The sequence below is a fragment of the Hyperoodon ampullatus genome, assembly GCF_949752795.1.
Source record: "Hyperoodon ampullatus genome assembly, chromosome: 20".
Classification (NCBI taxonomy): Eukaryota; Metazoa; Chordata; class Mammalia; order Artiodactyla; family Ziphiidae; genus Hyperoodon; species Hyperoodon ampullatus.
In genome coordinates, this window is record NC_136933.1 from 18,404,327 (window position 1) to 18,548,505 (window position 144,179).

Here is a 144,179-nt window from a genome sequence, read left to right on the forward strand (position 1 = left end):
CGTTCTACTATGTGGCCGCCACTATGCTTGACTCAAGCACAGTTCCATCCTTGAGGAGCTCAAACTAAAACAGTGTTGCAACACGGGATTATGGAAGGGACTATGTCCCGGGTACTGTGGGAAACCCCAGAGAAAGGAAGGGGCAGTTCCTTGAAGGGGCAAAGGATAGACTGGAATGATTGAAGATGTTTTCAATTTTTAATTTTTAAGAGTCTATCAAAAAAATGAGGACATTTTAAGCAGAAGGAAAAATAAACAAGTGTACAAAGATATAAAAATGCAAGGGATGTTTATGGAATTGTGAGTAGCCATGGCAAGCTCATGCCAGAGAGGAAGTGGTAGTGTTTGCAGTAGGGGGAGCATTAGTTGTAAGGCAAGATTTTGTTTTTTTAAATTTTTTATTGAAATAGTTAATTTATAATGTGTTAGTTTCAGGTGTACAGCAAAATGATTCAGCTATATATATATTTTTTCAGATTCTTTTCTGCTATAGGTTATTATAAGATACTGAGTATAGTTCCCTGTGCTATACAGTAGGTCCCTGTTGGTTATCTATCTTATATATAGTAGTGTGTATATTTTAATCCCAAACTCCTAATTTATCCCCCCCTCCCCTTCCTCTTTGGTAATCGTGTTCCTTTTCTATGTCTGTGAGTCTATTTATGTTTGTAAATAAGTTCATTTGTATTATTTGTTTAGACTCCACCTATAATCAATATCATATGATATTTGTCTTTGTCTGACTTGCTTCACTTAGTTTGATAATCTCTGGTCCATCCACGTTACTGAAAATGGCATTATTTCATTCTTTTTTAAATTCCATTTTTTATATATACCACATCTTGTTTAAATTTGTGGTAGGCACTGTGAATTTGATCTTGTAGGCAATTCACTCCTTTAAGGGTTTTCAAGATAGTAAATAGAGTGACTTATTCTACTTTAAAAAATCATTTTTTCATATAGTGGATTACAGACTCTGCAAATAAATTTATAAACAAACAAAAAATCTCTTATCTGTGATCCCTTCCCAAGTAATTTTATAAGCAAATAGCCTGGAACTGTGAACCCAGGAGCATCTCCTGCCGGGGGAGTGCTGATGGTTTCACTGTGCCCTCCCAAGTCAGGCTGCAGTAACCAGCGCTGCTCAAGGAGGAGATGCACGGTCTGTGCAGATTCACTCACAGCTGTTCTGGAACCTCTAGCTAGGAGTTTCTCAAAGCTCAAGTCCACTCCCTTCAGCATATAATTTGAGAGCATCCTATTGATCAAAATCTAAAATGGCAGGAGGAGACGGGATCCACCATAGTATCAGAATAAAGGTATTCATTCAATGCATTCTTCCATTCACCCAAAATGCCGTTGCTTCTTGAGAAAGATTTTGGTTATTTTGTTGTGATTGTGATCCATTTTCAAGTGCACAAGGGGGCAGCTCGAAACATTTGCTATTGAGTGCTGATCAATGCCATAAGAAAATTGTGGAACATCTCTTACAAAACTGCAGTCATCTTCTTTGACAGCTTTAGCAGAAAGAGTGGGAAATTGCAGAAAATTGTAAAAAAATAAAAATAAAATGCAGTTAAAATGGTTCACACTTACTGACAACTTCTATCTCAAACCCTGCTATTTATCATTTATTTAATTTAATCTATGATTTTAGCTACTAGTTTAAATTTCACTTTCGATTTTCTCCCTTAAGACTCCCTTGCCTCCTGCATCTGGCAGTGAGCATATGAGGTTTTCTGGGGGTTTGAGGAGCTAGAAAAAAATAGTGTACATTTCATACTTTCTGGGAGCTTACAGTTTACTTGTGGTAAGAATACTTATGACACAATATTTGGACAGGTAGATAAGAAAATAAGAGGTAATGAAAGGTCATATTTGATTGAGGCAAATAAGTGGACAAAACCATTACAATTCTAAGTCCAGAGAGGAGAAAGGAGTTTTATTACAAAAATCACAGCCTTGATTCTTTTGCATTATTATTTTTAAAAACTCTCAAATAATAGTTCAAACTTTCCTATAGGTTAAAAAGGTTTTTTTTTTGTATACAAATATTGAAGCTAATAGTTCTTATTGATTAGTATAAACCAAATCTCTGTAGTTAATTTAAAAAGGAGGTGAGCATATACTCATTCCTGATTACCAGGCACCTGGGCAGTTACATATTCAGGTATCCAGCTCTAAATGGGGATGAGTGCTTATTAAAGACTGCTGTTTTATGCACGTATTTTATGATTATTCTCCTTTGATTAAACTCCAAACATTCCAAATTTTTTATTGCTGACAATCTGACCTCCTTTTTAAATTAACTACAGAGATTTGGTTTATACTAATCAATAAGAACTATTAGCTTCAATATTTGTATACAAAAAAAACCCTTTTTAACCTATAGGAAAGTTTGAACTATTATTTGAGGGTTTTTAAAAATAATAATGCAATAGAATCAAGGCTGTGATTTTTGTAATAAAACTCCTTTCTCCTCTCTGGACTTAGAATTGTAATGGTTTTGTCCACTTAGTTGCCTCAATCAAATATGACCTTTCATTACCTCTTATTTTCTTGTCTACCTGTCCAAATATTGTGTCATAAGTATACTTACCACAAGTAAACTGTAAGCTCCCAGAAAGTATGAAATGTACACTATTTTTTTCTAGCTCCCCAAACCCCCAGAAAACCTCATATGTTACTTGGCATATTCTACGTTAAAGATGTTCCATCAGGATTAAATATTTTGAGGAGAAATTTGCCTCTACTCTTTTAGTACATTTAATACACAACTCAAGAAAGTAGATTTGCTTATTACCTTTCTTTCCTTGTAGTTCATATTCTCATTTGCTTTGAGACTTTTCAACTTTGTGTGAGGGAGGAGGAGCCCAATTACTCCCGCAAATAATGGAAAGTAGATTGAGGGAAAAATTAAATTTTCCAATATATAAATGGGGGTCAACTGCCTTAAAGAGTTACCTATAATGAATTTTAAATAATCGATATAATGCAGTGTAGAAAAATAGACAGAATTTGCAGCAACATGGATGGACCTAGAGATTGTCATACTGAGTGAAGTAAGTCAGAGAAAGACAAATATCATATACTATCACTTATATGTGGAATCTAAAAAAAAGGGTACAAATGAACTTATTTACAAAATAGAAATAGAGTCACAGATGTAGAAAACAAATATGGTTACCAGGGGTAAGGGGGGGAGGAATAAATTGGGAGATTAGGATTGACATATACACACTACTATATATAAAAAAAAAACTCATAAGAACCTGCTGTATAGCACAGGGAACTCTACTCAATACTCTGTAATGACCTATATGGGAAAAGAATCTAAAAAACAGTGGATACATGTATATGTATGACTGAGTCACATTGCTGTGCACCTGAAACTAACACAACATTGTAAATTAGCTATATGCCAATAAAAAATTCAAAAAAATAAATTAAAAATAAATAAAACATTAAAAAATAGGCAGAAACATAGGTAAGTGAGAGACGATGTGAAGGTTATTATTAAAAATGGAGCAGAAGAGCCTAGAAAGAGAAGAAAAGAGAGAACGGAAAATAATTCATTCTGGCGAGAAATGACTTCAAGGCTGACTTTTATAGGAAAGGAGTAAGTTTAGAAACAAACTGGAAGAAATTGAAAGTGACCTTTGATCATTTAGAGATTAGATGCCGACAAAATGTTGGAAGTAGTCATAGTAAGGAAAAAATCATCATCTTAACCCTAGAGCTAAAAAACTAGAACTAATAAATTATGAATAATGCTTTATAAATCAGTCAGGGATATTAGAGAACTAAGAGAACTATACAGGTGAAACAAAATATATATTGAAAAGGAGCTGCTGTTACTCCTGAGAGAAAAGTCAAAACAACAACAAAAGACAGGGACTTCGCTGGTGGCGCAGTGGTTAAGAACCTGCCTGCCAGTGGAGGGGGCACGCGTTCGAGCCCTGGTCCAAGAAGATCCCACATGCTGGGAAGCAAATAAGCCCATGCGCCATAACCACTGAGCCCGCGCTCTAGAGCTCACGAGCCACAACTACTGAGCCTGCATGCCACAACTACTGAAGACCCATGCACCTAGAGCCTGTGCTCTACAACAAGAGAAGCCACCGCAATGAGAAGCCTTCAATGAGAAGATGATTTGAGTTTGAATGAATTAGTCAGTAATTCTTTTCTGCATCTATATTAAATTTATATGGAAAATAGGTGGATAGGAAATTATGTATCTTTTTCTGATCTCTGGGAAGGTTTTATAGCTATTCTTTTCAGCTGTTTCCTCATAATTTTGAATGATTCTGTATTCTCAAGATGTACTTCCCATAACCATTTATGTCAATAACTCAGGATTTTCCTTGTCAAAGGTGAAATATCTGATTTTGTGAAGGCTGTTGTAACAAGGCTGTTGTAACAATTGGCTAAAGATATCAACAAATGCCAAAATGTCTTGAAGCCAATGGTTGCAAATAATATGTTGAATGTTATCCCAACAAGAGCAAGGGTGGAAGTGAACAAATTAATTGATGTAAGCTTAGTGCAAAAGATATAATTTTGAAATTATATGTATGCTTAGGGATATCTTAACATGTGGGAAGAGTATTTTGAAGGTGCTTTTCTTTTTTAATAATTGGATATATTTATATTTAGTTCTGTACTGGTATGAAATAAGAAGCCCTATGATTGTACAGTACCTAAAGTTCACAAAACATTCAAAAGTATCAAATAGAAACTATTTTTATCTTACAAAAATGTTTATAGTAGAAAGGTCCTCTGAAAGAAGCAAAAAAAAAAAGTACCTGTGAAAATATTTTAGCTAAAATATTTATACATTTTAATGCAAAAAATGGAATTGAATATACTTTGTGTCCAGCAGAATTTGCCCCTATAGAGAGACAATTTCTCAATTAAAAATATGATATGTAGAGAAGAATCAATTAAATCTATCAACAGCCAAGTTTGCAAGTGGAAATACAACAAACTAAAAAGTTTCTGCACACCAAAGGAAACCATCAACAAAATGAAAAGGCAACCTACTGAATGGGAGAAAATATTTGCAAATCATATATCTGATAAGGGGTTAATATCTAAAATATATAACAAACTCACACAACTCAAGACCAAAAAAAAATTCAATTAAAAATTGGGCAGAGGATCTGAATGGCCATTTTTCCAAAGAAGACATTCAGATGGCCAACGGACACATAAAAAGATGCTCAACATCACTAATCATCAAGGAAATGCAAATCAAAGCCACAATGAGATATCACCTCATGCCTGTCAGAATAGCTATTATCAAAAAGACAAGAGTTAACAAGTGTTGGAGAAAAGGGAACTGTCGTGCACTGCTGGTGGGAAAGTAAATTGGTACAGCCACTATGGAAAACAGTGTGGAAGTTCCAAAAACAATTAAAAATACTACCATACAATCCAGAAATTCCACTTCTGGGTACATATTCACAGAAAACAAAAACACTAAGTTGAAAAGATAGCTATCTGCAGCCCAATGTCCACTGCAGCATTATTTACAATAGCCAAGACATGTAAGCAACCCATGTGTCCATCAATGGATGAATGAAGGAGATGTGGTATAAATATATACAATGGAATATTATTCAGTCATAAAAAAAGGAGGAACTCTTGCCATGTATGGTTGGACATTTAGGGTATTATGCTAAGTAAAATATGTCAGACAGAGAAAGATAAATACTATATGATCTCACTCATATGTGGAATCTAAAGAAAAAAAAAGCAATTCACAGAATCAGAGAATGGATTGGTGGTTGCCAGGGGTGTGGGGTGTGGGTGGGCAAAATGGGTGAAGGGAGTCAAAAGGTACAAACTGCCAGTTATAGAATAAGTAAGTCATAGAAATGTAATGTATAGCATGGCGATTCTATTCTAGTTAATAATACTCTAGTGTATATTTGAAAGTTGCTAAGACAATAGATCTGAAAAGTTCCCATCAAAAGAAAAAAATTTTAACTATGTGTGGTGATGGAGGTAAATGACTTGTGGTGATGATTTAGATACACAGGCAAATATCAAATCATTTTGTTGTATATATGAAATCAATATAATGTTATAGGTTGATTAGATCTCAATAAAAATTTGTAATTAAATAAAAAAGTATCAACCATTTCAAAGTTTTTAACCATAAATTGCCTCCTGGAAGAAAATAGCTGACAACGTTATGAAAAAAAAAATTATTCCCATCTCCTGAGGATGATGTTCTCCTGAGAAAGCACTTGGCACATAGCAGCCCTAGGAAATTACCATGTTTGGCTACTCTCCTGTTCTTTTGTACCTTCAGCTAAACAAGAATGGTTTTTTCTTTCCCTATGGATCCTGCTTTGTCCCCTGGAACAGAGATGTTGTAGCCATTTGACTAGTATTCTCACTTCCATTCTACCAAGCAGAGTCACCAGAGTTTACAGTCCACACATAATCACTCCTGCAGCAGCCACTCAATATAGCTTTCTTTTTTCCTCCCTGAGGTCTGTATGCTCCTTGCAGGCAGTTTAAGGGGGCACCACACGCCTAAGAAGGAGTCTGCAGAGAAGGGCGCTTTTTCACCATGCTTCGCACCTCCACATTTTTGATAGCATGTAGCCTAGGCTTTGACTTATTTTTTTAAAATCTAAGTCTGAAACTCAAAAGAAAATCATCATCCTTTTTTGGGTGACATTTATCCTGTTTAGTTTTTTCATCTTCTATTAAATTGTCTGTCAACAAAAGATAATTTTGTCCTGACATATTCCTAAGAATGATCCTAAACCCAAGGCAGAGGACTTCTACAAAAAATATCATTCTTTCCCCTATCTTCTCACCAAATTGTAGCTGGAGAACAAGAAGGTAATGGAAAGGAAAGAGGCCACAAGGGCTTTTTGATTGCTCTTGGGTGACAAAAGATGTGCCCCATATGGATTACAGTTGGGTCCAAGCACTTTCCTGACTTGTAGGCAGATGAAAGATAGTATGAGGTCTCCTCAGGAAATATTGAGGTGGCAGTGGTCTGAGAGACTGATTTATCCTGGGTGGCCTGATTAAAGTTCTCCCCATTCATTTGAAGGCAGCTGTGACAAAAGAAATGAATGCTAGAAGCCTGGCCTATCAGTCCCAGCTATCAGATCATCCTCGCTTCCAAATCTCTTGGAAGAATATTCCTACCCATCGTCTCAGGATTCTGAGCCCTACGCTGTGACAAATGGCTCTACCATAGTATTAAATATAATTTTTTCTCATCACTATTTCAGCCCTTACCCTATCTGTAACTATTTAAACTCATTCCTTTCTTTGCTATCAACTTAGACTTCTTACAGAGGTGAACTTACGGCTATATACATGTATATGTGTTTAACTTTTTACTTTATCATTTCCATTTGCAGAGATATATACTGAAAAGTTTAACAGAGCTTCTAAAGTTCTGTAGAGCGTGAAGCTATTTTCTACTTTGGACACATGGAATAGGAAAGACGTCCTTGGAAGGGGACAGATGGAAAAACAGAATGCACCCAAACCCACTAATGACGACACGGAAGGACTGTGATTCTGCTCAGAGAGGAAGATGGGATGGGAACGGGGACTTCTAGAAAGAGTCGTCACACGTACAGATTGGACAGTAAGTAAATGGGTCCCTCTTTTCTACATATTATTCTCAATCTTATCAATAAAAGACTATACCTCACAGTTATTTTTAATGCATTTTTAATCAGATTGTTTCTATAGACACAGATCCCAGAGAAAACACCCCAGAGATGTCCCTGACTCATTAGGTCAACTGTCCTCTTGCTTCATATGATCTACAATCATATTACTTTATTCATACAAGTCTTCATTTTATTTTATTCATACAAACTTTGATGCTTATAAGGATTTTAATAAACCGTTCCTCTAAGTTTTAGGCTCCCATCCTAAATCTAATTGGTGGGGGGGAGAGATGCTATAGGGTACAGTAATTTATCATCTTTCACTCCTGATCCACCAACAACATCCTGGATCTTACCTCCTCCCCAGAGATAATATGTATCTGTTCATGGGCATAGTGTAAATGTCAATGAGTATATCAGCTAGATTGTGGTGTGGAGGAAAAAGTGTAATTCCCCCACCCCCCGCCAGGCTAGATATGCCTAATATGGAATTAAAGATCTAACTAGATGATATGACCAAAGGAGGTCATCTAAAAGTATCCTTTCCCTCAAAATCCCATCGTTTTGTCCCAAATTTTATTGGTGTCTTTTCTGCGTGGTTAATTTAAAGCTCATGTTAAATCATGTGCTGTATGGGTGTATTAGTTAAGGAAATGCTAAGTACTCTAACAGATAAACTCCCCAAATATTAGTGGCTCAACACTAACAACTTATAAACGATAACTGTTCATTCCTCGCTTGTATAAGAGTCCCTGATATGTTACTGGTTGGTAAGTTTCCCACAATCGAGTAGGACCCAGGTTAGCAGATGTTCTTATCTTTATAATATGGTTTTGAAGGTTATCTTTGGGGTGTGTCCCAGACTGCAAATGGAGGGAGGGAGGGAGAGAGAGAAGAGAGAGAAGAGGGGAGGAGATATTATGGGCAAGGCCTGTGAGCCGTAGATATAGTTTCTTCCTATATTCCTTTAGTCAGAACTCAGTAGCATGGCCATAACTTCCGCAACTGCATTCCCAGGAGGAAGGCAAATATGTTGGATACATGTTATTTTTCTCTGCCACAATGGAAAAGGTAAGAGAGATTCGTTCACACAAATGCTACCAGAGGTAGGGTTTGCAAGAAAGTAGGTCTGAAGATAGAAGTTTTGTAGGATACTTGGGAAAGTGATCTTCTACCAAGAAAAACATTTCCCCATCCTCCTATGACACATCTAGTGGGGAACAACATAAAGATAACGAACAGCTAAGACAGAGGAAGAAGATGGCAAAATCAAAGAGGAAGAATGGAGACAGGCACAGGAAGTTTTCCTGAGGACAACTGTTTCCACTTAGCTACGTGCTCTGTGCTCTCCCTTCTACAGAGAGGGTGTAAGAATCCCAAATGATGGTGAACGCCTGTGTGATAAAAGTCAATGCTTCCTAAAATTGAGAAAAAGATTTAAGACTCGCCACTGACAAGAGCTACCAGAAGCACTTAGAATGAGCCAGACACTGTTAAGTGCTTTGCTTGTATTAGTGCTTTTTAACTTTCACAACAACCTTATGAAATACTGTAGTTCTATTTAGATCACTTCTACAAAAATTAAAATTGAAATTCAGAACTAAAGTGGCTTGTATAACATCACACAGCAGAAAGTACTGAAGCTAGGACTAAGTCCCATGTTAGTTTTACTGCAAAACCTTGTACTTCTTCTGGTGATATTGGGAAGACTGAAGCTATCGTACTTTAATATAATCAATAATATGATACACACCTCATTGGGAAAAGAAGAGACTGTTATTTATCAGAAGAAAGCTATTTGCCTTAAGAAAGAAATGTTAAAAACGTTAATAGGTTGTATTCAGTAAAAATCAAAGTACTGATTACAAATATAGTTTGAGGAAATTTTTGAGGAAATAGAAATATTCAAGTACAATAACAAAACAAGGAAAGTTTTAGAAAAATCCAATGTATTAAAATACGTTCTACCCTTAGAAACTTGAAGTCCTTTCCCTTTGCCTTGTCACTTCTTTACAAATTTATTGTTCTTTCATTATGGTGCTATGAGTCCAGATTCTAACCACTCCTTGGAGGTACACATCACTGAGTATTCTTCACATTTGAGTATGATGTTCTGGTCTAACCTTCATTTGTGATCATTTGTTTCTGACTTCACTTGGTTTACAAATTTTCTGGACATTATTGCCACAGGATTAACATCTTTGTAAGCATTTCGTTAAATACTTGAACTTGGCTGCTTCAAGAAGTGAGCACATAGTTTCACAATGTGTTAGGCACAGATAATGCATTTTTAATTGTGAATATACTTATTGGAGGCAAAGGAAGTATTAACTGTGTTCTCATGGGTCAGTAATTGCAAATTGAGGAAGGCTTTCCCTAATCCTCTCTTCTCATGCTATTTTATTTCTCCTGTTTTTCTCTTGTCTCTTCCTGATTCCTGGATCTGTCTGTCTCCAGCTCTCCCCTGACAGCTGCGCCAACAACTGGAAACTCAGGTAACTTTACTCCAGTGCCCCCATCCTGTTGACCTTTTCTGGTTCTTTCTCATTTCAAAAGTGGCCTACACTCAAAGCGATTAAGTTCTCGAAAACTGCATGACTATAAACACTTGCTGTGCGTTTTCTGCTTCTCAGTAGAGGAACTAATGACAGTGTCTGTCGGTTTAAAGTGTGACAAGGGTATATGCAGAGAAAAGCACACATGGTAAATCCCTTCATGGTAGGTTTGCTTTTGAACTGTGCCCAGCCCATCTTACAACAGTTCAACTGGAGTAAATATCTCTTTCATAAAAGTTGTCCATACTCCCTGTCTCCACCTCCACAAATTCCAACCTCTTCTCAACCTCCATTGCTACCACCCCTCTTCCCCTGCCCCCAAGTCAACAAGAATTTGCTAGGTTCTTAAATCCAAAAGACACTTTCTGCTTTTCATTTTAAAATGTTCTGCAGCATGGTACTATCATCCCCTCTTTCTGAAAACAGTCACCATCAAATACTGTGCCCTACAATACTTTTTCCTTTAAAATTGTGAAATAATGAAAACTGCAAAAAAAGTTTAAATGACACTATGATGAACAGCTATGAGGCCACCACCTTAACTCAAGAAAATTAAAACATAACAAATACATTTCAAACTTCCCACGTGTTTCCTGACTGCAAGCCTCTCCCTCTCTCTCTCCCTCTCTCTCTCCCTCCCTCTCTCCATTCCCCAAACCCTCAATATGGTCAATATCGTCTATCTTCATTTTCTCAACTTGGATCACATTTGTATGTATCCTTAAATAATTTATACTGTTGATTTGCATTTATTTAAATTTTATATAAATGGAGCTAAACTATATCTATAGCAGTTTTTGTTTTATTGTTACTGTTTTTTAAGTTAATTGTTGTTTGTCAGATTTATTTATATTGCTTTGTATAGCTATAGACCACTTTTTATAGTACATTCGTTGTTTAAATCTACTACTGCTGACTGCCCAAAAGACCACCAGAAAAACTTGCTAATCAAGTAAAGTTTATTAGACTTACTGTAGTAAAGCAGAAACAACATTGAAAATTTTTAAAGTATTTCAGAAGGGACAAACCAGGGAGAATATTTATGCAGTTTGAAGTACTGGGCTAGGTGATTTTAAGGTGGGCCTTACAAGGAAGGAAACATTTTGAGACTGAACAGGATTTATGGCATTAGTCTTCGGAATAAGGGTTTTGAAGAGCATCTTGCTCAGTCTGATAGTCTTGAGATGACAGGAGAATTATTAGTTTGTAAAGTAGGCTATTTCAGATGGTGTATAGGCTTATTTCCAGGAGCAAGTATTTCTTGGAACAAGCTAACTTATTTTGCTTTTTCTCAATATTGCTTAACGTAGGACCATTGTTAACATGGCTCAGTTTTATTTAACTATGGGGCAGAAAAGGATTGTTTAACACAACATGATGGAATTGTGTTTAAATTCTCCCCACAATTTTTAAAAATCCATTTTCTCTATCAACTGTTTTCAATGCTACTATGAACGATGCTATAATACCCCTTTTTAATATTAAAAAATCTAAAGTGTAATAGATGGTTATAAGGAATGTGCATTTTAGAATTTACTAGACAATGAAACTTTGCTCTACAAATACACTGTTGTAAGTTAAATTCCCACCAGAACCTTATGAGAATCCTTTGTCCACACTCTTGCCAGTACTCACAACTGTTAGATTTTTAAAATTTTCCCCAAATTTAAATGATACCATGGTTCAGTTTGCTTTTTGTAGTCACTACTCAGTTTGCTTTCTGTCAGTTGCTGTTCCTATCTTTTATCCACTTTTCTATTGAGTCTGTATTTTTCTATATTGATTTTAGATGCTCTGGAGTTTCATGTAAACCATTTTTTAAAATGATTATATTTATTGCAAATATTTTATCTCCACTTTTGGCTTGTCTTTTCTTTCTCCATTTTATATATTTAGTTTCCTATAAAGGTTTTTTTAATGTAGTAAGATTCATCAATCTTTTCATTATAGTTTATAATTTTTGTCCCATTCAAGATATATTTCCCTGCTAGGAAGTCATCAAGATGTCTTCCTGTGTTTTTTTCTCCTCGTTTTACAGGTTGGCTTTAAACATTTAGATCTTTAATTAACCAGGAATTAATTTTTGTACTTGGTGTTAGAAACGAATTTCATTTTTTACTATACATGGATGACTCATTTTCACAGCATAATAGAGAACATTTTTTTCAACTTTCTTTCACATATCAAACTTCCAAATATGGGTTGGTCTACTCCAGGCTCTAAATTCTATTCCACTGTGCTATTTGTCTATTCCAGAACCAATACCATCCTTTCTTAGTGTAGTGTGATGATATTTGAGACTTGGAGAAGCAAATTTTCCTATCCAGTTCTTTTTTCTTCAAGGGTGTCTTTCCCCCCACTTTTCCTCTTCCACAGAATTGTAGAGTCACCTGTCAAGCTCTACTGAAAAAACAAACCAACAAAAACAAACCAGAAACAAAATTTAAAATCCTGTTGCCATTTTAATTGGAACTGTGTTGACTCCAGGTCATTTGGGGAAGAATGGGGATTTTAAAAATGATATCCAAACTTTCTATTCATGAAGATAGAATCTCTTGCTCCTTGTTTGTAGCTTTCTTAATGTTGGAGTGACTATGGAAATGCACTTCTCTGATCTCTTAGTGTAGAAAGCATAGTGGATGGATGAGGGTCCTTGTTGACATCTCTCTGGATCTATCATCAAGTTCAGGCAGGTGACGTTGCACTTGCTCAAGGTTGCTCCCGGCAGTGATGGAGCACACAGGGTACTAAATTCAGGCCTAGTCCTGCTTAATTCAAGTCTCCTCTGACAGGTAACTGTGACTCAGGGACTCCACATTGGCTTGGCAGAAACTTTCTTATAACTGCTTCGTGGTCTTCTCCTACTCAAGCTTCCTTCCTTCCCTCATTTCTTCCCCAAGTATCAAACCTACATCACAGTCTAAGCCTTACTCTTTCCCCTTTATCCTCCAGATGTTCCTTCTAATCAATCTATTTCATTGCTAATTATATCTAGGTGCCTGCCTCTTGCAAATCACCCAAACACAGTGATTTTCAAAGTTATTTCCAGACTTTTATGAGATTTTTTTAAATAAACATTTAAGATTTAAAAATCATACTTCTTGATTGCTATTGGGGGTAGAGAGATTGAACATAGGGGCTAGCATATATCTTTGAGGACTTGCCTAATTCATGCTATTCCCTAGCTAAAAGATGTAGAAAAGCAGCAGAAAGAGTACACCATGTTCACCAACCTGTAGATATGTGGAACCACACTGGCCATCTTCTACCTCATAGCTAAGACTGAGGTTGCAGGGATAATAAAGGGAAAAGAGCAGAATTCTTGACCCCTGCCTGCAAAAAGAGACTAAGGAACAAGGAATCGCAGAGCAGTGGAGCTCAGGGACAGCACATGAACCCGGTTCTGTAAACCTGAAACTGAAAAACAGAGTTCTAGACCCAGTCTTGGCTTCTCAACCTCTCAGCCTCTGTTTGGGGATGTTGTTATAGTGAGACAGGTCCTATGGCTTCCACCTCTGGGATTTGGGAGGTGGTACTTCAACAATACGCAGCTGCCTAGACAAGAAACCATTGCCGGGTAACACAGCCCAGGAGGCACCTCCAATCAATGAACCCCTAAGTAATGAAGACCACTTGCTAAGGGCTTGATAAATAGTGGAAGAGTTTATCCATAAATCCAGGAGAGAAGTCAAGAATGAGTCATCTCCTCTTCTGACAAAACAGCCTTTAGTTTGAAAACCAATCTAACCTTGAGGCAGGATGTTCTAAAACAACCTACAGGCAGAAGAATAGAAAATTCTTTTAGAATTCAGCTGCTCCTGTTAGGTGAGGCCGGGACACGGCAGCAATGCCACATCCTTGGCTGCTTTGGGCACTTTGCCTACAGTGCTTCTTGCTGCAGAGTTCAGCAGCTCATCATGTCCCAAAGCTGAATGCTAGGACCCCAAACTGCGTGCCCTCCTTGGGGTGATTAAGCTCATCCCACTTGGATGCTGCCTCAGCTTTGCAGGCTCCTAGGTGGAGAGCCATCTGTTTTCATTCCATTGTTAACATCAGTTTGAGTTTCAATAGGCCCTATCCTTTTGTTTCCCTTTTGGTCCGGAAGCCTCAATCCTATTATTTACCAGGAAATATGGCGCTCACTGGTCTGCTTTTCCAAGGACTGAGCCAGACCAGTGATAACATTAAGTGAAGCTTCCAGTGAGCTAGAAGATGACCATGGTTCTTTATAATTCTTATTACATGACTATAAGAGATAAGACAGCGAGTCTAAGGAAGGTTGAGTACTTTGCCTAAGGTTACACGTAAACTTGTAAAATGCAGAGTTAGGATTTGAACCCAGGATTCCTGGACTTCGGATTCTGTGCACTTTCCATGGTGCATTTTCACCTACCGTGCTATGCACTTCAGTTCCCCATCTCTGTGTTCAATCTCCAGACTGGGTCATCTTATTGCATCTCTTTAGATGCCTCAGTGCAAAGTGCGTAATTCAACCTTGACAACTCTCTCAGTCGGGTCCCCCCTAGGTCTCACTGTGTCCAGGGAAAACGGGGGTGTAATCCCTCACCATCTCCTACTACTCTACTTTATTGATAAATCCTCAGAAATTATAAATATTGAGGCATCATGTTTTTTTCTATTACAAAATTTTGTTATTTCTAATCCCTTCTATCTATTTCCATTGATAAAAGCTACTGATTCTCAGATGCCAGATTTATTATCTGAGTACTCAGCTAAAGAAAATGTTTTAAACTAATTTATTATATTTTCTAAGTTGTAAATTGCTTTCCATTAGCTTTATGAAAATATGCCATGAGAAGTCAGAAACTGTTGAATATGCACTGGCACCAACATTCAGGGAAGGTTATGCCTCAGCTAAGGAGATGTTTAAGTCATTTAAAGGCTTGTTTCAAAGTTCAGAAATAAAATTATTACTGCAGAGCCATCAACACAGTGCTTAGATAAAGGATATGATGGGAAAGCAATGAGTGACACTTTACATGAACAAATACCTTTTTATGGTCTATTAACAGTTCTGTGCTTGAACTAGTAGTTACTCCCATTAGCTTCTAAATGGAACATTGTTGAGAAGCACTGGACTGTGATCTTATGATGTCGTCAGTAGAATAAAGTGATTAAAGTGTCGAACTATTTTCAAATGATAGCTGAAGAGATACTACGGGATCAATGAGTTTGGTGTATAGGAAACACAGGGAGTTGGGTGGGGAGCTCCACCCCTTTCGAATGCTGACTAGGATATGTAGAGGGTTGATATTTTGGTTGGGTCCAAATAATAAGTCACAGAACAAGAAATCAGGATGGATGGGATTGTGATTTTCATGGACTCTCTTAACATACACAGGGGTACATTGGGGTTTATAGGACAAGAAAACCCAGCTGACTGAAAGGGAGAGTGTGCTGACATGGACTAAATGGGACCATGAGATCCCAGCAAGCAGAGCAGAGACCCTGTAGTCCTCCAGGCCAGTGGGGGACCCCTGTGATAATCAGGCACTGAGAAAGACATCCAGTCATTTGGCCAGCTTATGTAGTAGAAGTAATAAGAAAGCCTCTTGTTGGAGGTACAAGGACACTCAGCATTCTCAGGAAACAGGATGGATACCAGGATTATGACTACACATGTCATCGGAGATCACACCTGCTGGTGGAAACTGGGTTTCCAATGAGTTCAGTCTTATTGCAAGAACTGGCCAGACTGAGTCATTAAGTATTGAATAACAGAGCCTGTTTATTTGCTACAGCCTTCTACAGATTATGAATAATAAACTCAGTATATCCATGTGGTAATTCTTCCTGTCAACCTCTTATTTACCAATTATATTTCATTCATTTTTTGGCCCCATAGTAACTAGATAAATGCTTGCCTAGTTTGAGTTCTTAGAAAATCCATGGTTGTGTTTTCTCTTTGAAACTAACCTATAAGGTAAGGAAGAGAATTGTTTCAGTAGCTTGTAACAGGTCCTCTTAGAGAGAAGGAAAACTATTAGGTCAATGTTTGTAGGTAGATTTAGGGGGGGAAGTAAGACTCCTTAGTCAAGGACATATATAATGAGAAAAAGTAAGATGAAGATCTGTGATGCACAAGCAATTAATAGGCATTGGATGCTGGGTTAGAGCCTAAGAAGAATGAGAAAGAATTGAGGAAACAGGTAGGTATCTAAGAAGCAAAGGGGAAGTAAGATTGTTCGATGAGACATTCCTGATGGTAGGGGCTTCAACAACAGGGATGCTTAATATTTGGTCCTGTATTGTTAACATTATTGGGAATTTTATCTGATTCTTTGAATCCTCAGGCTTTTTGTATGTTTTATTTTGGACACAGAGGAATTCGAATGATGTCCATATAAGGCAATGCAGAAAAAGAAACGTACTCTTGAAACACTAGGCTGAACCCGAAATTTAACTTAGAAGAAGCAGGCATGGGAATCCCAGGTTGACCAGATGAAGCATCAGTTCTAATTGGTTCCCTCCAGTAAATCTGAGAGGGACCTAAGTCTCCCTTTGCTGGTTGGGAGGGAAATCAATTTGTTTAATGTTTGGATTTAATTTTACAGGAGTCTTCAGTTCCAGACAACAAAAGCAAAAAGAAATTCTCTACTCATCTTTCCAGTTTGTAATTCAGTATGCATTTGGCATTTAAAAATACATACATTCGAAAAAATACATATATTCAGATCTAAAAGAACTTCGATCACTATAAAAACACGTTTACAATCCTTCAAGAGAATGCATTTCTAAAATTAGCATCCTCCTGTGTACTTTCATATCCTAAAAGTCTATCTGAGACTCTAGGGGTGGGGAGCTACAACTGCAACACCCAGGAATTACAGTGGATCTATAGAACCCTGTCCCTTGCCCTCATTACTTTTAATTAAGCCCTCTTCAGCACTGTCTTTTGGCGTTGAGAAATCCTTCTTTCTAAATGACTTCTTAAATAATACCCATCTTTAAAAATTACCCTCAGTTTCTCCTCACATTATTTTACTGACTTTAACAACAAGTCTGTAAGTACTTTTATTTTCACCATATACACATATGAGAAAACTGACAGCCATGGATTGACGTTTGTGTAGTTTAAACTTGTATATGGGAACCAGCACCAAACTCACATCTGACCACCAGAGAACAGGAGGAACCGGTACGTGAGGTAGGAGCCCAGCCACCATGGTCTGTCCCCAAAACTTTCCACATAGCACTGTGCCTTATATAGGCCCAAGGTGGGCCTTGCTTAAACCATTTAAGAAAAATATGGAAATGAAAGCAGAATCGCTGTTACTAACGATGCTGGCACCTGGCAATGTCATAACATGAATTATACAATAAAGCAAGGCAATTATGCCAAAATGATTAATCAGAACTACTAAGGAACTTATATTATCATATATTAAAAATTCATCCTACACACACGTATAATTCTATACTTGGAATTATCCCAAGCCAGACTCACTCCTTGGGAGTAAAACAGAAGCACATTTTCTCTGCCTGTCTCACCTCCTCCTCCTAGACAGCAATAATAATAAAGCTAATTTAAATATTAATTAAAACATTTACACAACATACCCATACTTTCGTATGAGTCTAATATTATTGCGGCAGTGGCACTGTAAAGTAGCAGTAGCAGGTGTACATATCTTATTTTAAAGATGAATAAATGTGAAGCATAACAAGTGCATCACCCTGTTTAATTTCACACTGCTCGTTAGGGGGTTTGTGCAGCTCAATCCAGATTTTGGGAGCTGCTCTCAGGGACTGTGGAGTAGCAGAGAGCAGGATCACTTTCAGTTTGAACGAGCCCATTATTGAGCTAAACAGATGCTTGGTATTTTGCATCACCAGCCCATCAAGCCTGCAGATAACCAGCTTCTCTCTAGCCACAATCATCATTAGATATGACTCTGCTTTCCACAGCTTTACAATGGGTCCCAGATGCTTCTTAAATCCAATTAAAAACACCTGAGCTGGAGTTGTTTTCCTTCTAGGAATTTCCTTCAGCTGTTAGCGTTCTTCTCAGGTTGTTAAGGTTTTACCCCTTCGTGGCCCTGCTTGTAAGAACCTCTTGTGTACCAAACCACATTTTTCTTCTTTAGACCATAAACACTTCCCAAGAAGGGCCCAAGTTCCTTCCTTCTTTCTTTCTTGTTTTCCTAAGTCTCTGTAACTTTCCCCAACCTGACTTGGATGGTTGTGTGCTGTATCAGATGCTGGCTGACTCAATTTAGTAAGTGGTTTGGATGGAGACCTTGGCAGACCTCTTCTAGGACAGGCCAGTGTTTGTCTAGTGGCTTTTCAATAAAACCCCAGGCCTTTTCAAGGGTGAGAGAGGAAAGGAAAGGAACAGCAGAGATAAGAGAGAAATGATATCGAGAGAAAACTACTCAGTAAAGGGATTGACCTTATGGAAGGCAGAGGGAAGGAGATTCACCTGGGGAGTGTTTTGGCTTCTTCATCTGAGATTTCTGCTGTGGCTCAGGATCAGTCTGCAAATTTCTTTGTCTCTCTCCTGTCTTCTCTCTCTGGACTCTTGTGCAGGCCTGAAGCTGCTTCTATAGAGGACAAGGTGCGCACCCCCAGGCAGCCTTGGAAATGTCCCCCTTATTATGTTTTTCAGTTTACCAGGTAATTCCTTTACCAGGTTAAACTAAACTTATTCCCACAACATTTCTCCTCCCAAAAGATCTGAGTCAATTCAAAGTTCCAGATACACAGTAAACTTTCTATTCGAATTTACAGAACTCTGTCACATTTTGAACCCCAATGATACTATGTGTGTGTGGGTCTCAGGGTCATGTCCCAATGAAAAGAGCACAGTCTAGAAAATAAACTTCAAAATCATTCCATTTCCTTACTAGTATTCACACCATCAAACGCGCGAGGGCTAGTAATTATTAGGGGTACTTGAATCACTTCTGTCAGTACTTCATGTTCACACCTACTCCTCACAAGCACGCCCTGAGTTTTAGGTAAATCGCATGCAATTACTCCCATTTATGTACTAAGGTTTGAGAATTTAGAGGTTAAATGACTTCCCTAAGGAACGTACAGCCAGCAGGAGGCAGAGGCAGGAGAGAAAGACCGGTTTTTCCCTTCTAGCCCAGTACACTGACCGTATCACAGGGCTTCCTAATAAACGCTAGCTTTTTCGTGAAACGACGAAAATGAAATGCCTTGTTGGTGGAGAAAACACTTGGTAAATTACAACAAATTGCTTAAGTTTTTCACCCCTATGAGAAGCGCGTAATCCACAGAGAACATTATGCGTTTGTGCTTCATCTTAATGTCATATGTTTCCTCAGTGTTAAGGATTCAAAGACAATATATTGTAATTCTTTTTAAAAATAAAACATACAACAAATGGTGTTCTAGCACAGGAAATGTCTGTTTGTTGTCACACTGTGAACCTAAGTTTATGGGTGGAGATTTCTCCCAATTGTAATTGGAGTCCACGGCCACTGGTGGGAAGTTTTTATATGCTAAATTTGCTCCCCTGAATTTCTTGGTTCCCTTACTACCTGCAATGTGGAGTGAAGCTCTGTCTTTAGGTGGGAAGTCAACTTTAGAATCTGAATATTAAGATAAAAATCATTGTCTAATATTACCATAGTCCCAAGAGCCTTTTTCCTCCAATTAAATTGTTACCTCATTTCTTCAGCATAAGAAGTTTAAAAAGATCACAAACCGACTTACCTTCTAATTCAGAAGCTTTGGTGTATAATGAAGGGGTGATTAGCAGACTTGCTATTCCTTGGATCTCTTTTCTTCTTTCCTCCCTTCTTTTTCTTCCTTCCTTCTTCCCTCCTTCCCTCCGTTCACCCCGCCCACCCTTCACTCTGCCCGCCCCTCCTCCCGCCTTTCCTTCCTTTTATACTGAACTCTCAGGTTATTCCTTTTACCTCATAATCACTCTGGCAGCTGACTTGAATATAAGATATTCGTTCTCTATGTCAGCAAGCCTTGCCTTCTTGAAGAGGCCCTTATTCAGAAAAACAGCTGTTTTCACTTTATTCTGCCATTGAATCTTTACAGTAGGACAATGTTATGCCATTTCATAAAAGAAAATAAATGAGCAATTTATGTCATTAATTTTATCAGTCTTTTTAGGGAAATGATGTAAGCATGAAACATCAAAGACATTTTTTGAAACAATTCAAACATCTTCCAGTAGGTTTGATTGAACTGACTTAGCCCTAGGGAGGTTCTTAATGGATGATTAACAAATGTATTTCAATCTTTTTTTTCTTCTTTTCTCCCTAACCTAAAATTACTCGAGGCACGTAATTCTAAAGTTTTTCATTCAGGGAACCCCAAAGAGCTTTACGGTTACAGTCAATTCTAGAGTTATTAAAAATAATATAGTAATTTCCCTTTTAAATATTCTTTGGGTGCTTGACATTTTTGTAGAAAAACCTACAGCACAATAGTTTCATACGTTATGTAACACTTTTAAAACCTGGGCCCATGTGTTTCAGTTTCAACATAGTGTTGCTTTCAGAAAGCTTGTTCAACAGCCAAAGTAGTTCAAAATAATTCCATGTTTTACTTGTATGCTTTATAAACTGGAAGAGAATCTAAATTTCTTTTTTGATGTGACCATTTTTTAAAAGTCTATATTGAATTTGTTACAATATTGCTTCTGTCTTATGTTTTGGTTTTTTGGCCATGAGGCATGTGGGGTCTTAGCTCCCTGACCAGGGATCGAACTCACACCCCATGCATTGGAAGGTGAAGTCTTAACCACTGGACTGCCGGTGAAGTCCCATTGCAATGATTAAATGTCCTTTATTATTTGGTCCCCTTTTCTGCCTAAGCCCAGTCTCAAAATCCAGAACAACTGTTCCTTTGTTCCTTCAAGAGATTCAATCTTATGTAATTGTGGATTGTGGCTGATGATTAAGTTTTCAAGGCAAGTGTGTTGTGTTTGTGCCTGGTCCTGGGTCTGAAGTCAGGTGGTGGCTGTTTAGAAGGGAGGATGGGTGTGAACTGGGAAAGAGAGTGAGGACAAAATGGAACCCCTATCGATGAGCTGGAGCCTGCATTAGTTTCTCACTCCTCCAACTTTGATGACCCAGGTGGCATGCAGGAGAAGGTAGTAAATTCATCACAGAGCTCAACGTGCACCTGGCTCAGGTGGGAGAGAAACTGCAGGAGGCTCCACGGGGAAGTTCAGGAGCTACAGGCTCTGCTGTCCTGCAAACGCAGTCAGCCATCAGCACAGCACCATCTGTGTATGCTGTGTCCATGCCTTGCTGCCCCTCAGCGACTTTCTGAGCATAAAAAGGACCACGGCTGCTGCTAAACTCTCAGTTTCTCAATCCCATGCAAAAATGTCCTTGGTGGGCCATGATAAACCAGAACAACATAGGAGAGAAAGAATCCTGGAAAGTGCAGTTCTTCCGTAGCTACATCGATGCAATATAAATCCAGCAGCACAGTGGAGAAGGCAGGGAGGATTTGGCCTAGTTAGTATAGGGTTTTTTGTCTGTTTTTGTTTTGTGTTTGTTTTTTAGTAGGTTGGAGGAGGAGAAAGTTGGGTAATATTACCACACCAATTATTGTTGTCGTACATCACTGATTTGACACTGTTTTGTATATTGTTTTAAAGTCTTTTTTTTTACTATAGCATTCTTGTGAAAGAGATAGAGATTATTGATTTTTCTTCCCCTTTTATACAACTGTTGTAATTTCTGATCTGTAGAATTGCACTTAAGAAACAAAATGTATGTAGAAGGTGATTTGCCCAGTATCTCCCCTACAAGTCTATGGGAGAGTCAGAGCATTCCTTCTTAGTTGAAAAAACAATGACTTGAGAATAGGGAAACCTGGCATGACTTCTCTGTAAAAGCTGGGTAATCTCTGGCAATTAATCTTTCTTACTGTGCTGCAATTGTTCTATCTAAAAAAAGGGAAAATAATGCACAAGATAATGTCTAAAATTATTAGTTTTCAATTTTAAAAAGTCTGGTTATATAAATAATACTGTTTAGTATAAGAAATTCAAAGTTCCTAGCACAATTATCAGTGATTAGTAGAACATCTCCTGGTTAGGAACAATAAAAAAAAGAGCTACTTTCCTACTCCTGCTGCTTTATTTCTTATGACTTTGAGTTAATTTCTAGTGTTCTTTCATTTCAACCTGAAGGACACCTCTTTAGTTTTTCTTATAGGGCAGGTCCAGTAGTAAGAAACTACCTTAGTTTTTGTTTATGTGGGAATGTCTTACTTTCTCCTTCATTTCTGAAGATAGTTTTGCCAGATATAGAATTCTTGGTTAATGGATTTTTCCTTTCAGCACTTTAAACCTTGTCTTCTGGCCTCATGGTTTCTAATGAGAAATTGGCTGTTAATCTTACTGAGGATCCCTTGTACATGACAAGTTGCTACTCTCTTGCTGCTTTCAGGATTCTCTCTTTATCTTTCAACAGTCTATTTTGATATATCTTTCTGTGGGTACTTTGAGTCTATCCTACTTGGATATTGTTGAATTTCTTGGATATGTATATTTGGATCTTCCATCAAATTTGAGAAGTTTTGCACGTTATTTCTTCAGATATTCTCCTTCCTCCCTCCCTCCCTCCTTTCTTTTCTTCCTTCCTTCTTCCCTCCCTCTCTCCCTCCCTCCCTTTTCTCCTCCTTCTCCTGTTTCTCCTTTCTCTCTCTCTCATTCTCTGCTATTTCTGGGACTCCTATAATGCATTTTTTGGGCAACCTACAGGTACCTAACTTTACTTTTCTTCATGTTTTCTTCATCCTCAGACTCAATAATTTCAATTGTCCAACCTTCAAATTAGCTAATTCTTCTTCTTTTTGTTTAAATGTACTGTTAAATCCCTCAAGTGAAGTTTTCATTTTTGTAATTGTAATTTTCAGATCCAGAATTTCCATTTGGCTTTGTAAAAAAATTTCTCTTTACTGATATTCTGATTTTGTTAGTACAGTTTTCAGTTTCGTTTGTCTTTTTATTTTTTTTTAGCATACTTTAGAAGTTGTTTTAAAGACTTTGTCAAGTAAGTCCAACACCTAAACTTCCTCAGTGACTTTTTCTGTCAAGTTATATTGTTCCTTTCAATGGGTCATACTTCCCTCTTTTTTTTTTTTTTTTTTTTAAAGAAGATGTTGGGGGTAGGAGTTTATTAATTTATTTATTTACTTTTGCTGTGTTGGGTCTTCGTTTCTGTGCGAGGACTTTCTCTAGTTGTGGCAAGCGGGGGCCACTCTTCATCGCGGTGCGCGGACCTCTCACTATTGCGGCCTCTCTCTTTGCGGAGCACAGGCTCCAGATGCGCAGGCTCAGTAGTTGTGGCTCATGGGCCTAGTTGCTCCACGGCATGTGGGAGTCTCCCAGACCAGGGCTCGAACCCGTGTCCCCTGCATTAGCAGGCAGACTCTCAACCACTGTGCCACCAGGGAAGCCCCTTCCCTGTTTCTTTATATGCCTTGTGATTTTTTTTTTAACTGCTGTTGTTGGACACTGGACATAAGAATATTATAATGCAGTAACTCTGAAAAGCAGATTCTCCCCCTTCCCAATGATTTGCTGGGGATTTTTCTGTTTGTTTATTTGTTTGCTGAAGGCTGTAGAGTCTATTTGTAAAGTTACTTCCCTGAACAATTTTGCAAAGACTATGTTCCTTGTTGTGGGTAGTCACTGAAGTCTCTGTTCTTTAGCTTGTGTTCAGCTAGTGTTTTTGAATGTTAAGAGCTAAAACAACAAACAAACAGAACCCTACAAAAAAACCCAAACATACCCAAACAAAAACAACAACGATAACAACAAAACCCACCTCTCCCAGCATTTGCAGATTGGCTCTGTGCTGAGGCATTCCTTCAACACTTAATCACAAAAATACACCACTGGAGAAAATCACCTACATTCAGCAAGTAGAAGAATGTACCACAATAAATGTATTTTCAGCAGACCATTTCCAATAGTCCCAATTCCAAGGTAACAATTTTGCCTTTGTAAGTGAGAGGGCAGGGAGTCTATTATCTGGTTACTATCTGAGAGCTGAGAATTCAGGGTATGAAAAAATGCTTAAGCCCATGCTTTTGCTTATCACCATTAAAGAAAGAACAGTAGAGCCATTCTGTACTAGTATTATTTTCTAATCATGAGTTTCTCTGAGTTGGGCTTAGGAAACTTGAAAATCATGTTTTTCAGGGCTGAGATTAGATTTAGTTGAATTTCAATAGCAATCACTGGTCTTTCTGCCTGTACACCTAGACAGCAGGGCACAATCACCGGGTTCCAGGGTGAACTTGGCACTATTTTGGCATGCTCAGGGTCATCAACCCTTTAGGGTTGAAGATGCTTCTCTCTCTCTGGTTGTAAATATTGACTCACTTCATGAAAGACTAGAGGAGCATTGTTGAAACTTCCTTCTGCACTCAAGACATTGAATGCTGTTAGTTAAAATGGAATAAGTAGATTCATTTACCTTTTAAACACAGTGTCCTAGAATTGTAACAAAGTAATTACTCATATTAATTTAAAATGCATAGCAAACTGAGCTCCATGCTGAAAATGACATTTTTGATCCACTAATTAGCTGGACACATATAGCAATGGTGGGCCTGTGCCTTTTCTCATATGTCCTGCTTTCAATTAACTTTATAGTGCAGTTAAAAAACAAAAACTGTCAATACATGACCATGTCAAATAAACATGTTATTGTTAATGACCATGCTATTAGCCACATTATTAATGACCATCTCAATATATGAGCATGTAAAACATGAAGAGTTTTTCATCATGGCCAAAACATATCATGAACGTTGCTATCTAACAGCTAAGTTATTACAGAGATCTTGAGAGCTGGATAAGATTCTTCCTTTAGAAATGTGTATGGATTGGAGATTTTGCCAACTTGGCACAAAAGAAGACTTTCCAACCCTCTCATTATTCAGAAAGTAATTACATTAAAATGAACTAAATAGATTACAAAGAAGACAAAAATTGTAATCTTGTGAAGATATAAATTGTAGCCAGTGATTGGGATGTGTTTCCATTATCACTGGCATTTGTAATCTAGAAGTTTTAAACTTCAATATATTCAATACATAAGTCATTATATTAGAAAATTCCATTTGAAAACTTAGAGAAGTTAGAATGGTTCAGATATAGACATATAGTAATTATGAAGGTATTTTATATGTTTATCCACTGATTTTTAAATACTCCTTTTCTGTGGACAAAATTCTTAATCTCTTAAATATTCATTAAGCTGATTTTAATGAAGCAAAGTAATAAAAATCATTTTGCAGCAATTTCGTAAATGTGAATGAAAATATGGTGCATTATGTATTGCAAGTGACCCCGGCATCTTCAGCATGTGAACAGACTCTCACACCCCATTGTCTAATTTTACACTCTTCAATAGATGATTCTCTCCCAAAACAAAATACTTCATTCAGCCATATTGGACCAGTACCTGCAAAAATCAGATACAACTGTATTAATAAGTATAGTTCAGTGTTTATGTTTGAGTGGGACAGAGACATTAATTTATTCACCAATTTAACAAAAAAAGATGTGTTGGTCATTATCCATATACAAGTTCTGTGCTCTGTATTAAGATTCAAAAATTAACCCTGTGCCCCAGAAAATTTTATTTTCTGTCACTGTGTAAATGACTAAAATACTAAGTAATAAGAGGTGTAACAAAGGTGCATACAGAGTTCTATGAAACCATAGATTAAAGAACTATTGGTTTCCTCTAATGACTTAATAGTTTTATTTTTAAAAATAAGGAAGGAAATAAACTAATAATAATGGATATATGCAATGATCTAATGATCTATATGTATCTGTACAAGGCATATCTAGAACATAAGCAATCCTGGAGTTCTTTTCTTAGGTTCCAGTGTATTTCAGTTTGCATGTGTCTGGTTTACCAGACATGTTATCTATTTTTAATTAAACCAAGAGTAATATGATCAGCAAAGGGCTTATAAAATATCCTGCAAGAACACCATAGATTATTAAGTGCAAACACAAGAAAACAACAAGAAAATGGCACAGCTAACACTTATTCTTTTTGTCCGAATTCTTCCTCAGACACATTAGAAGGAAGAACGGCCTGTCAGCATAGGCTACCTAGAAGACAATTAACTAAATGAACGTAACCGCCACTTTCAAGATAAGGACATTATTTTATCAATGAATAAGAAAACAACTGTTTTTTTGAAAGGAATTCATGGCAGGAAAAGATAACTTTAAAACGAAAGTTTGGAAATGTTTTTCTGATATTCTCTAAAGATTTTTAAAGTGTATCACTATAAAAGTTTGTTCTTTTATACTTAAGACATTTGGGAGCAGAACCTTTGAAAAACTTCTAAATGAATGATTTCATTGGGTTTTGTTAAACATATAATATTGCAAACCTCCTAATGAATTTTCAAGAACATTTCATGTTGTCAAGAAACTGATGATTTAGCAGCAAAATTTCAATAAACACCTTTGCAAAACTGCTGGATGGTAAATAAATATCTTAGTACTGTAAGCATAATCAACAATGCATTTTTTCCATTTGAATCAATATGATGTTAAAAGGTTCTCTTTCAGTCACAAGAGCTATATAAAGCATATTTGGAAATGTCTTCAAGACTTAGAAACATACCTTTGTGTAGTTCTAAAAGTTAAATGAAGATTTGTTTTTCACAGAGGCATAAATAATAGCACATATAATTACATTACTCTTAACTGATTTTTCAAATATTATGTCAGTTCAAGAAATAAAAATTAACAACATGTGCATGGTTAATAATGTGCATAATTGTATAGCAGTATGTGCCTATAATATATTAATAAATTTCCAAGATATTGGAAATTTTGTAATCACAGTGTGGATAACATTTGACTGAACCTTAAAAAATGGAGGTTTTCCGTGTATGGAAAAGAAGTCATTCCATATAGTGGGGGCAGCATGAAAATGCTTGATGTATTAGAACAGTTCATGGTCTCCTGGCATCTAAAACACAAAGTATATTAATGAGGGGAGGAGGACTCTTTGGGAAGGTTGGATAGAAAGCTGGGACCATGCTATAAACATTTTTGAGTTTTATGTTGTGAGTCACCAAAAGAAATATCATCAGAACTATATTTTAGAATTGTATGCTTGGCAGAAATGTGGAAGCTGGATTGAAGAAGAAAAAATCTATAAGCTAAAAGAACAGTTAATAGGATGTTTATATAGATATTTTCTGTGAAGACGTGTTTTTATTTACCCTTAGAACTAGGAAATTTTGATGTCCACATAGAAAATAAATAGGTTCATTCACTTAGTTTTTGAATAATTTGTACCTTCACCAGAAATATCCAAATACAAGTTATATTTAGGTTTACATTATCAAGGTAACTGGAAATATTGTACTTTTCATTTCCTATAATAGTACTTAAATCAATAGAATCCAAACAATGTTTCTATTAGACAAGCAAAGGTTTTCCTGGGCTGACCAATTATAAGAGTAGTAACCTGGACAGCTCAAGAGTTTTCTGAAATGTTTATAAGAGTATTAAGACTTTTCAACCTGAAATTTTAAGGCAGATAAAAAGGAAAAGATTAGGAGAATATGATCTCAAAGTCAGAAGCCTTGCCAGGAATACTTTTTGGTTTCCAAATTGCTCTTACTAGGCATATCATGGTCCCTTTTCTGTTTGTGTTTGTATGTATGAGCATGTTTGTGAATGTATGTATGAGCATGTTTGTGTATGTGTGTTTATTTTAAATATATAAAGTCTATCTGAACTTTTTGGAAGTTGCTCCAAAGGGCTATTCAAAAACATAGGCAGGGACTGCTCTGGTGGCTCAGTGGTTAAGAATCCGCCTGCCAATGCAGGGAACATGGGTTCGAGCCCTGGTCCGGGAAAATCCCACATGCTGCGGAGCAACTAAGCCCGTGTGCCACACCTACTGACTCTGCACTCTAGAGCCCACGAATCACAACTACTGAGCCCATGTGCCACAACTACTGAAGCCTGCATGCCTAGAGCCTGTGCTCCACAAGAGAAGCCACCACAGTGAGAAGCCTGTGTACCACAATGAAGAGCAGTCCCCACTCACCACAACTAGAGAAAGCCTGCGCACAGCAATGAAGACCCAACACAGCTAAATCAATCAATCAATCAATCAATCAATCCTTCATTAAAAAAACATAGGCAAATAATAACAATTGCACAAATAATAAAACTACTTCCATTTTAACATGTAAAGGAACCAAAACAGTGGGACATTTATGTATTATATTTATTGCATTTATGAACATTTATAAATTGTATAAATAAACATAAGTAAAACTTCTGGTGAAAGCCATGGCTCTGTTGTGTTTGGGAGCATGAGAACAGTATGGTTCCATGGCTTCTGTACCCAGGGGACAGTGATGCTTTCACTCTACATTTTGTAGATCTAGTCACCAGATTTATGTCTCAGCAGTGCAGAATTTTTACAATCCAGGAAAAGAGAATTAAGGGTGACAATCCTCTCAATGTCTGAAGTATCCAGAGGGCATCCCCATAGGGGAAGCACAAGATAGATATTATTCAGTCAATGTGCTAACATGTGAGCAAAAGTTTTTAGAAACCATAGTAGAGGAAGTCATGAATATTAGAATACCAAAGCTGTAGTAATAACAATGAACATTTAAGCCCACTTTTTAAAGAATTTACTATGGGGCAGAAAATATTCAAAGTACTTTTGAGTTGTTATCTCACTGAATTCTCAAACAACCTTAAAAAGTTAATAAATGCTATTATAGTGTTGTTTTACTGTTGAGAAAAGTGAAAATCAGAGAGAAAAAGTAACTCCACCCAAGGTAACATAGCTAATGCCTAATGGAGCCAGTATTCCCACCCGGGGTCTGCCTAGTGTCAGTGCCTTTAATCAGAGATTTACTGCAATCCCCTGCATTATTAGATTTGGTCATTTAACAAATCTCTTTTGAGTGCCTATGTGAGTGAACAAAAACCAGAATCCATTCTCTCCTGGACTGACCTTCTAGTGAAGCCTTCTGTTTTAGGTAAATGCAGCAACTGAGGTCACATATGTAATTAGTGGCAAAGCTGATTCTTGTATTTAGAACCCCTAACTCATATTTCAGTGCTTTTTTCACCAAGAACATATAGATGTGATAAATATATTGTATTATTCAGTAACTCTGGTCTTATGCTATGTGGAAAAGATTCAGACACAGTGAACATGCTAGGTCTTTTCACATATAATTTTAAAAATTTACTTCTAATAACTTTGTAAAATATTGGCAATTATTTCCATTTCACAGGTAAATAAACTGAGACTCAGAAAGGATACATGACTTTCTCAAAACAACAGAGAGAATAGAGCCAAGCAACAGAACATGATGACATTTAAAACTTAGAGCTATTCATTGACTACAAAGAAGCCCAGGTAGTTATAAAAATAATTTTCAAGGATTTGCTGTTTTATTTTTGTATTAATATATTTGGGACTATCAAGCCTAAGGAAAAAAATTATTTAATACTCATGTCCCATCTCCTTCCAAATTGTTTTCTGCATTAAAAATTAATGCCAAGGTAGCATAAAATGCCTGAAATTTTATCTTCATGTGCACCTCAAAGATTAAAAAAGAGATGTTTTTATTTCTTTAGGTAATAACTGTTACTCAAGGATATTTATTCTTGCTGCTGTCATTGTTATTTTTTGCCTCTGAGTTATTCTTTCTACTAGTGGAAACCTATGCAAAATCGATGTATATATTTTAGAAATGTTTTTATTCTCTAGTCCTGTTTATCATCTATTTATCTATCTACCTAACCATCTATATATCTACAATTCCCTTTACAATTTGAAGGCTGCATAAGGAGGACAGATTGACCAATTTTGTGTTTCCAAAAGCAGACAACAATAACCGTGCTGTCCATGGCTTCTGGAATTTTATGAGCTTGGTTTGTGATGCTTAAGAGTATGCTTGACAGATGATACCATTTCCTCTTAATCTCTCTTTTAAAAAGACAAATATTGATATTTCTTTGAGAGATTTGAGTTTCCTTAATCTTCAGTAACACTGCGTTTATTTTTAAAAAGTAATCGTATTTCAAACATCAGCCAGATATACAGTGACACGATGAGATTTGAGATTAGCTCCTTAATGGATAAGTGGGGAAGCAAAAATCACTAATGGTTAAAGTCTCCGAATGAATTTTTTTTTTTTTTTTTTTTTTTTTTTGCGGTACATGGGCCTCTCACTGCTGTGGCCTCTCCCTTTGCAGAGCACAGGCTCCGGATGTGCAGGCCCAGCGGCCATGGCTCACGGGCCCAGCCACTCCGCGGCGTGTGGGATCTTCCCGGACCGGGGCACGAACCCGTGTCCCCTGCATCGGCAGGCGGACTCTCAACCACTGCGCCACCAGGGAAGCCCTCTGAATGAATTTTAATTACATCCAGTCAAGGTTGGGTGACAAGCATTTATATCACTTTAAGACATCTAGTTGGGAAGTGCTTTGTCAACAGTTTCTTCTTTGAGAAAAGCATTCTGGGTTTTTGTTTTTGGATCAATGTTAAAAATGAAATGGGAATCAGAATAGAGAATGGATAAACTTAGACTATAGTTCTGGATTCTAGTTTTGTGGTTCTGGAGAAGCCACTTATATTCCCTGTTTTATTATATACGCAGAATAGAGAGGTGGAGGGTCGAAAGAGCTCTAAGATTTCATTTCCCTTTAAAATTCTGCGATCCTAAGATTCTGAAGAAGCAAGCTCTTTAGAAATGAAATTCTTAAGCTTAAAGAACTTAGGACAGTCTGCCTAGTGGAGAGACAGGGTGAGGGATGGATGTGGAGCGCTCTCCCCACAACTGCCACAATAGCTATGTAAATGGGGCACGTTTTGTGACAGTTCTGTCAGCTTTACTTAATTTTATATGAAAAGTGGGGCTGTAATATCTATTTCTCACAGGCACTGTAAGCACTGAATGAGATCATGTAGGAAACACCTGATAAACAGTATTATTCCATACTTAGTATTTATTGCCTTTGTTACTGTAAGTAACAGAACAGACATGTTAAGAACCCTATTATAACGGCTCTATATCAGGTTCCATAATACCCAACATCTAAACATTTACGTTTCAAAACTTTCAGTGTGCAGGGAGCAGTACCTAAGAATTAGAGTTCTGACCTATTGATATATTTTATTCATCTTTGAGATTGTTTTTACTTCCAATCACTAATGGATAGTTCAGAGATGCAGAGTTATATTTTTGATCTCCTTCAGTTTATTCTTGTAATTTTTAAAAAACCCCACTCAGAAAATAGATTATGGAATGTGAAAGGGGTAATGAATAAAAGATAGCATTTATGTTTAGAATTTTCTTTTGTTTCTGCTTTTAAGTTTAGAGCTTCAGCACCAACTCCTTTAAATTTAGGAGAAGACGAGATAGCTGCTCCAGATCCAGCTCTTACTTCCAGCATCAGCCGACAGGCTCAGATATGCCTGGAACAAATTCCCGGACTACCACTGTCCTCTGACAAAGCTCATCCAAGTTTGCTACAGGGAGACCACCAGGATGAGAGATTGGGAAGCTTGCATAGGGAGAGAAGAGGCTCCCTACCCTTTCCCTGCCCCGTGCAATAGCAAGCACCAGAAGCTTCTCAGTGCTTCCTTAATTTAACTTTTTTGTCTACACAGGAAAAAGAAAGAACATTCCACTTTATGAAAATGGTGCAACCAGATGAAAGAACCCATTTAAAGGAGTGTGCTTAAACTTTGTTCCTATAAATCATTTTCTTTGTAACTGCAAAACTCATTGTTCCTAAAGCTAATAAGGATTATCTCTGGTAAGCCAGGTTTGTTATTTTAAAATGAGAAGAAAGAAGAAAAAAAAAAAAAAGGAGAGGGGGAAACTGTGTCCAGAAAATTGTATTCTTTCCTTAATGGGAGGAGAGATAAAAAGGAGATAAACTTAAACTTTTTTCTTCTTGTTTCAATTCTGATAATAATGCAAAATATAGTATTAATCTGATTCTCCTTACTTTCCTATGAGAATGACACATAATTAAAACTCTAGTGCATTCCTCCTCCTCTCTCTACCCCTCCACTCATATTTCTAAGTTTCCATTCCAGTCTCTTTTCTGCATTCAAAATTACTTTTTCTTTTCCTCCTGAGTAAAACTGCAAATTTAAGGTGGAGGAGTGGAAAAAGGAGGCGTTGAAACAGCTTTACATGAAAAGGTGGTTTACCATGACTAATCCAACATCAGTTTACGATGCAAGCCTGTTTCTTAAAATACAGTGTACAAAGAAGCAGATCATGAAATTTATTTTTTAGATTCTTTTTCTCCAGAACAAATCACCTCAGTTCTATTCTTTCTCCCAGCTCATCTTGCTTTATTATTTTAAAATTCTCATCATCATTCTTCAATTTTTGGGGACTGAACTCTATGCAGAGAGCTAAAACAGAGCTGGATGTGTGTGGAGCAGAATGGGAAGATTAGAAGAGAAGGTTACACAGAACGCTTCTTAAATCACACCTCCGTACTGCGGGAAAAACCACATTCAACTTTACCACCCTTGGAACATCGTGAATATCGCTCTACAGTATAACACGGATCTGACTTTTCTACCACTCAACAAGGATGGCAAATAAACTTGTAATTATACAGTTGGCAGTGCTGCTACCAGTGACCTCTCTCACTCTTGAGCAATGCTATGAGTCCGGCTTCGTAATGGGCACTTTCTATATGCAGCTCATTTCAGATTAAAATAAATCTGCTGGGTTGTTATTATTATTCTCATTTTATTGGAAAGGAAACTGAAAGTCTGAGATGTTTCACAGCTAAGGCTTCAACTCCTATCTCCTTAGTTTATATTATAAAACGTTTAGTCTTTCCAGTTCACTTTGGTAGGTATTTGAGAATGTGAGAGGCAAAACAAAATTCTGATATACCTCATTGTTTTATTATAATAAAACTCTAGTCTAATGTATAGGACCACCAGCTACCATAAATACACAGCCTCACTGAAAATGGATGCTCATCTTAGAGAAGTAGTCAGTTACCTGAAGAAAACTTGAGAGAATCGTCTCCATATAGCCAAATGACTCATTTCACATGAGACTAAACTCTATTGTTTCTTATATAAATAATGAGCTTTCTTTTTTTTTTGGCCAGTATTTCAGAATATGTATTTTATTCCTTTCTTACCAGTGCTTTAGACTAGAAATCCCTAGAGGTATAAGCAAGAATGAATAAAAGCTGTGGGGAAAAGAATATTTTACTTGTGAGACTAGGCCTGCAAGTTAATGGAATCTTAAGATAATAGTCTCCAATTATGTGTTTACCATCTAGGTTTAGAATCTCAATGGAAGAACAGCTTTGAAATCTATGGCAAGGCTTCATATTCGTAAAAAGAACAGAGCTGGCATATAATGTCTTATTCACTTTCCCACCACAGATAGTATTTGAAATGTTTTATACAATTATGTATTTTAAATAAATGGCCTTTCATGTTATGGATCTTAGTTACCATAGAAATGGATTCTTTCCTCATAGAACATTGTAGAAACTCAGATTGGCAGTTTAGTCTTCCTAAGCAATTCACTGATTCATTTGATTTTCTAGTGACTAAGAGTTAGGGATTTTTTTCTTTTCCCCTTCTGTGGGGGAAAAAAAAATCCAGCTTATTGCTGTTTAAAACAATTCATTTAGGAGGTAAATTTTACAGGTGCAAGGATGATTTTGGTCCGACACTTTTCAAGATGGGGAAGAAGTTCTGAAAGTGTAGTAGAAATGGAAAATTTGGAAATTCCAAAGATCTACTGGATGATGGCAAATTATGGATATTTTCTATTCCCTTTGTTTCTTCTATTCAAAACTCTAAGGCACAAATTAAAAACTGACAGCCAGGGGCTTGAACGTGGGTGCAGAAACTTTCAACATCATCACTCTCTTCTGTCTTGTGCTTAGCCTCTTTATGAATTAAATCAAGTTTCTGGTCTCTAGAGACTTTAAAACCTGGATCCCTGCTAAAATTCATCTCTTAAATTTGATAAAATGCATTCTTTTTGTAAAGGAATAAAGGATATAATTGTGATCTATTATTAATACTATTTACGTGTTTAGCACAATGCCTGACACATAGTTATTACCCAATAAACTGTAGCATAATAGTACTTAACAATCTATTTTATGAATTTAAGAAGTCTGTCTTATCTTGTTTAGTCTTTTGACATGATAATTTGACATACTCCACTATTTTATCATCAAACACAAGATTATCTGGTAATACTGCTATTTTATCTCTATTATTTTGCATACAATTTCCTATTGCCCATATCTATCTAGAAGAATAACACAAAACCAAGATGGTCAAATCTTTTTTTTTTTGGTCAACATGAACTTCAGAGATACCAATTATCTATCACATATGGACAGTAGAATAAAGAGGAAATACTGACTTTAAAATTCTAGTTTACCCATATATGGCTATTTCTTTCTAATCTGTCCTTCAGAATTGAAGCACTTACATATGTTTAATTATACATAAAACCTATTATTAGGTGCCAATTTAGAAAAAAAAATGAGGTAATAAAAATATCATGGGTAAACATTCAAACATTTTGTCCCCAGCAAATTTTCTTCCTAGCTCTTTCAATACATTCATAGAACAAGTTACTGAGTCATCCAGATGAAAATACACAGATATACATGCAGCAAAAAAGTCATTCAATTCGACCTCAAATGGAGGGGAAAGTAACCTTATTTCTCATCAAGTTCCTTAAAGTAGAAGTCACAATTAGGAGGCATAGAGAACCCGTAAAATCGCCTCTTTCTCTTTCATGGTTTTTCACTGTCCTTTCAGAATACAGGTGCTCCATCATGGACTAAGGTTTGGGAAGTAAATGCAGAAGCTGGTACCCACCACCCACCCTTCAGTTCCGCAGAAGAGAGAATGAGGGAGCACGTGGAATTGCCCAGCTGCCCACAAGACCCAGATATGTAAATGAGTTTCCCAGGAAGTCATGCCTTGTCTATATAATTCACTGGTTCCTGTTCTGCTTTACCAGTAATTTTCCATATTTTCCTCTATTGTCCAACTAACCGATTGAGTCTAAATGAAATTTAGACATTAAATGTTGTCTGAGAGCATCTTTTTTAAAATCTCTATCTTTTCATTTCTACTTTCTAGGAAAGGCCTTAAAAAAAGAATCCTACTTCCTATTCTATATGTTCCTGTCTCTACTTGACTGTACGTACTGGAGAATGCCTACATTTCATTAAAGAAAAAAGAAATTACCTTGTCCAAAATAAGCTCCCTTATGCACATTTCGAGCACCTTGGTATCCCAAACTCCTACAGATGACCTGTCCTCCACGCAATTCCCAGCGGTCGTCACAAACTGTACCCCACTGGCCATCATGGAAAATTTCCACTCTGCCTTCGTGAGGGCCGCTACCACCAACCAGTCGAACTTTCTTAGACGGTGCTGTCATAGAAACAAGCAGGGCTTAATTTTACATATATGTACATATTGCTGTATGCTTTTTTTAAAAAAAAAAAAGCATTTGAGCACATTTTTCCAGCAAGTTCAATTATTGGAATAAATATTAAACTTTCTAGCACCACCTATTGGTAAAGAGTTTAATTGCAAACATTGTACATATTGGTCAGATCTGAAGAGTAAATCTACTCTTTCTTTTTTATAAGTTACATCTATGAAAACACTGCAATGATTTTGTTCCAGTGACTTTAAAATTTTACAGCTACAAGTCTATGAATGTTATACAGATTTTTCATACTATTTTTAAAAATTTTAACAAAGTGATTGCTTTCTTGACACACTAACACACAAACTGGAACATACATCCAGTGACTTCCAGTGATACAGGAGGTTGAGGAGAAGATATTTTATAATATCATAAACATAAAAATAGACCAAACATCCTGTTCTTTACCAAGAAAAACAAGGTAACTATAATGACAAAATCAATTTAGAAATAGCAAAGATATTCCTTGATATAAGCCCCCTGGATTTTGTCCCAAAGTGTTTTTCTTGTTTTGAAAAAGATTAATGAGATAGAAAGCAGACAATTTTCATTTATTTTGAGAAATCGCTAAAGCAGTAAACTTTGGGAAGAAATATACCATGTTTACAACAAAGTAATTTTGTTCTGCAATGCCCAAGTAATCAAAATTGCCATATATACAGTAAACGTTTATAAAGCTTTGATCATGTGCAATGATTTACATAAATATGAAATGTTTCTTTCCCATTTTTAAAACCAACATACACATTTTGAACCTAAGAACAGATAAAGTGTGTAAATAGTATCACAAAAAATTTCACTTAGAGTTAGAAAATTTCTTTAAACAGCCTGAACTATTCTAGTTATTTGTTAAAAAATCATTTGGCTGAAGAACAGAAAAAGGCAAAGACAGAAAATAATTTTTAAAATTTACTTAGTGCTAAATAAAATAAAAATATTCTCTAATAATTAGAAAAGCCAATGAATAAACACAGTTCTATTTAAATATATCTTTTCAAATATGAGTTTGAAGAACACCATAATATAAAAAAGCAAGATGTAATTCTTACAACAGAAATATCTCTGTAATGTGAAAATGGAGTTTTAGTGTATGGGTTTTCAGAACTCAGTTAACTAAAGAAATAGTAACTTTTGTTTTCTAATTTGAGTAAATTTTGTTGGAACAGTAATCCAACAACATGTAAAAAAAATAAACAATTTCCTACAAGCCTGACTGAGCAACTAAGAAACATGAAAAGCAAACATGTATTAACATGTAGTACTACAATTATAATTATTTTCTTGATTTGTCCAAAATATAATTCAGTGCTCAATACTGAATTAATGTAATAATGTCCAGGTGCATAAGCCCTTCCTCACTTAATAAACATGAGTTACAAACATTAAAAACATTTTTAAAAAGGAAAATAATTTGCTATTGCAGTATTCAAACTTCCAGTTACTAAGTTAAATACAGGGTGACCCAATCATTCACTGTAAATGCCTAAGAAAATAGGAAATAATAATCCAGGAATACATTGTGTAGTTTTAAAACATTAGAGTCATGTAATAGTAACTAGTGCCACTCCCAAATGTTTATTTTTACAGAAGTCAAAAATAAATCTCCCTGTGCTATGCTGCTACTTCCCATCAGCCAACTATTTTACATTCAGTAGTGTATATATGTGGATGCTACTCTCACTTTGCCCCAGCTTCGCCCTCCCTCCCCGTGTCCTCAAGTCCATTTTCTATGCCTACCTCTTTATTCCTGTCCTGCCCCTAGGTTCTTCAGAACCATTTATTTCTTTTTTAGATTCCATATATATGCGTTAGCATACAGTATTTATTTTTCTCTTTCTGATTTACTTTACTCTGTATGACAGACTCTAGGTCCATCCACCTCATTACAAATAACTCAATTTCGTTTCTTTTTATGGCTGAGTAATATTCCATTGTATATATGTGCCACATCTTCTTTATGCATTCATCTGTTGATGGACATTTAGGTTGGTTCCATGTCCTGGCAATCGTAAACAGAGGACACGACCTTTAAAAGAATGACATAGCCATAGGACATGACATAAACTGGTTAGAACCAACTAGGTCTGAGATGGCGGATGAGACTTCCACTGGACCTTGAGCCTCTGTATACGCTCACTGTAACACATCAGCATGCTAAATGACACACCCACAGGCTCCATGACAGTTCCAAAGCTGACCATAAAAGGTCAACAAGTGGGTGGTGGCCCAGTTCCTGGAAATCCCCACCCCTTCCCCAAAATAGCTGGAATACTCCTCCCACTCATTAACCTAAGAAATTACACCCCCCCCATAAAAACTGACAACCCCTGTACCCTGGTGCTGCTCTCACCTTCTGAGATGGCCCACACTCTGTCTGTGGAGTGCGTTTCTCTCTAAATAAATCCACTTCTTACCTATCACTTTGTCTGTCACGGAATTCTTTCTGTGATGAGACATCAAGAACCTGAGCTTCATTAAGTTCTGAGACTGGGTGTGTGGTATCAGTTAAAAGACTGTGGGCTCAAGTCCCAATCTGAGATACAGGGTTTAAGTTAGGCACCTGGAACAGCTGAATCAACACTTGAATCTGCTCAGGATTCTCTCTCCAAATTTTATCCAAGAGCCTCTCTGTTAAGTTGCTTCATTCTTTCCTTTGATTGCAAGCTGGACATCTTTGTTCCCCAGTGAACATGTCTGTTAACAACTCCTAAATTTATATTTTACAGTCTCTTTCTCAGAGACAGTTCTAAAATATCCAAGGAAGTCCTCCTATGACCTAGTTTGGGCGAGATGCCCATCTATGGACTAAACAGCTTGGGCCAAAGACAGGGCCAGTTACATTCACATGCCATTCCTGGAATGGGGGGAGGGGAGAGGCATTTCCTTGTCAAAGGTGAGTTTTGAGCAAAGACAGTAAGCCCGGTTCATCAGACATTTTAATAATCTTCGTGTATTTATGAATATTCATTATACTATATGTTTAGCCTGGTGTTCTTTTAATATCCCTGACTGTAGAATATAACTGAAATTAAAAATCCACGAGTTAGATAATCTGGATTTTACTTATTCCTCTGACACTGTTTATGTGAGCTTATTAAACTATTCAACGTTTCTAGGACCAAATTTTCCAACTGTTAAAAAGAGAAAATGATATTTGCTCTTAGTTAAAGCATCTAAACACAACTTCTCTGTCCTAGGCATTTTCCTTGCTTTCAGAAATTATTTGAATAAAGCATGTATCCTGCCCTCAAGATTCAAGTATTTCTGAGGTTATTTTGAAGGTTAAATAGTTCATTCTTTAAAATGAAGTACAAATGTAAAGGTTTTACTTTTACAAGTTTTGAAAATTTTGAGGTTTCCATTTTGTGGAGAAAGCATTAGAATGAATATATTATCTTGATATTAATCACCTTATTAATTTTTTTAACTACTTTCCCATTTAATACTTATCCTTCTCAAACAGGAGATCTTAACCAAGTAGGATGACATGTTACAGATAGACAAAACCTACCCTATTGTTTTTAGATGTGAGTGTATTTGACCTTTGTTATTTCCAAACATGATAAATCTTGAAGAGACTCTTGGAGACCAGTAATGAGTAAACTATGGCCTTAAGCCAACCTCAGCTTGCTGTCTATTTTGTAAATAAAGTTTTGGTGGAATGCAGCCATGCCCATTAGTTTACATACTGTGTAGGGCTGCTTTCAGGCTACACAGCAGAGTTGAATAGTGTGACAGAGACCTGGCATGCAAACCAAAAATATTTACTAGCTGGTCCTTTTCTGAAAAAGCTTGCCAACCCCTGATATAACTGAAAACACAAGACTAGTATAATAGAGGATTTCAGTAGGGAAAATCCTGCCGTGTGACCCCTGGAACAAATAAGGTCATGATTAATCTCTACTTACCTCTCCAGTTTAACCCTTTGAAAATCTCTCCGCCCCCTCTCCTTGCTCCCTTTAGTTCAATTATATAATTACTCACATTCCCAAATAAGCCTTGCTCTCCTTTATTTCTGAGGCTTTCATTCCTCAATCCCCCCTACCCTTTCCTCCCCTCCCCACCACCGGCACCTCCCATTTCTTCACCCTCAGCCCCCAGTTTGGATTGGTATCCCTTCTCAGGCTTACACAGCACTACTGCCCTACAAAGCATCGTAAACTAGGTAATTTTCTCTCCCAGACTGAGGTCCTTTCAGTTATCTTTTCAATACCTGACCAAATGTCACTTGACGAAGTCACTTGATGAAGAGTTATGGTATGAGTGAATGAATTTTGACCTCTTCTTGATATGCCATCTCTATCACCTGAGTGGATTAAATTGGTGAATGCTTAAAATATCAAACACTGAAAAGAACTAGAATTTAGTATGTCACCAGTCTCTAGAGAGAATATAGTTTCTATGTGTAGAAGCAGTAAAGGAAATTGCGAAGGAAAGGTGGATTTAAACATGAGTCCTATTATAGGAAAAAACTATGTGGCTGTCCACGAAGAGCCCCCCAAGGTGGACGGGTCTGATCAGAAACCTCACATATTCCAAAACCTGATTATTTGTAGGTTTAGAGGATTTCTCTCTTAGTGGCAGACTAATGTTAAACAGACTCTTCGGGACTAAATGTCAATTCAATTTACAACCAGAAAGGTAATTGCCTCAAAAACGGGAATATTTTTAACTACTCGACAAGGCCATTTTCTCTCTGTGGGCAATCTGCACAAGAAGTCAAATCACAATCAGTGAATTATTCGTTTAATTAATTTATTAATTTACAATGAGACATAGCTATGAGATTTTGCCTCTGGGTTTGGCCAGTGCTCTTTGCTTAACACTATTTTCTTTATATATGTTAATATATTCCATCAGGTTAGGTGGTTTGACATATCTCTGCTTTGATTCACTGCAGTTTAACTTTCTAAAGGCAATCTTACTATTCTTATTCCCTAGATTTGGAGGAAAGAGTAGAGTACTGATAATTTCTATATATTTTTAAAAGTCTGTGTGTAATATTAAAATATATAAAATATTTATTACACAAATAGCTCATTCATATTTTTATGAGATACCAGACAAAAAATAAATAATAGATAATTTACAAAGGTTTTCTAATCTAATCTGAGAAAATAACTTCAAATATAGTGAAAGTTAACAAGTTCACTAGTTATTATTGTTTTGTTTATTGAAGGCTTATTTTTAAAGGAGGAAGTAAAACATATATTAAATATCTTGGAATAGAGGAATAGCTAAATTAATTATAGTATACATTAGATGGATAGTTTTAGACTCATTAAACATTCCTGTCAAAAGAATCATACAGAAAATAGAGAAAAATGGTAACATAAAATTTAAGTGACTAAATTAACATTAATGTTTCATTTTAATGTGCCAAAAATATTGATATATAAAAAGATTAGAAGGAAGTATCCAAGCATATTGACAGTAATTTTGTACAGGGGACAGAAATTGAATATAAAATGTTTTTGTTATTTTCTGAAATTATATTATTTTTAAAACTAAGATTAATTTAATTAAAATAAGTGGTGGCCAGATAGTCACTAATGTCCTTACTGTTTTAAAGGGTCTCTGATTCAAGTTAAGCTGAAATTCATAAAATTGAGGGAAAGAACAAGCTCAGAATGAGAGATATAGTACAATGTCATTTATATAAAACATAGAAAATAATACCATCTATCATCTATGCAAACATACATATGTAGTAAATATATAAAAACATGAATAGAAAGAAACATGTAAACTCCATGATAGAAGTTTAACCTGGAAAAGCAAGGGAGACAGGCATAAATGGGGCTTCATCTGTGCTAGTTAACATGATATTTCTTAAAAGAGAAATATGTGTAGTCCGTATGGTAAAAGGACAACACCTCTAAAATGCGGGTGGTGTGTACATGACTATGTATTAGCTATTTGCTGTAAATGTTCTTCCTTCTTTTCTTTATATTTGAAATCTATTTTATTTAAAGGAGAAATCTATTTTATTTAAAGTCCCATATTCACGGGGACACTGATGGAGCCATCTATGAGCCCAAAATAAATTATAAAAGTGCTTCATATACAAGTCTTTTCTTGAAAGTTAGGAAAAAATATTATGAATCTAAGATGCTTGAGACAGGAAGGGGTCAGGGCACAACCCTTAAAAGAATGACATAGCCATTGAAGACACAACAAACTGGTTAGAACTAGGTCCAAGATGACGGACAAGTTGACTTCCACTAGACCTTGAGCCTCATTATACGCTCATTGTAATACATCAGCATACTAAATGACATACCCACAGGCACCATGACGGTTCTGAGGCCAACCATAAAAGGCCAACCATAAAAGGCCAAAAAGTAGGCAATGACCCAATTCCTGGAAATCTCCACTCCGTCCCCAAAACAGTTGGAATAATCCTCCCACTCATTAGCCTATGAAATTGCCCAGCCTATAAAAACTAACCACCCATATTTTGGGGACTCTTGACTTCTGAGATGCCCCATACCCTGTCTATGCAGCGTGTATCTCCCTGAATAAAACTTCTTTTACTTTACTATGGCTCGCTCTTGCATTCTTTCCTGCACAAAGCCAAGAACCCACACTTGGTGGTAGTCCCAGGGACTCACGCGAGACCTGGGACGTGACCATCCTCTCGTGCCCCACTTGCTTTCTTGCAACAAGCTCTAGTAGACAAAATTTTTATTTGAAAAGCAAAGTCAGGAAGAATGTGGACTATGGGGTGTCTTTGCATTGTGTCCATCACTGCTACTTGAGTGGAAGTAAAGAACTGCGGTTAAAATGTAAAATGACTTTTGAGGAGTGTAGCCATTTCATTTCAATTACTATCACATTGTTTACCTCATGGTCATGCTTTCTTTTTTTTGTATCATTTATTGGAATTAGGATTTAGGGTTAAATTTACTACTCAATAATAATTATTATATTTGAGTTTCAAATGTAACAAACTTTTTTTTTTTTTTTTTGTGGTATGCGGGCCTCTCACTGTTGTGGCCTCTCCCATTGTGGAGCACAGGCTCCGGACGCACAGGCCCAGCGGCCATGGCTCACGGGCCCAGCCGCCCCACGGCACGTGAGATCTTCCCGGACCGGGGCACGAACCCGCGTCCCCTGCATCGGCAGGCGGACTCTCAACCACTGCGCCACCAGGGAAGCCCACAAACTTTTTTTTTAAAAAGTCTGGTTGCAAGTTGACCCAGAAGTCCTTGCAATATGGCAAAATTCCTCTAGAAAGGGAACTGATTTTTTAATTTAAGATAATTAGCTTAATGAGGTATTTAGCTATGAAAGGCACATCCTGGTGTGAAATAAAACTCATTTTATGGCAAGACAAGAAAAATTTAAACACAAAAAAATTTCCTCTGCCCTTTGGATTCCACTCTCCCTTCTACTGTGCATTGTGTATCTGCCTTATGCATCGACCAGACCTCCCCCATCAGCAGAAATACCTGCTCAACCATAAAGAACAACATTCTCCTAGCATTAGCAAGACAACTCCTTCAAAGATAACATTCCTTCTTGATCTTGTACGGGATCAAATGACTTACCACGATGACCCTTAGATCTGGATTATGTAAACTGTCAATAATACATCATTTGATGTACAGCCCTCTGCCTCAGAAAACTTATGTAACTGTGCCTTGACTTCTAATGGGCGGAACAGTTCTCAGACCTGAGATGTTGTTGCTGAGTTATAATCCTCAAATTTGGCCCGAATAAAATTTTCCATTTCTTTTTTAGATTGACTGATTTTTTTTTTTTTTTACACTGGATATCAGATGTTTGGAGAAATAGGTTGAATTTCTTGGAAAAATCATTTAACAGATTTTGAATCTTACTCCAGAAGTCAAAGAAAACAAGTATTCTGGAAGTCCCCAAACGGGGTAAAGAGGAGAAACCAGAGGGAGAAGATTTCAGTGGAGCATGAGTGTGCAAAGTATTTTGATGGCAGGGGAGAGACTGAGGGTGGCCAGTGAGGAAAATATGGAGTCTAATCTAGCCAGGAATTTCAACACAGTAAAGTCTAAGGTTCAACTTGAAAGTTGTAGACTCTTCTGCTCACATTTTCCTGTTACGAATAAGTTGTCAGTAAAATTCTCTTAGATCCCCAGGTGGAGCTAGGGAACATCCTCAAATGAAGGGAGAGGTGTGGTGCTCAGTGTTGGAATGAGTGACGTGGGGGTAAAGGAGCAATCACAGATGCATAGGCGTGTGAGTTTCCTAGGGCTACGATATTAAATGGTCACAATTTGTGCAGCTTAAAACAACAGAAATTTCTTCTCACAGTTCTGGAGGTCAGAAGTCTGAAATCAAGATGTCCGCAGGGCTGTTTTCTCTTCGAAGGCTCTGGGGAGAAATCCTTCCTTGCCTTGTCTTAGGTTCTCATGACTCCAGCCAGTCTCAGTGTTCTTTGGCTTGTAACCGAATCCCTCTAATCCCTGCCTCTGTCTACAGCTTTTCACCATGCCTCTGTGGCCTCCTCTTATAAAAGCACCAGTTGTTAGCTTTAGGGCCCACCTGAATCCAACATGACCTCATCTTAGCCTAACTACACCTGCAAAGACCCTACTTCCAAATAAGGTCGCATCCTGAGGTTTCAAGAGCACATGAATTTCTAGAAACCCTATTAAACCCACTATCACAGCTGTGGCAGGGATTTGAATGAGGAGACATGGGGAATATAATTTTTCTGTATTTTCGTCAATCTACTTCAGACAGGAGGCACTGGAATTGCCTTAGAATGTGAGGTTGGTGCTCAAACAATTTTATTTCAGTATTAAAGAACTGACCCCCAAGATTTGAGGACTGCAGAATAGCTGGGTAGTAGACATTTGGTTACACTGGAAATTAGTGACTTAGCAAAGCTAACAATGATGACACTGAACACCTGTAGTTCAGCGACTGAATAATTACAAGACTGAGAATGTGCTGCATCAAAAAAAACTGTACTAAACCTCAGATGATATTGAGTGAATCTATTATAACTTAAAAGTTCTTACTTCGCAGTGGATTAAGCAGGATATGAGTGACAATTCAGGTGAAGCAGGGGATGAGAATAACTGTAGTACCCCAGGAAAGGGTCAGGATCTATAGGTTAAGCCACAGTGGGAGATATTTCTGGGACACTTCATGTGCAAGCAAGTAACTGTGTTGTTCTAGGGAATCTCGTCTTGAGACTCACATTGTAGGGCAATGCATGGCCAGAGAAGCCAGGTTAAGGGAGCAAATGATAGGTTGTGAACTGGGAATACTTTGGTGGTCCAGTGGTTAGGACTCCATGCACTCACTGCCGAGGGCCCGGGTTCAATCCCTGGTCAGGGAACTAAGATCCCACAAGTCGCCTGGTGCGGCCAAAAAAAAGGCTGGAACCTATAACCTATATTTGGAAAGTGCTTGAATTGGAACAAAAGAAACAATCTTGTATTAGTGTAAGACTACATGTACTGCAGGACAGGAAGCCAGGACCTGGTTCTCTGAAGAAGAAAGCCATTTGGTCCTCTGAGGTCGTGGAGGTGTGGAAGTGGCCTGTTGGGTCTCTCTACTCTATCTGAACTCCAGCACATAACTGAAGGAATTTCAAATTTTGCTAATGCAAAGGACCTGGCTGGAACCATATTGATGTTTTTTTTTTTCTTCCATCTCATTAGCTCTGGTGAGAGTCAGGCTGTAAGTCAGCTGGGATAACTCCTAAACAGGACCAGTGCTAACCACTGGATTCATTGCTGATTTAAATCTCTATTTCAATTTACAAGACATATTAGTTACACATACTACAAAGGAACACATGCATTGTGTTAATGGAATACTATATGTTTTTAGTGCCCATTTATGGAATCATATAAAGCTTGAAACAGCACATAAGTGTCAAGAATGAGCATCTAAGTTAGCTGGAGACATCACTGCTCAGGTACACTCTGCTCTGCTGAAGCCTAGGTGGGCTACTGAGAAAAGGACAGTGCGGTTAAACAAGAGACACAATAAAAGAAGAGGACATCAAAGCAACCACATTATACTGAAAAAAAAATGTTGAAATTGAGCCAGTTACTGAAATAGAGATAGAATATTAGCAGGTAGCTTCTTCCCCTTGTGCATATGAGTAATTCTCAATACAATAATGGAGGCTAGGTAAGCATTCTAGAAAGACTGTGCTTCTGAGTTAATATACTTGGAGGAAGAGACTGGAGGCAATGGCTGGAATGGGATAGGAAGGAAGAAACATAAACTAACAGAGATTAATTGAGAATATTTTTTGGGAATTTGACCTAATGGAGTTCATATTGTAAGAACTCTTATGTTAAGGTCTTTCAATGATGAGACTCATTCTAGAAAACCAAATTGCTCTTTACAAATCTCTTTCTCTCCCTTCCTTCTTTCTCTCTCCACACCTTCCATATGACATATTTGTGGTATTTATATATAAAAAAAATATAAAGCTAGCTGTGGGAGTGTTGAATGGAGTCACAGCTACAAATAGGGACTTTGGAAATCAATACACCAGGCTCTGTGATTCTGTTCTACCACTTAGTGGTGAGCTTCAGTTTCTAATCCATAAAATGGAAATGATGATAGGACTTACCTCAAAGGCTCTTCTGAAGATCAGATGAGATAACACACTAAAGCCCCTGCATTAGAGAGTAAATATTTTCTAAAAGCTCATTATTATACTTATTTCATGTTTGGAAGAGAAGCCTTTACTTTGGTCAACTGAATGCTTGGAGAAAGACCAGAATTCATTTAAGGTTGGGCTGAGTCCTCAGCAGAAATCAAATGAAAGACATACAGATATTTCGTATCATTGTATGAGTTTCAAAATAAGACATTTCCTCTAAATTCACATCCTAATTACAATCTTATTGGGTAAAAAGCACAGTAGAAAACACTAACAAATGACACATTAGTAACTGGCATGTTGAGGACATAACCTAACACAGAGCGTTTCATTGTATGGCCGGAAGTCTGTCTGCTTGAAACACAAACGCTTTCAAGTTAGGGTGAGAACACAGCAAACTATTAGGACAAGCTTTAGAACTTGGTGCAGACTGGTTTTCTCTTTATTATACGTTATTAAATTTGGTGTAATTTGTGCACCTGAACTGGGCATTTCAGCCTCTACTTTTGTCTAAAGAAAAAACCCTTTCTCCCCTAATTTGGAAAGTTTAGGTTCGTATTTGACACACTTAAGAATCCCTTTGCAGTCTGGGGTGCCAGAAAACTGGTGAACCGAATCCCCTGGCATTGTCTCCCAGGGTCCCTGGGATCAGGGCCATCAGTGGCAAGTGTGGACCAAGTACTGCTGGAGAAGAAGAGGGCTCCCAGGTACAGAATAGGAGCCTGTGCCCCGGTACAGAATGGGGTAGGAAGTCCTATCCAATTAAACCACAGGCAAAGAGATCCAACTCCTCTTCAGATGTTTGCTTTAACTGGCCAGTTTGCTACTGGCCAGTTTGCTACTACTGAGGATGATCTGATTCCTCTCTGCCCCTTTTTTTCCTGGAGACTTTGGTGTCAAGCTGGCACAGACCCAGAGTACCACTGACAACTCTAATTTGTTTCAACACTTCTCAGAGCTTTTTCATCAGCAGCGTCTTGGGCTCACACTTTGCTCCTCAGAGCCTGGAACTCCCGTTTTATTAGCCTGACATTTTGTCCTGACCTCTGTTGACAGCTTCTGGCCTCTGGCGTGCACTCTGTTTAGTCACTCCTTTTATTTATAACTTATACTCTTTTGCTTGGCTCAGACTCATTGATTTGTGATCTGGTCACACTTGTGCTGCTCTATCTAATGTAAAATCTTATCTGATTCTCCAGCACCTCTTTTTGTCCATGGCATTTATTTAGCTTCTTGCATTTTCATTTGGCTCTCACGCCTGTCCAGATTACAGATTTTAAATGTCTGCATTATACCAGCGAGGAAGAGCAGCTCCAGTTCAGAGAGACCACGACCACTGAGAACTATGCCTTATGAGTGTAAAGCACTTTATAGTATTACAGAGCATCTGCATACACACAATATCTTATGTGACCCTCACAACAATCCAGTGGGGTAGGCAATACGATGCCCATTTCACTGGGGAATGAATGGAAGTGGGGAGACACACCTAGGGACACTACTGAGAATTCTACTAGAACCTTAATGTTGTGAATCCTGGGACTATGTGTTAAACCTTGAAGGAAAGGAGAGTTGAGAGAATTCAATCTGTTGATTAACAGAGAGACATTCAAAACTAACATGGAATCCCACATTTTTCCTTTTCTTAGTTTGCCTTTTCTTACATTTTCTCCTTTCTCACTGTCAGCCCTTTCTTCACCTACACAAAATATCTCCAGTTCTACTGAAGTATTTATTTTTCTCCAGGATCTATACTGGATATTTAAAGCATAAAGTACAATGAGTTGTGTTAAAAAAAAATTTTTTTTACAGTTTTTATTCAATAACATAACTAGCACACTTAGGAACTTTGTTTTTTACATGTGCTTTTACCAAGGATACTAAATGCAGCAGGCTGGTGAAAAGAGGTTTTTAGACTAAAACAATTTCATCATTTTTTTTCAGCATTTTTTTTTTTATGATCAAAATATTCTTGCTTGAAACAGCTAGGTATTTTAAGGAAACAAGTTTTGTTTTTTGGTTCAAAAATGTTGAATGAACTGCCCCAGCTCCACTTGACCTCACTATAAAACTTGAAAAAAAAATATGCCATAAACTGGAGAATAAGAAGACATGAATGACACTAAGCAAATCAAAGTCAATTTACCTTTGTAAAATTCTAAGGGATTTAAAAATCTTGACCTACTCTGAACACCTGTGGAGCCCTGTTCCTCCCCCCCATATACCTCTGCTCTATTATATAACTGCCTGTTTCCATGTCTATGTCTTTCTGGGACAATCAGTTCAGGAATTCCAGGGACAATAGCTATCTTATAAGCTATCTAGTCCAGCTCCAGGAGGTACACAATAAACATATGCTGAATGAACAAATGGATTCTTTTAGGGCATCCCTATCTCTGGCTGAGACTGGTATTTTTGAGGGTAAAGAATGCACAGATAATCGGTATCCTTGAGATTTCTCCTGGAACCCGATGGGTTCAGGAGACACTAGATGGGTGGGTGGCAGAGGGCTCCTGGCCTGGCTCTGAGGAAGGTAGGAAGAGCCCGCCAGTCAGTACATGGGAGGTGTCCCAGCTCAGGACGGTGGTGATGGTGGGGTGCTGGAGTGGGTAGAGGTATGAGCAAGGGAGCAGAGACCCAAACAGTACCGAGGACCAGGAGAGGGAGGCATGCGGAAGCCAGGCACCATTCGGGAACCAAGGTTGTTTGGAGGAGCCACAAAGGGATCTTGGAATCAGTTGTGCTGTGACTTGTCCAGAGGTGATGGTCCTTTTAGTGAGATGGTAGCACAGGGTGTCCCGCCCAACCCACCTGATCTTCAAAGGGGCCTGCCCTAATATGATCAGGGAGTTATGCTGGTCCTGACACATATATAAAAGAGGAAATAAGAATGAAATTAGAACATTCTCTAACACCATACACAAAAATAAACTCAAAATGGATTAAAGACCTAAATGTAAGACTAGATACTATAAAACTCTTAGAGGAAATCATAGGGAGAACACTCTCTGACATAAATCACAGCAAGATGTGATAGATCTTTTCTGATCTATCTCCTAGAGTAATGAAAATAAAAACAAAAATAAACAAATGGGGCCTAATTAAACTTAAAAGCTTTTGCATAGCAAAGGCACCCATAAACAAAATGAAAAGAAAACCCACAGAATGGGAGAAAATATTTGCAAACGAAGTGACCGATAAGGGATTAATCTCCAAAATATACAAACAGCTCATGCAGCTCAATATCAAAAAAACAAACAACCCAATCAAAAAATGGGTGGAAGATCTAAATAAACATTTCTCCAAAGAGGACATACAGATGGCCAAGAGGCACATGAAAAGATGCTCAACATTGCTAATTATTAGAGAAATGCAAATCAAAACTATAATGAGATATCACCTCATACCAGTCAGAATGGCCATCATTAAAAAATCTACAAACAATAAATGCTGTAGAGGGTGTGGAGAAAAGGGGACCCTCCTACACTGTTGGTAGGAGTGTAAATTTGTACAGCCACTATGGAGAACAGTATGGAGGTTCCTTTAAAAACTAAGAATAGAGCTGCCATATGATCCAGCAATCCCACTCCTGGGCATATATCCAGAGAAAACCATAATTCGAAAAGATACATGTACCCCGATGTTCACTGAAGCACTATTTACAATAGCCAGGACATGGAAGCAACCTAAATGTCCAGTGACAGAGGAATGGATAAAGAAGATGTGGTATATATATACAATAAAATATTAGTCAGCCATAAAAAAGAACGAAATAATGCCATTTGCAGTGACATGGATTGACCTAGAGATTGTCATACTGAGTGAAGTAAGTCAGACAGAGAAAGACAAAGATCATATGATATCGCTTATATGTGGAATCTTAAAAAATGGTACAAATGAACCTATTTACAAAACAGAAATAGAGTCAGAGATGTAGAAAACAAAGTTGTGGTTACCAAGGGGGAAGGTGGGGTATAAATTTCAAGATTGGGATTGACATATACACACTATTATATATAAAATAGATAACTAATAATAACTTACTGTATAGCACAGGGAACTCTACTCAGTACTCTGTAATGACCTATATGGGAATAGAATCTAAAAAAGAGTGGATATATGTATATGTGTAACTAGTTCACTTTGCTATACAGCAGAAACCAATACAACATTGTAAATCAACTACACTCTAATAAAAATTAATTTTAAAAAGCTGAACCAAAAAAAAAAATAAAAGAGGAAATCAATGATTATTTTTGTTATATTTAAATCATGCTTGAAAAATATTTTTTAGAAGTATAGCAAAATAATTCAATATAAATTTTCATATAGCAGAATTAATTGAATATGTGGGGAATCAGTCACTTTCACAGGGAACAAATTGGTACAACCTTTTGGGAGCCATTTGCAAGAATCCATCAAATTGTAAAATGCATGTCACCTTTGAACTATTGATTCTACTGCTAGCAAATTCTCTATTAAAAAATATTCCCACAAGATCATGTAAAAGAGCGCTGAATGTAGCATTGTTTCTTAAAGCCAAACTAAAGCAAAGAAAAATCATCAAGTGTTCATGACTAGGGAACTGAATGATACATTATGCTAATTATGGTAGTGCTATATAATGGAATAGTGTGTAGCCACTGAGAGAAAAGAGCCACATATACTGCCATAGCAGATGATTGGCATTTTAACTTAAATAAGGAGAAAACAGAACACACTGTATAGATGTTTCTGTATTTGATTCTTTCTGTCTTTTTGAAACATTATGGAATTATATACTCTCCATGAGGGGCTGGGTACATGGAGAGGAATCTGGAGGCTATGTACACACACACACATTTATACACAGAAATCTCTCTTAATACTTCCTCAAAGAAAGCAGGCACGTAAACTTCAAAACAGCCATGAAAATATCTGTAACTGAAAACATATCTGAATGTATCTGAAAAAAAAAATTCAAAGCATTTGATAACCTCAGGTAACAAAAGACAGTGTGGGTGTTAGATTAACAGGCTACAAAATAAAGATGTCCCTTATTTGCCAAGCTTAACCAGAGTCAAGGTTAAGAAGCTCAGAGAAAGTCTCAGGAAAAGGAGAAAAGGAGATAAAGAAGAACCAAGGATAAAGATAAAGGTAGAGATAAAGATAGAAATAAACATGCAGATAGGGAAGAGTTACACAGGAGCTCAGTGAAAATAAATGGAGTGACAAGGAGAAAGGAGAAGAAATGGAATAAAAAGTAAAACAGCAGATCAAAGTGATCACATCAAAGAATCAATGGACACAAAGGAGAATTTTTCCTATTGTTTCTATTATCTTAATATAATAATAACAACAATAATAATCATTGACTAACACTAAGGCATTTTGAGGAGACACACAATACTCAGTGTTGTTCAATTTAGGGGAAAACACACTTCAACAATGCAACAATTATGAAAACAACTGTAGAAAGCATCATGTGGTTACACCATACTTAAATGGCTGGCATTCACAATGGTGACCCTAAGTTGCCTAAATGTGGCATCAACACAGTGTATGAGGTAAAAATAATTATTTTTACTAAGACAGAGAAACTGGGACTGCAGTTTTTTTTTTTTTTTTTTTTTGTGGTACGCGGGCCTCTCACTGTTGTGGCCTCTCCCGCTGCGGAGCACAGGCTCCGGACGTGCAGGCCCAGCAGCCATGGCTCACGGGCCCAGCCGCTCCGCGGCATATGGGATCCTCCCAGACCGGGGCACGAACCCATATCCCCTGCATCGGCAGGCGGACTCTCAACCACTGCGCCACCAGGGAGGCCCCGGGACTGCAGTTTTTAAACAATAATTACAACTGAAAACTGCTAGATTTGGGGATCCATTAAAGGATTTGCGAAAATCTGTCTAAAGCAGACCCTTGATGGGTAAAGATTATGATAGCTGTGTATCACTTATTCTCTCTCTCTCTCTCTCTCTCTCACACACACACACACTACGTGCAGCTCCAACTGGGAACACAGAGGAGGAACACTTGGTTTCTGAGAAATCAAGTGTGGATTCCTCATTCCCTTTCAAAATCCTTTCATTATATCTGGTAGATTTGGCCTAGACACACAACCATTGACTTACGGCACTTCGACTACTGAAGATATCTTATCTAATATTTAGTTTTCAAGATCCAATTTACAGATTCTCTACATTGGAACATGAGGTCAGCATTCCACCCACAGAGATCCCTGTTGTGAAATCTATTCTGTTGCAGTTTTGAAGGTCTGGGATATCGAATACCATTTTCAAGTTTTTATCAAAACAAAACAAAACACACAAAAATACCCCAGCTGTCAGAGAATTAGCCTATTCTTAGATTGTTCAAATTCCTATATGTAACATTTCAGTTATTTCAGTTAGTAGGTAGGGAGGCTGTATTGTTTCTATTCATAAGCTTGATTTTCTTTCAGCAGATTGAAATTGGCTTGAAAATTGAACAATTTTCTATGTGAAATTTTTAGAAAATTACACTCATCACAAAAACTAAATACAAATGGGTAATGAGATTTAGAGTAGTATAATTTAACCTATTTGTTTTACACCAGTTAGCACAGTTTATTTGTAGAAAGCTGTGGCTGACTTCCAGAGAATCCCCATGGATCAACACTGAAGTTCTCAACCTTTGCCTCAAGCCCAGACCACCACTATCACAAGCTTGTTTATTACAAAGGCACACACAAAAAAACCAAGAAACCATAAACTTACTTAGCATGCTTCCACTCCCTTTTTCCCCCTTCTGGCCTTTTTGTCCAGAATATCCTTTAAAAAAATAAAAATAAATAAAAGGAAAAAAACTTTTTTTAATTTAGGCAATTCACAGTGCTTGAAATGGAGACAGAGCAACACAAGGTCATCGAGAATAACAATGTGTAACAACCTACAGATTTCCAGACATAATAATGTTGACGATGATGATGATAATAATAGCTATCATTTTAGAAACCCTCTTATGAACTTAGCATTTTATGGGTAGGTCCTTTACATACATTATCTCAGATTACTTACCAGGACATTAAATGTTCCATTTTCCTAAAGTAGGCAAAACTGAGGTGTAAGCAGTTTGCCTGCGATTATTCACGCTCCTTTTTCTCCTCCTTCTTTGGGTCTTCCTCCCTCTCCCAGAAAGCCTGGTATCCTCCATCTCATCCCAAACCTTGTTTTTCCATTCCCATTACAATTTGTCTGTCTTGTTTTCTATTTCTTTTGTGTGAAGCCTAGCAAAGATGGAGCTGTGAATGAATTTCTGGGAGTGGTGAGATCCCAATTACCTCAGTCTTGGGGGAAGCTGGGAAGGTCTGAGGGGTGTCTAAACCTCTAGATAGTTACTTTTGGCTTCGAGAAACCTCATTCACATACTTGAGAGGTGTGCTACAGACCCTGTGCTAATAAGGGTCAGGACCTTATATGGAAACATTGTTAAGACCCTGCTCTTTGCTAATGGGTTGCTATTTCACCTAAGGTTCCTAAAGCTATATCCAGAGGTTAAGCCCTTAGTACCAACAAGAGAATTCAACGATGACAACTGCATCTCACTAGAGGGGTGCTGTTCTCAAATATCGATTCTTCTTCCAAGAGTCGACAGATATGTCTTGTAAGTAATCACCTTCCTGGCATAAATGCAGGACTGATCATAGAGCCATCTATCTCTAAGTCAAAATCTTCATTAATGTTCTTGATTTCCTCCAGCAAAATCAAGGACTGTTCTCCTTTCATCCAAGAGGTCAAAGGGCATAGTTCAAAGATCATGAGCTCTGGAATAATAACAATCATTTTAAATTCTCTTGTGTTGAATTATTTTGCTCTGCCACTTATTAGGTATGTGGCTCAGAACAAGTCTTTAAACCTTTCTGAGCTGAAGTTTATTCTTCTTTCAAATGAAAAAATAGTACCCTCCATTGCAAACTTACCTTGAAAATTAGCAACAATGTTTATAAAGGGCCTTGCTCTTAAGAGATGCATGTAAGAGATGGTAGCTCTTATTTGTTTTACAACATCACTTAGCTAGAACTGTCTGTGATTTTATTTTCAGTGAATGAGAGGATTTTTTCATTTCATATCACTTTTTTATGGCACAATTATTTTATTTTATTTTGCAGTTTTAATCATTATTTTGTTGTTGATTTTGGTCTGTTTCTCTAGCTTACTTTGCCTCATCCATGCTTTGTTTTCGAACACTTGTCCTTATTCACCTCTTAGAGAAGATTTTTTTGATCTCCAATTTACCAGATTAAAAAAAAATACAAAATAACGTGTGATGAGTAACATGAAAATTGAGATTTAGCACTTAAAAATAGAAGCTATTTCCAATTAAAATTTAATTTTGAAATGCCAACCATTCCTTATCACAGTATAATAGTCTCTAATTGCTCTGCATATATGATTACACTGTACATCATTAAATTCATTTTTTAATTGTGATTCAGTCATTTCAGGTAATATTAAATTGACAAGAATCATTAATTTAGCACAAAGTACCTAAAACCTTTTCTTTTTTTTTTTTTTTTTGTGATGGATGGCTTTTATGAGATATAATACCAAAGTTTTAGATTTCCTCAAGAGGAAAAATCTAAGATATTAAACAAAAATTGGGGTAGGGGGGTTAAAATGGTGTAACTGATCGGTTCAAATTCTTTTCAGAGAAGATAATATAATAAACAAGCTTAATTTTATCATTCTAGCGTTATTTTCAGAATTAGAAAATAATTGTAAAATTACTCTGGGAAGTCTTTTCATGTTGTAGTTTGTCTTGGGTATTTTATTTTTTAAATAAATTTATTTATTTATTTTTTGGCTGAGTTGGGTCTTTGTTGCTGCGTGCGGGCTTCCTCTAGTTGCAGCGAGCGGGGTCTGCTCTTCGTTGCGGTGCGCGGACTTCTCATTGTGGTGGCTTCTCTTGTTGCGGTGCACGGGCTCTAGGCGTGCGGGCTTCAGTAGTTGTGGCACGTGGGCTCGGTAGTTGTGGCTCTCGGGCTCTAGAGCACAGGCTTAGTTGCTCTGCAGCATGTGGGATCTTCCCGGACCAGGGCTCGAACCCGTGTCCCCTGCATTGGCAGGCGGATTCTTAACCACTGTGCCACCAGGGAAGTCCCTGTCTTAGGTAGTTTAACGATACCTTGATCTCTGTTCAAGCCAGAGATCTGAACAAATGACCCATTCTTCTTATAAATAAAAAAAAAATGTTTTATGTCATTTTAGCATAATTCAGAGATTTCCTCACAGACGACACTTGGAAATCTTTTCTCACACTTGAACACACTAAAAACATCCTTTCTAGAGAACAGGGATTCTTCCCTCCTTTATAATGACACCTTAGGCTAAAAACGAGCCCAAGGGCTTTGTCAAAACCTGGAGTTAACCACCTCCTGTCAGATATGTCACTCTTCTGTCAAAAATAAAGATCTAATATTTCTGAAAGCCACTGAAAAGTAAGAAGTAGACGGTATGTAATATACCGCCACTCTAACTTTAGATATCAATATAAGAGGAGGTATTTTCAATAGCATCATTGTGACTTCAAGCATTTTCAGAGCCCCTGCCATGAGCTAGGCACTGGGTTCCTCATTTTCACACACAGGCACACTTAGCCCAGCCCAACTCTTTTCACCTACTTCAATTCAGATGTGACACCTTCCCTCCTCTGCCTAATGCTTCTTTCTATTTCCTGAATGCTTCACCTTCAACCTTCTTAACCTTCCACAATCTTTTTAACCATTCCTTCCTCTGTATCTTCAACAACGTCTCTATTTTACCTTGCTGTCAGCATTTAAATAGTATTCAAATTCACTTTCAAAGAAAAAACAAAAACAAATGAAAAAACCGATCTCTTCCTCCCCCTCTGATGAGCCGGACTGCTCTACCCCGATGTCTACCAGCCTCATCGCCAGGCACCCCTGGGCATTCCCCAATCTGGCTTCCACCCCACTCCACCCAGCCCCACCACAACTGCTCTCAATAAAGGCAACATCCTCACAGCAACAAATGGAGAGCTTTCTGTAGACTGCATCTTACTTGACCAACTTTTGAAACTCCTTTGGTTTTTTTCACACCACCTTCTCTGGGTTTTCTTCCTCACTCTGGCTGCTTTGCTCTTTCTGCTCAGTCTGTACTTCCGGAACCACTCAAGGCTTTATCTTAGGCCCTTTCTCTTCTCACTGTTGCCTACCCATAAAATATTACTAAAATCAATAATTATTAAAATTCATGGACTTCAGTGAACATTTATATGAGCATAGCTACAACTTTGTCTTTCTACCTCTGGCTTCCCCTCTGAGTTCCAAACCCATATATTCGACTATAAATATCTCCATGAATGGCCCAGAGGGTTCAATAGCTGTTTGTCAAATAAATAAAGGAATTCGTTGTGGTCTATAATTTTAGACATTCCTAAGAAAGACCATAACTCACCCTTAGAATCAGACTTTGAATGGACTCCAAAAGTCTAACTGGAGAGAAGCACATTATTTACACTGCTGGAAAACCTAGTTCATTTAATGAGGTTCTATTCAGAGTACTCTAGGGATTTTGAAGATATGTAAGGTTACACTTCAATTAAATCCTCCGAGCTCTCTGCAGTAAATCTGTCAGATGGTAAATGCTCTATAGATCTGCCATGGATCGAGAAGAAAGTCTTCTCTTTCTCTTCTTATATTTGTATACTTTATCAGTTAAGGACTGTGTCTTATTTACTTCTCATTTCCCTGCACCAAACATTGTCTCTTGTATATATATATATTGAGTACTTAATACATGTGGAAGGGAGAGGGCAGGGTGGGGAAGAAAAGGGGAGCAGAAGAGAAAATAGAAAATAAATAGGGCTGCTCCTTCTTAATCATTTTGCTTTGATATCACTCAGATAGTCCAGGCTGTGTCATTAATTAGAAAATGACAATTAGTAGATTTTATTTCTAATTTTATTACCCTCTTTGGACCCTTGTAGAGGAAGAATGCATTCACTGTTTTAATCTGCAGTATAACTAAACTAGTACCAGGCACTGCTGCTCATATTTCTACCACATTTGAGTCTTTTAATAAGGAAGTAATATCCTGAGAATATCTTTTGTCAAGGGATTTATTACCTCTACCCCTGCTTTCATTTTTACAGTCTCTCTTTCTCCAGTTTTCTTCACCTGAAGGGGTGGTCCCTGATCAGCATCATCACTGTCACCTGGAAACTTGGAACGAGTAAACATTCCCCAGGGAGCCCAATCCCTAACTTATTGTATCAGAAAGTCCTTCGGGGGTGGAGCCCAGTAAGCTGTTTTAACAGGCCCTACAGGTAATTCTAATGTCTGCTCAAGTTTGAGAACCACAGATGTAAAGAAATCCTGTGCATCTTTAGGCCAGCTCTAACACGACTTTCTTTGTGACATCTTGTCTTGCTGTACAGAGTTAATCACTCTACTTTCTACTTCCACAGCTTCCAGCTTCCATTACTTTTGTCCCACTTTACAAATGTTTTATTACTTACCACTTGGTAATACAGCTAATTGGCTCTGCATTTTTCTGTCCCCTGCTCTCTTCTAAAATTTCTGTGTACAGTTCACAATTCAAGCTTAGGCTAGTGGCATAAGGAGTAGAAATAATATCATCATGTATGTCAATTGTAAAGGGCCCGAACACGGTGATTATTAAGTACTAATATACAGTAGCAGGCAGGTTATCTTGCAAAGGATAGGATTTCAGGTCTGCCTGTATTTTGCTAACTGTAACTTAACAGGGTTTGGTGGTTTTGGTTAAAGGGGTGTTTATACTTTGCTTGTTTGTTTTTCTCTACCCGTCTTTCCACTCTCTTTATTCTAAGATAGATACCATTCTTCATGATGATTTATAGTGGTGTGGAGTTGACAGATCCTCTGTTGTGATTTTATGTGGAACTATTTTCCTTCTGGACATAGAAACTTTCCTCAGGTAGACAGAAATCAGTTTCAAAATGTTTCAGATCACAAAATAAATTGCATGTGAGTGCTGCTATTCATACTATGATGACCATTGTTTTTGTTATCTAAGAAGTTGAAAGGAATATCTATGATCTGGTGTTTATTTTACATATTCTGTGAAGAAAATATGCATTGTCATAATACCTGGCCTCCCGGTCTTCCCCACTGATCCTGGGAATCCTCGACTTCCAGGAAAACCAATGGCTCCCCGATCACCTTTAAGACCTGGAGGACCTACATGGTAAATGAAGAACCCCCCCCCAAAAAAACAGTGGTAATAATTCATTTTGCATAAAGATTTGAGAGAATAATGAAACAATCTAATTTCACTAATAGATATGAAAGAGGTGAATCTCCAAATGGAGGAACAATGTCTTTCCTAAAATTTCACGTGTAAAAATTGATAGATAACAGTAACAGTAAGTAGAAACATTAGTGCATTTAGTACACTGTAGATATTCAATATGTAACAGATTGTCACTACAAATAAAAACACACAAGAAAAAAAATCTTAGAGTTTTAACTGGAAGCCTTATATAGTCTAATCAGGAATCTTCAAATGGCAAAATTTTGCTATAGCTGAAATGATAACTTTGAAATTTAAGCTAAAAATTGGATTTTTAAGATTTGTCCCAGGAAAATCACAAGTCAAGCAATGAGAAGTATCAAAGAATATTTATTAAAAAAATACTGAGGCCCTAGGGCAGGAATATATTACTCTATCTCTCATGCTCTTGTTTTTACATACTCCATTGTAATCCCAAACAATAATGTAGCCATATGTGTGTGTGTGTGTGTGTCCCAGGCACAGGGAAAGTATTCAGTAAACATTTTTTAAAGTAAAAGGTCATAGGTAATTCTCCTTGGCATGCTTCCAAGGAAATGGCACGCTGAAATGAATTTCTATTATATTATCTTGAGATAAAGCACAGTTTAACATAATATCCACCCCAGGACATGAGTAACAATTGTAATATATTTAATGTACTGACTATTTAATACTACTAAGCACTTATATCTTCTCAGATTTTCATATCATGGTTTCGAGTCAAGCTGAGTTTAGTGGGCTCAATTGCATGTATAGGTATTTTTTGTTTGTTTGTTTTTGTTTTGTTTTGTTGGTACAGGGTTTCTTTTGTCTTTTCTTTAAACACTCCCATTGTAATATTTATTTATTTATTTGTTTGGCTGCACCAGGTCTTAGTTGTGGCACATGGGACCTTTTAGTTGTGGCATGTGGGATCTTTAGTTGAGGCATGTGAACTCTTAGTTGCAGCATGTGGGATCTAGTTCCATGACCAGTGATCAAACCTGGGCCCCCTGCATTGGGAGCATGGAGTCTTAGCCACTGGACCACCAGGGAAGTCCCTATAGGTGGGATTTTAGTAAACCTGCTTAAATCAGGAAGTAGAATTATCAAGACAGTCCATCATATACTTTTAACTTCCTGATTCCCTACCAAACATGGGGCAAATAGGCAATCTGGCAAAGAACAAAACAGAATGCAGCAATTAGGTAGGAGAGACGCCTAGTAAATTGAATATTTTTGCTGCAGTGCACCAAATCAAATAACAACCTAATAATCTAAAAGAGTCAATTTATCACCCCACAATGAAATCTACCTCTCTTTTTTGAGGGGCCAGATAATGCCTATTTGTGTATATGAGCAATACCAACAGCAGCAGACTAAACCCTCACTTAAAGAATCAAAGCAGCTTTGCAACGGTATCTGTCTATGGTAGTAACAAAAGCTGAAACTTTTAAATCCCTCTTTCTATTTGATTCCGAAATAGCTACAAAAGATGTTCCCAAGATGAAGCTTTGGAAGGCAAGTTGTAGCCCAGACTGAACTTTTATGGTTGACTTATAAAGCTTTGACAATTGCAATTTGTAATGGAGGAGTTGACAGACCTTTGACAATAGCCGCTCTGGCAGATAATATAACACTGGTTACTTCCCCTGCTTATGACATTAATGCACCATTGCTAAGATCTGCTGGGTGCCAGTCAAGTAGAAAGACTTTTCTGAACAAAGAATCTTACCTGGTATTACTTCAAAGGCAAACCAACAATTTATATATATCTATATATATATATATAGATATATATAAAGAATTCTAAAAGATTTTCTTTTTAAGGTAAACTTTATATATTGGCTTTTTAAGCACTATGATGTAAAGGGCTGGCATGTGTCAAATTCATGCTTTTCATTTTTAAAAATTGTTTTTCTGATGTAACCTGGGCTGGTTGATACATTGATCAGAAAGAAGAACAGTTTATATAATCAAAACACAGAAAAATAAGAGGTCCCTGGTATTTAGACATTTTTTTGGCAGCACAAACTATTCTAGTTATCATTAGACGGAGCAGTATACTCCCCACTTTCAACAAGCACGCAGGTATTTGATTTCTAGCCATGAATAACATGATGATCATGTTACTGTTATTATCTTTATTTTTTTGAGAGCAAAGAAAGTTCATGCTCTTTCTCTTTTTCTGTCTTCTATTATTGTCTTTCAAAATATTGCTTTCAAGATTACAGAAGAAAATAATTTGAAACAATTTTGCTCTAAGTAAGATACAGAGAGTGGCTGACAGCAAAGGGAAAAGTCATCTGTATTCTAGTCAATATTTACATTGAGATTGCATAGGTTTAAGCAGATAAATTCCAGTTAAGGACTATATAAGGAGTATAATCCAATTTGTCTTTGATTTACATTAGTTGTTTCTTTTGTATCTTAAAAACCAGGTAACCTCTAAATATATTCAATGTGAAGATGGTTTTCATATTTTCCTTCATATGTGACCTAAAACTAGGTCGGCCAAATACTGTTTGCAGTCAGTGATATGGACAGCACTCTCTAGACTTATGAACAACCCCATGTTGTTAAAACACTTAACTTTCTTTAAAAATTAAGAGTCACTGCTTACCATTCAGAACATGATAGTGATTAGGCTACCAAAACATTTGATATCGCCTCACACACACACACATACACACGCAGACACACACACACACACGCCACACAGAGAATCAGTCAAATAACTCATTCCCCCTACACACATACACAGCTGTACATTACCTAGCCCTGCAGTATATGATGGAGTAGTTACCATACCTACTGGACCTGGAATGCCTGGTGGACCAACTTCTCCAGTGGAACCTCTATCTCCTTTTTCACCTGGAGGTCCAGGAGGACCTTTAAAAAATAAATGACAATTACTGATCATAGGCTTAAAGCATAGGTAAAATAGATTTGTCATTTGTCAAGACAGTGACATAGGTAAATCCAAAGCCTTTTATTTGTTGCACAATTACACAGAATGAATGAGACTAACCTTCCTGAATGGAAGCCTACCCTGCTACTGAGTAGTGCAATGAGATAGCTCTAAATTAGACAACCTAATAATGGACTAAATACTTCGGTGTGCCAAGCAGTGTTCTAGGTTCTCAGATCCTGGGGGCAGAGCAAGACAGTGAGTCAATGATGGCACAAATCCACATTAGTATTGTGTACCTACTGGGTATGAAACCCAGTGCCCCTAAAACAGAGCTCCCTTGCCAAGTTTACAATTAACCTCTCTATCCAGAATTTTATTCCCCTTCTTGTCCTACCCCTGTTCCCCTCAGGATTGAGGAATATCAAAGAAAAGGGGGATTGAAACCAAGCAGGACCCTGCAGGGCCTTCCTGGGTACAAAACCCCTCCAGGTCCCCTGTTTCTTTCTTTTTTTTTTTTTTTTTATATTTCACCTCCAGAAATTGATTGGTTTTAGGGGTTTCTTTTTTTTTTTAAGATGTTGGGGGTAGGAGTTTATTAATTAATTTATTTATTTTTGCTGTTGGGTCTTCGTTTCTGTGCGGGGGCTATCTCCAGTTGTGGCAAGCAGGGGCCACTCTTCATCGCGGTGCGCGGGCCTCTCAGTATCGCAGCCTCTCTTGTTGAGTAACACAGGCTCCAGACGCGCAGGCTCAGTAGTTGTGGCTCACGGGCTTCGTTGCTCCGCGGCATGCGGGATCCTCCCAGACCAGGGCTCAAACCCGTGTCCCCTGCATTAGTAGGCAGATTCTCAACCACTGCACCACCAGGGAAGCCCTCCCCTATTTCTTGTTTGCAGAAAAAAAGGCTTTAGTTTCCTAGGCCTTCCCTGAGCCCCAGAGAGCAGGCACAAGGAGTTAACAATGAGAGAAGTGAGGGGACGCAGAACCAAAGGAGAAGCAGTCAAGCAAGGTAGCTGGAATGATAGTTCGGAGTCCTAGCTCCTCCTCAATGGGTATACATAACAATCTGACACATACCCTTGAGTTGATCTGTAGAAACTAAGCCCTTCACCCATGTGGAGGATGGTGACTATGTGCCGACCACTAGTATGTAGACCCCACACTGGTTGGAACCAGAAGGTTGATGATTACGTTTCTGGGAACATCACCCTGTTACCTCACCACCAGGCAGGTTTCACTATATTCATTTAGATGCTCTGTGGAAAATGTATAAGTCAAGTCATGTGTGATACCCTCAAGGGAAACAAAAATCCACACATAGTAGACAACCAAAAACCCTATCATTGAAAATGATACCCTTGGATATTAGAAAAATGCAGATCAGCAAGAGGAGCAGTGGTTGAAGACTTAATGGAGGAGGTAGGATGTGAAGGGGGTTTTGAAGAATGGGTAGAATGAGAAGAAAAAGAACGCTGGGTAAGTGGGAGAGACGCGGGGAAAGGCAGGAAAGTGAAAATGAATAAAGGACTAACTTTTCAAGTAAAATATTAGGTAGAATCCCTAGATAGATACAGACTTTATAAAATAAGTTGGAGAGGTTGCAGGGAAAATTTTGACCACCTGGCATGGCAGTTACCAAGGTGTCCCCCTACTACTGAGTTTGATCAACACTGATTTAGTCATTTGAATTTTCTGTGCCCAGCAAAACAGCTATCTAGCGATCACCTCTTTAGAATGATGGCACTGAGTATGTCCCTCTTCTACATGGAGCGCCACAGGACAAGGGTTATTCCTTTCCTTTAAAGCAGAACACTTAGCAATTTCTTCTCAATTCCAAAAGGAAGAAATGAACCGGGACATACCATAGAATAATCAAATAGTGATGTTTTAAAAGAGTCATTGTCAATTTCCGTGGTTCAAGGACAGCAAGGATAACACACAGCTACGTTTAGCATCACTGGTTAGAGAGCACTTGTTTACAAATTTTAATCAGGTGGGGAGATATGATACTTGAAAAATTCTAAGAAGGGGCTCCATAAATAATGCTAATCTTATGAGTAAGTGTATTCTGTCCATTTTCTTTGCTTCTTTTGAAATCCTTGTCCCTTGCCTCTCTCCATTTTTCTGAGCTGTTTCTGATTTTTCAAGGTCCAACTTGGGTTTTAGCACCTTCCTTCCCTGGTGACTTAATTTTCCAGATATCATTGCTCTTCTCAATGGCACATCATCCATTTCCCTTCATACACACCATTGGGCTGTAAGGTTTTATTGCATTTTCATTACAATAGTAACTCTATATATTATAGGAAATATAAAAGCCTAGAAAAAATGAGGAAAATATAATACATAATTCTATCATCTTAAGAGAATAATCACTAATATTTACTTTCTGTTTGTGTTGTGTATTTTTTGTTTTTTTTTTTACATAATCATCATGCAAACTGCATACTACTGAGCATTAAGTAGTTTTAGTAACAACTAGCAAATTCTCCTAAGCTATAGCTTAATGTTGGAAACATATATTAAGGTGTCCACAAGAGATGTCATGGTTCTACATCAATGGGAATCTACGCATCTTCTATCCCTGCAGAATGTAGTTTTTCCCAACAAAGGGGTTTTAATTCCCACAACCATGAACACAGCTGCAGTTCATTCATCTCTGCACAGTGACAATGGAGGGGGCAAGCAGGACAGAAAGACTCAGTTTGCAGCTTGAATTTTGCTGAGCAAACTAAAGGGAAGCAAATCCACAGTACTCCAGGATCGCATTTGGAAAAAAAATTGCACACGAGAAGACTTTGATTCAGTGATTAGGGCTCTAAAGCAAGACAGACATTCCAGGAAAAACTAGATGGTGTGAGACAAGAAACAAGGGACACAGATTAGCTCTGGGCTCTTAGCCTCTGAGATCAAGAGTTTTCACCATTTCTTTAATAAATAAGAAATGGAACTCACTATCTTTTCAATTATTTTGCATGTAACTATGTATAGTAACTGTACACAGCTCAAATGTTGGAGCATTAACTCAATCATAACAAATACATCTATGCTATTTTATAAAATTCAGAGTTAAAGATCCCTCTTTGTCTATTTCTATATAAAAATGCTGATACCAGGTGCCTGAATCCCAGAGTAAGAAAATGAGGTAAAGTCTTTCCTTCAAGAGTTCTGAGTGTGTTGGATGTTACATTTTTATTGTTATCTTAGTCTTCATGTAACATTAATCTCACCCATTACATTCTGTTTAAATTCTATAATTTGTTATGTGTCTTCTACTGCCTAGAACAAAATGTGGAAAGTATCTCAATGGTTTAAGTGTCTTTTCGATATTTTGGAGGGATGGAAGTACACAGATCATATACTACTTTCTCTTAGCTTCTTATGTAGAACTTTTGAGAACATTATCAACATAATGCTCTCATCTACCTTCCAAAACTGGTCTCTCCAATCCTGCTGTTGCTCACATCCTTATCACCCTGCAGTTGGACTAATCTAGAGGGTTTTTATTAAAATCTGGTCTGAATATATTTTGTCTATTCCACCCTCATTCATTCATTTATTTCAGTTTAAAAACAAATGTCTGCATCAACTGTAAAGAAATGTAGCCATTTATTCTGCCACATTATGGAAAAAAAGAATGAAGAACTTTAAGTCTGAGACTTCGAGTCTATTGTAGTCACCTTCTTGGTTCTGAGTTACTATTTAACCTTTCAAAATTCTATCCCATAATCACATCAACAACCACCTCTGTGCATCAATAATGGACATAATGCTTCCTGGCAGCTCTCTTGCTAACATATGTCAAAGGACACTAGATTAATATTGTTCAAAACATCTGATTTGCCCTAGTTCAAGAAGCCATAAGAATTCCACTATTTTTCATCATCTTCAGTACCATCTAACTGCAAAGTTACAGGGATAATTTAAAAATGCTATTGTAGTAATTTGCCATGAACAATTCCCTCTATAAAACACACCATCAAATCCGTTATTAGCTGTCTCCCTATGACTTTTTTTTAAGGTAAACTAAGATATCTACTTAGCCACAGAGATGTACTGATTTAAAATACTCAGTAGGGCTTCCCTGGTGGCGCAGTGGTTGGGAGTCCGCCTGCCGATGCAGGGGACACAGGTTCGTGCCCCGGTCTGGGAGGATCCCACATGTCGCAGAGTGGCTGGGCCCGTGAGCCATGGCCGCTGAGCCTGCGCGTCCAGAGCCTGTGCTCTGCAACGGGAGAGGCCACAGCGGTGAGAGGCCCGCGTAACGCAAAAAAAAATAAAAAATAAAAAATAAAATAAAATAAAATACTCAGTAATTAAAAAATATCATAGATCAAAATTACCCAATTTACTGGGAAAGAAAACCCAGGAACATCACATCATTTAAAATCCTCAAATGATAACATAGCACTAATAATATCTGCCAAAATGTCCAGAGCTGTGCTTCTCCATGTCATGTTCATTATGATCATAAATTTCCTACTTTGTTCTCAATCTTGCCTCACATTTAGATCACCATAAAAATCTGGCAAGTCTTCTAGGCTGTTGCTATTTAAACCTCTTTTTTTATTTTTCCTTCCAGTTTTCATGCTCACTGACTTAGAGATGTTTGATCTGGAAGAGGCCTTAAAGCTTGCTTAGTCAAACATAATTATAGAGGTCTGAGAGAGTGAATTCCCAAGGTCTTAAAGCCAGTTGGGTAAAATCAGAACTAGAATACTTCTTTCCTGCTGTTCTAGGCTATACTTTTCCAAAATTAATTGATTTCATTTTTGGCATCTGTTCTTTCATTATTCCTGAGATGAATTTTTCTTTTACATAGTGGTTAAAGACACAATTCATTTCTTAAATCCCAATGATTAATTGCACAAATCTCCAAATTCAAATTCTATCAATCACTTCTTCTTCTTTATCATGACAATTGATCAATTGATACTTTTTTTCTTTTTTGGTGCTTTTAGTTTCTGGAAAAAATATGCTTAAAATTTTTCCACATAACCATTAGTTTCAGCAATGAGTCATATTTTATTTCTCTTAACTTCTCTTAACTTCCTTCCTCAAATGTTTAACAACTTTGTCTTTTTAAATCATGTCATCCCCCACTCCCCACCAAATTCTGCTTCACCACTTCAACAATGAAATTTCATTTAGTCCTTTAGACTTTAATTGCTATAATTACTTGAGAAATATATTCAAATATCTTTACCTCTTTAATCTTCATAAATATTTAGTAATTGCTAACACAAAAGAGGAGGGACACAAAGTAATGACACTGATCCTACAACCAACATTAGATAAAGCACCCATTAATTAATACAATGTCTCTCTTGGGTTATAGTTTAATAAATATTTATTAAAAATTATGACTAGATGCTGTAGAGGATATAAAAAATAGCCTGTAATTTTAATGAACTTACTGTTTCCAGTAAGAGACAACATTTCGATAGAAGACAGTATGAGATATTTTTAGATATGACAATCATATTAGGAATTCTCTTGTGAAAGAATACTTAATGTTCAAAAGGAAGCAAGATATAAATGTCAGCAAGAGTATTACTACGGTGGGACCAGAGAAAGCTTCATGGAAGAGGTTGCATGTATGTCATCTATGGACATTAATGATAGATAAGATATTTTCAGATACAAATAGAAGAGGAAAGATATTCTTTCAAGTGAAGGAAAAGCCATGAGGCAGGATGTAAAAAGTATTGGGTACGTCAGAATCACAGTAAAATCAACTGAAATATTTGGTGTCAAAAAGGGAAAAGACAGGGAATGAGGCATTCATTCCCTGTAGTTAAGAGAAGCACTATAGAAGCACTTGAGCACTGCAGAGAAAAGTGTATGTGTAATAAGGAGGTGATAGAGAGTCTCTGCAATCTAGGGTGTCCCTCTAGGAAGGCTGCATTCTAACAAGAGCGTAGAAAGGATTGTAGTCTGAAAGACTGAGGCAGGAAATGATTGCGAGACTATTTCAATAGTCTGGCAGAGTAGTGATAAGAATAGTTTACACAGAATATAAAGGAGTGACAAGGGGTTAGAGAATGTGGAACATAAGAACTAATGGTATTCTTGGGAGAAAGTAACAACAACAATTAAAATTTCTACCTTGGAATCTGGAAGAATGACATTGCCATTACAAAGTGTAACTTCATAAAAAGGAAGTGTTACTTTCACTTATTCCTTTAAGGCATACACATTTGCTCACCCACCATATACCAGGCACTCTAACAGGTGCTGTGTATGGAGAAATAGACAAGAGAGACAAGACCCAACCTCATGGAACTCGCATTTTATTCAAGAAGATCTGTGATAAACAAATAAGCAAATGTATATATGAAACAGTATCATGTAGTTTTAAATACTATAAGGAAGTTAAAGTACACCATGATACAGAGAGATAATAAGAATGGGGAGGGAGAAATTATCACTAAAAAGGTAACTTTGAGTGGATCTAAGGAGAATGGAAAGCTAAGAGAACATTTAAAGGGAGAGAGAGCTGTCTAGTGCACATTATGACAGCAAGAAGTGAAACCAGCACTTCCTCCTTGTTAACTTATACTGTTCAATGGCACTTTCATTCTTCCAGCTCTCCAAGCTAGACAGAGGGAAAATTAGAAAAGAGGGCAGATAAGTAGATGGGTGCCAGATCAAGTAGGAGTTCAGATTTTATTCAAGTCCAATGGGAAGATATTGGAGGGTCTTAAGAGATAAAAGATCTAATCATATGTTATTATTATTATTATTTCAATAACACTCTTTTGCTCTCTGTAGAATGGATTAAGAGTAGAATCAGGGAGAACAATTGGGAAGCTGATGTAGTACACCAGGCTGTAATACAGTTGCTTGAATTAGAGTCATAGCAGAGGAGACAGTGAGAAAGAGTTTTATCATATGGAAGAAGAGTTAACAGGACTCATATATGGATTGGATACAGGGAGTGAGAGAAAGAAATCAAAGCTTGCTTCCAAGATCTTGGAGTGAGTTACTAGTTGGACAATGACTCAATTGACAGATAAGACTAGGAAAGCAACAGATTTGAGGGGTGGATGAGGGTAGGTGCTCTAAAGAACTAAGGGTTTGGCGCAGGTTCGATCCCTGGTCAGGGAACTAAGATCCCACGTGCCATGTGGCATGGCCAAAAAAAAAAAAAAAAGAGAGAGAGAGAGAGAAACAGAACTAAGGGTTTGGGTGTGGATTTGTAAAGTTGGGGATATTTAATTGAAATCCCAAGTGGAATTCGAAATCCCAAGTGGAATGTCTAATTGTTAGAGTGAAAGCTGATTAATTCAATTTTTCTTTATCATTGGTTTCAATGTAATACTTAAAGAAAACATGCAGTAGGGGCTTCCCTGGTGGTGCAGTGGTTAAGAATCCGACTGCAAATGCAGGGGACACGGGTTCAAGCCCTGGTCCAGGAAGATCCCACATGCTGCACAGCAACTAAGCCCATGAGCCACAACTACTGAGCCTGCACTCTAGAGCCTGCGAGCCACAACTACTGAGCCCGTGTGCCACAACTACTGAAGCCCACATGCATAGAGCCCGTGCTCCACAACAAGAGAAGCCACTGCAATGAGAAGCCCATGCACCACAAAGAAGAGTAGCCCCACTCGCCGCAACTAGAGAAAGCCTGCACACAGCAACAAAGACCCAACTGAAAGAAAGAAAGAAAGAAAGAAAGAAAGAAAGAAAGAAAGAAAGAAAGAAAGAAATTTATAAAAAAGAAGAATACATGCCATATATTCTATACAAGTTAGCTATAAACATAATAATAAATATACCTGCAACATTATAACCCAACAAACAGCTATCTATTTAGCCACTTTCCCATCTCACTCATCTTCCTTTTCAAAAACAATCATTAACCTGAACTTTGTGTTTCTCATTTTCTTGCATTTTAAAAACAACCATTCTCATTAAATGTGTATGTGTCTGTAAATATACATTATTTACTTTTGCTAAATCATGAGTATTAGAAACAAAAATCATACTGTAAATAGTCTCTGGGACTTATTTTTTAAATTTTTCTTTTCTTGTAAAAATTTGGATATTAAGACTTCTTAATTATCCTAAACTAGTGTTATGTAAGATGAAATCACATGGATTTCTGTTTCTCTTGTTCTAATAAGAATTAACAATTGAAAGTCTAAAGTAGAGCTTAACAGACATGGTAGCTAGAATAAGAAGATCCAACATGAATTTAACTAGTGTTACAGAGGAAAGGATACAGAGAATTGTGAAGAGGCAATATTCAAAGAGACTGAAGCTGATAATGTTCCCAAATTTATGATAGACTTAATCCACAAATATAAGTGGATTTAGGAAGAAAATGAAGTAAAACAAATGCCACATGGAAAAACTGTCAATATAAAAAACACAGACTAGTGAAATTATAGGTACTAAAGACAAAGATAATGGCAAGCAATCTGGTCATAATCATTTTAAAAGCAATAAGAAAGGCCATAAACCAGAAGAAAATATGAATAAAAATAATAACTGTTACCCTAAGAAATATGTATGTGGTAAAACAATTTTAAAGATCAAGGACAAAATAGAAAAAATGAAATCAAAACATCTCACCACCAATGGACTTTCACTAAACAAATCTCCAAAAAATACTTCAGGAAGAAAAAAATGATCCCAGAAGAGATGTCACAGATACATTTAGGAGGAGGAAAAACTGGCAAACTCATGGGCTAATCTATATAAATATTGTCTGTATCATGTAAGAAAAACAATCTTGACTAAATTCTTGGTTTAAAAAATACATAAAATAGAAATGAGCTATACTCAAAGACAGCAGGAAACCAGGGAAGAGGGTCATCAGAGCGTTTTAAGTTCCTTGTATATTTGAGGATGAAGGTGAAGATACTGATCAACTTGTGACTTTAAGATAAATTTTAAGGATGACTATCAGCAAAATAAAAATAAATATAAGGTTTCCAAAATCTTTTTGGTGCCTTTGATAGAGAGAAAAGTTTAATGAGAAAAATTTCAAATAATCCTAAAGCTGACATGGAAGGAAAGGGAAAGGAACATGGGACTGGATAGAAATGGAGCACAAAATGACAGTAGAAATAAATATGGTGAAAAGAGATGGCCAGATTGCATAGTAAATTTTAAGAACTACTCTTTACAAGAGACAAGCCTAATACAAAGGATAACAAAGGTTGAAAGTAAAATATGAAAAAAAAGTTAAAATGTAAATAATGACTCAAACCTAGTATAGAAATATAAATGATATATATACTAATTTAGAAGTCAGTAAGATTCAATTCAACTTGTTTTACTCACAGGAGCTAAAGAAGAAATTGACAAACTCATTGTTTTTTTTGGAGAATTCAAAAGACCTTTCTAATTAATAATACAATTGATCACGTAAGAAGAAAAAATCTGTAAGTTTATAAAAATAGAGTTAACAAGCTTGATTTACAGACAGGTAGAGAACTTTGTGCCTCACAGAAAACTTGTATTTGTACATATGAGAAATTCTGAACAATAATTTATTAAACCATAAGAGCAATTTCATTTGTTTTTTGCTTTTTTTAAAATCACCATTTAAAGGATACCAAGATACTGTCATCTTAACATGTCTTGATATGATCTCAAGGCTCCTTCTTCTGGATCTTTGTAGTAAACTATTTTAAAACCAGAGAATTTCCAATATCAAATTTCTACATATATCAGTGCATTTTAGTATATCATTTTCTGGAGAATGAGAGGATATTTTACCTTGAATTAAAGTGATATTTTTCAGTGTCTGAGAATGTTCCCAATCCTTCAGCCTGAGATCATTAGTGATGTTATTCAACAGTTTCACTTCTCCTTTTATTTCCTGTTCCAAATGCACTTGTTTTTCTTCCAGAGACTTAATTTCTGCTGATGTATTGTACACACGCTCCTCTAATTTACTCATCTCCTGTGAAACATAAGCAAACATCCGCAATTTTTGTTACACACATAATTATCAAATATATAAGTTTAAGAAGCCCTACAAGTCAGGTTTTTAAAAAATATAAAATATTACAGTAATATTATGGAATAAGAATATAGAAATTAGAGAACAATTTTAAAATAGTAATTCTTTGGTTTTGAAGCATTCCTCTTTTAACTGAATGGCTGAATTTCCACACCCTCTGCCAGAAAAAAATTGGTTAAATATTTATCTAAGGTATGCTTCTATTCCCAAATATATACATGTCAAAATGCTAAAAATAAAATAAAAAAACTTGTCATATGGTTTTTAATTTATCCGAAGCGAAATTCTTTACACTGTACTTAGAGTAATTACAGTTCCTTAAATTCAACAGAATTGTATATTAAATTGTTTTATAGCAATAACAAAGTTTAATGTCATAATTCTCAGTGGTAATGAACATTAAGGATAGCTTTTCAGATTCAATAAAATCTCAACTAGCATTAACAATACCTTATGTTCAGTTTTTTTTATTGCCTTTGCATTTGAGATTTCATTATTATTTTACGGTTTCAAATGCATATATATTTTGTGCGTATTTACATATATGCATGCATATCTGGAGACTGAGCAAGACAGATTGTACTGCCTTCTGGGTTATGCTTTTATTTTTCACTCAATAATATAAGAATATTTACCTATTAAAATACTTAAGAGACTACCTTATTTTCTATAATTTAGTGGAATTGTATTATGTGTATTTTTCATAATTTGATACCTATTGATAGAGTTTTGAGCTGCACATAAATAATGCTGAAATGAACACCATTTTATATATATCTACATATTTATACAAGCACTTCTATAGGACAGCTTCCTGGAAGTGGATCTGATCAAAGGGACTAAATATTAAAATTTTTGTTCACTACTGCCACACCACCCTCCAAATATATGGGACCATTTTTTAAATCTTTCTCAGTGTACATGAATGCTTACTTTTGCACTCAAATCCTAGGTATCATCAATATATTTAACTTTGTAGAGTAAGAGTAAACATAATAAAACCTTGTTTAATTTGCTTTTCAAATTAAGTATCTAGTCATAAAGTTTTTGACCATGTTTTTCTTTATTGCTTTTCCTTTCAAGTCTTTTGCTTGGGTTTCCTTTGGGCGCTGGGCTTTCTCTTTCCAGTGTACTTAACCTTCTCATCTATCCTGGTAATGTTTTCTGTCTCTCTGTTCTTTTAGTGCGTCCTCTGTTTCCATGGTATGCTCTATACTTTTCTAAGGACTTCTAGGTTTAACTGTTGATAGATTCTCATTTCCCATTTGCACAAAGAAATAAACCAGGGGTTTACTGTTAATTAATCCAGGTATGAAGAGAAAATTTCACCTCCCTTCACTGGACTGGACAAGTTGAAGTGAGAGGATCAAGAGAGTCAAGTAAAACCTTTGGAAAGAAATGAACATGTACCAGATCTGCCTCTACAATAGCAGTGTACTCAAGCAGAAAGACATCCATTTTTACTGCTCCAAATGGCCTTCCCCCATCCAAAACCTTGTTCTAGATTAGAATGTCTCTACCCTCTACCACCTCCCTCCCTATTTGGCATTTTCCGTACACTATGGTATAAAGGTGGGATAGTGAACATGGATGATTGCAGAGTGCAGCAACATGGTAAATATGCTCGATGTCATTTAGGTAGCTGCAAATTGCTCCAGCTGTCAGGTCGTTCCTGATATCCACAGAGCAAAAGTCAGGGGACTAGCTGGTGATTTTGCTACCTAAACCCTGGGAGCCGCCGATGTTTTTCATACCTAAAGCTGCGGCTGCCTTTTTTTTTCCTTTGAAAACTGCATGTGGTGCTCACGTTAACCATATTTCACTTGAAATAAGTTTTGTTAGGAAGAGAGAAAATGCATTTGATATATTTTTTAAAGTGCTATACAGCACCTACACACACCATCCACAGTCTATCACCAGTGGCACTGCTAGAAACAGGCATTAATTTTTGCATTCTTACAGTCCTTTGTACGTACAATGGAGAGGATAAATCCGTCTCTCTCTGATTTCGGGTCAGTGTTCTCTTTTCTTTCAAATTAATGCTTGGTCTGTCCTTGCTAAACATTACGCCGCTACTACTTATAAACCTTTTCCTCAAACAGCATTCATTTAATTTACTTAATGAATTGAGGCATTCATTTAATTTACTTATTCCTGCATTGGGCTAAAGATTCAAAGATGAATACAATTGTTTTAAGTGATGAGAATGAGATTCCAAATATTGTTTTCAGTGAGCAAGCACACGTGCACACACACACACACTAGCACTGACCTAGATTCCAAATCTCCACAGATGACTACTGTCTTTAAAAAAAAAAAAAAGCTTTGAAAAAATCATTAACTTTGGAAGTTCCTCCTTTCCCTTGTACCTCCACATCTAATACTGGGACCCCTTCCAAAATGTAAGTGCAATCTGTCCGAACAGCTCACTGGTCACCAGATTTTGGTTATTTCTATTAAGTATTACTTCATACAGGTTCAGGACTTCTACTGCCTTCCAAATGGTTTCCACTTTGGTTTCAATTCCTCATTTACATGGGTTCATAGATATTCTATAATCTCTAATGAGTTGGGGACATTACTAATATCAAATATATTATTTTTTCATCGTGTCCATCTTCATTTTCTCCACACCCTGTCTCACTGTTCCTCTGATCCTGTTTCCACACAAAGTAATATTTCTTCCCCCTTCCTCTTTCCCTCCAATGTAATCAGTTTCTACTCCCATAGCTGACATTTTACTTTTCTCTGTTCCTCAGCCCTGGGGACAGTTGCTTCTTTGAGAATTTTCTCTAACTCCTCCATAGCTTGAGTCCTTGATATTCCAATAGCATATGCTTGGGTACTTATTAACCGTGTGGGAAACACTAACAGTCAGATTTTGGAAGATGTGACAAGGATCAGAGACAGAATATCAAGGTTGGTGTTAGGATGAGGTTCACCAACAGGCTCCATATTTAAATAGCAATGTCACTGTCTTCTCAGTGATTGCATCTTACAAAAACTAAACATGTAGGGTGTCCTTTCTTAACCTGTTCAGTCTATTCTCTAGTCAATAATTTAGTTGGTTGCCACTGATGTTACAACTTCAGAGGCTTCTCTTTGCTCTCTATAAGGGACATCCATTTTTAACAACCACTACTGCATAACACTGTATCTATACAGAAAACAACCTCATTAATTCAGAAATGGTCTATTCAAGTAAAATCTACTACAAAGAGGCCAGCCTTGCTGAGCTAATGGTGGAAAATTTATAGATTTTAGTACAAAGATTGTAGTAGTACGAAGATTTGTAGTATGAAGATTATTTTTTTACATGAGTAATGAAGTTGTATCCATATGCTTATTTTTCATGGAATGGAACAATTATAATTACCCAACAAAAAATAATTCAATTTTGAACTAAACAACTTGCTTCTTAATTTCTTTCTCATCAAAACAAAGTGACCCAGAGGGTTGGCCACAGAATAGTTTAGAGCAAAGGTGAGAAAATTATGATTCATGGGTCAAAGTCTTTTTCTGAAAAGAAAGACTTATTGGATCACATTTTCACTCATTTGTCCATGTGTTGTCTACGACTGCTTTTGTGCTACAGTGGCAGAGTTAAGAAGTTGCAGAAGAGACCATGTGGTCCCCAAAGCCTAAGGGTTGTATCTGGGCCTTTGCAAAGAAACTTTTGCTAGCAACTGGTCTGGAATATGCCTTGCTCTCGTCTTGTGTATTTGATCCTGTGATGGTAATAAGATGTTGTATAAATTATTCAAACTTTAATTCTTTAATTATAGTTACCTTTACACATAAAAACTTATGGATGCTTCTTGGGAGTGACAAACTATTTTAAAATTTAGATTTTGTACTTCACCCATGTAAATAAGGGTTTCATTCTTTTGATGATGAAGAAAGTTTGGGTTTCGTATAAAATTTGCAAATGCAGAGTATCTATCTGTCCAAATCTGCTAAGATAATCTAACAACTATAACTGGTTTCGAGAGTCTCAAGAGGCATTCTAACAGTATTTATAAAATTAAAATACCCTAAGAGCATCTATATTCAATGAAAAACAAACAAACAAATTTCCCCTATTGCTGGGAATCTGGAGAATGCAGTGGGTAAATCCATTTGAAACTTTCTGGTAAGATTGCAAGAGGAATCAGGGTTAAGTAGAATGATGTTGAAACAGGGTTTGCAACTTTTTCTCTTCCCTGGACTATCTGAGGAGATAGGATCTAGATGGATTCAATCCCACATATGACCTTCCAATACAAACCTCTTACCTCTTGCTGTTTAAATGCATTCTCTTGGACTCTGGCATTCAGTGTTGCAATACTGAGCTGCAAATCAAGCAGTGTGGTGTTCAGACTTATTAATGACTTGGAGACTTCACCTATTACATTTCCATGTCCCTGGATGAAGGAAAGTAAGGAACTTAGCTGGAGAAGAACGTCATTAAACCTTTCATCGGTTGTTACACTGAAATTTTGGAAATTCTTGGCATCTATGAGATTGGCTTCATTATCTGAAAGATATTGGATTCTCTTCTCCACGTCGTTCATGTGTTCCGTAACAACTTCTCGAAATCTCATTGCATCTTCACTGTCATTTCCTTTTCCTGCGAGACTTGCAGATATATCATTTGCATTAACTGAACCAACTGTGCAATTCTTCATTTCCCATTTCAGGAGTTGAACTGCGTATTTAAGTAAAAATAAACAGAGTCATGCCCTGTAACCTTAAATGCATCCGCCATTCCATTCCACAACACTTCATCCCATTCTAACGTTCTGAATGCTATCCTAAATCAGGCATGTATTTTAAATATACAAAGTATGGAACCAAGGTAGGCATACTGCTGAGAGAGAAACTGTCTCCTTTTCCCACTTTACATTAGAGTTTATCCCACAGTTAAGTCACTCTTTCTGAACTGCTGCTTAGATGAATCTTCTGGGTCTGAGAGTAAGAGTAAATTCTAGAGATCATGAAGTACACTGTATGCTGGTCCTCAGGTGTGCTGTTTGTTAGAGTAAAACGAGATAATGCTTAACACAGTGTCTGCCATAAACATGTTGAGTAGGTTAGTTATTATGAAGACAAATGATAATGTGACAGAAACAATACGTAGTATCAATAAAGGTAGAAACATGAGTGTTATCCACTGTACGAATAAAGTCTTGGCCCATCTTCCTTATCCTATCACTAAGCTAGCAGAGAGTTATCATTTTCAGTTTCCACAGAACTAATTTACTGTTGGTAGAGCAGGAAACTGGATAAAAGAAGTTTTTTTAACTTCAAAAAATATTGTTTATGTAAGACTCCTCTTTACTTATCATAAAACATATATTTATAGCAGAAAATTTAGAAAAGACAAGTAATAAGGAAAAATAATTTATCATTAATCTCACCATCCTGAATTAAGTGCTAACATTTTGGTATATGCCTATCAAATTTCTGTTCCCACTATCATATTATCATCACAAAAGCAAGATTTTATATACAATCTGGAAACTAGCTTTTAATTAGTACTCTATCATAGACTTTTGCATATTTTTATTTCACAAAAATAATTAGAATAACTACATTGCATTCTATGTGTGATTCTACCAGATTTATTTAACAAAACTCCTACATTTACTTTGCCTCTGTTTCTACTAATATATTGAACACTTTGATGGACAATCTTATAAGTAATTATTTCCTGAATAAAAAAATTCTACTAAATGGTATTTGGGGGCATACGGCAGTGCTGATATATATTTCCAAATGGGCATATGTTCTCTAAACAAGCTAATTATCCTTCTGAAAGGATCTAGAGAAATATGTTTATAGTTTCAAAAAATGAAAGGCATAAACATGACTTTTGCAGATAAAAATAATATACAATTATACACAATGAAGAAAATGTTAAACACCATTTTATATAATCAGTGGTGGTTAAGATTTTATTGTTTTTTTCATCTCTTTATATATCTATATTGTTTATACCTTTTAGCTATGTATATATCAGTCTGATCCATATTAATTTGAGGGCATAAGATTTTCCATATTTGACCATTACTGAGCAATAAAGAGTAACTTAATATTGTTTAAAAGTATATCTACATAAACAGTGATATCTGATCTGTCAGTTTCCTTAATAAAATGATATGGCAATAGTATCAGCTTTATAGGTTTCTGAGACTTAAATGAGATTACACATGAAAAACATTATATTCCAACCTGAGCTCAGGGTACCTGTTACACAAATGGGAGCTTGATATTTGCACAGGAACAAGCTGCCTGGTTCTGGAATCTAGTTCTATTCCTCCATTACTAGCTGGATTACTCTGAGAAAATTATTTATCTTTTCCTTGATTAGGTTTCCCCAGTGATCTAAAAGTAATAACTCTCTTACAGTGGTGCTGAGGATGAATGCGATAGGGCATGTAAATCAAGTAGCACACAGATGGCACGTGTGAAAACTCTACTCAAATTAAAGTGCCTTATCCTTGAAAGATATTATCTTAGTTACAGAGTCTTCACCACCTTTACTTGAAGAAGCTGTTTGATGATGGTTGTCATTGTGGCTATGATTATATTAAGTATTAAACTACATATGCAATTAAATCCCAATTAAAAAAACATATTATAGGGCTTCCCTGGTGGCGCAGTGGTTGAGAGTCCGCCTGCCGATGCAGGGGACACGGGTTCGTGCCCCGGTCCGGGAAGATCCCACGTGCCGCGGAGTGGCTGGGCCCGTGAGCCATGGCCGCTGAGCCTGCGCATCCGGAGCCTGTGCTCCGCAACGGGAGAGGCCACAAAAGTGAGAGGCCCGCATACCGCAAAAAAAAAAAAAAAAAAAACATATTATATCATATTTTCCTAGTTACATTCTCTTTAAAATTAGTTTATTTGAATTAATAAAATATGTAACTACATTTTGATATAATCCACAAACGAGACCATATTGCATGTACATTATTTTACATTTCTAAATTTATCAATAAACTATACAAAACAGTATACTTCTTACTTGGATCTCATCACATTTATTAAATTAAATGTAGGGAGCAAGTTTTGGATTGACAGCCTCATTCATGGAGTCATCAATTCTATGATTTATTTATTAAGCACCTACTATATATAAAGCACTGCTTGAGCGACTCTGGGAATAGAAAATGACTGGGAATGGATTTTGACTTTAACAATAAGAAATCTAAACTAACAATATTTGCAAAATTATCTCAAACTTGTCCCTTAAAATATTTTCTTTTATGATAATGACTGCTTTTTAGGTAGCAGTTAATAATCCAGGTTCTGGAGCAGAACTGCCTGGATTAGCAATTCTTGCCTTTTCCTTTATAAGCTGTGCCTTTGAGCAAATTAATTGGTCCATGCTTCCATTTCACTATCTGTATAAATGGGATACTACTAGTCAGTGTTTAAATAATTAAATGAGCTGATATATGCAAAGTGCTTAGATCTTTTCCTGGCACATAATACACATTTGATACTTTTCAATATTTTAATTATTATTAAAATTTCAGATTCAATATCTGTATGCCCAATACTGATAACAAGGGGAATTAATGTTGTGTAATATAAAAAAAATTGGGAGGAGGTTGAGTGTTCCATGAGAAAGGTAGTATCTGTGCTTTAGTTATTTATTTATTTTTTATTGGAGTATAGTTGCTTTACACTGCTGTGTCAGTTTCTGCTGTACAGCAAAGTGAATCAGCCATACGTATACATATATCCCCTCTTTTTTGGATTTCCTTCCCACTTAGGTCACCATAGAGCACTAAGTAGAGTTCCCTATGCTATACAGTAGGTTCTCATTAGTTATGTATTTTATACATAGTAGTATATATATGTCAATCCCAAAAGAGAAAAACAAATATCATATATTATTGCACGTATGTGCTTTAACAATGTGCTTTAACAGACATATTGATCTAATTACTCAACCATATAATTTTTACTTTCACTGGAAATACTTTTTATTTCATATGGGTAAAGCAAAACTTCTTCACAGTATAGAAAGGGAAGATTTGATTTAACAAAATGTCATGTAACCAAGGATTTTTCTTTAATACCAAGTTCAACATGAACTGAAAATAAAGGTTATTTTTTGCTTATAGATTTAAAAACACAATATTGCTTATTTTCCCAGATCTTGAATGAAAACTAATTTAATCCTTATTTTCTTTAAGAAATTTAATACTGTATTAGAAATCTAAGTAAAGAATGCCAGAGTTCATATTTTCAAATGTTCATTTCTTTCATTATCATCAGAGAGATGCCATTTTGTGACTTTTCTATTTTACATTTGAAAGGAGACAAATTTTATGGCTTGTGCAAAGACCTAGGGAGAGAGTTATGTTTGATTTTACAGATCACATTTGCTCTTTCATGTTGGCAAAACCTTCTTCTACCAAAAATTTATAGTATTTTGAGCTAAAGGATCTTCAGTGTATCAGTAACAATTTATATACATTAATCTTAGATTATATCTTATTCTTCAGAGACATTATTCTATGTCGCTGTACTGTGATAGTGATCTAGTAACTCCTTGAAGAAAAGGTAGCACGTGGAGAAGACTTTATAATTAAGAAATATCTTTCAATGCATGAGACACTTTAAATAGAGTTTTCATGTATAACGCTTTATTTTATCTACTGATTTATATTTGCCAAAACAGAGTAATTTCTATCATTTCAGGGATACATTTTGTCTATATTTAAAATTTTTGGATATCAAGTAGAGATATGTATTGCATTTTAGTTTTCTTTTGGAAAATATTCTGACCTACAACTTACAGCTGTAAATGGATTGTCAGTGTTTATCATTCAAGTATGATAGACACAGGGAGATCTGTTTCAAATTCTGGTGAATTTGGGTGCTAATGTGAACTTATAAGATTTGAACATTTTTAGCTTTTTGTCAGTTGTAATAGGTACATGCTACAGTTTTAGGAAACAAAGCCACTTCAAATCAATCATTGTCAACCCTAGAAAAAATGTGTTGACTTGGTAGTATTTTCTAATAGCCCAGAGATTTTTGAACTTGGTTAGAACCCTGAAGTCTTTCCAGACTTCAGTTCGTATTCTGCCTGGGCCTAGTAGAAAGAAGTTGCACTCCCTGAGGTTGGCTCTGTAGGCCACGGTTTGTATAAAAGTGATGAAATGTACCAGGTTCTAACTGGCTGATAGCTAATGATCCCTAACAATGACACATCTTTCAGTTATGCATTTCAAACTACAGATAAGCATATACATAAACAGCACACAGATAATCTCAGTTCATCAGGAAGTTAGTTGTTTAATGACAAACATATCAGGTTCTTTTACTTAGATGGCTGTGGTTGGTTTGACAGGTTGATTGGTTCCATTTGTTGTGGTTGGCTAATGTTTTTGTTTCAAAATAGGAGTTGATGTTTACATATGGAAAATATTTTCCTGCCTAAAATTATGACAACTCTGTTTTGTTTTGTTTTTTTATTGGCCAACCATATTTTGTTCTAAAACCCCGATTGCACTGGGAGATAACAGAGCACAGAAGTTAGGAGTCAGGAGCCATGGGTAGGAACTCCAACTCCATTGCTGAACAGTTTCCTTTTGCGGATGATGAGGGTAAGCAGACATCTACTCAAGGGTCACTGTAAGGTGTATTAAGATAACCTGTGGAAAATGTATAGCCTAGTGCCTGAACATAGTACATGCTCAGAAACATTACAAAAATGTTACAGTTATTGTTGTTTTCGTTATCATTTCTTTCTTAGTAGAATTTTGGCTTTGTCTTGGAATATTCTTTAGGTTGTCTCTTGGCGGAGGAGGTTTGGCCTTTATTAGGAGCATTTTCTTATTAATCTGATTAGTATATAAATTCAAATGCCAATCAAATCCCTCAAAAATGCTCCTGAGGAAAATAATATTTACAGATTTGCTTGAGTTATATGCAAGCCATCCACCTCCGTAGAAATCCTCAAATTTATCCCCAATTCAGGTCAAACTCTCCAAAAAAAAAAAAAATGTACCTGAAAAACATCACGTAGAACCCAAGCAAAGTGTTCTATTTTTCTTTTTCTTTGAAAGGATGCTAGCAGGTTATTTTTAGAGATGTTTTAAATAATACCCTTATGAAATATGTGGCCATATAAACTGTACGAATATTACTGAGGGATAGGCCATTATTGTATGAGGTTTCCTCTGTTTGAAGATGCACAGGAATACTTTCTGCTCTCAATACTAGAAGTAGAAGTGTATTTCTTGAACAACTGGCTTATTTTTAGATTTTAGGCATCATTAATGTAAATGATCATGTTTATATCCTCACATTGGCAACTAGAATGCTTACCATGAAATTTATGATGCACCATTAGAAATATATAGGACTTCAGGGGATAACATTTTTGAAATGGTCTAATTCTTTCCATCTTACCTTTACGTATCTATATTTTTATCTCAAACTTCCATTTTCTATGCTATTTAAAAACATTTTTTTTTACTTAATAACTTTGCAGAATCTATTTTTTCATGAAATAACTCTGAGGAACACTTTGTGATGTGAAGTCACCCTTATGAATCTCCCATATACAAAAGACTGAATGCTTCTTTTTGCTCCTGCAATAATTAATTCACAAGATGAGTTGCTGAGTTTCAGAACTCTAGAATACTGTACCTGCCACTATTCCAATGATAGGTACAAGAACTACAAACACAAGGAGATAAAGGGCAATCAGTGCAGCTTTGAAAGACTTCATTTTCTCTTGAAGAGTTGGGCCATTTTTAGGATCTGAAAAACAAAAGCCCAACCTACTGTTAGGAAACTTACTCTTCTTACTTAAAATTTTTGAAATCTCCAATTATATTGTTAGTATCAAACCTACTGGAATAAAAAGGGAACAAAAAAATAGGTTCTTATTTATTCAGTAGAAAGCAAAAGGGACAGTCACAGAAGAAGCCAATACAGGCATCAGTATGGACATTTGATTTTCTTATCCATTAACTAAACGTCCAGGACAAAGGTACTATTCTCTGCAAGTTGTACTTGTCTCATCTGGGGGCACTAGCTGGAAAATTTTAGTATTGATACCATACCAACATACATGCAAACCTAAATTTCATTCTTCTATTTCACATGGGAATATATTCTGGGAGAAAAAATTCTTCATGCAACTATATAATAATACCTTTTTTTCAGATTTTAAGTGAGATAAGAGAAACATTATTGTCAATGATAATTATGCAAATTGTCTCTCCTAATTCCATCTCAATAGTTTTGTATTTGGATGCTTCTTATGATTTGAATATAATGTGAAAAAAATGAAATAAAATGACTCACATTTTGACTAAACTTTGGAATGGATCAATGAAGCCCATTCTCTGGATATTTCAGAACATAGTAATATTTTAGTATTATTTGTTTATATGGAACACCAATTCACATAATGGGATGCTAATTGTAGAAAAGATAAACTCACTGTAGAGGGGAATCTTACTAGCAAAGAAAGACATTTCTCTGATTAAGTGAATACAAATTTCTTCCCTATGGCTATTGTTTTTATTGTTTAATAAAAAAGAAGGATAAAAGTTATGTGAATGTAAAAAATAAAAAAAATTTTAAAAAAATTAAAAAAAAATAAAAAAGAAGGAAATTTTGTTCTCAGGTTGTAAACTCCTAAATTAAAACAAAAGTTTAGACATTGTTCAATAATGTTCTACGAGGGACTGAACAAAAAAGGAGAAAAAAATTAAGTAAAGAGAAGAAAACAATAAAGAAAAGGGGGAAAACCGAAGGAAAAGAGAGAAGGAGCGGGACTTCCCTGGTGGCGCAGTGGTTGAGAGTCTGCCTGCCAATGCAGGGGACATGGGTTCAAGCCCTGGTCCAGGAGGATCCCACATGCCGCAGAGCTACTAAGCCTGTGGGCCACAACTACTGAGCCTGCGAGCCACAACTACTAAAGCCTGCATGCCTAGAGCCTATGCCCCACAACAAGAGAAGCCACCACAATGAGAAGCCTGCGCACCACATCAAAGAGTGGCCCCTGCTCACCACAACTGGAGAAAGCCCACGCACAACAAGGAAGACCCAATGCAGCCAAAAATGGATGAATAAGTAAATAGATTAATAAATAAATAAATACTTTTTTAAAAAAGAGAAGGAGCAACCACACTATAAGCAAGATGGGATGTTCCATCTGTCAGGTGACTGAATTTGAAATCCACCCTGGCAGATGGAATATACACATTTAGGGTAAGTCTCAAGACCATAATTTTACATAGTGTCACTAACTCTAAGGCCAATCTCCACAAGCACCCCACTCTTATTCTACTTACTCGGAGGAAGCAAAGCGGTCATTGAGCGAGCATCAAACTTCACAGATTCTGTACAGCTATTAGTGTCCTCCTGTTGATTGGGAAAGCTCTCCCATGGTTCCATACTTCTATCAAACACGTGGAAAAATATGATAATTACACATGGAATTGCTAGGGCCCTTTGGCAAAAAGTTTCAAATTGAAATTTATAATTAAAATCCAATTTTAGCAAGGGAACAAGTATAATTAGTTAGTTAAATTTACATATCTGCCCTATATAGCAACATATTATACTTACCCATAAGTTTTAATTTTAACATTAAAAGACAGATTTACACGAACCCGCTCATGTATCTTTCTATGTACAAATGTGTACCTGTGATTGTAGATGTGTGTTTTTTTTAGAGTGAGAGGTAACTTTGCTCTCTTAGCTAAAAAAACCAACCAACCAAACAAACAAAAAAACCAACTGGCAGAAAACAACCATTTAGCTGAAAAGAAAAAAAGAATTTCCCTGAGAACAAACAGTAGCTGAAAAGTTGAAGGAAAGATTTCCTGTGATCTTTTATCAGAGGTTCCAGATAGAGCAAACAGTTATGCAAAATTCGGAACAAATGTTTCCTGTGATCTTTTATCAGAGCTTCATGAGCCAAGTTTTCTTTTGCCAAGGCATCAGCTTTATTCCTTTAGAAAGATTTAACAAAGTCTAGACACAAGATTAGGAGCCAGCTTGTTTCTTTTCCTTTGTCTTCCTTTCCTTCCCTTCGCTTCCCTCCCCCCTTCCCTTTCCTTTCTCTTCCCTTCCTTTCCTTTCTTTTCCTTTTTTTTTTTTTTTCCTTTTCTTTCTCACATATTTTTCTTTCAGGGCTTCCTTCACTATATACATTGGCAGCATCTCAAATATGTGCTTGTATCTCTTTAAGCACAATCTATTATATTTTATGACCCAGTCTATGTCTATGTCTCTTTAAGGTGCATCAGAATCATTTGAAGGGCTTCCTTTAAAACACATTGAGGGGCCCCACCCCCAGAGTTTCTGATATTTGGGGTAGGGGTAAAGAATTTGCAATCCCAACAAGTTTTCTAGTGATGCTGTTGCTGTCCATCTGAGGACTGCATTTTAAGAACATTTGCCATGAAAAGAAATTGTATGACTTTTTCTTGGAAAGAGTTCAGTTCATTTGGTTGATAAATTTAGCCTAAAGCCAACATCTTCTGATATTACTTATTTTCTCTAATGCTGAGTTATGGATTTAGCACAGCTGAAGTTGTAACTGAGTGCACTGGCAGCTCCAGGACATCAAACTCATGTCTCCTCCAGAAACTCAAGGACAACCATTCATATGCAAACGTTCATCCTACTTTGGGAAGAGGTATTGACAAGTAAGGATGTGACTCAACTCCTGTCAATACATTTTTTAAAATATTACCAAGGAGATTCTTTATTTTGCAGTTTGTACCTGTATCATTCCGTAACCTGGTCTTAGTTTTTTGTAAATCCTATTGATCTCACCAAGGAGTGTGTGCTTTAAATGCTTCAGCCACTCTGGAGGAAGCAGGCAGAGGGGGAATTTATAGAACTTACATTATCTTTTCTTAGGCAGAGGTGAAGCTAAATAAATGATTATCTGGGAACATTCACTATTATAGAAAACCAAGTTGATTAATTCAGGTCCAGACTCTCCTGCCATTTCCCCCCTTTTAATTCACTCTATTATTTGATTTGGATGACAGTTTTTTACTTGCCATGGAAAACAAATGAACAAACAAATAATTTTTTAAAATGAGACGAAAATAAAACTTAGCTAAATGCATTTTAAAACTACAGTTCAAAGCAATTGGGGGACCTCCCTGGTGGTGCAGTGGTTAAGAATCCACCTGCCAATGCAGGGGCACAGGTTCGAGCCCTGGTTCAGGAAGATCCCACATGCCGTGGAGCAGCTAAGCCCATGCGCCACAACTACTGAGCCTGCGTTCTAGAGCCCGCAAGCCACAACTACTGAGCTGGCGCTCTAGAGCCCATGTGCCACAACTACTGAAGCCCACGCTCCTAGAGCCCGCGCTCTGCAACAAGAGAAGCCACCACAATGTGAAGCCCACGCACCACAATGAAGAGTAGCCCCCGCTCGCCACAACTAGAGAAAGCCCGAGTGCAGCAATGAAGACCCAATGCAGCCAAAAAAAAAAAAAAAAAAAAAAAGCAATTAGGACTGTGGCAAAGCTTTTAAACTTTGAACTCAGTTTATAAAGGATGGGCTCACAAAGTATATACATTTAGACACCCCTGCTATGTACCTAGAAATCTTTTCCTGTCAGTCTGTCTACCAGCCCCTTCTCCACGTGTTTGACTATGGCTTTGCCTCTAATAGTTGAGATATTATGACTCCATTTTCACCTATATACAAAGGAAACATTCTTAGGACTTCCCTGGCGGTCCAGTGGTTAAGAATCTGCCTTCCAATGCAGGAGACGTGGGTTCGATCACTGGTCGGGGAACTAAGATCCCACATGCTGCAGGGCAACTAAGCAGGCTTCTCACTGCAGCGGCTTCTCTTATTGTGGAGCGCAGGCTCCAGTAGTTGCAGCACGTGGGCTCAGTAGTTGCGGCAGCCGGGCTCTAGCTTGCACGGGCCTCAGTAGTTGTGGCTTGCAGGCTCTCGAGCGCAGGCTCAGTAGTTGTGGCGCATGGGCTTAGTTGCTCCGTGGCATGTTGGATCTTCCTGGACCAGGGATTGAACCCATGTCCCCTGCATTGGCAGGCGGATTCTTAACCATTGCACCACCAGGGAAGTCCTCAATTTTGTTTTTCTTTAGGCCTCTACCCTTTGATCTATCTTTTATGGGCTTTAGATGATAATATACATCTTTTACGTTACTGTATTTCAAACTGTGATTTCTTTGGGTAAATTTATTAAAACTGAAAAAGAAAACCCTCTAATAAATGTCTACAAGTGGATTAGACTAAATGACCATATCTGGGAATTCCCTGGCTATCCAGTGGTTAGGACTCCACACTTCCACTCCAGAGGGCATGGGTTCGATCCCTGGCTGGGGAACTAAGATCCCACATGCTGGGTGGTGCAGCCAACAAATAAATAAATAAATATCTGGGCTATAGAGGTATAGAAGGCTGAAAGGGAGATGAACACTAAAATCTGTTGAGTGGCATGATGAATGAAAACTATTTCCCTTTGGCTACTCTGAGCGCACCATGAGTTTTGTTTTCTGGAGCAGTGTGTAACAAGGGTTAATCATGATCTGTATGAAATATCAGTATACTTTTTCCCATTAAAAAATAGATTAAGTTAATCATAGATGATGTTGTCATAAGATTGCTGGCATTTTCTGTTATTTCTTTCTTTTGTTCTTTGCCTCCATACTCGTTGAGAATCTCATCTATTTCCATGGCAGAACCACTATCTGCATCCTGACCAGGACAATATATCCAGCTCAGATCTCATGTCTCAGAATCAGATTTTTTTAAAAATAATACAGCTAGCTACAATGGTGTACTTTCCACATCAACCTAACTTTTCTTTTTCCAGGATTTTTGATGTTCGCATGCCACCCATTTATATCATCTGTTTATTATTATAATCATTCTTTTTTTTTTTTTTACTATTTTTTTTACTATTTTTTGTGTAGCAAGGCATACATGACATAATCAGGTGTATGGCAATACAGAATTAATATGGCAGTGCTAGAAAAGCATGGTCATTCAAACCAGAGGCCAGGACTTTTTTCTAGACCACTCTCACCCAAAGACCCGTATCTGGTAGCACAGCAACTCCTGACTTCCTCAAAGCCATTCCTTCTACTCAATCCCAATTTTTAGATTTCAGTTCATTTTTATCTACCCAGCCAGGCATCTTAGATAGTAGCAGTGGGGTAGGCAATTGAGAGGCGAATCCGAGAGGCATTAAGAAGGAGGAGGAAATTCAAAAGAATTGATGAACAAGTATCAAAATGTAGCACTTTAACAAAGACTAGGAGAAAAAAAATCAAACAGTAGGAATTATTTTTCAGGAAAAAAATATGGCCGATATAAACAAACCTATTTAGTAGGCTAGTAAAGAAAGAATGGCAGTACTAAAAATACGGAAGAAACTCTGACACTATGGTAGAACAGGAAGTCAGGGTCAGGGAAAAAAGAAAAGAATGTCAAGACATGCAGGTCACCCATAACCTGCCACATGGAATTTGAGCTGTATTACTCGTATGGTAGAGGCAGAAGCAGATGCTGAGAGATCAAGAAGCGGTAAATGTATAAAAATGAAGTGCCTTGAGTGTATACCGGACATCTAGCCATGCTCATGCTTTTCTGTTGAGAAGAGATGCTGAAGATAGTACTGAGGTAGTACACTGAGGACAGGGCTATTTCTCCCTGCTTGCTCTTCTCACCTCCCAAACTACTGACACTGGAGTGTCCCTGGTCTCAGTTCTTGTCCTATTTTTATCTTTATTCACTCCCTTGGTGAGTTCACTAGTCTCATTGCTTTAGATACAATCTATATGGCTGATGATTCTCCATCTTCATCTCCCACCCAGGCCACTCCTTTTAACTCCAGACCTGGATATGCATCTCCTTAACAACACCACCATCTGGATTTCTAATATGGCCCAAACCTAGGGGTCTCCTTGTCACCCACTTTCTGTCATCCTCCACCTCCAATCTACCAGCAGATCTTGCTGGTCTGATTTCAAACCCTAAGCAGAAATTGACTGCTTCTCGTCACCTCCCCTCCTGCCATCCTGGCTTAAGCCCCATCATCTTTCTCACCTGGACGATTTTAATAGCTCCCTATGTGGTCTCTCAGCTTCATTCAGTTCCTTCCATTTTACTTTCCACACAGCCTCTAGAATGTTCCTCTGAAAAAAGTAAGTCAGATCATATCACTCCTCTGCTCAAAACATGTGAACACTCTCCCATCTTGCATGGGTCCTGACTAAAAGCTCACTAGCTCAGACAGACCATTCTCCAGCATCAGATTTAAAATGGCAACCTACCTCTTTCACTTCCTCTTCTCCTTCCTGCCTTGATTTCCAGCCCCAAACTTACCACCGTCTAACATGAAATACATTTCCCTTGTTTATCTTGTCTATTGTCTGTCTCTTTTTGCACAAGTTAGATCCATGATTCAGGAGTTTTTATCTCTTTGGTTCAATGACTAGAGAGTTCCTGCCACTTAGCATGTGTTCATCACTAGGAGAAATTCCATAAATAAATGAAAGACAAAATATTTTGCAAGATGACTGGATTTTATACCTGGGGTTATGCCTCAAGAAAAGTCTGTATTTCACTAATGCAGAAATATAAAATATTCTTCTGCTACACTTTGGGAAATAAAAGGTTTTTCTCTGAATTGTGTGTAAATAGGAAACTGAAACAAAAAATCTCACCCCCAAAGTTCCCACTTTTGCCTCAAAGACATTCGTGAGACTTACCAGATTCCTTCAGTTCCTTACTCCATCAGTATAATTTTTTTAGTAATGTTAGAGAATATACACATGTGAGGTTTTGTTATCAGCCAGTGAACAATTCACATAATCCAAGTGTGCCTTTAAATGCCTTTTCCAAAGTTAAGAAGAAAAGTAACTTCACATAAAGTTATTCCTAACAAATGTCAATGCACTGACAAAGAATTATGAAATCGTTTGAGTCTGTATAATCTACTGAAAGCATGTTCTCATGAGAAGTGAAACACGTCTTTGCAATATCAGCTTTTCATGAAGTGGGTGAAAAGTTTAGAGAAGCTACAACAGGAAAAACAAGGAAAGAATTTCAGTGTTTTTCTGTTTGAAAACACACTCTTCTTTTTTCCTGTTTTTATTACAAAAACATTATAACACTATTAAAGATAAGTTGGGACAAAACTTCTATCATCCATCACCCTAATAGAAGAAAAACATTGAGTGTATACACGTTACAAATTGATACCACAGTGTACATTATCATTTGGTCTTATGCATTTCCCTTAAAATCATATCAATATCTTTATACTTTGAACTATTTTTTCAAATTTAAAATGATGGGCTATATAATAATTCATCAAATATATGTATCTTATTTATGCAGCCATCTTCCTATAATTCTTTTAAAAAAATGTTCCCTGTTCTTTGGAGGGCAATTTTTTTTTTTTTTTTTTTTTTTGCGTTACACGGGCCTCTCACTGTTGTGGCCTCTCCCGTTGCGGAGCACAGGCTCCGGACGCGCAGGCTGAGCGGCCATGGCTCACGGGCCCAGCCGCTCCACGGCATGTGGGATCCTCCCAGACCGGGGCACGAACCCGCATCCCCTGCATCGGCAGGCGGACTCTCAACCACTGCGCCACCAGGGAGGCCCGGCAATGTTTAACTAGTATAGATGATGATGCTATAAATATTTTCATAACTTAGCTTTCTTCTTTTGAAATGTTTCTTTAGGATAATTCACTATATGTTGAACTACCAGGTGACAGGAAGACTATCTCAAACTTCTTAGCATCTACTGTCTGACTGCTCTTTAAAAAGATCGGACACATTTACAAAGATTCCAGTCACTTACGTTTTAAACCAAATTCACCACTATTCAGTAACAATGTTTATTTTAGAGTTATTTAGGTTTTAGTAAGAGTTAAATGATACCTTAAGGTGGCTTTCCTTTGCATTTTTTTACTTTTAGTGTGGAAAGGCTATTTCCATGTAATTTTTTACTATTTATTTTTCTTCTTGAGTTTTTGTTTATTCATATCAATTGCTCATACATTCCCCAGGGTATCTTTCTTTACATAGATATGAAAAAATACTTTTTTTACGTAATATAATTTAATGCACATTCTTTTTTTTTGTAAGACTATGTCTTATTTGAATTTATCTTCAAACTCTCAATGTTAATTTCACTGTTAAGATTTGGGGTAAATAATAACTTTGTAATCTTATTATTAAAAAAAAAACCTCTGATTTTATGAACAGTTAAAAACCCACATGAAGTGAACATAAAATTAACATGTTTGTGAAACCAGTAGCTCTACACTTACAGAACACATCCGTAAGAGGGATTAAGGTAAGGCCTGGAAACATCCATATTGTCCCTGATGCTACTCATATTCATCCTCTGTAGTGAAGGAGAAAGAGCATCAGTTCTTTAATGTGAGGTCTAGATTTGAACGTTAGCTGTGTCCTTTCCTTGCTATGTGATTTTGCAAATATTTTAATTTATTTGATTGCAGATTCTTTATATATATACATATATATATACATACACATGACTATATATATAACCATATATATGGTTATAATACCAATTTAAAGAATTATTATGAGGATTAAAAATAACTTTTGTAAATTGTCTAGTACACAGATAACCACCAATAAATGAATCACCATTATTTTATTTATTTTTTTTTTATTTATTTATTTTTTTTTGCGGTACGCGGGCCTCTCACTGCTGTGGCCCCTCCCCCTGCGGAGCACAGGCTCCGGACGCGCAGGCCCAGCGGCCGTGGCTCACGGGCCCAGCCGCTCCGCGGCATGTGGGATGTGGGATGTGGGATGTGGGATCCTCCCAGACCGGGGCACGAACCCGCGCCCCCCGCATCGGCAGGCGGACTCTAAACCACTGCGCCACCAGGGAAGCCCCACCATTATTTTAAAACACCATTTTTTTTTTTTAACATGAACTTTTCTTATTTTATCCTCACAGCAGCACCATGAGGTATTTTCTCTATTTTACAGGTTGGGGAACCAAGAGCTAAAACATTGAAGTAGCTAGTTAACGTAACACAGCTAGGGAAAGGGGGAGCTGGGGTCTGAAGGTAGGCAGTGTACTACCAGAACAACAGTCCCTAAACCCTGTGTAAAACATTTATAATCTCACTTTTATGACTTTTCTATCACTATTCTCACATTGCCAATGAGACGCCTAACCCCCATTTTTTATGTCGTGTAAATCTTAATCATTCTTCAAGGTGAACTTAAATTCTAACACCTCCATGAAGATTTTTCTTTCTCCTCTTGAAGTAGGTTTGGCCTCTCCTGTACCCCCACAGTAGTTATATAGAGCACTTTCACACCACTTACAGTGCTCAAATTATATTATGCCAATTTGCCTTAGATCATGATCTTCTTGAAGACAGAGACTATATTTTTCATATCCATTCCCTATATCTAGTTCAGGGAAGTGCACATAATAGATGCCCAACCAAGATTTGCTATGTGAGCAGTAAACACAATATGAAGTATCAAAGTCAAAAGTATTATGTAAAAACTAAGAAGATGAGACTAATTAAAATATATTTAGTCATATTTTGAATAAAGCCAATAATTTGTAATAAAATATGCACAATTATATGCCAAAAACCTCCTGCCACTTCAGCACACATATACATTTTTCACCCACAGAAAATCTAGCAGAAATCTCTATCACTGAAACAATCAAATCAAAGGATAAAAAAATTCTACCACAAATTATTGACCCCATATGTATATATCTCTCACATATCACACACACACATACGTTTAGACACACACAAACACACAGAGTAGACACATACACTCAATAGAAGCAATTTGGGAAAAGCATAAGTAAACTTCTTTTACCGTGTGTCCTGAAGACGGCAGCACTGACTTATCCACTTCCCTCTCTTAACAATTGAAACCTAAAACGTTTATCACATAATATTTCAGCATGGCACATGAAGAAAGGAAATGACACATCTGTATGTTGGAAATCTTTCTTAACAATGTATTTCCATAGTACTCTCCTCAGTGCACAAGTTTGCAAAATCTAAATTGGTCAGATAACTCATTCCTCTTCCCATCTAGGACTTTACAAAAGAAAAAGAGAAGTAAAATGAAAAAGAAACAGAGTTAATGTAACAGGGTACATAATGTAGGGCAGGCTGATCTTTTCCTTTTAATAAGATATGTCTGCCTTCTATAACATTCCTATTATTATTTATCTTCTATTAATCTCATTATCTTCCACTAATTCTCATGACCTCTTTCATACTATATGACCTTGAGGGAAGACTCCATGTTTAAGTGATTTGTTTTTCTTAATCCTTTTCCCTATACCCCTTATCTCTAGCTTCAAACACAAAACACAGGAGGAAAGGATTCCTACTAAGTAAAAGTAGTAATCCCATACTGCTCACTTCAGCTCTGTCTATAGTGATGTTAGCATTAGCTATCAATCTCTTTTGAGCACCTAAAAAGTTACTTATTTCCCCAAGAGTATAATAGAGCAAAGGGGTCTCAGGCATGGAATCAGAGCAAAGGAGTGACCTTCATCTTCTACCCCGTCAGAGTTTTACACTTTTAATCTCATTTATTTAATCACATTCAAGTTCCAGTAGGACACGTATAATAAAAAACAACATTACACGAATGAGCTAATTTTTAGATCGATTCTTTTGGGGGAATGTGTTTAATTTATATTCCATGGATACTTCTTGGTGCTCCAAACAGGGAGGGATCCTACTTTCTACCAAAAGATGGTCAAAATGACCTTGCCTTGCCCATGGGCACCACAGAACACTACCCCCCCCCCCCCAGGAGATAACATGCCTGGCAGAGAGAATGCAGGAACAGTGCAAACCGCTGGAGAGAAAGAAAGTAGCAGTGTCCCATGGCCATTCTCATTACTGCAGAGGCTAACAACAGTAGTAACAGAGGTGTTGAAGCTGGCAGCACAAATGCTGGCCAGGCAGCTTTAGACAAGTGTAGGATCACAGACGTGGACCCAGGCTGGACCTGCATGAAGGCTATTCCTTAACCACACTAGTTCACCAAATTCTTCATGAAGAGGAACTGGAGACTAACATCAGAACTCACTCTCTTTCCTTTATAACTGTTTCTATACACATCTTATTAGACTATGGTCCTTTGGGGGTCTTTAAAAAAAATCTGAAGTTTAAGAATCCCTAGGTATATTGCTAAATTTGGATAGCCCTGTCAATATTACATGATTAGAAAAGTCAGACTCTGGAAATAACAAGCGAAGACACCAGCTTTCTACCCTAATGAGGTTCATTTCTTCCAGAGTGGGCTATATTTCAAGGATGTCTCTGTAATATTGTTATGTATATATCTTTATTTCCACAATGCTAATGACTTCTCTATTTGATTACTTCCACATTCTTCAACCTAATCGTTCATTTAAAACAAACAAATCTCTGTGAGTGTGTACAGAATATCATATAATAGATATTATCTATTAGGTCTTACTCTCTGTAAGATACCTTACCAGGGAAACAGGTAGAAAATGTTCAGGTCAAGCTAATGATTCATGGAAAGAACAGAGGGAGGGAATGGATTTTTACATTCATTGATTCATTTGAATTCACAGCAACTTTGTCAGGTCATTTTCCTGATTAAGAAATTGAGGCTTAGATATTAAGTAAACTTGTGAAGATCACAGAGCTATGAGTCATCAGGGCTGGTATTCAAACCCAATTAAGTCTGATTTCAAAACTTGGCCAAACACTTTTTTCTCAGTCTGAGATCAGTGTGTGTATTATCAGGGGCCGTTAGCACAAATGTTGTATTGAAAACAAACTACAAACATGGGCATATTCCAGATCATCAGAATAGTTGCTTTATCATCAGTTACTGCTACGGGATTCCATGACTTCGTTTTTGTTGCTTACAGACATATTTGTCTAGATTAAAGACTATATAACATTATGTCCAATGTTCAAATAAAGTTTCATGGTTAAATAAAGATATGGGCTGGAAGAACTGACTTGAGTCTCACAGCGCTCATTGTGGTAGAAGAATGCAAGCTGAACTCAAAGGAAGATACATTTTATACTCATAAAGTGATACTTTTGAATGTCTAAAATTGCAACAGGTCATTAGTTACAAGGTACATGATACCATATATTTACATGATAAATCTGCACAAAGATAATATTTCTTCCTATTCTGGACTCAAAGTAATAGTTAGATAGTAATTCTTACTATCTACTTACTGTTTTAATAATTAAAAGTTTTAATAATGTTGCATTGGACACATCTCTCCATGTGAATATAAAGCCTTTACACAACTATCAAAAGATACCTCATCAAAATTGGTATTGAAAAATTGCATCCTAGCAGAGCTTTTGATTGATGGTCATAAGAAAAACCTTGATGTTATCAGTATCATTTTATATAACTTTATATGAACAGAAGTTTCCTGCCAAAGTATTGCTGAAGTTAAAATACATAAACAGACTAAGTACAGAATCAGAACTAAGTGTATCTTCCTTCTGTTAAGCCTATGAAAAATGTTTTGGTTCACCCACATGATCCTAAAGTGATACAACTGATTAAAGTTTTAGTATTTTTGGAGGGTTTTTAAACTTAATTTACAAATGCATTATATATGTAAAATATATTTGTAACCAAAAGTTGGTTAAGAACTAGAGACCTATGGAATTTAGGTCTAAATTTACGTTTCTATGTTTTAACATATAATTATAAAATAATATAATCCACACTCAGTGAGGTAGAGGGACTATAATACTTACTTTCCTTGGAGAAATGCACTTTACCATACTGTTTCAAAAACCATATGGTTTTTAAAAGAAAGTGCAGACATCTAAAGAGCCTGTAAGTCCCTACAATAAGAAAAAAAACCGGAACACACTGAAAATCAGTGACTCTTCCTGGAGCTGCCAGAGAACTGAGGCCTCAGGGCAAACTTTAGAGAGGTAAACACAAAAACTCACAGCTGAGTTCCGCTTACCTGGAGCTAGAGCCGCTAGAATCCTAAACCAGCGAGAACACTTAAATTGTAATTTGGACGAATTGCTGGAGGCTGAGTGAGGGCCAGTGTGAGACTGAGGGTCTCCTGGGGCTGCAGTCTCAGGCGGGACCCCAAACTTCCTGGGCTTTATCCCCAGGAACCCCACCAGGTTCTTACAGCGAAGAGCCAAGAAAACTCAAAAACTCAACTGGCGCCTCTGGCAGAGGGGGAGGAAAGTAAGCATTTTTAAATGTCCCGAGAAAGACTGGGATTTAATCAGTTATGGAACACTTCCCCTCCCCCATACCTTACCGCCTCTTGGGCTCCAGTAGGATAAGAGTGGATTACAGCTGAAAGATCTGCAAAGTTCTTTTTTAAGGGAAGTTTGTAGGGAAACCCCCAAACTACAGAGGAGACAGAAACAGACACTGGAGGAAATTTTAGCCTCTGACAGCTCCAGCTCCAGCAAATATTAAACACAGCCCAACTCCTAGTGAGGTTACCATAAAACTTCACACAAACATGCTGTTTACCTCAGTTCCTATACCTGACCTGACATACATATCAACTCCAGTTTTCAACAAAAGACATGCTGCAAGTCAAGAAAGTGTGTGCCAGCCCTAAAAGTCACAGGTTCCTTGGATAGTTAGGGAAGTGGTGAGGGGTTAGCAGGGGGGAGAGTATGTACAAAATACTAGTGACTAATTTCCCTCAAGCAACATTAACAAATCACCCCTTCCTCGTGATTCATGTCTTATTAAAGAGACACAAAAATGCCAGTTAAGAAAAAAGTGATTGTGATATTTTTAAGTGTTATTTTTAAAACATGAATGACCTGAATTTAGGGAAGTTTGGCTTTAGAGTGACAGACCCATGTAGTTTAAATAAGCTTAAATGTGGTAAAAGTGTCAATTTAAGCTTGAGCAAAATTCATTAAGCAAATTCTTCCTCTTTTTCTTTTTTTTTTGCCACACCACACGGCTGGTGGAATTTTAGTAACCAGGGATAAAACCTGGACCCTCAGCAGTGAGAGCCTGGAGTCCTAACCACTGGACCACCAGGGAATTCCCTCCTTAAGCAAATTCGTATCCAGAAGTCTCCTGGAATCATTATGAGATGTCAGGCTAGGGGCTCAAAAGAGAACAGAACTTTCTACCACAGCTAAGAGAACTGCAGCAAACTGAGTATCACTCACTTTCTAGCAACTTCACATGTGCCATATTCTTTCCTACTCATAGCAAAAACTTCTTCATTTTAAAATGAGAGAACTTAAAGACTCTTCAAAAAATTTATCTAGGGACACCTGGCCAGTGACAGAGCATGAACTAGAATCTATATTCTATGATGTTCTTTCCACTATGCCGCTTGGATCCTTAGTTTTCATGAACACACATAATTACTTGTCTCTACATCTCCATTTTCTCCCATATCTTCAGGAGCTATGGCTGATGATTTCCAGGAGTGCTTCCAAAGCTCAGATCTGTCTTCTGCTGTTTGATCTGCCTCCATTAGCTTTCAGAGAATAAAGGGCTCTCTCTTCGACTTCCAAATCTCTTGAAAACACTACTCCTTAGCCGACTCTAACCAGGAATCGTATGGGGAAGGTGATTCTGAGCAATGTAGTTCCTGGCATCTCCTGTGGGGCTCAGGAAAGATAGTAAAAGTGTAGTGAGGCAAAAAGCAATAGTGGGTGTCTATGTAGTCTGACAACTCGGAAAAGGACACTTACCATGCAAAGAGGGAGTGGAAACTGAATTGCTGAAAAGGGGGAAAGACTGCCTTGGGTGCAGAAAACAGTGCATCCAAATGCCTGAAAAAGACAGGAACATGAAGAGTGTCAAAGACCAGAGCAAGGCCAACGTGGCCGGGGTAAAAATGGAAGAAGTGGCAAGCAAGGTTCCAGCTAAGGCTGAGCGTTGGGTAGGTGGCCATGAACTGAGGAGTTTTTCTTTATCTTAAGAGCAGTGGAGGGACTTCCCTGGTGGTGTAGTGGCTAAAAATCTGCCTGCCAATGCAGGGGACATGGGTTCAAGCCCTGGTCTGGGAAGATCCCACATGCCGCGGAGCAACTAAGCCCGTGCACCACAACTACTGAGCCTACACTCTAGAGCCCATGAGCCACAACTACTGAGCCACGTGCCACAACTACTGAGCCTGTACTCTCGTGCCTGCGAGCCACAACTACTGAGCCCACGTGCCACAACTACTGAGGCCCGCATGCCCTAGAGCCCATGCTCTGCAATAAGAGAAGCCAGCGCAATGAGAAGCCTGCACACCACATCGAGGTGTAGCCCCCGCTCGCCGCAACTAGAGAAAGCCCGCACGCAGCAACAAAGACCCAACGCAGCCAAAAAAAAAAATAAATTAAAAAAAAAAACAGCGGTGGAAAGACATTAATGATTTTGAAGTGGGATGAATGAGACATACTTGGGTTTTAAAAGTTGACTGAGTGCAACGTGGAGAACAAATTGGATGTGGGCGTGTGGTTGAGCGCAAGTCGACTAGTTAGGAAATTACTGCAATGGTGTCTGGGAAAGTGGATGGCAGCTTGGACTTGGGTGGTGGTGTCAGTGGTAAAGGGGAGAAGTGGAGAGAGATATTAAAAGGCAAATTTAATGGGACTTGATAATGGATTTGATGGTGAGAGATGGTGGGCTTAAATTGTTCTCATTTACTGCTCCAGATCCACTCTCCACCTTTCTCTACCCTTCTATTTTGCCCAAGAGGTTGACTTTTTGGACTGAAACACATAGCTCTCTTGATCTCTGGCTTCTGATGAGGTCTGGCAAATGGGCAGCCCAGCAGGAGATTTGTGAAAGGAAGGAGAGTTGGTTCTTCATGTTAATTGTCTAGAAATGAAATAAATACTTATTATCTGGGAATGTTGGTGGCCTCTTAAGGGCTACTTGACCTATATAAGCAGAAAATGTCTGGGTCTGTTAGGCAGAAAACTAACTCTCATTACTGTGGAGATTTCAATATCATACCCATTTCCAGAACTGTGATAGCTAAAATATCCACTACTTTTTAAGAATAACCAATGGCTGGTGATAGGACTTAGGGTTGGCAGAATAATATCCTCTCCCAGAAAGCTACCCACATCCTAATTCCCAGAAGAATGTTATGTTACAAGGCAAAGGGGAATTAAGTTTGTACATGGATTTTTTTTTTTTTTTTTTTTTTTTTTTTTTTTGCGGTAGGCGGGCCTCTCACTGTTGTGGCCTCTCCCCTTGCGGAGCACAGGCTCCGGAGCACAGGCTCAGTGGCCATGGCTCACGGGCCCAGCCGCTCCGCGGCATGTGGGATCTTCCCAGACCGGGGCACGAACCCGTGTCCCCTGCATCGGCAGGCGGACTCTCAACCACTGCGCCACCAGGGAAGCCCTGTACATGGATTTTAAGGTTGCTAATCAGCTGACTTAGGGAAATTATTCTGGAATTATCTGAGTGGGTCCAAGGTAATAAGCAGGATCCATAAAAGTAGAAGAGGGAGGCAGAAGAGGGTCAGAGGAAAAAGTTTCCAGTTTTGATGACGGAGGAAAAAGGCCACAGGCTAAAGCCTGTGAGTGCCCTCTAGAGGCTGTAAAAGGCAAGAACATAGATGTTCCCTTAAAGTGTTGAGAAAGTAATGCAGCCCTGATGACAACTTAATTTTGGCCCAGTGAGATCTATTTTGGACATCGAACCTAGAGGACTGTAAGAAAATAAACTTGTATTCTTTTTAGCCACTATATTTGTTAATATGTTATTGCAGCAGTAGAAAACTAACCCAGGACTGTTTGAGCTGCCATAATAAAACACCGCGTTAGATAGACAGGGTGGCTCAAACAATAGAAATTTATTTTTCACAGCTCTGGAGGCTGAGGTCCAAGATCAGGGTGTCAGTAGGTTTGGTTTCCCCTGAGGCTTCTCTCCTTGGCTTGCACATGGCTGCCCTTTTGCTTCTCCTTTACATGGTTGTCCCTTGATGCTCACATTCCCCTGGTGTCTATCATTCAAGTTTCTTCTTATAAGGACACTAGTCATATTGGATTAAAGCCTCATTTTACCTTAATCACCATTTTCAAGGCCCTATTTCCAAATACAGCCACATTCTCAGGTACTAGGGGTTAGGACTTCAATATATGAATTTGGGGAGAACACGATTCTGTTTATTAACAAAGACTATATCGTAAACCTCCCTTGATGCCCTCTCCAGAGGTTCCTAAGGCAATAAACCAAGGTGATTTACTGGTGTCTGTTAGAGACTCAGAGCTCATGCCATTCTTGGCCCAAGTCAATTTCACAGTGGAGCCTAAGGGACTACAGACCCATTCTATGGTTATTTCTCCAGTCACAAATGTGTATTGAGAATAGATATATTTAACAATTGGACAAATGCACATTGGTTCCTTGATCTATGGAGCAAAAACTCTTATGGTGGAAAGGGTCAAATAGCAGCTAATGAAACTTCCCCCTCCCTATCAGGATAGTAATCCAAAAGCTTTCCTGCATCACTAGGAAAACTCTTGAGATCAGGGCACAATCAAATATTAATGTCACAAAGTGTGATTCTGGGGAAATGATATATGAATGAAACTTTCAGAAGGGGCAAGAGTGTGAACACACTCATTTCCGGTGTAAATGTCCACTAGAGGGCACCCACTGTGGAGACCGAATAATCTGACTGACAAAATGACTTTCTCTGGTGAAAGCCAGCCAGTTTCCGCCCCCCCCCAGTTAGTACATGGTCAAGTCATATTGCAAAAGAGATGAAAGTGACTCCTGAGCTGAACAACATGGGCTTCCTCTCAACAAGGATGATCTGGATATTGCGAATGAGTTTCCATTATTTCAACAGCAGAGGCAAATGCTAAAACCTAATCTGGCCTCTTCCAGGGAAGAATGTTTAATCCTCACTGGAATAAACACTTGCTTAGGATGTGGATTTGCCTTTCTTGCTTTCAGTGCTTTCCCCAGCACCAGTTAACAGATACACTGAATCCCTTATTCAACACTGATGTATTCTACACAAGATTTTTTCTGACCAAGGCACATATTTTATAAATGGTTCCAACTTCAAAGGCTTCAGGAATGGGTTCTGATTGGTTACATTTGACCATTCATTTCCCCCTAGAGGTGGGGTTTTATAAGAATGCCAGCTCTCTCACAAAAAAAGTGGTTGGGTTAGGATAAGAAATATGTCTCAGAAGAGGCATTGGTGGTGGAGGAATATCCTAGCATTAATTTTCTGTTCTCTTAAATTTCTTATTTATCATAGTGTTGTTTGACTTTTCACCTATTTGTCTTATTTTTCAAACAGAATAAGAACATGCATATTCTCAATATATTTTTAATTAAAATGTTAATTAAAATACCTTACAATAATACTTTCTTTTTCTAATGTTGATTAACTTTTTATTTTATTTTGTTTTATTTTATTATTATTATTATTTTTTGGCTGTGCTGCACGATATGTGGGATGTTAGTTTCCTGACCAGGGATCGAACCCATGCCCCTGCAGTGGAAGTGTGGAGTCCTAAGTTCTGGCCTGCCAGGGAGTTCCCACAATAATACATTCTTTAGGACACATATTGTTCCTTTTTTTTTTTTTTTTTTCGGTCTCACACCTAGTAGGCCCTTAATACTTTTTTTAAATGGACAAACAGGGAAAGAAATATTACACAGGTTATCTCATATCATTCCTTACAATGACCTTACATTCTAGACAGAATAATATTATCCCAGTTTAAAACTAAGAAAACAAAGGCTCAGAGAAGATAACTTCCTTAGCCAAAACCATCAGGATGGTAAATGACTGAGTTTGAATTAGAACCCAAATTGTTTGTTAACTGATCATTCTTTGCAACACTGTACTACCTGTGAATATGATAATGATGACTGAAATGGGTCCAAAAAGGTTGACTAAAGAGCATTAGAAACACTTTTGGTTGCTAGTAAATCCCCCACTGTGAGTATATATCTTCTGGGGAGCCAGAGTCCACAAGGCTGCAAGTTCAAGAAGGTTTCTCTTCCTGCCCCTTGAAAACTGGAGGCCAGGCCAGTGAATCAATCCTGCCTGAATTCTGAGGGTTGAGAAAATAAGACAAAGATTTTAGGATAGGTAGGAAACAATTCATAGCAATGGTGGGAATGAGAGTCCAGAGAAAAGGTTCTTATCAAGGATCCCGTGTGGGTGATGCTCTGAGTAACATCCTTAACTGAAGGCGGCTTTGGGCCTGCATGCTTAGCCCACTTTACTTCTCAAGCTGGGCTCTCCCATCTTCCCACTAATTGGACCAGAGGGACCAGAGAGTCTTTAAGTCCTTTTTTTTGCTGCTTACATTAGCCAGAGTTCTTACTACTACAATGATGATGATAACCAAATAGAAGCCGATGTAGAGAAACCAGATGGTCTCAAGAATATGTATTCTTCTTCTCTGGCTAATCACCATCGTCCAGGATTTTTTTTTCTTTTCCCCAATTCAGTTGTTAAGAGTTCAAAGTTTAATAGTTTACATGATTCCAATGGGAACTTTATAAATGGAATGCTGTCTCTACTGAGTAATGGGCAGTATGATTAAATGAATTCTTACATAAAAATTGGTCGTATTCTATTTCTCTTCTTTAGATATGTAATATGGAGATAGGCTTTGTGATTTTTAGTAAAGACTCACTTAAAAATATGCAGTCAATGCTTAGCTATTTAGAGATAAACACCTTAATTTACCCATATCTAAGATGAAAAGGATAGTTAGAACGTTGTTAATTGGGCTCTGATGCCTGAACAGATCTGAGGGAGTCCCGCAGCTCTCTGCAGGACAAAAACATCATCCAAAAAGCACCCAACTAAGGAGAACACTGAACATGATAATGAGGATGAAAGGAAATGGCAACGTTTTATCATCAACCAACGTGAAGAAACCCCATAAAAGACAAAAAGCAACACCATCTTCCAAATAATAGTTCAAAGAAGAGGATGATTCAGAAAAATGAAGAAATGGAATTCATATAACCTGCTCAAGATTGCATTTTTCTCTGTAATATAAATGGCAATTGCAATACTTAATCTTCAGGCTCCTACTATTTAGATATGAATACAAATTATCTTAAGAAAATTCCTTTGCAAGGCAAAAGGTTTTTAAAATTTAAATGAGTTCTTTCCCATCTGTCATAATGCTTACAACAAGTTTACACAGACTTCACATTGCACTGATTTCACCAAAGGGAATAGTCTTCCCTGGTTGTTTTTACATCAGATGGAAGATTTTGTTTATTTGTCCGTTTCATTTTGTTTTTACTGTGTGAGACACTGGCATATCAATTATTCCAGCCTATCTTTAAAACCTATACTCAAAACACTGTATTTCTTACATTTCAAAATACTACTTAGCTGAGGCAGATTAAGGAGAATGGTTAGAAAATTGGTTACTGAGATTATTATGTCTCAAAATAAACTCTTTGCATCCAAATCACTTGCTATATTCATACAACATAGGAAAAAACAAGCAAGATGAGGTCTTCAAAGATAGAGTATAAATCAGCTAGTAAAAAGCTATTCAATAAAGAAACACTGTGTTATTTATTTAAGAAACCCATGATAGAATCCTCATTGTCCCTGGGAACATGAACTAAACATTTTTAATTTCTTATGATAATTTACTTATTATTATACACGAGATTCTTATTTTAAGAGCATAGAAAGTAAAGTATGGACACTAAGAATGGCTGCCAAGATTCTGAATCCTGCCTCTGGAACTTGCTAACTGTGACATCAGCCATGTTATTTTATCTCAGTTTTTCATCAGTAAGCTGATTGTCAAAAAGATCTATTAGAATTGAATAAGTTCATAGTTGTAAAGCACGTATAACAGTGCTTGGCATCTGGTGTGTCCTCTGTGAGTATATTGTTACATTGTATACAGTAAATTTAAAGGTTAAAATTGGAAAATGTAAACCAACATTGAATCTTCTTCATTAATACTACAATACTTTTTCTTAAAACAGCAATCTCTTAGAAAACATTAACTGACTAGCAAAATTCTTTCATCTCTGATAACTCATTTTTAATTTTGGCATGCTATTTTACCTAGTAAATTCACCTGAGGAGTACACTTCGATGTCAACAAGATGGATTGTTATATTTTCTATATTCTTATTTACTTCTCTCCTGAATTATTTTTGTCCTTGATAATTAAGCAATTTAAATGAATCATTTAAACCTTAAAATGGTTGGAAAGATTCTTGTTATGTATACCGTCATGGTTGATTTGCTCATGAATTCTAGCATTTTGACATCATGGGAAAAAAGTCACACATTGCACAGCCAAACTACCTGGCTTCAAATTCCAGATCTACTCTATTTAGCTACGTGATTTGGGGCAAGTTATTTAACCTCACTGTGCCACAGTCTTCCTCATCTCTAAAACAGGATGAAGGAGAACGTTATCTCATACATTTATGGTGAAAATTGAATAAGTTTATATAGCTGTGCTTTCACAGAGCAGATAATCATAAGTATTCATTGGTATTATTATAATACCAGTTATAATCGGTATTGTTAAAATAGTTCTTGTGACATCGATATATTTTAATTTTTGTGTCCATTTTGGGACCCGTGAAATATATACTTTCTGTAATTTTTTGTGGATGTCAGTTTCTTTGACATTGTCAATATTTCAAAAAAATGTTTATTGAGGATCTGTTATGAGTTAGCTGCTTTGACAGACATGTAGGTGGAATAAATATAACAATAAAACACTCACTGTGCTTGGGTTTAGAATCTAGAAGGGGCATGTGGAAGGCGTTGCTAGGACTCATCAACAGTGAGTTCTCCTTTCCTTCCTGGGTGTTTGGGAGATCAAACTTTCCAGCCCACTTGTGGGGTCATGTGACTATTATGGCTGAAAAAATAGAACAGAGTAATATGAGTCACTTTGGGGCTAAGGCAATGAAAAGTGCAAGTTCAAGCAGAAAGGCATAATGGAATCTTAAAATCATAAAGATCATTCAATATCAAATTACACATTATAGAGAAAATGACATGACACCAAAAATAACATGCCATAACATGCATAAAACATAACATACTTAAATTAGTATTGAAAATAGTATTTCTTAGTATGATAATTTGTTTGTTAGATTAATAACTTTGTCTCTTTTCAAAGAAAATAAAACACCTTAATTTTAGAGAATTTCACAAAATGTAATTAAGAATAGTTTATAAAATTCCAAACAAAATGAATTTAATAGAACTCTCAGAAATGTTTTGACATCTTTAGAATGGAATCAGTTTCATGATATTCACAGATTCTGCGAAAAAGAATGCCATTTTATTCACGAATCACAAGAACTCAAATCATATTTTCTGTTATTTACTAAAACAAAAGGAAAATTGTTGAAATGTATGTGCATCTATTTTGAGTCATGGAATTTAATAAAATAATGTCATTTAAAAAACAGACTTGTTTTTCAAGACATTTGAATCAAATATTTATTAAAACCTGAGTTATCTTATTCTTATGGTAAACTATGGTCTGTTTTTATAAATAAAATTTTATTGGAATGCAGTCATGTCCATTTGTTTACATATTGTATGGCTGCTTTTGCTATAACTTCAGAATTAGGCATTTATGACAGCGAGTGTATATCCCACAAAGCCTAAATTATTTACTATTTGACCCTTTATGAGAAAGTTTGCTAACCCCTGCTTATAAAGAATTTCTATTAATTTATTCATTTTTAAATATTTTGAATTTCACTCAGGAGTTCAGTGCACCAAAAGAGAGACCTAACGATCTTTCAAGTATTTAGGAGTTTTAAGCAGAAAGGTATTTAATTCAGGGAAAAAGGTATCTACAAAATTGTTGAAAGGTTTGAAGGGGCCAAATCTGGGCTGGGGCTCTCTTGGAATGTCTCGCAGACAATTTAGGGAGTGAACTCTCAGGGTACCTACTACCTCTGAGGTATCCAAAGGAGGGATCTGGGCCCAAAGAAGAGGACCCAGGACTGCCTCTTCAACTGCTTCTCATCCAAAGAGCTGAATAATGAAAACCATTCTCCAGAACTTTGCTGCAGGAAAGTTGTACCGCCCCATGTATTTGCTTCTCAGAAGCAAAGGGCAAGGACACCAGGAAGATGGGCTCTATCTCACTGTACTTTCTAATTTGCAAAAGAGTTATTCTAATTGGATAATTTTTACTCAGGCTCAATCTGCAAGGGAATCTGGAAAATGTGAAATGTAGTTTTTTGGGTTTTTTTTTTTACTTTCAATATCTTCATCTAGAAGAAGGGCGGGATGGACAGACTTTCAGTGAGCCAATATTGAGAATCCACCTGATCACGTAATAAAAGCAACAATTATGCTTATAAAAATTATTTGATTAGAGGATAAATATTACAGGCTAAGTGAAATGAGTCAGACAGAGAGAGACAAATACTGTTTGTTATCACATATGTGGAGTCTATGAAATACAGCAAACAAGTGAAGGTAACAAAAAAGAAGCAGACTCACAGATAGAGAGAACAAACTAGTGGTTACCAGTGGGGAGAGGAAAGTGGGGAGGGGCAATGTAGGGGTAGGGTATTAAGAGGTACAAACTATTAGGTATAAAATAAGCTATAAGGATATATTGTACAACATAGAGAATATAGCCAATATTTTATAATAACTATAAATGGGGTATAACCTTTAAAAATTGTGAATCACTATATTGTTTACCTGTAACATATAATATTGTACATCAACTATATTCAGCTTTTTTTAAAAAAAGGTATAGGGCTTTTCAGGTTATCTATCTTCTCCACTGTGAAGCTTGTTAGTTTGTGTCATTTATGATATTTATTTATTCTTTCTAAGTTTTCAAATATATTGTCTTAATGATATTCATATTATTTCCCACCTATTTTTTAAAGTCTTTAGACCTTGACTGCTAGATACCATGATAGATATTGATAATTTGTGTTTTCCCTTTTTGGTTTTTTTTTTTTTTGCTAAGGAAGATTGACGAAGTTACTAGGATTAAGTACTTTTCTTTAGGTATCCAGTGACTTTTTTAAAAAATTGAGGTATAATTGACATATAACAGTATATTAGTTTCAGGTATACAACATAGTGATTCAGTACTTCTATATATTTCAAAATTATCATCACAATAAGTCTAATTAACATGCATCCCCATACAGTGACAAATTTCTTTTTCTTGTAATGAGTACTTTTGAGATCTACTTTCTTAGCAACTTTCAAATATGCAATACAGTGTTGTTAATCATACTGTACATTACATCCCCATGACATTTATTTTATAAGTGGAAGTTTGTATCTTTAACCCTCTTCACCCATTTTTTTCATGTGTTTGCCATTTTTATACTGATTAGTCTGGTGAGAGGATTATTCTTTTATTCATCTTCTCAAAGAAAAAACTTTCAGTTTGACTGATTTTTCTCTACTGTTTTTCTGTTTTCAATTTCATTAATTTCTAGTCTTTTCTTTCCTATTTTTCAGGTTAAGTTTGCCCTTCTTTTTTAATACAATGTTGACTGCTACAAATTTATCTCTAATGATGTGGTCTAGCTGCATGCTACAAATTGTTGATGGTAGTATTTCCATTTTTATCCAGTTCCAAATATTTCCTAATTTTCCATTAATATTCTCTTTGACCCACGAGTTATGCAACAGCATGCTGTTTAATTTCCAAGTATTGGGAATATTAGTGACATTCTTTTTTGTTTGTTTTTTATTCTATTGCTCTCAGAGAACATATTTTTATGGTTTCAATACTTATAAATTTATTGAGACTTGTTTTACGGTCTCAAGTATCATCTATCTGGGTACATAATCTGTGTGCATTTTAAAAGAATATGTATTCTCCTGTTGTTTGGTCAATTATTCTATAAATGTCAACTAGGTCTGTTGTTCAAATGTTCTTACCAATTTTCTATTTTTTTGAATTATTGAGAAAGTGATATTCAAATCTCTATGTTTATAGATTTATCTATTTCTTCTTCCAGATATAAGAGATTTTGCTTCATGTATTTTTTATCTTTTTTTAGATTTTACATATTTATGTTTTTTATGTCCTGAATTGACATTATTATGAACAATCTCTCACTATTTCTTAAAATTTACTTTTTTGATATTATATCCAGGGTCCATGTGCATGCGTGAATGTGTGTGTGTCTGTGTGTATTGACATGGAATACTGTTGTCTATCCCTTAACTTTTAACCTACTAGTGTCTTTGTATGGGTCATCTTCACTTTGAATGATTCTGATATGACTTCTAGTTATCAGTGTTAAAGTAACCAGATTGGGACAAGATGAAGTCACTCATGCTAAGACCCACATTAGCAAACCAAAATTTAACCAAGTTTCTATGCTCAGCTCTCACAGAAAAGGAGGTCCTATGTCAACCAATTAGCAATTGCCTGCTCAGCACAAGTTACCTAACCCAGCTCCAAGACTTCTCTTTGCTCCATGTAAGGAAAGTTATCCAGCTTTAACCAATTGGTAAATGTCCAGTAAACAAGGCAAAGATGCCCACTCTCACCACTTTTTTTTTGTTGTTTGTTTTTTTAAATGTATATATGTTTTTATTTTTGGCTGCATTGGATCTTCGTTGCTGCGTGTGGGCTTTTCTCTAGTTGCGGTGAGCAGGGACTACTCTTCATTTCGGTGCACAGGCTTCTCATCATGGTGGCTTCTCTTGTTGCAGAGCACAGGCTCTAGGCTCATGGGCTTTCAGTAGTTGTGGCACATGGGCTCTAGAGTGAAGGCTCAGTAGTTGTGGCGTACAGGCTTAGTTGCTCTGCGGCATGTGGGATCTTCCCAGACCAGGGCTCCAACCCATGTCCCCTGCACTGGCAGGTGGATTCTCAACCACTGTGCCACCAGGGAAGCCCACCAATTTTGTTTAACATATTATTAGAAATCCTAGGGCTTCCCTGGTGGTGCAGTGATTGAGAGTCCGCCTGCCGATGCAGGGGACACGGGTTCATGCCCCACTCTGGGAAGATCCCACATGCCACGGAGTGGCTAGACCCGTGAGCCATGGCCACTGAGCCTGCGTGTCCGGAGCCTGTGCTCCCCAACGGGAGAGGCCACAACAGTGAGAGGCCCGCGTATTGCCAAAAAAAAAAAGAAGTCCTAGCTAGAGCAATTAGGCAAGAAAATAAAAAGGCATCTGAATTGAAAAGGAAAAAGTAAAACTACTACTGTTTGGGGGAGAATGGATACATGTATATGTATGCCTGAGTTGCTTTGCTGACACCTGAAACCATCATAACATTGTTAATCGGCTATACTCCAATATAAAATAAAGAATTAAAAAAAAACTACTACTGTTTGCAGATGACATGATATTATAAAGACTCCATCAAAAACTGATTAGAAATAATAAACAAATTCAGTAAAATTACAGGATACAGAATCAATACACAAAACACTGTTGTATTTCTATACACTAATAGCAAAGTATTAGAAAGGGAAATTAAGAAAGCAATCCCATTTCAATTGCATCAAAAAGAATAAAATACCTTGGGATAAATTTAATCAGGGAGGTAAAAGACCTATACATTGAAAACTATAAGATGGTAATGAAAAAAATTAAAGATGAAATAAATAAATGGGAAGATATTGTATGCTCATGGGTTGGAATAATCAATATTGTTAAAATGTCCATACTACCCAAAGCAATCTACAGATTCAATCCAATCCTTATAAAAATTGCAATGGCATTTTTCACAGAAATAGAACAAGAATACTAAAGTTTGTGTGGAACCACGAAAGGGTCCACATAGCCAAAGCAGTCTTGAGAAAGGAGAACAAAGCTGGAGGCAACATGCATCCTGATTTCAAACTATATTTCAAAATTATAGTAATCAAAACAGTATGGTATTGGCATTAAAAAGACACATAGATCAATGCCACAGAATAGAGAGCCCAGAAATAAACTCACACATATATGGTCAATTAATTTACCACAAAGGAGCTAAGAATATACAATGGGGAAAGGACAGTCTTTTTAATAAATGGTGTTGGAAAAACTGTATTACAGTTACAGCTACATACAAAAGAATGAAACCGGGCTACTCTCTTAAACCATACACAAAAATTAACTCAAAATGGATTAAAGATTTAAACATGAGGCCTGAAACCATAAAACTTCTAGAAGAAAACATAGGCAGTAATCTCCTAGACATAGGTCTTTGAGATGATTTTTTAAATCTGACCCCAAAAGCAAAAGTAATAAGAGCAAAAATAAATGAGTTGGGATTACAACAAAGTAAAAAAGCTTCTGCACAGCAAAGGAAACCATCAGCAAAATTAAAAGGCAACCTACTGAATGGTGAAAATATTTTCAAATCATATATCTGATAAGGGGCTAATAACCAAAAATACATGAAGAACTCATACAACTCAACAGCAAAAAACAATCTGATGAAAAAATGGGCAGGTGATTTGGATAGACATTTTTCCAAAGAAGATGTACAGATGGCCAACAGGTACATGAAAAGATGCTAATTGTTTATAAACAGGGAAATGCAAAACAAAAACACAGTATGATATCACCTCACACCTGTTAGAATGGCTATTATCAAAAAGACAAGAAATAACAAGTGTTGGTGAGGATATGGAGAAAAGGGAACCCTTGTGCACTGTTAGTGGGAATGTAAATTGGTGGAGCCACTATGGAAAACAAAATGGAAGTTCTCAAAAAAATTAAAAATAGAACTTCCATATCATCCAGCAATTCCACTTCTAGGTTTTTATCCAAAGAAAACAAAAATACTAAGTTTAAAAGACATATGCACCCCTGCTTTAACTGCAGCATTATTTACAATTTTCAAGACATGGAAGCAACTTAAGTGTCCATTAATCTATGAACAGATAAAGAATATGTGGTATATATACAGAATAGAATATTATATAGCCATAAAAAGAATGAAATCTTACCATTTATGACAACATGGCTGGACTTCAAAGTCATTATGCTGAGTGAAGTAAGTCAGACAAAGAAAGAAAAATACTGTGGTCTCTTACATACAGAATCTATTAAAAACAAAAAACAAAAGAAACAAGCATGTAGATACATTGAACAGATTGGTGGTTGACAGAGGTGGGTGGTGGTAGAAATGGGTGAAGGGGAGGGTAATAATAAAAAAAAAATTCATAAAGAAATAGTTCCAAAAATGTTAACAAGTATTATAGCTGACATTCAGAATTTTAAAAAAATAAATAAAGCATAAAGTTAATGGAACTCTTGTGTCTTTTCCCATTAACTAAATTTGCTCATAACATTTTCAACTGTCACAGTCCTTTCACTGTCCCACACTACCATTCAAAGTGAGCACTGTCTATATTCCTAAGTGGGTGTTTTTATAAGATGGTGAAATGGTGTTTTATCCAATTGACAGTTTGCACATATTGTGAAAACATAACAGAATTAAGATATGATAATGATAGTCTACATGAAGAAAAATGTTATTTGTAGACAATTTCCTTCTAAAGTATCAGACATAATGACAGAAAAAAACCCTCTAAACACATTGCTCTGATTCACTGAATACTGCCAGCAAGATGGTACCATTTTATAAATTGTGATCTGAAACAGTGTGATCAAGAAACTAAATACAAACATATTTTTAAAATCAAACAATTTATAATTAAATTAAACTGATATAGATTTAATGACACATTTAATCAAAGGCATGGTGAATATTCAAATGGAGTTCTCAAAAATGATTTAATTGGAATTCTTTGACATAGTTAAGTTGATTTGCTGAGGCTGTTTTCACATTGTGAGTTCCCTTTATCTATAAGCAGTATCAATATTGACAATTTCCCATGGTACCACTATACCATTTGCTCTGCATTTTGCAGATGTGTGCACATAGGTTAAAAGACAAGTGAGTTTTAATTCCCTAGCTTATGAGATTGCTTTGTCCCTAGCCTGCTTTTATGTCATAGAATTGTAAAGCTCTTTTTAGCATTTCTGTAATCTGAGTCTCTGGTTCACTGCACATTCCTTATACTCCTATTAAATTTGAAAATGAATTTGAATAGACTAGATCTGAGGCTTCTTTATTATAACTGGTTTAGCATTTCTGTTTTGAAATTTATTACAATTTCTAAATGTGTATGGCACATTATGTTGTCTAAATTTAAAGAAAAACAAAGACATGTGGCACCATCTGATTTATTCAATTCTAAACCCCAGTTTGGACATTTAAATTAGTCTAGAAATCATTCTGGAAAATAATAAGGCACATTTTTGGAAAACTATGAGGTGGAAATAGGGCTTGTTCCCTTCCCATTTCTTCCTTCACCCTAATGTGCACATTGACAAAATCATACTAAGTTCATATTAAGTTCAAATAATATTCTATTAGGCTTCTCTTTACTAGAGAGGTATGCTCTTAAAAGTAATGCTTTATGTACAATATTTGAAATTTTCATTAGATACCTCTTGTGCATCAGTGCACAGTCTGGGCCGCAATTTTTGCTCTGGCTGCTACTGAAGCAACCAGCTCACAGAGGGCTTTACCCACAAACTGGACACCCCTCCAGATTTGCCGAAAGCCCTTACCAGGTACCTCTTGCTTTCTATCCCAGAGTTTTGCTGCTGATGTCACTCTGATACCTGGAACCTTGGAGGGTTCTTTAAGGAAGTAAGGTTAGCTTTGACCAACAGGGACAGAAACTGGTGGTTAAATGGTCTTCTTCCTTTCTTCAGGTAGACTACTCTGAGACACATTATTTAAGTCTCTTCAGGTCTGGGCTTGAGTCTCATAGACATAGCTATAATACTGGCCAACTTGATAAAATATCCTTGTACTGTTTTAACTCCTTCCTTTTTTCTCTTTCCAGGCCTCTTCCTAGGATCAGCCAAAAACTAAAACTAAAACAAACACAAACAAAAAACTGCTTGCACATGAGCATTTGTATCAGGTTTACCTTGGGCATGGGGAGTGGGGGAGGGCAGCTAAAATAAAGTAAATGGCATTAAGTTGTTCCCTGTATGTGCACATTTTATTCCTCTGCCTGAGGTGAAGGTGAAACTAAAGAATGAATGAGAATGATCACAAGCTATTTATCAAGTTGAAATCTTTCCTCACCAGACAACTCCTGCTGTACCCTCCTCTCCCACTGTTTCAAATCCTCCCTGCACTTTTATCTGGCCTGTGTCAACTGGCTCTTCACTTGCTGAGCTAGGGAAGTCCTTTGTCTCAAGGTGAAGAGTAGACTATCAGCTATACTGCCCATATCTTTTTAATCTTTCACCTTTCTTTATGAACAATCCAGAGTAAATGTTAATGACAAATGTTTGAATGAATGGATCAAAAAATAATTGTACTCGATCTTAGGTAGTCACACAGGCAGCAAGGAGCTAAATTAAGTTTTCTTCCTCCACTGAATGATAGTCCAGGTGGAAGGAAAATTTCTGAGAAGAACATGGAGTGTCTTCTTCCCTCATTATCCCCCTTCTTTATTGAAGATTGCAAGATGAGCTTCAATAGGTTTTACTGTAATTGGCTATAACTGTTTGGGGTTAAGTGTCACTCTAGAAACATGACAGCAATACATTGTAACCAATTAGGAAACTGTATCTTAAAATATTAGTACAGACAAAATTGTCATATTAAATTTATGAACTCTCATATGGCAACTGCAAGGTATAAATAAGAAAGTTTCCACCTTGATGAAGAATGAGCATTACCACATCATGAATAAGAATCACTACATGAAAATTTTTAAAGTTTTTAACTTTATGCAGAATTAGTCACCATATTAGAGTGTTTATGCATATTCACATAGAGCTTTATGTAAATATGTATGTATATGTAGTGGGATGGATCTTTAATCTCAAAATAACTTAAACAGGGACTTCCTTGGTGGTGCAGTGGTTAAGACTCATGCTCCCAATGCAGGAGGCCTGGGTTTGATCCCTCGTCAGGGAACTAGATCCCACATGCATGCCACAACTAAGGGTTCACATGCCACAACTAAGGAGCTTGTGAAACACAACTAAGTAGCCTGCAAGCCACAACTAAGGAGCCCACCTGTCACAACTAAGGAGCTCATGTGCCACAACTAAAGCAGCCGGCAAGCTGCAACTAAGGATCCCACAAGCTGTAACTAAGCAGTACACGTGCTGCAACTAAAGAAGCCGACTGGCTGCAACTAAGGAGCCCGTGAGCTGCAACTAAGGAGCATGAGAGCCACAACTAACCCAGCACAACCAAAATGAATAAAGAAATAAAATAATAAATATTAAAAAAAATAACTTGAACAATGAGGCCAAGTCTACATAAACATTTAGGATGGAAGTAAAACACCTGACCTTTTGGCTTATTTGTAGCTTATTATGGTTCAATATTCCTAAAACACCATAACTGCACTTTAATGTGACAATTTAAAAATTAAAATCAATAAAAAATTTATTTTGCACCCAGAGATTATCATACTAAGTGAAGTAAGTCAGAAAGACAAATACCATGTGATATCACTTATATGTGGAATGACACAAACGAACTTATCTATGAAATAGAAATACTCACAGACATAGAGAACAGACTTGTGGTTGCCAAGGTGGGGGCGGGGGAGGGTTGGATTGGGAGTTTGGGGCTAGTAGATGCAAATTATTACATATAGAATGGATAAACAACAAGGTCCTACTATAGAGCACAGGGAACCATATTCAGTATTCTGTAATAAACCATAATGGAAAAGAATATGAAAAAATAAAAATTTTATGCTAAATCATACAAAATGTATAAGATACCTATATCTACACTAAGATTTTATTCCCAAGACAATTGTCTTGACTCGCCTTACCATGAAGAAAGTATATATTAATACTCACTCCAAGTCTTTATGGTTTCATATACAATGAATGGATGAGAAAAGAAAATAACATTTGTAACCTTTCTTGTTTTCTTCATTTATGAAAATTTAGAAAATAGAGAAGTTATAAACAAGTGAATTTAAATTATCCACAAAACTACTAAGAATACACTATTGCAATGAACTTTGTCTGTATTTCAGGTATTTTTATACACATATAAATAGATGTATTTTAAGTGGATCAAATGTCTCTGGGTCATTTTTCTCCAAATTAATCTTTAGAACTCCTCCTTTTAGCTTCACTCCTGATTTGTATCTCCTGATTCTCATTTTTATACAACTTCCCCACTCAAATCTTCCTCATCCCATGTACAGAAGATGGAAAAAAAAGAGGCAAGGTTGAGGGGGACCCTGGTCTCAGACCATTTCTCTATTAGCAAGAATCACAGCAAATATATTAGATGGAAAGACTAGCACTGGAGTCTAATAAATTAGTTTGTTCTACAGTTCCATGTAAATTGTCCCATCTCCAGGCTGTTTTATTTTCTGACTCAAAACACAACTAACAGCAGGCAGTTTGCTCAAGAAACCAGAACACTTGAAGTACCAAACTTCTCATTTCCATCTAGCTATTCTCTAGAAATTTGGACATATTGCTGTTGCCTGGTCCCTTTTCTATTCACTCCACGTTTACATATGATCAGATTCAATGTAGGATATAATCCACAGGTGTTAGAGGTCAGATTTTTATTTTTGAAATCCATGTCAGAGAAAATGTACCATTAATTTTGCCTTTTCATTTTCTCATCTCTTCATGCAAACAACTATTTCTAACTAACTACAATATAAGTTAAAAACAAAGTTTTATTTCTTACATATTTCTAATTTAATACATTTATAATATTTAAAAATATTATATGTTTCTCTTAAAACATTTTGTTTCAAGCCCACATTGTCATATAAAATTTTTCAACTTCAGCTCAGATGCCCCTGCTTGATAGTTATTTCTCTTGGTTGTACCCATGAAGGACCTCTAACACTTCACCTATGGAAAGATTCCCTCTACTATTTTGAACACCAAATTCAATAACATTAATAGCCTTCCACTTCCAATCTATGCATTTCTTCCTAAGAATATATACCTATGTCCATTTTACAGACTTAACCACAATTGAATACATTAAAAAAAAAGCAGACCCTCAATAAGCATGTGAAATGCTGTCCTAATGCATATTATTTCCATAACTCAATAGAAAATCAAAAAAAAGTACACATATACTTGAATAGTTGGTATAAATATGCACTCTATCCATATTCTACGTGCGTATAGATTCATCCTGAGGCCTTCAGAAATTACATTGACCTTGGGTTTGGATTTTTCTCTGCCTTGTCTAGATGGTCCAATTAAGTTGGGTAAGAGACAATTCTCTACTACTTTACTTACTTTTGAAATAGCTATGGTGTCAACAGTTACTGTTTTGTTTTTATTAGAGATGTTTTTTATAAATGTTTATTCAGCACTTGGCTTGAAGAAAGCAAATAAAATAAAATAAAATAATTAAATTAAATTAAAAAAATAAAATGAATCAAAGACTTGCAAAAGAATGCTAGAATTCAAAGTAAATAGCTTGATTTTATGCATTTTTTACTATAGATATTTGTATTGGCTTTCTTACTGAGGCTTACAGATTATAAATTTGTGACATAATTTAAATTGTCCTTAATCTCTCCATTAAATGAATGAAATCATTTGAATTGTTGTACAGTTTTCTTTAAATTGACTTTTAGGTTTTTGTTTTTCATTTGGGGTTAATATAAATAATGTTGCTATAAAGATTATTGTATATGTGTTTTGGTATGTTCCACCATCATGACTGGAAGCAGAAGTTCTATTTATTTTCCATCTTAGGAAAAAGAGAAACAAGAGAAAATTAAAATTTACATCTATATTCTATATTCATATTGAAATTGGCAGTGTCATTTGGTCCTTCTGTCACATGCTATATCAGGGGTTATCTCGAGATAAAAAGTATCTATAAACACTAACATTTTTTTTGTGTGTGAATACAAAAGAGTGAAATTTATAGATAACAGAGTATGCAAATATTCAGATTTAGTAGGTAATGATGAGCAATTTTCCAAACTATTAGTACCAATTTGCACCCATGCTATCAGGAAATTAGTTTTCAGGTGCTTTTCATTCTTATTAATTTGGTATTTTCTGCCCTTTTCATTTTAGCCACTCTGTTATATGTGTGACTTTAATTTGCCTTTCTCTGATGACTAACCAATTTGAGCACCATTTTATATGTTTATTGGCTTTCGGATATCCTCATCTGTGAAATGCTACCTGAGTTTTGTGTCTGTTTTTCTACTGGGTTGATACTTTGCCTTTTTGATTTATTGGAGATTTTCTATGTTTTATGTAAGTCCTTTGTCAAACATATATAGAAAATAATCTTCTTTCAGGAGAGTAATTGACTCTTAACTCTTCTTTAACTTTGTAGCTTTTGGAAGAAATCTTTGCCTGCATCAAGGTCTTGAGGGTATTCTCTTATGCTTTATCCGAAAAGTTTTATTATTTTATTTCAATATTAGCTGTATAATACAGCTGGAACTGATTGTTGTATTTTGTGTAATAGAGATTTGATTTGGTCTTTTCCATGTAGAAACCTAATTAACCTAGTACCACTTATTTAAAAGATATTCTTTACCCAACAGCACCGCATTGTAACCTGTGTCACAGATCAAATGACCCTCTGTGTATGGGTTTGCTTCTGGGCTCTTGTTCTGTTTTATTGGTCTTTTTGTTGTACTCTTTAAATATCTTGCTAATTGTGAAGTTTTCATTGTATTATTAGCAAATATCTCAAACACAGAATCCATTCACAATCCAATTTATTTTCCACAATAATAAGTGCAATTTTGTATTTCAGAACACTCGATAATTTATTTTTTTTTGTAACTTCTCATATTCAATTAGGTCATCAAGGTTTTTGCCTCATAATGAGGCTGATGAAGAGTTCATACTTAGAGCAGACATGACAACAAAAGACTTTTTAAAATTATTCCCTGTCCTTAATGATCTTCAATATATGGTTTGTCTTGGTGAATATTTTCGAATACTCGGCCATTCACGGTAGTTAAAACTAGAGAACAGAAACTCCTGATATTCTTAATCAGAAATGTTATATTAATTTCAATACTCTGAAAAGGAAATAAGGCCACCACCAAGCCCCTGCATTAAGAAACATTTTGATCTCAAGATAACCCCTGATACAGCATGTGACAGAAGGACTAAATGAAACTGCCAGTTTCAATATGAATATAAAACACAGATGTAAATTTTAATTTTCTCTTGTTTCTTTTTTTCCTAAGATGGAAAATAAATAGAACTTCTGCTTCCAGTCATGATGGAGTAATAGAGACTAGATTTCTCCTCCTGCCTGAAACAACTGTAAAACTAGATAAAATACATGAAAACAGTTTTCAGATAATAGACACAAGGCAGCACAAGACAATGATCCCTGAGAGAGGGGAATCTGGTTGCCTGGTTGCCCAGTTGCCCTGGCCTATTGTCTGGCAGAAGTGCAGGGAGGAGCACAAGTGATTTAACCCAAAGCAGAAGAACCTGTAGATTGTGGAACCTGTAAAGGACTCAGCAGATGATGGAGGGAATTGAGGTGGGGTGAGGAGACCAGGCAGTTGTTACTGTTGCTTAGTCTTCCCTCTGTATTTAAATATAGTTGAGACCTGCTTTTTTTTTTTTTTTTTTTTTTGTGGTACACGGGCCTCTCACTGTTGTGACCTCTCCCGTTGCAGAGCACAGGCTCCGGATGCGCAGGCCCAGTGGCCATGGCTCACGGGCCCAGCTGCTCCGCGGCATGTGGGATCTTCCCAGACCGGGGCATGAACCCGTGTCTCCTGAATCGGCAGGTGGACTCTCAACCACTGCGCCACCAGGGAAGCCCGAGACCTGCTCTTTAATGTCACATCCTTGACCCGTTAATCATTCCCTCTTAAAAATTTCTTTGGCCTAGAATCACACAAACCTGCCTCCAACTTTTGCTGAATGGCACTCTTCCCTTTTTTGGGTGTCTGCTTTTGTGAAAGTTACTTGTGAAAGTTTCTGTAAAGATCAATCTAGAAGCAACTTTAAAAACTTTTATAAAAATCTGTTATTTAGACCAAAGTATGTCTTCACATAGTTGCTAGAGTGCCTATTAGCTCTTTGATTGATTTTGTGTGAAAACCATTAGTGGGATGGTCTAAATGTAAAGAATCAGATAAAAGTGAATCATAATGTAATTTTATTTCATGTTCATAGAGAATGACAATCTTTTATGGGATTATGTACTTTATATGTTCCCTTCCCATTATCATCAAGAATAAGCAACTGGTGATTAAGAGGACTGATTTGGAAAAGTGAACTGATCCCAGGAAGTAAAGAAATCTGGATTTGCTCCTTCATACTTTTATTAAAGTGAAAATTTGCAGCATAATTTTACTTTCTATTATTTTATCAACTGATTCAAAATTGGGTATTTATCCAAATTTTTAGCTTTAAGAAAATACAGTTTATGTTAAGAATAAATCTAAGCAAATGGATACATTTCTCACATTAAATGAGGCCAGAGAGTTGGTCCACATTTTCTGTCTATAGAATTCTGAATTTCAACTGAATTAAATCAAGATGAGGAAATAGTTTAGATTGTGTGAATGAAGAAGAAATGGGAAAATAAATCTCACTAAATTTAAGAGAAGATATGGCAGCATTTGAAATAAGGACTACTTTTCAAGGGTAATAAAAAACCTAACTAGTTATCTTAGTAAGTTAGACTGGAAATTTTGGCCTCAGTGGCACTTCAGGGTAGGAGGAAAGCCCAGGTCTTTCCCAGTATATGGGAGTCCATGTTGTGATGTAAGCCAGCCTATGAAACAGACAAACAAAACTGAACAAAGGAACAAGGAGATGGCTGGGTTTCCAAGTCACTGGACTTCTCACTGTGGAACACTTCAGCAAGTAGAATAGAATCATAATCTTTTTACTTCACTCAATGGCATTTTCTGCTGGGCCCATGCAGCCACATCTAACAGAGGAGATGACACTCATGGGCTGAATCTCCCTAAGATTTGGCAAATGGTTCTCCTAACTGATGGGCATGGACAGGGAGCAGGAAATATGGTAGCTTTCAGGATTAACAGTGATTAAATTCCAGAGTCATGAGCAGGTAATAAATCTGGACCTCTTGCCTTCCTCTTTGCCTAAATTTTTATCATTACTGAAGCAAAGAATTGCTCCCATACCTTCCTAGGAAAGTTTACTAATCAAGTAAAATTTTACAAAATCCTTTTTAAGTCTGTTCTTTGGAAGCCAGTTATATTTGCTAGGACAGGAGCTAAAAAAGGGTAAGCACAAACTGAAACTTACTTTATGATTCTGAATGCTATTATAACGACATATATATATATATATATATACACACACACACACATATATATATACGTACACAAGCACATATATTATTTTTCTCATCTAATGTAGTACTTTGAAGTGCCCTAATGGGAAAAAATTTTTATTATAAAGTCTACTTCTAACTTCTTGATGATGATAATTTTGAACTCTAAATAAGAATTGGAAAAAATGGAGACACTATCTCTATAAGCATCATTTTCCTCATCTTTAAAACAGAAGTGTTAACAATGTCAGTCCATAGGGTATTGGTGGAGTCCTTTAGAACCTTGCCTGTAGAGGGCTTAGCACAGTTCCTGGATGCAGAAAATCTTTACAAAAGCCCGCTGTTGTGGGAAAGAAAAGACAAAGCAAGCATGAATAAACTTACATGCATTCCTATCACAGGGGAACTGAGTTTATTTCATTCCAATCTCTAGATTGGAGAGCAAGTTTTCCAGGACTCTCTTTTTGGAATTGTGACAAAGACTTCAGGGAATGAGATTTCATCAGGGTGAATCTTCCTTGCTCCTACCGTGACCCCCTGACATCCTAGATGTACTTCATGTACTTCATAAAGGACCCCATAGATCACAGTGGACCCCACAGATCACAGCCTGGCTTGTGGAACAGGGAATTGGTGGCTCCAGAACCTTATTACAAGTTATTACAAGTCATTAACTTCTGAATTGCTGTGGGAATTTTAGTGACGCTTCCTTTGTATTCACATCTTGCATTCGAAATGCAATGAAAGATGAAGGCTCCCCTCCTGTGTATGAGGCCAAAGGCTGGTAAAGTCACAGAGAAATATATTTGAACAATTCAATTCAATTCTCAGCTGGTCTGAAGCTGTGCTCTTTCCTAGGTAATGGCATTTTCCCTAGACTCACACTTTTAGATATCCTGTGAGGGGCACTTAAGAGTGATAACCAGACCAGAGAAAAAGGCCGCTAGGCCTTCTTACAATTCCTCCATCTAGAAATGAATGAGTCCAAGGAGCATCCCAAGCCACTCCAGGAAAATATGTTCCTGCCATGTGAGGCCAGAGGAGCACAGAAAGGGAATAATAATGGGAACTGGCTTACAGTTTGCTGCCCCTGAGGATCTTGATATGAGCATGACCACATTGTTTTGATAATGGTACCAGGGGACAGCCTGGCTGGATGAGTTGCAGAGACCAAGAGTCAAAGACCCAAACCTCTGGCAGAGAGAGGAACTGCTCTTGAGAGAGTGGTTCACTGACAAATGGGCGGAAGTGGGAGTAAAGGTGAAACTGGCAAAGTTCCAAACTTTAGAAATATTTCAGGAGAAGGGATTTAAGGACAAAAGCACTTGGATCATAGGAGAAAAGAAGCCCAATTTTAAAATGGAAGTTTTGCAGGTGATAGTTAAGCTGTGTCATGAGATCCTGTATTTACTGAGGGAAGTAGCTCCAATGCTGCTAGATCCCATGAACAGGGATATTTAAAGATGTGGCTGTCTCCCTCCCATAAGAGACAGCAGGCATCCTGACACAGCTTAGAGAAATCCCCATGTGTATGTCCAGAGAAGCCTCACTGATTTCAGGATAGACACTGAGTCTTAGGAAAGGAAAGTGAAAGAGATTATAAAAAGTGAGAAATATTTTTTAAATGAAGTTACCAATTGCTAAGGATGGTCCCTACAATAGTTAAGTACTTAATAAGAAAAAAAATCAAGATTAAAAAATAAATAAGTAGAAATAAAAAGCAAAGGGGTCTTCTATGAATACAAAGAATAAGAGATGGCACTATTCTCTCACCTGAAGTAGGGAAGGAAACTCTTCTAATTGAAGTATTTATTCATATTGACCCAAATGAGAATGGTGACAAGTGTGATGCTAATGGCTCCCCTTGGATATGACTTGGCTGTGCTCTCTTGGCCAATCTGTGGCTTCCATCATAAGTGGGGTAGGATTGGGTCGTATCCAAACAGAATGAATGTTGTAAGCTAAGAATTGCAATCTACTGCAAGGATGTTACATAAGATGCAGGTCTGAAATCTCACTGATTTATTGACTCTTAAACAAGATCAGAATTGCTTTAGCTTCCTGAGTGATTAAAACCAGTCCAAAGTTGTCTCCAACTCATTAATTCAAGACCTAGCATTCTAACTCAAGCATACCTAATAAATGAACTTAATTATATTCACTGAGATTCTCATTTCACCTTTCTTAAAGAAGAAATAATTGACAATATTCTTTAGGAAATTCATGGTACATATTCTTGGAATGAGCTAAAAGAGATTTATTTGAGAGTTTAGAACAGAACAGGAAACTCAGCATTCCCCCCAAAGTAGGATCTGTAGTATCTGTTTTTTTCCTCTTAGAAAATTATAACCTTAACATATATAAATATCAATTTATGTTCTGCTACAAATATCAATTTATGTTTTGCTATATTTTGCTTAGTGTCTTAGGGTAATCATTTTTATATATTATTGCACACTCCATTTGTTTCAACCAAAAAAAGTAAAGTGAATGTTGATGGTTCAGTGGTTGGAATCCCCATAAAGAAAAACCTAAGTAAGCCAGTGGTATTTGATTGAATAGAAAGCAGGGGAAAGTAAATGACCAAATAATAAAGGCAAATGGCAAAAACTTGTCAAACGGACAGAATTGTTTTAAACAAAAATATAAACCTTGGCACGCTTAGCTAACATGTATTTCGTTAACAACTACTATGTCTCAGAAATTGTGTTGAGCCCTGCAGATGCAAAAATTAAGGCATAATTCTGATCTCAGAAGCTTCCATTTTGAGGTTAAAATACACATTAGGAAAATATATGCACATCAGGAAAAAAAGGTTAAAATCTAGCATTAAGAGTCCTTATAGCACCTGAGTTCAGAGTTTGTCACAGGGACATTTCATAGGGGCACTGAGCTTGGACTGCTGTGGCGGGGAGAGTCATAACTAACAAGCAGAATTAAATAAAAGGGGGCTTTGGCACAGGAAAAGGTCTTCTGTGTAAAGAGAAAAACGAACAAAATAAGAAACTATTAAATGTTTAAGAAACTGCAAATAATTGAGTATGAAAGGAATGAGGACAGGAGAAAAAATATATGCAAATATTTTTATAATTTGGGGTTGAGAAAAAGCTTTCTAAGCCTGATTCCATGATACCATATTAGGCAACAAAGAATGGAAGGGAATTACACAGACCTTCAGACTCAGCTGCTTTGGTTCATATCTTAAGAGAGATAAGAGAGACCTGGAAGAATCTACTCCTAGGATTTCAGCCCTCAGTTTCCTCTTTTTTTTTTTTTAACCTGCATGCAATGTTGTTTTGAGGAGGAATGAATTAATATTTTTAAAAGTACCTAGAACAGTGTCTGACACATAATAAGCATTCAATAAATATTAGCTATTACTAATATTAGCAAAATCTGAAACCATAAAACTGTTGATAGATGTAATTGTACGTAGTATAAAAACAAATTTCATAGAGATAAAATTGTACTGAAATGTGTCACTTACACCGGTTGGGGATAATCACAGACTTCTTAGTGCCCATTGAGCCACATCAGGCTCTTAATAAAGACAAAAGGATAGAGGAGGAGAGGAGAAAGAGAGCGCAGGCAGCACTGGAATCAGAGAGATTTTCAGGCTCAGCCCCCTTTCTTGGGAGCACAGGATGTGTTTCATCTTCAGGTTGCAAAACACCAAGATATGCCTTGGAAATCTTAGCTCCAGGGGAGGCTCAGCAAAAGTTTCCAGTGGGATCTTTCATGCCCCATTGGTCACATAGCCAAGCCAGGCTGTAAAACTTGTATGACCAGGTCTAAGTCATCATTCCATATATCCTAAAATAAGACAAAAAGGCTAGCCCCTGGTGTCTGAAGGACAGTTCTGAACTTTAAACAGCACATTATCAATCACTAGTTAGCGCATCTCATCCTAATTTTGGCCTAGGGACAGTACCAGAATTCCAGGCATCTCCAAAGATGAGCATAGAGCCGCCCCAATCCAGCTGCAGGATTTCTTTACCTTATACATTCCCCACTTCTGACTCATGTTCACATTTTTTAAATTATAAACTGTTCATTATCACATTTCTGTAACTTTTGCACCACTTACAAAACAGAAAAAGCAAAGAATAACAAAAATGATAATTACTTGTATCATTCAATGAAATATACACTGCTTCAGAGAAACATGTCCATTTCCAAATATTCCAACCCTACTTGTTTGTAATCATGCAAAACTTGAGAACTCTTTTACTTCCTTTCACTACCAAAATTTGAACTTTGGGAATGGTATAAATAGATCAACTAATTAATAATTATTCAACTATTAACTAAAGCTAGTTACTCTCTCCAATCAGCTTCCAACAGAAGAACATTTTGTGAAGGTTTTAATTCAATCTCCCATTCCATTTGATATCAATATCAGTATCATCAATCCAAGTTAATTGCACCAACGACACCAATATTAGGATTAAAAGCAGTCCCATTATGAGTTAGAAAAAGATCATTTACAACATCAGTCAGTTTTAAATATAATAGCATTATCCCAGCCTTTTCAAAGGAGCGCTTAGCCATATAAGAAATGTTGTCATGAATTAGGGTCTAAATCAAAAGTAAATTTCAGCTAATTTTGGATTCCAGATTGTTTATGGGTGTAGACATATGCCTTGTTTCATGCCATAAATAATATGTACTAATATGGTTTCCCACTGGGCCTAATCTTTCATTAATGCCCATTTCTCCTCACTGGTAAAAATCCTAGTCAAGTTTAATAACTTGATTGCACTGCTGAGTGCATATGGTTTTTGTTTATGAGTGGACCTTGGCAGTTAGAAAGCACCTATGCAAATTACACTGTCCAATTATGAATTCTCATAGGCTAGAGGGACAATAAATCTCTTATAAAATCATTCCCTGTGCTTCTACTGTCATGATCCCAGGACATTACCCTTGAACAGATGAAGTAGCATTAAACTTACTCCCAGTGTTTCTTCACAAGGTGTTGTTAGTGTCACTGACACATAGCATATGGACGACTCCAGGTTGCATGCGACTTAAATCAGCTGGGCTCCACACTAGACTTTTGGCTCAAAACAAATGAGGCGGTTTCTGTAAGCAAATAGCCCAAGTCTTTCGGGCATTAGCAAATATAGCTAAGAGATAATAATCTTGTTTTCAGCCTCTCAAAAGGCACCAAGTTAATATAGGCATTACTTTTTTGAATTTATGGGTTTCCTTTCTCAGAGCAGTCACTGCCACTTCCTGCCATTTAGCGTTCAGAGCCTGTGGGGAGGACCATCAGGTGCCATCAAAGGCCTGACGCACAGAGTTGGCAGCAATATGAATCTGGTTAATCTGGATTAAGTACAAATTTGTAGGACTAGCTCATCTCCTACATGGGAGAGAGGCAGAAATCATTGATCTCAGCTTAGGCAGGTGAGGGAAACAACCCATGCCATCACCTGCTTAAGAATTGGGCTAGTAAAATTTTGAGGAAGTGCCATGGGTAATATTTAGAAACCAATCCTTCATCCAGAACTTATAAATACAATCCAGATCCTGGTGCTACAGGATTAGGAAGAGAAAAAAAATAGGAGTAGGAAAGAAATTTATGTATTGGTAAGTTCTTGTGTCATCTCTTATCGCTTCTTCCCTATCTTCCTACGATATTTCAACAATCTAACCAATGATGATCCCTCTTTATTTCCATGCATATTAAATTTTAACACACTTTCATTAAATTGTGCAAGCCATCCCTTCAGTCTTTTCTTATCCTGATGGTTTAGTAAGTAGGTATTTCAACAACCTATTCTAATTTTTAATCAATCCTCTGCTTTTCACATATATAGGTATATGATAAGCCCATTGTATATGATGCTTCTTAGACCACTGTAATATTGCACCTACAGTAAAATTGTTTCTGTGATCGGATAATATATAAGCAGAGGGCTCATACTGAATTACAGTTTCTGTGATATGTCTCTTAGAAAGTTAGAACTTTCCTTCAGTTACTAGGCATGCAAATCTAAAATAAGAATGAGAATGGATTCCAGTCAAGACCCATAAATATTCACACAGAGCTGCAGGCAACAGGTCAGTGCATTCCACCTGCTAGCTATGGTCCAGACTGGCTCCACTGAGCATCTGTAGCTGCTTTTAGTTTCTCATGGTCTTGTTGACAAACAAAAGCACTGTTAGTCATCATTTTGCACTTCTGAGGATGATAGCGGGATGCAGCTTTACTGCGCCTTTCTAAAATTTTGCATTGCTTGCATACTGCCATGGCCGTTTATCTTGTATAGAAAAAGATCCAACAAACAAGGGCATCTACTTTTAAAACAATTTGTGATTACTTATTTTTAAAATGTTAATGAGGCGTAATTGACATACAATAAACTATCAATATATAAAGTATAAAATGTGATATGTTTGACCTGCATCCAGCCATGAAAACATCACCACAATTAGGATAAAAAACCTATCTATTATCTATTATCCTTTAGAATGTCCTCATGCCACTTTGTAATCCTTCCCTCCTGCCATTTTCCACATTTTTCTTGTTAACCAGGCAATAGAGATCTGCTTTCTGTCAATAAATTTGGCTACATTTTCTAGAATTTTATATAAATGGAATCATATAGTACTGTTCTCTTTTTTCTTTTAAGGCTTCTTCTACTCAGCATAATTATTTTGAGTTTCATCCATGTTTAGGAATATTATAGCTCTGCTTGGCTCTTTACACACTGATATAAATTTTAGAGATAAATTCTACCAAAAACATCTATTAGTACTTTAACTAGAATCTCATTAAATCTATACATCCAGTTGTGCACAACTGACACCTTGACAATTCTATGCCATCCTATCAATAAGTATTGTATGTTTCTCCATTTATTTACTTAGGACTTAATGTTCTTAAGTCAAGTTTTCATTTTCTCCATAGATGATGCATACTCTCATTAGATTTATTCATAGGTAACATACTGGAGTTTTTGTTACTACAAATACAGCCTTTAGTATAGCATTTATAACTGTTTCCTGTGTGTAGAAACGAATTTAATTTTTATATTTTGGATTTGTATCCAATGATTTACTAAATTCTCCTGCTGATTCTCTCTCTGGGTTTTCTATATAAAAGCTTATTAGTTGTGAATAATGACAATTTTGTTACTTCTTTTAAAATATTTTAGAATATAGACATTTATCCTGTTTTGGAGGCTGCCAATGTCTACAAGTGCAAGGTTGAATCTAAGTATTCATAGGGGGCATCCTTACTTGTTTCTGATATTAAAGAGAATGCTTCTAACATTTCTGAATTACATTTTCTCTGCATCTTGTAATATTCCATTGCATTAGCGTACCATGGTTGTTTGTCCATCCATGTATTGAAGGACATTTTGGTTGTTTCCAAGTTTTGGCAATTATAAATAATCTATTGTTTAAGTGTGTGGGGGGCAGAGAAATACTTTATTATTATTACTTACACTCTACGTATTATACACAATATTACATATTTATTAGATATTTCATGGTTGATATAATAAATTATCCAGTTGTTAATATTATGATATATGCCTCTGAATACACACATATGCCTACATATATGTATCTCTCTATATATCTAGTAATTATTAAAATAAAAATACATATCTCTCTATATATGTATCTATATGTATGTTTCTGTATATTTATTGACATGCAAACTTTTCATGGCTTACTGTTAGGGGAATAAAGCCTAGTTATAAAAGAATATTCTTAGTGATTCTGATTTTATAGATTTATAGCTAGAGAGAGAGAATAGATAAATAAGTAGATAATATCTGAAATTATGTTCATCCAAATGTTTATAGTATTTGCCTCTGGGTGGTAGATTTAGAATGCTTTTAACTATCTCCTTTTATCATAGTGTGAACTTTCATCATTAATATTATCCTTTATATAATTTATCCTATCCTTACATTAAGGATATTAATATCCTTAATATTATCTTGTAAATTTGTAAAAATTTACAAAAATAAAATTTAAGTCACCTGTATTAAACATATGGAAGCATAAAACTTAAATTCAGAAAAGAACGCAGGGAAGGTTCTTAACTGGACAGACAATAGAGACCCCAAAAAAAGAATGAAATTTTGCCATTTACAACAACATGGACAGACTTGGAGGGTATTATGCGAAGTGAAATAAATCAGACAGAGAAAGGCAAATACTGTATGATATCACTTATATGTGGAATCTAAAAAATAAAACAAACTAGTGAATATAACAAGAAAGAAACAGATTCACAGATATAGAGAACATACTAGTGGTTACCAGTGGGGAGTGGGAAGGGGGGAGGGGAATGATAGGGGTAGAGGATTAAGAGGTACAAACTGTTAAGTATAAAATAAGCTACAGGATACACTGTACAACACAGGGAATACAGCCAATATTTTACAGTAACTATAAATGGGGAATAACCTTTAAAAGTTGTGAATCACTATATTATACACCTATAACTCATATAATATTGTACATCAACCATACATCAATTTAAAAATAATCTTAAATTTAAAAAACCCTATAAATTGACTGTAAAATGTTGAAGGAGGATGAAACTTCCAGAAAAAAATAACATGTGATATATAATATATAAAATAATACCATACTAACATTAAATTAAATTTTTTAAAGTCCTTCTGTGAAAGAGTTAAAACCTGAAAAGAGATGTAAAGTGACTTTAAGTGAATCCTAATTGCCAGGTCTATATCTGTTGGCTCTACCTTCTAATAAATTGAACTTTTTTGATTTGTGATTAAAAAACAAAATCCTATGAATTGATTTTTAAAGGATTTTGATGCCAAATCTTCATACATGTACTATGTCACTGATAACAGAATTTTACAAGATTTACTTAGCAAATGAATTTTCATAATTCATGTAGATAAGAAAGACACTATATTAAAACACACAAGATAACACAGGAACAGATAGAGGGCAATGGAGTGAGACAACCTGGGGAAGGAAGAGAACAGCTTCTCACTGACTGAACCCTTCATGTCAGATTGTTTCTTATTTCGACAAAGGTTCTTTCCGTAGAACGAATAGAGAAAGTCAGTGTGTTAGCAGGAATTCTGCTTCTGCTTTCACGTATAAAAATTTACCTGGAGGTTTTAAATGATACATTGCTTGCTTCTAGAAATTTTTTTATCAGTTCTCAGACACAGTTTTTAAAAATAAAGCTACCAAATATTTCAATGTTTTTGAATTGTATTATTTTACTTTTGGTGCATTTCTCTAAAATATGAAGGCTAGTGTTCAAAAAGAAATTCAGAAACATGATTAGATAGGAAGATATGGATCATCTATAAGTAATTCTTTATAAATACTTAAGCAAATCATTTTAAGAAAAAAAAACACAGTATTCTATAAGTTAAAGATTATAAATATAAAGGAAAAAAAGCACATAACCAAGGGCAACTCAATTCGAAATGTAACATCCTCCAAAGAAAACCAGTAAAACTAGTTTTGCATTTACAATCTTAGCATGTAATGTGCCTTTGAGTATTTCTGCCACCTTCCCTCAGGATACATATCCTTAATAAACCATAGCAGATGTATGCTAAACACTAAATGTATGTTAAAGATCTCCAGCAGGTTGCTTTGCATTTTGAAAAGTAATGCTATTTCAAACATACATTGAGTTGTACCTAAAATAATTTTTAAAGCACACATATATATATAGATCCTCAAGTAATAACTAAACAAGCATTTAACATCTCAAGACAAAGACAGCAAAACAAAAGAAACGACAAGGACAAAAAAAGAGCCCCATATTCAGAATAACTTAGATGAGAAAAGCAGAGCTGAGATCATTTAAGTATATAAAATGTCATTTCCTGAAATGATGGCAGTGGAGTCCTAGCACAGTTTTGTAGAAGACATCCTTAACCTCATCTCCATGTGAAGACTGTAACCCACTATGTATTTATTAAGCAAGTGCAATGGCAGATTCCATAGCCCCATGGCCACAGAGTCCCTTGTCTGAAATTAGAAATAAGGTAGGTGTAGAAGAAACTACAAGGCATTCACATAAAGTTATTCGTAAATAAGTAAGATACTGTCACTCATGCATAATTGCTGTGCAGAACATAGGACATGCCACCAAGTAACTAAGGGTACCAAGGTAGGGGCAGAGAGGAACTTTTGAAAAATGGATTCAGTATTAGTTCTCTGAGGAGATGACTTTATGGCTGAGATGAGGAACCTCACATGCAAAGGCCCTGCAGTACGGACAGGTGTGGTGTATTAGAGTAGAAAGCCCTGGGTGTCTGGAGATTAGTGAACAAATGGTAACCCACGTAGCAAAGCCTTAAAAGAACCGGAGATCTGGAAGGACCTGGCAAATGTTGGCCAAGAGCTTAGACTACTGCATTCAGAAGCCACTGGAGGGTTTAACTATAGAAATGGCATTTTCTGATTTCTGTTTTTAAATCCCACCTTGGCTGCTCTGAGAAGAATGGATTGTAAGGGGAAAAAATGTAATGATGGAGATCAGCTTAAAAACCTATTCACTACTGCGCCCTCACTGGTTAGCACACAACAGGTGCTCAGAAGAAATGAATGAATTTCCAGGTTACAAGGGAAAGGTGTGAGGAGTCCATGGAATTGTATGTCTAAAAACAAATAGTTTGTAAAGGCACGGCCGTCCTATATATCTCTCTGGGTTGCATGAGGACTAAACATCTCTGAAGATGTGGAATCCTGATTTGAGCAATGTTGGTGAACACTCATTGGTAAAATATACAAAAGAAAAGAAATAGGAAAAAGAGATGGAAAATGACCCAAATACACCGTTAATTTACAGAGTCTATGAATCAGAAACAGCAGCATGTGAAGTTTTAATTGACTATTACACTCCTCTGAAATTATACATCTGCTATGCTATGTGTCCCTGAGGATAATACAACTTCTTCATTAATGATGGTTCAAATAGAAATCATATTTTACCTCATTAAAATTCATTTAGCAAACAATCATGCAGCCCTTAATTTTTTCCAAGGACTGTAAAAAGACGAATAAAGCCCGGCCCTTGCAATCAGTGTCTAGCTGAGGACAGTGCCACCCTCAGGCCTGTTCACATCTTCTACAAACATTAAAACACAAGGATCTTTTTTTTTTTTTTCCCTGATTTGGTCTTATGAGAAAGTTATTTGAAAGTTCAGCAACCTAATGAACCAAGAGAAAATGCAGAGGCAGACGTGTGCCCCCCAAGCAAGAGGATGCATCCCTGACTACCCGGAAAGCGTGACTGTGCTTTTTACAGCTGGCCTCTCCAAATCACCCAGCACAGCATCTAAGCAGACCAGTTCTGCAGATTACCATGCTCCCTCCTTCCCCTCTGCCCAGGTGGAGGCATTTAGAATTGCCTAGAAAGCTTGTTGGAAAAGGGAAGTTTTAGGAAGAGAAAACTACCCATTCCCCAGACCTCCATTCTGGTTCAGGCAGATCTGGTAGTGGGCCAGGCCCGCCTTTGGCCAGCCCTGCCCCAGCAGATAACAGGTAGCACCAAGGCTCAGAGGCAGCAGGGCTGGAGGGAGGTGAGGGATGGTGGAACTTGGCCCCTTCAACTTTAAGCTGTGGGTTACAAGGGCCACGCTGGCTGGGCTGGCTGCTGGGCCCTGGGGTGAAACCTAAGCTGGACATTGGAGGTAATTTAGAACTTTAAATATTTCAGACATAAATGCATGAGCCTCTTTCTTTGCACTCACAAATATTAAGTGAGCCTATCGAGGTGACTGGAAAAATAACCATAATAAAATATGATAGGGTCGAACTACATGATGGAAATTGCACAGGGTGTAGAACCAGTCAAAACTGGCAGTGAATCATGGCTCCCCCTCCTAATGGCTCTGTTTCCCTTTTGAATGGTCACTGTCCATCTCTCAGTGGCTTTAACTATAGGGTGGCAGAAGCAATATCTACTCCACACAGTATAGTCCTAAGGATTAATACTGTCACGAAGCTGAAGCCACCCACCCAGGCATAGTGCTCAAGACAGTTTAGTGCCACCTCCATGAAACGGGGTGCTATTGAAAATGGCGGGGAGAGAGATTCATTCTTCCCAGGGGTTCACGGTCATGGAAGGCTTCAAAGAGAGGAAGGCATTTAATATGGTCTTAAAAATAAAGCATCAGAAGAGAAATAAAATGAGCAAAAGTATGAAGTATGCAAAATGCATGACTGAACTGAAAGTTAATTGGTGAGTGGTAGAAGTTAAAGATAGAATGATTGGTCTGTGAAATGACGTTTTCACAATATACAACTTATCGAGAGGTTTTACCTTGTGGATAACTGGATATTATTAAGTTTTTGTTTGTTTGCTTCTTTGTTTTGTTTTATTTTAATGAGAGCAATGACCTCATTGGTCGCTCCAAATGCTGACTGGAAACAAATGTTTTAGAAAGATACTTCCCACTTCAGGTTGATGTCTCCAAGAAGGACTTGTTGACTGTCAGTCATTCTCCTAATGCTGAGATTATCACAGAACCTACAGGAAAGTCCCAAATGGTGGTGTCCACGGATCAAAAGTGGGAATAAAACAATTATTTCTGAGAAAATCCAAGGGTTATTTGTTGAACATGCAAGCTGTGATATTTACATTTTTCCCTTTTGTTTATAATTATGTTCACAGTTTATTTCCACATAACTTGTGTTTTAGACCCTACATCATTAAGTTTGATACTTTAGATTCTTTACAATAGTAAAAATAAAATATTAAAAACTCAAGAAAAGTTATATCACATTTGACTGCAGTGGATATGAAAATAGCAAAACATGTAAAATTGCCAAGAGCAAGGGTGTGGCTTGGTTCCTAGAAAACTTCAATTGGATTGGATTTCTGAGATTTTTAAATACTTTAGATTTTAATGCTACAGTTTTATTGCCTTTCACTGCTCTGGTGGAAGTAAGCTGCTTCATGCTTTATTTGCTTTTCCTTCTCAGATTCCATTTTAAATAGTTAAAGCCTAGCTACATGGTAATGAAGGAAAGTGGGAAAGAACAGACCAGAAAGAATATTTGGTATTTCAGTGCTTTAACTTTACAACCCAAAGGTTTTGAATAATTTATTGTCCATAAAATAAGGCCCCCTTGTCTATTTCTAAGCACTGGATGCCAAACAGCAAATATGAATAACAAAATCCTAGTTACTTTTATAACAAATTCATTGCCCCTGTGTGGCACTTTTCTGATCATTTTATTGCTTTTCCACTTTTGTCCAAGTTAATAAAAGAAGCTGATACCTCTTTCCTACCTAAACAATTCAGCAGCAACTGTGGGATAATAAAAAGATGATTTACAATCCATTTGGGTAATTTCTTGAAGCAGGTTTAGAACTATCTCATAATTCTCAACCTAATGTGAAATAATATAATTCATAAAATCCTGGCACTGGAGTGGAAATGAGAAAGAGGTCTAGTATGAAGCCTGATGTGATATCTGGGTGGAGTGATGCCTCAATCACTCAATCACCAGAATCATTCTCTATCATTTGCAAAATAGAATGAAAGCAAAATATTTTGTGTTGCAATGTTATAACAAATTTTTTAGAAAATGTTGCCAATACGTGAACTGATAGCAGAAAGACCAGAACATTTACTATCCAACATGGGAAATATTAACAATTTTTCTGGGACATCATGGAGAAACCAGGACAATCCCTAAAAAACCAGGATTTATTGTCACTAACCAATACTCTTTTCCAAAACTGTGACTTTAGTACTCTTTTCCTCTTTTTTGGCCTGAGAGTTCCTGCTGCACATATTATTTCCCTACTTAAAATTCTTCAGTGGCGGGCTTCCCTGGTGGCGCAGTGGTTGAGAGTCCGCCTGCCGATGCAGGGGACACAGGTTCGTGCCCCGGTCCGGGAAGGTCCCACATGCCGCGGAGCGGCTGGGCCCGTGAGCTATGGCCGCTGAGCCCGCACGTCTGGAGCCTGTGCTCCGCAACGGGAGATGCCACAACAGTGAGGGGCCCGCCTACCGCAAAAACAAAACAAACAAACAAACAAAAATTCTTCAGTGGCATCTCACTGTAGTTGAGACATGTTCCTAATCATAAACCAGGTTTATAACACCCACACAATCCATTCTGCTGGTGCCTCCCCTGTGCTGACTGTTGTCGCTAAGACTGCTCTAACCATTCGGCTTTTTACCATTCCTTGAGTTTGCGAAGCTAATTCTGGCCACATTTCTTTATATTCCTCTGTCTGAGTTGCGTTTCTCCTGCATCTTTGCATGGCTGCTTCCTTTTCCTCATTCAGGTTTCACCCTAAATGTGAGAGCTCTCTGACAACCCCACTGGAAGAGGCCTTCCCAGCCCTGACTTCTCAGGCTCTCTTCATCTTCTTTCCATGTTGACTTTTTTCCACCATGCTTAACACTGATTGAACTTTTCAGTCTCCATCTTACTTAGTGCATCAGCATTTGGTAAAATTGATCTTCTTGCCCTTTTGACACACTTTATTCACAGGATAGCCTATCACCTGGGTTTCCTCTCACCCTTTTTGGTGGTTCCTATTCAGACTCCTTTGCTACTTCCTTCTCATGTGTTAACCTGTAAATTCTGTAACCCTAGTCTCAGTTATCAACATCTTTTCCTTACTATCTATGCTGATGCCCCAGGCAATTTCATCCAGTCTCATTGCTTCCAGTATCACCTACAACCTGATAACTCCTACGTTGATACCTGCAGCTCATATGTCTCCCCTGAACTTCAGGTCTGCATGTCCAATGATAGTCTAACTGATGTCTCCATGTGGACATCTAAGGGGCATCCTTAATTTAACAGAATCTGAGCCCCTGATATTCCCTGTTCTCTTGCAGACCATCTTCCCCTTTCAGCCATCCACATCTCATTTGATGGTGACTCGATTCTTTCCCTTTCTGATGCTAAAAACCTTGTGTCCACCTTTGACTCCTCCTTTTCCCACAAAAGCCTCATCTGTTCCATCAACAAATCCTATCCGCTCTTCCTTAAAAAGAAACACAGAATTCTATAATGTGTCACGAACCCAGCAGACCCTGTGCTGACCTCGTCACCATGTTCTTTCCTTAGTTATTGAAATAGGCTCCTAACTGATCTTCTGACTTCTGCCCTGGCCTCTGGGGAGTATTCACAGCACCACAGTCACAGTAATCCTGTTAAAATGTAAGTCACTCCCCCAGTGTCTGCCTGTCTCAGAGTAAAAGACAGATTCTCCACAGTGACTCCCCAGAATGCTAGAATGTGCATGTTGTGTGCCTCAGTATCTGTCTGATCTTCTCTTGTCTTATTGGTCCTCGTTTGGCTACAGTAGTTTTTTTTCATTGTTTTTTCTTTTCTGTTTGTGGACCTTATCTGACACATTCCCTCTCCTGAGCCTTTGAACTTGAATTTCCTTCCGACTGGGATGCTTTTCTCCAGTAGACACAGGTAGCTCTCTCACTTCCTTCAGGTTTTCACTGAAAAGCCACCTTCTCAGTGAGACATGTCTCCAATCTCACCTGTCATTTTATATAGCCCTTCTCTGATTCTCTGCTTTATCTTTCTCACTAGTATTTATCACCAAGGAACATATACATTTTACTTAATTATCGAGTATATTTTCTGTCTCCCATCACAGGAATGTAAGCTCTATGAGAAGACAGGTTTTCTCAGTCTTGATCAGTGTCATAGTCCCATTACCTGGAAGAGGGCCTGGACTATAGTAGTCATTTAACCTATGTTTGTTGACTGTTTTCATGAAATTAGAAGCTCTTCTTAACTCTGCATTCTTTGTTGTCATGCTCCTGTTTTCTGCTTCAACTGAGACTCCAATTACTCAAAGTTTGAAGACAAAGGCAAACTTTCTACTTTCCCACCTACACGTCACTCTGAAGCCCACTCCTGTCTGGCTTTCGTCCTCACCATTCACCCAAATGCTTCTTGTCGATGTCACCAATGGCCTACCTACTGCCAATACCTATTCAAACATTCCAACCATTACTGGATTTGTAAGTTTAGAATATTTCACAGTTTACCACTTTTAACACTGTCACTGAATTTTGTGACACTGTATTCTCCATGGTTTCATCAACAGTCTTGGCCCCCTTTTACTGGTCTCCTTTGCCAGTTTATCCTTTATCTGATGTCTCAATTTCAAGTTTCTCAAGACCCTGCTTTTCATGATTTTCTCTCTTTATATTCCCTATGTATGTGATTTATCATCCACTTCTAGAGCACTAAATTCCATCCATAGGATAAAATGTACATTTACATCTGCAGGCTATAAACTCCTCAAAGATAGAAGGATACAATGGACTTTGGCACTCCTGGTTTTAACAGCGCCATATTTGTTTCAGTCTCCTGAGACTACTTACCATTCTTCCGCAGTGTCACAAGTGACTGGAAGGAACTCAAACTTGGTGGGACGTACCAAATTTTCCAGGGAAAGAAATTAAGCTATATTATTTGCCCAGTTGTACCTTTCAGTCTATAGAGAATAATATGAAATCATGTGTTATTAATTATGAAATTTGAGACAAGCAGTAGGATGTGTTCTTTGTGTATCATGGATGTTACTTTGAAAGAGCACATGTTTATTCAAAGCTGGTTCTCTACTTTTTCACCAACTCAACACTATGTTATGAATCACTATAAAAATGCACATTCTTTTTTATTTCCTTCGTGTTCTGAGAGGCATTTCATTATTTATTTTATCCTTAGATAGAACTTATATCCCATTTGTTATCATTCCTCAGAGAAATATATTATGTATCTTTTTATTAAACTGTTTATTTTACCAAGGTGCAATGCATATTGCAAAACAAACATCTTCAGAACTTGGGAAGAACTGGTGAAATCCAAACAAAGCCTGGAGTTTAGTTAATAGTGATGTACTGATGTTGGTTTCTCAGTATTGACAAATGTATTATGGTAAGATGTTAACAATAGAAGAAATTGGGTGAAGGGTGTATGGGAGCTCTCTGTACTATCTTTGTAAATTTAAAATAATTTTCTGTAAATTTAAAATAATTTTTCTGTAAATTTAAAATAATTCTAAAATACAAAGTTAATTCAAAAGGTAAAAAATATATATAATAACTTTGAAAAATTAAAAAGAGGAAGGAGGATTCTGAAAATCTCTACAGAGGCTTATAAAAAATTGCTTTTCTCTTAGGCAATCTTCAGTGAGGCTGCTTTTTCATTTTATTGGCTGTTTATACTGTCACGAGGCCACAAATAAATGAAAAAATAGAAAAAATAAAATCAGTATGTATATGATTGAACATAAAATCACTATGACATTCTTATTGAATTTAAGTTCAATTTCCCAAATAGGCACATGAGAAATCTAGAAACATTCCTTCATCTTTGCCTTATGTATGCTGTTCCTTCTATCCTGATTCAAGTAGAGCATAATCCAATGAAAAGTTCAGGTATTTCTCTACTCCAAACATAAATAGATAGCCTATGGTTTCTAGGGTAGGTAACTTAGTTTGTGTGAAATATAAGGTGATAATGTAATATTATGCCAATGTCAGCACATCTAACTTATACCATAGCCCTTTTGAAAAGTTAATTCCAAGGAAAGGTGGGCCAGTGGAATGGGGCCAAATAGAAATATTCCTTTATCGTGAGTATTATAAGAGCTGGTTTCTACTAGTCCACAGTTTACTGTCATGACTTACACAGTCCCAGTCACAAGAAACAAGGATGAAGGGGACAAAGAGAAAGAGAGAACCAGGCAAGAAAGGCGTGAAGAAATTGGTCCTGCAGAAGGATGTGCCTTTACAGTGCAGTCATTCATTGAGGGTGCAGTGTCCATTGGTTCACAGGGACTTACAGATCTAAACCAATGAATGTGTATTATGGAAGGATTCTGTGGTCTAACAAATGGAGACCAGAAAATCCTTCATTGGCCCTCATTCTTAGAAACAGATAATTAGTAGTAAAATTTTTCCATGAACCTTCTCCAAAGATAAATAACATAGAAAAACAAACTATGAACCCAAACTGGATTTGGTAGTGGTCAGCAACAAGGAAGCTAGAGAACCAAGCTTGCCTGATAGCAAATGTGGCTGACAATGCTCCAACCCAAACACTGAGCCTTGGGCCAGTAGCCAGACGTGGGGACTAAACCTGGGAGCCCACAATGTGCTGAGGCACTTGAAGAAGGATAAAGTGCTGCCATTTTCCTCCTTCAAATATTCCAATTTGAAGTATGCCAACTTCTAGCAAAAGCTGTTGTAAAATTTCCCTGAACATTTCTAATATAACTACTCATTAGTCACACAGATGGACAACAAACAGATATGAGTTCACACAGGTATCCCCAAGAACACAGGGAGGCAAGGCACCAAGAGGGAGCACCAGCACAAACAGTAAACAACTGATTAGGCCCACAAAGGAATTTTGAGGATGAAAGTGTCAGAGAATACACAATTGCTATGTAGAATAACTACATATAAAATGACTAAAGAAATGTGAGGTAGCAATTAGAGATTACCAAGAAAGAACAGGAATAAAGGAAGAGAATCAAATAGAACTTCCAGAAATGAAAACTATAACCTTTGAGATTAAAAATGAAGCCTTAATAGATGGATTAAACAGAAGATAAGACATGGCTGAACAGGGAATTATTGAAGAGAAAGATTCATCTTAAGAAAGGAAGCAAAATTCACTACAGGGTAGGGGGAAAGGAGACTATGTCAATAGACATTGGGAATTAAATGTCTAATATCCACTTTATTTGTGTTTCAGACAAAAGAGGAAATAATCGAAGAGAAAAATTTTGAGATCTTTTCCAAAACCACTGAAATTTCTCTTAATCATTTTGTTTGAACTAATTTCATTTCAAAATCTGAAACCTAAATCTACTGAGTAAAACACACACCAAAAAGGAAATCTGAAAGATTATGCATCAATGTAAGTATGGCAGTATTCCTGTTATCTCCATTATATATTTATGATGTGGATGATGATGGCAAAAATTAGGATAACGTGGAGTGTTTTGTAAGCTCTAAGCAAGGTTCTAACAATTTTAAAATTTCAGCTAGACTGTCTGAAAATGAATTCCTGGAACACAGCCTTTTTATTAGCAGTAAAGTCACTTTTTTATTCCTTTGAAATATAGAACTTGTGTTAATGTGTGGAGGATGGATGACAAAAGTGTACATAAACTGCTGCTGTACTGCAGGTAAAATGAAATTGCTTTAGACAGGGTGGGTGAAAGAAACCCTAGCAGGCTACAAGGCAAGACACAGTGTCAGCTTTCATAAGAACCCATGTTTAATGGATGAAAAGAAGCCGAGGCAGGACAATAGCAGATAGAACCTCACAGCCCATAACAGTCAGATAACTCAGCGTTTCGCTGTGGATAAACCTTGGAGGGGAAGAAAAAGAAAGGAGACACTGAGTTTGACGAGAGTAAAATCAGTCTTCATTTGTATGCAGCTGGAAACAAGAGGCTGTCAGCCTTTGCTGGCCTTTTCAACCAGACTTGCACATACTGATAGCAACGTTATCTATAGTTTACAATACGAAAGCAAGGACAGTGGTATATATATTAATCCTTCTACCTTTATCCCATTCCTTTGGACATTTTCCAAAAAATTCTAAAATTCAACAATATTCTTCAAGTGCCCAAGAGACAAGTGAAGCTACTCCAGCCCATGCGACACTGGAAAGATATTCCCTTCTTGATGATACAAGAACAGTTTAATGGCAGATAAGACATAAGCTGTTTAAGGCAGAATAGGAATTTAAAAAAGATTGTGGTTACCTTCATCCCAGAGTTTAAGATGACATCTCACTTTACCCACAGCTTTTGTTGTGCTTATGAACAACTGTCAGAATCAACTTATTTCTATGCAAATGCAAGATCACATTCTGATAGAGACTGTTTCTCCTTGAACTTAGAAATAACAGCCCTGCTAAACTTAAGCCCATATAAGTAAGAAGACAAAAATGCAAATGCCTATGACTGAGGAGAGGTGATAGAATCTGCTTGAATTGTCCAAGCATCAAAGGAAAAGATAACCCTGTTATAGAAGAATTCCTAAATCAGGCTGGTAGTTAAGGTACCAGCAGTACTGCACAGATATCCAATGTCATCTACCTGTTCTGTGACAAATTTTATAAGAGAGGAGAAAACAAAATTAAATGATCTAGGTAATCTGACAGTAATGCCTATTCATTTTCTGACTTTTTTTCTTTAATGGGAAATGTCTTCATTTATATGATAAAGAAGGTGTCCTCTTCCCTCTGACTGGAGGGTTTGGCCAATTCTCTGCTCAAGTGCTTTTTTTTTTTTTTTTTTCATTTACAGATTTTTTTTTTAATCAGTTATGTAGTGCTACAATAAATGTCCAATAATCTACATAGGAACAATCTTTGATGATGAAAATGATGAAGATTGAATAAGGCTATTGATTACCTTATTTTATTTACATATAAAGAATAGATACCCAATGGTGAGGAAGAGACAGAAATCGGATAAATACTCATAGGTGTAAAAATTACATCTACCTCTGAGCTTATACTGTAAATGAGACATTTTAAATAGTCCTGTAGCCCATGCCTATTTTTTCCTCAGAAAAAGAAAAGCTGCCTTCATGACATCCCCTCTTGTTGCAGATTTCCACAGTGTCACTTGAACTTTCAGTCAGAATATTATTTCTTCAAAAAATAAAGAAAATACTCCCTGCTCTTTATCTTATAAAGATAAATTTATCCTATAAATTTATCTTATAAATTAGTTTAATAGTATACTTTGCTTTCTCATACAAAATTTTAATATCCTATAATTGTCACTTAAAATATGTTTTTAAAAAATGAAATTAATTCCTCAATATTTGAACGTTTTCAGAAAAACAGCTCATTGAGAGGTGAGGTAAATGTTTTCCAGACACTTTAATTATAATTTTGTTTTGTTCAATTATATATTTTAGATTTGCATTCTCTCCACATGATATTTGGTTTGAATTAGTTCTTACTTGTTTACTAATTAGGTTCAAGTAGCTGATATCTGTGTTTTGTTATGGAAATGAACTATTCAATTGTACATGTATTACAAAATTTTTATAGAGCCTTTAAAAAAGCATATGGAGTCTAATCTCAAAATGCAAACTAAACTCTCCTCAGTTGGCATTTAAATTTAGGTAAGTGTTTCAGGATGCATCACCATGTCACCTTGCTCGGTTCCAGTTCCATTTGGAGTCCTGGTTTTGACAACTTAGAAGCTGAAAAGTTTTCCTCTTTTAGTCTTGGAAAATATCCCTCAAGTAACTTTATTGGGATTTTGGCATGATTCTGCAAATTTGGCATCCCATGGACTCTACTTCTTTCCTTTGACCCTAGCCTAGGGGTGGAAATTTTGCTCTCAGCTAAAAACAATGTCTTGCTCTGGAGTTACTACCTACTGCAAATGTATTCCCATATAGCCCTTGATGGTATACTATATTCCTGTTAGGATACCTGTTCTTCATTTTGAAGCTGCTCATACTTTTCCTTGGGTTTAAAAACAGATGGAAAGATATACTATGTTCTTGGATTGGAAGAATCAATATTGTCAAAATGACTATACTACCCAAGGTAATCTACAGATTCAATACAATCCCTATCAAATTACCAATGGCATTTTTTGCAGATCTAGAACAAAAAAAATCCTAAAATTTGTATGGAAACACAAAAGACCCTGAGTAGCCAAAGCAATCTTGAGAAAGAAAAATGGAGCCAGAGGAATCAGGCTCCCTGACTTCGGACTATACTATAAAGCTACAACAATCAAAACAGTATGGTACTGGTACAAAGACAGATTTATAGATCTAGGTAACAGAATAGAAAGCCCTGAAATAAACCCATGCACCTATCGTCAAAAAAAACCCAAAACCAAAAATGAGAATTTTGAGTTGAGTCATTCTCAGAGATTCCATGTTATGATCAACTCCAATGGGCTGGTCATTAATCATCATGTGTAATGTACTCATGCCTTTGGGCATCATGGTCTAAGTATCACAATTTTTTTTCCAAATCTGGTAATACAGCCAATTCTACCCAGGTTCAGCCATTCTCTATGGATCATTCATATTTTGTTTATAAATGAATGTTAAATTTTATCAAATGCTTACTCTGCATCTTTGAGATGATCATATACATTTTCTCTCCTTTATTCTTTTAATATATGAATTATATTGATTTTCAAATGTTAAACCAACCTTGTTATGCTGGGATAAACCATACTTGGTCTTGGCATGTTACCATTTTTATACATTGTTGGATTTAATTTGCTAATACTTTGCATAGAAATTTTGATTCTATCAGTCCAAGTCTTCTTTTCTTGTTACCTTTCCACTCCTTCCTAGATTTGTGGTAATAATAAAAGTTCATTGCTCTCTTTTCTTTGGCAGGAGAGTAGATTTTGCATTAGATTGAAGTTGTAAAAAAGACTCCCCATGTGTAAAAGCATGCTACTATAGTTCCTGAGATAAAGCAACTTGGAGGTTTTACTGTTTAATTATTTCAGACCTACACACTTGTAGGCTGTTCCTTGTAGGTGAAGATGACACAAACTAAAGCCTTGATTAATTCATGTTAATTTTGACAGACATGGAGAAATTAACCACAAACTATGTTTTTGTTCTTTACAGAATCAGGACAGATTACATGTACATTTAGATAAAGGAAAATGCCCTTTTACCAAAAAAACTTAGATTATACATTATACATTAAGAGTATAAGTAAAGAACATTTTACTTTATAGTCTTCCTCTACATTGCCTGGAATTAGGTTTTTAAATCTGTCAAAAAGCTTTATCTATATCATGGGTACTTTAAAATTACTTTTGCCAAATAACAACTGAACACAGAACATATATTTTTTTTAAAAAATTTTATTAGGACATCACACAGTGCTTCAAACATCAGTACTTTCTTTAAATCCCAGAATTTCTAATATAATGTTGAGATATTTGGTGTTTACAAAACAAAGCAAATAAAAACCAGATGTGCCCACTATACCTTCTGAAAATCTTTCCTACCTATAAGGGCCCTTATCTTCAAAAGAGATGATGAAATTGGTATACCACAAGAAAAGAACAAATAGCAGGGCAGTTGAGATGCCCAAAGGATAAGTTTCCCAGAAATAATTAGCTTTGAGAATCAGTAAGAGCCTTCCAGAAGCATCTAAGAAGACAAAATCTCTTGCCTTCAAGCACCATTACTCCTTATCACTTTTTTTTTTTTTTTTTTTGCGCTATGTGGGCCTCTCACTGTTGTGGCCTCTCCCCCTGTGGAGCACAGGCTCCGGACGCGCAGGCCCAGCGGCCATGGCTCACGGGCCAAGCCGCTCCGCGGCACATGGGATCCTCCCAGACCGGGGCACGAACCCGTGTCCCCTGCATCGGCAGGCGGACTCCCAACCACTGCGCCACCAGGGAAGCCCACTCCTTATCACTTTTAAAAACACTTTTTTAGATTGACTTTGTTAAAACTTGGTAAAAACTGGTTTTATACATACAGGAAAAGAAATAGAAACTAAATAATCCAATAATTGATAATATTTTAGTCTTTTTTTTCTAACAGGAATCAGCAATATTAAAGGAAAAAATAGCTATTTCATCTGCAACAAAAGATGGGAAAATTTTGTCTGAATTCAGTTATAGTGCATAGCTTTTATTGCTTTAATTCGAAAGTTTCTAAGAACATTTGTAGTTATTGTTAATTCTGTGGTTAATCATGGTTTTATTACCTGTGTAACTGGTGATTAGAGGAGTCTCAACTCCTTATGTATAAAGAAGAAAAGTTTCTATTATTTCTCAGCTGCTGCTTTCAAATGTGCAATGTTGAAACTCCCTTCGCTGCTGGGAAGTTGGCCTCTTAACAGCATATGGTTTCAGTCCCACAGTTATTCCATCATTTTAACATTCTCAGCTTAAATTTTAGAAATCTCGTATCATATTTAAAGCTCTAACCATGTCCCCAAGACAGACTTGATTTGTGGCTCTCCAGGCTTGGAGGAGGAAGTGAGCCATGGTCAGATCTTACACTTCTCTACCTCTAACTCATCAAGGGACATGGTCTGCGGGGACCAGAATTGAGTAAGAGGCCCCAACAGAAGGAAGGTGTCTGTGGCCAACACACACTTGCTCTACCAGAGAGCAATAGGAGTAATTCCACTTCATCACAGCTGGAGCTGCTATTTGACCAACAGAACAGACAGGAATTTTATCCACACTTTCTGCGCGGAGCATATATGGAGCCAGAAGGAACTTACACTCTTTAATGCCAATAGGTGGCCAATTTAGAGACCCATAGGTGGCGTATTTGTGACTTAGCTTTTTATCTCTTTCTAATCTAGAATGAAAAGTTTTGCTTGTTCTATGATATATTCCATTTAATCG

The 144,179-nt window shown here is 36.8% G+C and overlaps 1 protein-coding gene across 1 annotated transcript; it reads right to left on the reverse strand.

Moving 5' to 3' along the window:
- Nucleotides 1–25,522: 25,522 nt before the first annotated feature.
- MSR1 (macrophage scavenger receptor 1) lies at nucleotides 25,523–83,937 on the reverse strand (the record flags this gene model as incomplete). The annotated part of the gene is made up of 9 exons (XM_079726678.1): nucleotides 25,523–25,656; nucleotides 35,491–35,679; nucleotides 53,090–53,143; nucleotides 58,465–58,554; nucleotides 61,439–61,519; nucleotides 71,277–71,463; nucleotides 75,798–76,210; nucleotides 82,177–82,290; nucleotides 83,835–83,937. 9 exons carry the CDS (start codon nucleotides 83,935–83,937, stop codon nucleotides 25,523–25,525), a joined length of 1,365 nt encoding a protein of 454 aa, XP_079582804.1.
- Nucleotides 83,938–144,179: the final 60,242 nt, after the last annotated feature.